The sequence below is a fragment of the Ovis aries genome, chromosome 24 (genome assembly GCF_016772045.2).
Source record: "Ovis aries strain OAR_USU_Benz2616 breed Rambouillet chromosome 24, ARS-UI_Ramb_v3.0, whole genome shotgun sequence".
Classification (NCBI taxonomy): Eukaryota; Metazoa; Chordata; class Mammalia; order Artiodactyla; family Bovidae; genus Ovis; species Ovis aries.
The window spans coordinates 2,746,576-2,882,839 of NC_056077.1; the positions used below are offsets into that span (position 1 = coordinate 2,746,576).

At 52.9% G+C, this 136,264-nt stretch overlaps 9 protein-coding genes and 1 long non-coding RNA gene across 34 annotated transcripts in view; 7 read left to right on the plus strand and 3 right to left on the minus strand.

The window, feature by feature from the left end:
- Nucleotides 1-532: 532 nt before the first annotated feature.
- On the minus strand, nucleotides 533-13,342 carry PRSS21 (serine protease 21). The gene is made up of 7 exons (XM_060406321.1): nucleotides 13,208-13,342; nucleotides 5,450-5,554; nucleotides 5,193-5,298; nucleotides 4,562-5,084; nucleotides 3,605-3,909; nucleotides 1,172-1,326; nucleotides 533-870 (listed from the first exon to the last, which is right to left on the minus strand). The coding sequence occupies exons 1-7, from the start codon at nucleotides 13,340-13,342 to the stop codon at nucleotides 631-633; spliced, it is 1,569 nt and encodes a 522-aa protein (XP_060262304.1). The 3' UTR covers nucleotides 533-630.
- On the plus strand, nucleotides 12,858-19,670 carry LOC121817912 (testisin-like). 5 transcript variants are annotated; one of them, XM_060405896.1, is made up of 5 exons: nucleotides 12,858-13,133; nucleotides 13,516-13,545; nucleotides 13,632-13,658; nucleotides 13,873-14,038; nucleotides 14,679-19,670. In XM_060405896.1, exons 3-5 carry the CDS (start codon nucleotides 13,649-13,651, stop codon nucleotides 15,307-15,309), a joined length of 807 nt encoding a protein of 268 aa, XP_060261879.1. In that variant the 5' UTR covers nucleotides 12,858-13,133; nucleotides 13,516-13,545; nucleotides 13,632-13,648; the 3' UTR covers nucleotides 15,310-19,670. The 5 variants fall into 5 exon arrangements, with proteins under 5 accessions (XP_060261879.1, XP_060261877.1, XP_042096596.1 ...); XM_042240662.2 differs by lacking the exon at nucleotides 12,858-13,133 and adding an exon at nucleotides 13,315-13,407; XM_060405894.1 differs by having other exon boundaries at nucleotides 13,516-13,658.
- A 4,845-nt stretch (nucleotides 19,671-24,515) lies between these two features.
- On the plus strand, nucleotides 24,516-34,547 carry PRSS33 (serine protease 33). Its single transcript, XM_042240663.2, has 8 exons — nucleotides 24,516-24,560; nucleotides 24,841-24,990; nucleotides 31,070-31,175; nucleotides 31,970-31,996; nucleotides 32,138-32,348; nucleotides 32,669-32,940; nucleotides 33,352-33,521; nucleotides 33,719-34,547. The coding sequence occupies exons 1-8, from the start codon at nucleotides 24,516-24,518 to the stop codon at nucleotides 33,875-33,877; spliced, it is 1,140 nt and encodes a 379-aa protein (XP_042096597.2). The 3' UTR covers nucleotides 33,878-34,547.
- A 5,783-nt stretch (nucleotides 34,548-40,330) lies between these two features.
- ELOB (elongin B) lies at nucleotides 40,331-44,638 on the plus strand. The gene is made up of 4 exons (XM_027961144.3): nucleotides 40,331-40,369; nucleotides 40,485-40,619; nucleotides 41,835-41,940; nucleotides 44,251-44,638. Exons 1-4 carry the CDS (start codon nucleotides 40,367-40,369, stop codon nucleotides 44,361-44,363), a joined length of 357 nt encoding a protein of 118 aa, XP_027816945.1. The 5' UTR covers nucleotides 40,331-40,366; the 3' UTR covers nucleotides 44,364-44,638.
- Nucleotides 44,639-62,740, minus strand: SRRM2 (serine/arginine repetitive matrix 2). 18 transcript variants are annotated; one of them, XM_027961139.2, is made up of 15 exons: nucleotides 62,534-62,740; nucleotides 59,164-59,435; nucleotides 58,141-58,248; nucleotides 57,786-57,950; nucleotides 57,544-57,621; nucleotides 57,069-57,131; nucleotides 56,941-56,973; nucleotides 56,672-56,722; nucleotides 56,433-56,525; nucleotides 55,590-55,779; nucleotides 47,744-54,420; nucleotides 46,705-46,989; nucleotides 45,524-45,637; nucleotides 45,281-45,388; nucleotides 44,639-45,203 (listed from the first exon to the last, which is right to left on the minus strand). In XM_027961139.2, the coding sequence occupies exons 2-15, from the start codon at nucleotides 59,403-59,405 to the stop codon at nucleotides 45,194-45,196; spliced, it is 8,217 nt and encodes a 2,738-aa protein (XP_027816940.1). In that variant the 5' UTR covers nucleotides 59,406-59,435; nucleotides 62,534-62,740; the 3' UTR covers nucleotides 44,639-45,193. The 18 variants fall into 18 exon arrangements, with proteins under 18 accessions (XP_027816940.1, XP_027816939.1, XP_060262112.1 ...); XM_027961138.2 differs by having other exon boundaries at nucleotides 45,281-45,391; XM_060406129.1 differs by lacking the exon at nucleotides 59,164-59,435 and having other exon boundaries at nucleotides 45,281-45,391.
- Nucleotides 62,741-71,173: 8,433 nt separating this feature from the next.
- Nucleotides 71,174-88,815, plus strand: FLYWCH2 (FLYWCH family member 2). 3 transcript variants are annotated; one of them, XM_060406133.1, is made up of 6 exons: nucleotides 71,174-71,221; nucleotides 71,578-71,759; nucleotides 72,314-72,450; nucleotides 72,641-82,567; nucleotides 86,890-87,318; nucleotides 88,496-88,815. In XM_060406133.1, the coding sequence occupies exons 5-6, from the start codon at nucleotides 86,988-86,990 to the stop codon at nucleotides 88,597-88,599; spliced, it is 435 nt and encodes a 144-aa protein (XP_060262116.1). In that variant the 5' UTR covers nucleotides 71,174-71,221; nucleotides 71,578-71,759; nucleotides 72,314-72,450; nucleotides 72,641-82,567; nucleotides 86,890-86,987; the 3' UTR covers nucleotides 88,600-88,815. The 3 variants fall into 3 exon arrangements, with proteins under 3 accessions (XP_060262116.1, XP_060262115.1, XP_060262114.1); XM_060406132.1 differs by having other exon boundaries at nucleotides 71,578-71,720; XM_060406131.1 differs by having other exon boundaries at nucleotides 71,578-71,638.
- Nucleotides 88,816-91,900: 3,085 nt separating this feature from the next.
- Nucleotides 91,901-93,365, minus strand: LOC105604618 (uncharacterized). Its single transcript, XR_003586869.3, has 2 exons — nucleotides 93,237-93,365; nucleotides 91,901-92,486 (listed from the first exon to the last, which is right to left on the minus strand). It is a non-coding gene; the product is annotated as an uncharacterized LOC105604618 (long non-coding RNA).
- A 3,637-nt stretch (nucleotides 93,366-97,002) lies between these two features.
- On the plus strand, nucleotides 97,003-123,426 carry FLYWCH1 (FLYWCH-type zinc finger 1). Its single transcript, XM_060406322.1, has 11 exons — nucleotides 97,003-97,273; nucleotides 100,086-100,198; nucleotides 112,019-112,450; nucleotides 112,702-113,160; nucleotides 114,051-114,494; nucleotides 114,653-114,916; nucleotides 115,601-115,669; nucleotides 116,402-116,539; nucleotides 117,318-117,590; nucleotides 119,260-119,332; nucleotides 122,314-123,426. The coding sequence occupies exons 3-11, from the start codon at nucleotides 112,117-112,119 to the stop codon at nucleotides 122,351-122,353; spliced, it is 2,094 nt and encodes a 697-aa protein (XP_060262305.1). The 5' UTR covers nucleotides 97,003-97,273; nucleotides 100,086-100,198; nucleotides 112,019-112,116; the 3' UTR covers nucleotides 122,354-123,426.
- Nucleotides 123,427-129,791: 6,365 nt separating this feature from the next.
- KREMEN2 (kringle containing transmembrane protein 2) lies at nucleotides 129,792-134,096 on the plus strand. The gene is made up of 9 exons (XM_027961650.3): nucleotides 129,792-129,996; nucleotides 130,178-130,352; nucleotides 131,298-131,389; nucleotides 131,480-131,604; nucleotides 131,808-131,961; nucleotides 132,564-132,896; nucleotides 132,965-133,090; nucleotides 133,176-133,254; nucleotides 133,509-134,096. The coding sequence occupies exons 1-9, from the start codon at nucleotides 129,903-129,905 to the stop codon at nucleotides 133,717-133,719; spliced, it is 1,389 nt and encodes a 462-aa protein (XP_027817451.1). The 5' UTR covers nucleotides 129,792-129,902; the 3' UTR covers nucleotides 133,720-134,096.
- Nucleotides 134,097-135,326: 1,230 nt separating this feature from the next.
- The window catches only part of PAQR4 (progestin and adipoQ receptor family member 4), a 3,383-nt gene continuing 2,445 nt past the window's right edge, over nucleotides 135,327-136,264 (plus strand). For both annotated transcript variants that reach the window (XM_027961287.2, XM_027961288.2), the window contains exon 1: nucleotides 135,327-135,752. In XM_027961287.2, the coding sequence (XP_027817088.1) occupies nucleotides 135,587-135,752 (166 nt within the window). In that variant the 5' untranslated portion in view covers nucleotides 135,327-135,586. The remainder of the gene's footprint in view (nucleotides 135,753-136,264) is intronic.

Below are 136,264 nucleotides of genomic sequence, written 5' to 3' on the forward strand. Positions count from 1 at the left end.
GCCCGTATGGGTCCCTAGAAGGGATCAGTGAGGGACACTGTGTCTCAAGGGCCAGGCCTGGGCAAACAGGGCTGGCAACATATCTGGGCCCTACTGCCCGCCTCCCAGGACCTTCCTCCTCCGTCCTGCCCTCTGCACCATCAGGGGACTAACTCTGGCCCCAGAGGGAGCTCCCTGGTCTTGTCTTCCCAGGACAACACTGGGTCTGACATGAGCCTCATCAGCCAAACCTATGGTTTTTCCAGTAGTCATGTATGGATGTGAGAGCTGGACCGTAAAGAAGGCTGAGCACCAAAGAATTGATGCTTTCAAATTGTGGTGCTAGAGGAGACTCTTGAGAGTCCTTTCATAAATGATCTTTCTGATCGAACTAACCTTGAAAGGGTTTTGTTGTTTGCAACCAAAACCCACATAGCACAGATGGGTGGACGATGATTTAGGAGTTAAGGAGTGGTCTTGGAGTGGATGGGACGCAAGTGTCCGTGAGGGTGTCCAGGAAGCCACCCGGGGCCACCGAAAGTGCAGCAAGGTGTCAACTTGAACATATACACTTTTATTAGTAAAGAGGACAGAAGGGGACTGGGCCTGACTCAGCAGATGGCCCCAACTCTCGGGGGCCATCGGCTGGGCTCAGGCCAGCTGTAGGAATGGCAGAGCCCAGAGCAGAGGAAGGAGCAGCAGCATCGGGCAGGGGTCCAGCCTGCAAGTGTCGTTTTGGGCCAGAACCTCTCGGATCCACATGTAGTGCGCACTGACATTGGTGTAGACACCCGGCCGGTTGGGCCTACCGCAGCCCACTCCCCAGCTCACGACTCCAACTTGATACCACAGCCCTTTCTTTTCACAGACCAAGGGCCCACCTGAGTCACCCTGGGGACCAGCATGGGTGAGTCCAGCCTGGGGCGGCACGGGAGGGGTGAGCAGAGAGGCCAGGAGAGCAGGAGGGGCTGTGGAGCCAGGCAGAGGGGGTGCAAATCCCACCCCTCCCCTCCACCGAAGTGAGCAAGCCTCAGTTTCTGCATCTGCAAAGTGGAATAGTCGTCCCTCCCCCCGCCCCCCAGGGTGGACACGAGGCCTGAATGGAGGGCAGGGACACAGGGTGCTTTCTGGCCGGGGCAGGGAGGTGGGCGACTGGGGTGATATGTGAGCTGGGGACGGGAGGGACACTCACAAAGCAGGAATCCTTGCCGCCTTGAGGGTCGCCAGCGCAAATCATGTCTCCCCAGATGTCAATGCGGAAATCGGGCATTGAGAACAGGTGATTACACATGGTGGTGTTTATGATCCCGACCTGCACTTCCTGGAGGGTGTAGGGATATGGCAGACCTTCCACGGAGTTGAGGGAACAGAGAAAGATGGCATCCTGAGCCTCTCCTCTGCCATCAGAATGGCACAGGCTATGAAGGTACGCGGTGGGGGGACCCTGGGGCACCCACAGTACCTGGGACATTGCCCTTGACTCCTCTGCTATAGCCCAGCACCCAGCAAGTGGTGGGTGATGAACACACCACAGAAGGGCCTAGAGACGGGACAGGCTGTTACAGCTTCCCTCTCTGCAGCCTGCAGACAACAGGCCCTGCTCCAGCCCCTGGGGAGAGACCTTAGCACTCCGGGGTGGGGCTGGTGCAGCTGGGACGGTTTAGGATCTGCACAGTCCAGCGCCCAGTGCCTGCAGGCGTGGGGCAGCCTGGCGCGCTCTCTCTCCCCCTGCAACGCGCCTGCCCAGCCCAAGCCCAGAGCTCTACCAGGCGCTCCTGCAGCACCCCTAGGATGCAGTGCAATCAGCCTCCATCTCGGGTAAGAAAAGATTCGGGAGGAAGGTCACCCTCCCTCAACCCCGGCAAAGCACCAGGAGCCGCCAGAGCCTAATATGAACCCATGCATGCTAAGTTATTTCAACCGTGTCCAATTCTTTGCAACCCCACGGACCATGACCCACCAGGCTCCACTGTCCATGGGATTCTCTAGGCAAGAGTAGTGGAGTGGGTTGCCATGACCTCCTCCAGGGGGTCTTCCCGACCCAGGGATCGAACCCAGGTCTCTTATGTCTCCTGCGTGGGTCAGCGGATCCTTTACCACTAGCACCCCCTGGGAAGCCCTGATATGAGCCCAGGCCTGTCCAAAGTCTAGACCTGAATCACCTCCTTGTCCTGCAGAGGATGGTGACCCCATTAACACTGGAAGCTGGTGAGGCAATCGTTTCTCGGCTGCCAGGCGCTCTGCTAAGCCCTCATGTAGGAATGCTTTTAAGGCTCGGAACTACCCTCTCTGGTAGGAATTATTATTACCTCACTTTACAGATGAGTAAGGTGAGGCAGAGTGAGATGAAGTGCTTTGCCCAAGGTTTCCCCACTAGTACAGAGTATATCAGCTCTGGGGATGGGGTCAAGAAGTCACCTTCTACCTGTCGGACTGAGGGTTCAGCTGGCGCTGGGTGTAATTGCCTGTCAGCTGGGGGAGGGGCAGTGTCAGCCTGGCTGGGCCCCTCAGCTCAAGGCCATCCAGCCCTTTGGGCCCAAGAAGTCTACACTGAGGCACTTTCTCCAACCCCCTGGGGTGCAAGGAAAGGACAGGGCAGGTCTCCAGTCGACTCCCCTCTCCTTGCTGGCAATGCCAGGTGTGTGGCTGGCTATCCTCTCTGGGCCAAGGAGCCCTGGCTTCTCCATGGATCCCCAGGGCCTGGGAAACGCCCCATGCCTCTCTGGGCTTCCTCATCTGTAAAGCAGGCATAAAGATGCTCCCAGCCTCTTTGGCAGCTAGACTTCAGAAAGAAGAGAGTCCTTGGAGCCCAGAACCGTGCTGGGACACACCGTACACCAGGGGAGCTTGGTCTGTCACAGCTGCTGTGGTTGAGGGCGAGGCAGGGCCACGCTAGGCCCGGGAGCAGCGAGACTGGCGGTCTAATCTGTGAGCCCCTCTGGGGGGCCTGGGCCCAGTGGATTCAAGGGACTCGTGGTAAGAGAGAAATGGGTGGCAGCTAATGGCACCCCACTCCAGTGCTCTTGCCTGGAAAACTCCATTGGCGGAGGAGCCTGGTGGGCTGCAGTCCATGGGGTCGCTAGGAGTCGGACACAACTGAGTGACTTCACTTTCACGTTTCACTAATGCCAGCACATGCAGCCCCGCACAGACTGGATGGGAGCAAGGCTGGAGCAAGGCTCGAAGTTTCAAGGAGAGAGAATGAATGAGCTGGCACTCCAGGATGGGAGGGCTCCCCCCTCCCACCGCCCCTGTCGGTGCAGAAGGGGTGGGGGAGCTGGAGTGGGAGGCTGGATGGAGGGGGTGGGGGGAGCACCCTGCTGGGGTAGAAAGAAGGGTTTCCTGAAACACACACACACCCTCCCCCCACAGCACCCAACAGACACCCAGCAGGCTGGGGGTGCTAGCCTGGGCCTTCCTCTCTGGTTTCTGGCTCACAATCTCCGGAAGAGAAGGGGAGCTTAGGGTACAGAAAGCCCTGCCCTACGGGCCAGGGGCAAGAGTGGAGAGCCAGCGTGGGGAGAACACTGAGCAGGCTGCCCGTGGGAGGCTGGCGCAGCTGGAACCAGCAGGCGATGACACTGCCACCCTCGCCTGGCCCAGACCCATCTGTCCCCACACTCACTCAGCTCTTCTTCGACGTCTCCCCAGCCGGTCACCCAACAGTCACTGCTGTTCTCAAACTCGGAGATGGAGGCCATGACACAGATGGGCTGGATGTACTTAGTGTAGGTGACTGAGGAGGACAGCTTCACCAGGGCGATGTCATACACCGGAGCGCCCAGATAGAAGGGGCTCAGGAAAATCTGGTCCACATAGTACCGGTTGTAGTAGGCTTGCAAGTTCCAAATGGATGGTGCGGCTGACAGCTCCCCAAACTGGACTGACCAGTAAAAGGGATTTCGGTTGCTATCAAGGGAGGAGAGAGCCCTCAGGGGTCTTCAAAGGGAGGGTGGGCCACCCCAGCACGCCTGGGGCCGCTCCCTGAGATCGCCGGGCCACTGCCCGACTCATCCCGGACACAGGTCCTCCTTCCACAAAGAGGCCAGGGTAGAAATGGGGAGAGCCCCGAGCCCCAGCCAAAGTCCCACATCTGGGGACTTGGGGCAGGAGGGTGCCTCCCCTGCCAGCTCACCTGGCCAGTCACTCAACCACCTGTCGCCTCCAGGGCCCTCCTCTTAAGGGGACCAGCAGGTTCACGGGGGTCACACAGGCTGGGCTCCACACAGCTTCCGGGACCACTGACCCCACCAGCCGGGCTCGTGTCCAGCACTTACCTCAGCTCATTCCTCCCCCAGGGGGCACACCTCCTCTGGGAGGTGAGGTGAGAAAGGTGGAGGCTGGAGGTGCCATTTGGGGACAAACGAAGCAAGAAAGAGAACAAGACACACAAATGTTCCGGAAGAAACCGCATAGGGTTTCCTCCAGGAGCGCCCTGGGGGCCTCTCTCCGGTGTGGAACAGGCTGCAGCCCAACCTGGGGCTCAGGAGCACTCGAGGGCCGCGCCCACGTGGGACATGGGCGCGCTTCCTGGCACAGACCCGGGACGCAGGGTAAGCGGGCCCCCTTCCCCCAGACTCACTTTTCAAAGCAGTGCGCAGCCGAGAGCGCCCAGCGGCGGTTGAGCAAGCTCGCTCCGCAGAAGTGGGAGCCCCACAGACGCAGGCTGCCCTGCCACGGCCACTGCCCAATCTCTGCATCCTTTCCACCCACTATGCGTGTCGGCATGACCCGTTGGCCACAAGGCCCTGGGATGGACAGACGGACACCAGGCTGAGCTGCGGGAGCCAGGCTCATCCTGTCCACCCTCACCCACTGGGAAGGGAAGGGGCTCCCCGGGGAACCGCGCGTCCTGGGGTCCTGCCACCCAGGAAGCGTCGAACGCTGGGGACCCGCCCCACGTGGCCCGAGGCCGCCCGCCCCGTCCTGCCCGTCCCCGGCCCCCCGGGGCCCATCAGTTACATGCGAGCATCGACGAGTTCTGAAAACCTGGAGCGGGGAGAGGGAAAGCTGAGGCGCCCTTCGCGCTCGGGCCCACGAGCCCTCCGCGGGGAAGCGCCTCCTGCACGCCTTACCTGGAAGCAGCAGGTCCTTGTCCCGAAAGGCTGGGGGCAGGAGACGAGGTGAGCTCGCCCCTGCCTCCTCGCGCCCCAGCCGCCCCCTCACCCCGGCTCGCGCCCGCAGCCCTCGCCGCAGCCCTCGCCCGAGCTCACCCTGCTCGGCGATTTCGATCCGCGCCAGCAGCTGCGCCAGCAGCAGCGCCGCCCCGTGCGGGCGCATGGCCTCGCCCTCTCCGCTCCCGCCCGCTCCAGGGCCCCGCTGAGCGCCCCCTGGGGGAGAGGCAGCCGCGGGAACCCTGGCCGCCCTCGCCAGCCCGACGACCTCGCTGGTCCAAGGTTTGTTTGGGTACCTGGGACGTCACAGTGCCCGGCTTTGAGCTTGTTACTGGGACTGGTCCTCAACGACGTACCTTGCTATGGCCCGGGAACCGGTGCGAGCAGCCGACCCCTCTCTGGTTCGCCACGCTGGGGGCCTGGCCGCCCGCTGCTGCCCTCTGTACTGGCCGCTCCTTCCTCTAGGAAGGACCGAGGACCTGGCCCACCGTCAGGACTCTCATGAAAGCGCAGTCCCAAGTCCTCACTGAGTGCTGATTGGGGCCAGGCACTATATTATCTGCTGTTAAAAGTGATGACCTTCACTGGACCCACAGAATAAACGCTGGCCTGATTTGACCATCTAGGGGGCTCTTAACCTCCCTATCTGCTTGTTGCTGGGCAAGGAGCTTCACCTATCTCTACAGAGCCTACAGGTTGCTTCCCCTCCTTGTGGACAGTGTTGCAGGCACCAAAGTCACTTTGTGGGTGCAAAGTCAATAATTTTTTAGGAGGATTCACAGAACTCAGAAAAGCTGTTCCTCTCCTGATTGTGGTACCTTACAGTGAATGGATACAGATAACATCAGCACATGCCAAAGGTGCAGAGGAGAGTCTGGGAGAGACCGGGTACAGGCTTTCAGCTGTCTTCTTCCAGAGGACAGAGGTCGGGTGGGCACCGCTTAATTTTCCCACTCATGAAGTGCTTTCAACCAGGGACACTCACCTAAGCTTTGGTGTCTGGAGTTTCTATTGGGATTTCATCGCAAAGGTATGGGGTGCCCACGTGGCTGACCTTAGTTCTGACTGCAGCCCCTTCAAAGGTCCAGCTGATCCAGTCTGACCCAAGGCCCCACCATAAATTACATCATTAGCAACTATCTGGAGAGGCCCCAGGACCCCAGATCTACAGACAGTCTTTTCAGGCAGGACTCTCCAAGGGGTGGATGTTATTTCCTAAGAGCTGTTAAAAGGCCAGCCATTTCTTTGGGCTATGCAGGGTTTAACCATCCTAGACCTGTTCAGTTAACCTTTTACTTGCACAGCAACCAAGAATGAAGAAATGTTCACAGAAAATTTGTACATGCAGTGGAAGGATCTATTCAAATAAACTGAACTGACTCCAGAGGAAACTGAGATATTACCCGGAACAGCAGACAGCTTGAAAAATTCTAACTGGTTTCCTCAGAAAGCCTGAAGAGGTGTTTATCAGCATTAAATAAGAATTATACTACAGAAAACCAAGCAATCAGACAACAAGAAAGAGTGTCTGGAAATTTAAAATATTTCTGCAGTAAAGCAGTTTAGCCAAACACCTGAATAAGAAAATGCTGCTAATTCACTTCAGTCGTGTCCGACTCTGTGCGACCCATAGACGGCAGCCCACCAGGCTCTCCCATCCCTGGGATTCTCCAGGCAAGAACACTGGAGTGGGTTGCCATTTCCTTCTCCAATGCATGAAAGTGAAAAGTGAAAGTGAAGTCGCTCAGTCGTGTCTGACTCCTAGCGACCCCATGGACTGCAGCCTACCAGGCTCCTCAGCCCATGGGATTCTCCAGGCAAGAACACTGGAGTGGGCTGCCATAAAAAAATGGACATAGCTAAAAAATGAATTGGCAGACTTGAAGACAGAGTAGTGAAACATGGAGAACTCAGAGCCAAAGTTTAAAGGGGGCAAATTACATGGGAGATAAATGTAGAGGTGTGGAATGACGGTCAAGAATGGTTCTTGTTGGGACTTCCCAGTCGTTAAGAATCTGCACTGCAATGCAGGGGATGAGGGTTTGATCCCTGGTTGGAGAACTAAGATCCCACATGTCACCACAACTACTGAAGTCTGAGAGCTCTGACGCTCACTCTGGAGTCTGAGAGACACAACTAGAGAGTCCGTGCACAGCAAAGGAAGATGCCCCGTGTGACACGACTAACACCCGCCCCAGCCAAATAAATAATAATAAAGAGTGGTTCTTGTCTATCCGTTTCTCCACAATAAACAGCACTTTAAGTGAAATAAAATAGGGGGTTGAGAAAAGGTGAAGATCAGGCCTGCCTCTAGAATCCTCATTAGCAAACCATTAGAAAGGCAGATTGGGGGCTTCCCTGGTGGTCCAGTGAGTAAAAATCCTCCTGCCAATGCAAGTGACAGGAGTTCAATTCCTGATCCAGGAAGATCCCATATGCTGCAGGGCAACTAAGACCGTGTACCTCAACTACTGAGGCCTGTGCGCCTGGAGCCCATGCTCTTCAACAAGAGGAGTCACTGCAAGAAGTCCGTGCAACTCAACAAAGAGTAGCCTCCACTGGCTGCAACTAGAGAAAGCCCACCAGGAGCAAGGAGGAGTACCGCAGCCAAAGGGAGAAAAGAAAGCAGGTCTGTACATGGTACTGGTCCCATATCTATTTTTACCTCCTCAATATCATTCTGAATAGGTGACTAGACACTTGTGAACACAAAAAGAGTAATTGAGAGCTTCCCTGGTGGCTCAGGGGTGACGAATCCGCATGCCAGTGCAGGAGACATAGCTTCGATCCCTGATCTGGGAGGATCCCACATGCTGCAGAGCAGCTAAGCCTGTGCACCACAACTGCTGAGCCTGTGCTTCAGAACCCGGGAGCCACAACTACTGGAGTCTGAGGACCCTAAAGCCCCTGATCCGCAACAAGAGAAGCCACTGCAAAGAGAAGCCCAAGCACCACACCTGGAGAGTAGGCCCTGCTCGGCACAACTAGAGAAAAACCCACACAGCAAGGAAGACCCAGCGCAACCGAAAATAAATACACAAAAATAGCAACAGCAACAAAGCAACAAAAGACTCGTTGAATGGCTGTGAGTTCTAAGGGACGTTTGATGATCAGGAGTGTCAGGATGTCTTCATTCTTATTTTTTATTAAAGTTTTTTCAATTGAAATACAGTTGATTTACAATGTTGTATTAGTTTCAGGCGTGCGGCCAAAGTGACTCAGTTTTTTGTTTGCTCTTTCAGCCGAGCCGTGTGGCATGTGGGATCTTAGTTCCCTGACCGGGGATCCAACCTGTACCTCCTGGCAGTGGAAGCTCAGAGTCTTCATCACTGGACCACCAGGAAAGTCCCAGTTTTATACACATGCACACACACACACACATTCTTTTTCAGATTTGCCTCCATTATAGGCTATTACAAGATATTAAGTATAGTTCCCTGTGCTATACAGTAGGTCTTTGTTGGTTGTCTATTTTATATATATAGCAATATGTATATTTTAATCCCAAACTCCAAGTTTATCCCTCCTCCCTTTTGTAACCATAAATTTATTTTCTATGTCTGTGAGCCTATTTCTGTTTCATAAATAAGTTCATTTGTATCATTCTCTTTTTAGATTCCACATATAAGTGATATCATGTGATGTTTGTCTTTCTTTGACTTACTTCACTTAGTATGATAATGTCTGGGTCCATCCATGTTGCTACAAATGATATTATCTCATTCTTTTTTTCTTTTCTTTAACAAAACTTTTTATTTTGTACTGGGGTATAGCTGATTACAAGGATGTCTTTACATCAGATTTACTGTTAAATGCACTGGCTCTTACATAATTCTGATAATCTAGACATTCTCAAAATAATTTCTGGGACCAAAGAAACAAAAAATCACAAACAGGCAGGATGTGTCTTTCTTTATCCCCATAAGGTGTCAGTAAATCATGAAACTTCTGTTTGTTTGTTTTTTTCCAATAACAAAAATCTGTTAATACTGTTAGTGGAGGTACTTTACTATTTTACAAGGATTCCAGCAAGTCTACTCCAATAAGGGCCAAGCATAAGTAGGCTGGGCTTTCCAGGTGGCACACGTGGTGAAGAACCTGCCTGCCAACGCAGGAGACATAGGAGACTCGGGAAGATTCCCTGGAGAAGGGCATGGCAGCCCACAGCAGTATTTGGCTGGCAAACCTCATGGACAGAGGAGCCTGGTGGGCTACACGCCAAAGGGTCAAAAAGAGTCAGACACGGCATGCACACATAAGTAGGTTAAGAAATTTAACTTCTTGTAATTTCTTTCTAGGACTTCCCTGGTGGTTCAGATGGTAAAGCATCTGCCTACAATGCAGGAGACCCGGATTTGATCCCTGGGTTGGGAAGATCCCCTGGAAAAAGAAATGGCAACCCACTCCAGTATTCTTGCCTGGAAAATCCCATGGATGGAGGAACCTGGTAGGCTACAGTCCATGGCATCGCAAAGAGTTAGACATGACTGAACGACTTCACTTTCACTTTCTTTCTTTCACTTTCTTTCTAAACATCTTCTTTTTATTTTGTTTTGACTAAGGATATATACTGGGGGGAAAGTCACAAGCAAGATAAAAGTGGCTGTGGATGATCACACACCAGATACTTGCAGATAAAATAGAACCCAAGGCTCAAAGTCTTGAGAATGAGCTATGAGCCACAGGGGTATTTTACGTTGGTAAGAGTTACAAGCGCCTGAAAAGATATAAGAGGCATGAGCTTTTATACCCCAATAACAATTTTTATTTTGAAATAATAAAAATAAAACAAAAGATGTTATACATAAAAATAAGACAAAAATGTTCTAAATATTCAAGGAACTAATAAATCCACATTTTTTTTCCTCTCAGAAATCAAGAGATCAGGTAAATGAAAAAGCAATAATGCAGTACTGAGCATGATTTTGGCCTAAATCAAGCATTTGGGTGGAGAATGAAATGGTAACCCACTCTAGTATTCTTGCCTGGAGAATCCCACAGACGGAGGGGCCTGGTGGGGCACAGTCCATGGAGTCACAGAGTCAGACATGACTGAGAATGAGCACACACGCAAGCATCTGGGGCTTCTCAGAGACCCAAGGAGCCCCTTGGAGGGGGAGCTGCCTGCAGGCTAGGCCGATGTGAGGGGCAGTCCAAGATAGGTACTTTTTTGTTGTTTGTTTTTAATCTTTTGGCGGCACTGCACAGTATCTTAGTTCCCTGATCAGGGAACCAGGGTTCCTGCATTGGAAGGTGGATTCTTAACCACTGGACCCACAGGGTATCCCCTGGGCTTGCTCCATATCTCTTTTCCTCTTTCTCCAGCCCCTATCTTTCCAGGGAAGCCTGAGAACTGGCTGGAGAAATGTAAGCCAGCCACTGGCGTAGGGAGTACAGGGCAGGACCTCAGGCAGGGGCAGGGGGCTGGCACTGTGCAGGGAGAGGAGGCAGGAGTGGGCGTCCTTTGGGACCTCCATCAGTCTTTCAATTTCTTGAACGTTCACCGGCTGTGTCACATGAAGTCCCTAGAGGCAGTTGACAGCTACACATGCAAATGACAGAACAAGATCATTTTGGATATCGCTAAGTTCTAGGAAGGAAATGGACTTCCCTGATGGCTCAGATTATAAAGCCTCTGCCTGCAATGCAGGAGACCCAGGTTCGATCCCTGGGTCTGGAAGATCCCCTGGAGAAGGAAATGGCAACCCACTCCAGTACTCTTGCCTGCATAATCCCATGGATAGAGGAGCCTGGTAGGCTATAGTCTATGGGATCACAAAGAGTCAGACACGACTGAGCAACTTCACTTTTTCCGGAGTCCAGCTCCAGCAGCCAGGGAATCAACCTGAAGGGATGGGTGGTGTCGGCAAGTAACGATGCAGCCTCTCAGTTTTCTTGGACTGCATATTTATTTCAAACTTAAGATTCTCTTTTATACTTTTACAAAAGCATTAGGTCAGAGATTTGACATTTTCAGTTCCCCCGACCCAGATTTGTTGTCTCCATAAATCATTGTTGCCCCTCAAAAGGAGTTCCTGCCTCAGCGATTCTCTTATCTACTTCGTCTCATGTGTCCTTGTGAATGCACAGTAACTCATGCTAATGTCTGGGCTGCATACCACATTCCTCAGTTTATTTCTTATCTTTCTAAATCCTGTTTGCCCCTAGTATCCTGAGCTCACTTTCTCTAAAAAGGTTTCTAACCACTAATATCTCCCAAATTCCTAATCTCTGTAAGCTATAGTAAAATATGCTAACATTACAGCATTCCTTAAATCTTTAGCTTCTAACTATTTTAATTATTCCTAAGCCCTAAATTCAGCAAACTCCTTTGCCATAAACATTTTCCTCACAAATAGGTTTCAGATGGCAATCCCTCCCATGGCCTCAAGCTGTGGCCTACGTGCTCATCCTGGAACACTCCTCTGTAAAGGTCCTTGAATGAATGTCAGTGATTCACTTTATGAATTATTCTCTGAGCACAGCTGCAGAAGGCTTTGTGCCTTCTCATGCTCCTCTCAAGAACAATAAGCACCTTAATATTCTTTTCAGTCAACTCAGCCAAGGAGAGGAAAAAACAAGTCAGAATCACAAAGCCTGACTCCTTTATCCCGGGTCTGTGCCTGCGGGACAAGGAGAGGGAGTTGGGGCCATGCCTCCGTTTTGTCAGTAATGCCTAACGCGGCTCCCGACACACTTTCACTTTCAGGAAGGAAATACAACAGGTCAGTGAGAAGGACAGTCGTTGGGGGGCATATGGGCTTGACTTGAAGGCTCAGAAGAAGCTTGCCCTGTGACCATCTGGGAGAGAAGTCCACAGAGAGAAGCCGGCCCAAGGCTGGAGCAAGCTTGGTGTTCACCAGGAAAGGACAGCTGGGGCAGGGGACAGGCAGATAGGTGGTCAGGAGGAGGAGAGAGCTCTGGGACCATTGTCAAGGACCAGGGCAGGACCTGTGTAAGCGATCCCTTGGGTGTGGGGGAGGCAGGTGCTGGCACTGTGCCTCATCTCTTGCAAGGGGCTGCACTCAGCCTTGACCCGGGAAGCTCATGGGTCACAAGCGCTGGGTAACAAAGACCACAGAGGGGACCTTCTTTGGGGAAACCTTACCCCTTTTTGCACACAGTGTGCCCCTGAGCCCACCAGCCAGAGCCCACGCCCGCTGCCCCTTCTGCAGTGTGTGAAGTCCAGGAGGGGTGCTGCCAGCCCAGCTTCAACCTCTGGAGAAGCTTCCACGCTCCCCAAGCACCAGGCACGTCCCCCATGTCTCCCCAATGTGCCCTGAGGTCAAGAACACCCTGCTCTGCCTGCTCTGGCCCGCAGCGGCTGCTTCCCTTAGAGTCACCATCTGGGCCCTGCTGAGGGTACCAGGGCCCAGTATCCCCGAAGGTGCCCACCTGCTTGGGATATTCCTGCAAGTCCAGACTCCAGACTGCCTCTCCTGCCTGGAGGGACCCCTGCCCAAAAGCCAATGCCAATGGGGACTCATCACTTGGTGCACACGGAGCGGCACCAAGTAGGCAGAGGTTCCTCCCAGGTTCCTGTCTGTAGTGTCACAGGGACACAGGAATAAATAACCAGAGATGTTTCCCTCTTCCTTTTTTTTTTTTTTTTTTTTTGGCCATTTCCTTCCCCGTAGGACCCAGGTAAGAACGTTTGTAAAAGGCGATTTCAACTTGAAAATCACCCAGAGGGTGACCAAAAGGGCTGGAACCTGCCACTAGGGGGCAGCTTGGGCCACACGCGGGGACCAGCCTGAGGCCCGCAGAGAGTGGGACGAGACCCAAGACCACCAGTCTCCCAGGAGAGGCTTGTGAGGGTTCTTCTCCTCCCGGCTCAGCCCAACACTGCCCGGCCCCAATTGGTACTCAGTGAGGACTTGGGACTCTGCTTTCACGAGAGTCCTGACGGTGGGCCAGGTCCTCGGTCCTTTCTAGAGGAAGGAGCGGCCAGTACAGAGGGCAGCAGCGGGCGGCCAGGCCCCCAGCGTGGCGAACCAGAGAGGGGTCGGCTGCTCGCACCGGTTCCCGGGCCATAGCAAGGTACGTCGTTGGGGCCCAGTCCCAGTAACAAGCTCAAAGCCGGGCACTGTGACGTCCCAGGTACCCAAACAAACCTTGGACCAGCGAGGTCGTCGGGCTGGCGAGGGCGGCCAGGGTTCCCGCGGCTGCCTCTCCCCCAGGGGGCGCTCAGCGGGGCCCTGGAGCGGGCGGGAGCGGAGAGGGCGCCGGGCGGCCGGGGGCGAGGCCATGCGCCCGCACGGGGCGGCGCTGCTGCTGGCGCAGCTGCTGGCGCGGATCGAAATCGCCGAGCAGGGTGAGCTCGGGCGAGGGCTGCGGCGAGGGCTGCGGGCGCGAGCCGGGGTGAGGGGGCGGCTGGGGCGCGAGGAGGCAGGGGCGAGCTCACCTCGTCTCCTGCCCCCAGCCTTTCGGGACAAGGACCTGCTGCTTCCAGGTAAGGCGTGCAGGAGGCGCTTCCCCGCGGAGGGCTCGTGGGCCCGAGCGCGAAGGGCGCCTCAGCTTTCCCTCTCCCCGCTCCAGGTTTTCAGAACTCGTCGATGCTCGCATGTAACTGATGGGCCCCGGGGGGCCGGGGACGGGCAGGACGGGGCGGGCGGCCTCGGGCCACGTGGGGCGGGTCCCCAGCGTTCGACGCTTCCTGGGTGGCAGGACCCCAGGACGCACGGTTCCCCGGGGAGCCCCTTCCCTTCCCAGTGGGTGAGGGTGGACAGGATGAGCCTGGCTCCCGCAGCTCAGCCTGGTGTCCGTCTGTCCATCCCAGGGCCTTGTGGCATCCAGGGCATCCATGTGCGCGTGGTGGGTGGAAATGAGGCCAAGCTTGGGCACTGGCCGTGGCAGGGCAGCCTGCGCTGGAATAAAGTCCACAGCTGCGGAGCGAGCCTGCTCAACAGCCGCTGGGCGCTCTCGGCTGCGCACTGCTTTGAAAAGTGAGTCTGGGGCAGGGGGCCCGGTAACCCCGCGTGCCGGGTCTGTGCCAGGACGCGCGCCCGTGTCCCACGTGGGATCGGCCCTCGTGTGCTCCTGAGACCCAGGCTGGGCGGCAGCCCGTTCCACACCGGTGAGAGGCCCCCAGGGCGCTCCCGGAGGAAATTTCTTCCGGAACATTTGTGTGTCTTGTTCTCTTTCTTGCTTCGTTTGTCCCCAAATGGCACCTCCAGCCTCCACCTTTCTCACCTCACCTCCCAGCGGAGGTGTGCCCCCCGGGGAGGAATGAGCTGAGGTAAGTGCTGGACATGAGCCCGGCTGGTGGGGTCAGTGGTCCCGGAAGCTGTGTGGAGCCCAGCCTGTGTGACCCCCGTGAACCTGCTGGTCCCCTTAAGAGGAGGGCCCTGGAGGCGACAGGTGGTTGAGTGACTGGCCAGGTGAGCTGGCAGGGGAGGCACCCTCCTGCCCCAAGTCCCCAGATGTGGGACTTTGGCTGGGGCTCATGGCTCTCCCCATTTCTACCCTGGCCTCTTTGTGGAAGGAGGACCTGTGTCCGGGATGAGCCGGGCAGCGGCCCCAGGCGTGCTGGGGTGGCCCACCCTCCCTCTGAAGACCCCTGAGGGCTCTCTCCTCCCTTGCCAGGAACAGTCAACCCTCCGAATGGTCAGTCCAGTTTGGGGAGCTGTCTGCCGCACCATCCGTTTGGAGCCTGCGGGCCTTCCTGCGTCGATATGGAGTCCAGGATATTATCACATTCCCCCACTTCGGGAAGAATTTTCAGCATGACATCGCCCTGGTCAAGCTCTCCTCCCCGGTTACCTTCAATAAGCACGTCCAGCCCGTCTGCGTCACCTCCTCCTCTTTGGAGTTCAAGAACCGGAATGACTGCTGGGTGACTGGCTGGGGGGACATCCGTGAGAGACAGAGTGAGGCTGGGGACAGATGGGCGGGGGAGGGCAGCGCTGTCCGCCAGGCCCTGTGCCGGCCCGCACAGCAGCTGCAGGGGCCCCGCCTTGGTCTGTGCCCACGCTGCCCTCGCTGTGTCCCCTCAGCAGTCGGCCCTCACCCCCTCCCCGCCCCCACCGCGGAACAGTGCCCTCTGCACCCACACTCAGCTCCCCCTCCCTTCCAGAGGCTTAGAGCCCGGAGCCAGGCACCGAGGCCCACCTGCCCAGACCTGCAGCCCCAGCCTGCAGGGGTGTGCGAGGTTTTGGGGTGCACTTATCAGAAAAGCACTGGGCTTTTTTTTGGAGATACAGTTCACAAAGCATAAAAAGCATCCTTTTAAAGTGTACAATTCAGGGACTTTCCTGGTGGTCCGGTGGTTAAGACTCTGCCCTTCCACTGCAGGGGGGCATGGGTTCAATCCCTGGCTGGGGAACTAAAATCCCACATACTATGTGGTATGACAAAAAAAAAGAATGTAAAATGCAGAGGGGTTTTGTTGTTGTTGTTGTTACTCAGAGTGGTGCAGGTATCACCACTATCTAATTATGGAACATTTTCATCATCTCAAAATGAAATCCCAGGCTTATTAGCCATTACTCCTTATTCCTCGTTGTCCTTGGCCATAGTCCCTGGCAACCGCTAATCTGCTTTCTGTCTCTATGGATTTACCTACTCTGGTCACTTCATATGAACACGATCTACAACATATGGTCTTTGGGGCCTAGCTTCTCTCACTCAGCATAACATTTTCAATGTTCATTTTTGTTTTGGCATGTCAGTACTTCATTCCTTCTTTTTGAGTTATTTCTCATATTAACCATTTTAAAATATATAATTTGAGACTTCCCTGGTGGTTCAGGGGTTAAGATTTCATCTCCCAATGCAGGGGGTGTGGGTTCCATCCCTGGTCAGGACTAACTTCTTACATGTTGTTGTTCAGTTCTTAAGTCGAGTCCAACTTTGTAACCCCCATGGACTGCAGCATACAGAATGCCACATGCCTCGAGGCCAAAAAAAAAAAAACAAAAACAAAACATAAAACAGAAGTGATGTTGTAACAAATTCAATAAAGAGTTTTTAAATGTCCACATCAAAAATAAATGCACTGGCATTTCAAACATGCACAGTACGTAACCATTGACTCTATCAAGTTCAAAAACATTTTCATCACGCCCAAAGGAAATCCCATAACCATTAAGCAATCACTCCCCGTTACAGCCCTCCGTCCAGCCCTTAGCAACCACTACCAGCCTTTTGTCTCTATGGATTTATGTGTTCTGGGTATTTCAAGTAAATAGAATCATCCACTACGTCACCTTTCATGTTTGGCTTCTTTCACTTGGTATAAAGTTTTCAAGATTCATCCATGTTATAGTATGTATCAAAACTTCATTCTTTTTTACAGCTGAATGATATTCCATTGTATGGATGCACCACAATTTGTTTATTCATTCATCCACTGATGACTATGTCGTTCAATCTTTTGGGTATTTGTGTCAATAGTGAAGTCGCTCAGTCTTGTCCGACTCTTAGCGACTCCATGGACTGCAGCCTACCAGACTCCTCCATCCATGGGATTTTCCAGGCAAGAGTACTGGAGTGGGTTGCCATTGCCTTCTCCATCAATATTGTGTCGATATTAGTATACAAATTTGTGCTTGAATACCTCTTTTTGGTTGTTTTGTGAATGCATTTAGCAGTGCAATCCTGGATCACATGATAATTCTATTTTAACTTCTTGAGGAGCTGACAGTGTTCCATAGCAGCTGCTCCATTTTATAGTCCCATCAACAAGGAGAGTTATAATTTCTCTCCATTCTCCTCCACACGTATTATTTTCCAGGTTGTTGCTGTCTGAGGGGAGGGTGTCCTAGTGAGTGTGAAGTGGTGTCTCACTGTGGTTTTTTAAAACTAACAGTATTTATTTTTGGCCATGCTGTGTCTTTGTTGGGGCGCAGGCTTTTTTCCTCCGCTTGTGGTGTGCAGACTTCTCATTGCAGTGGCTTCTTCAGTCACAGAGCTTGGGCTCTAGGGTGCAGGGGCATCAGTAGTTGGCGGCTCCTGGGCTCTAGAGCACAGGCTCAGTAGTTGTGGCCCACCAGCTTAGTTGCTCCACAGTATGTGGGATCTTCCCAGGCTAGGGATGAAACCTACATCTGCTTTGGCAGGAGGATTCACACCACAGAGCCACCAGGGAGGCCCCCTCTCACTGTGGTGTTGATTTGCATTTCTCTAATGACCAGTGATGTTGAGCATCTTTTCATGTGCTAGTTGGCCATTTGTATGTCTTCCTTGGAGTAATGCCTATTTACGTACCTTACCCTGGTGTGTTTTTGGCTTTTCTTTTGGCCACACTACATGACTTGTGGCATCTTAGGGATTCAGCCTGGATCTTCAACAATGAAAGCATGGAGTTGTAACCACTGGACCACCAGGGAATTCCCAACTCATTTTTCCAAAAATATTTATTTATTTATTTGGCTGATCCTGGTCTTAGTTACTGCACAAGGGATCGTCGATCTTCGTTGCAGCATGAGGGATTTTTTTTTTTTTTTTAGTTGCTGCATGTGGGAGCTAGTTCCCTGAGAAGGGATAGAACCTGGGCCTCCTGCATTGGAGCAGGGAGTCTTGGCCACTGGATCACCAGGGAAGACACCCAACCCATTTTTAAGTTGAGTTGCCTATGCAGTTGAGTTATAATAGTTCCTTATATATTCTGGATATTAGACTCTTTGTAGAGATGTGATCTGCAAATATTTGTTGCTATTTTGTGGGTTTCTTTTTTTTCTTTTTTCCCCTTTTTCTTTTTTTTTAAACTGGTTCCTGGGTCTCACTCCATAGATTTAATTGGTCTGGGATGCGGCATGGACTCTGGGGTATTTTAAAGCTTCCCAGGTGGTTGTAATATGTAGCTAGGGGTGAGACCAGCTGGTTTGTTGGGGTTTATGATGAGCAGAGGGCCAAGTGATGCCAGGAAGGAGGGTTATGATAATCTCCAGGAAACGGATAAAGAGCTAAAGATTTGAAAGTTGAAATGAAGACCTCGCCCAAGTTCTGTCGAACAGGTAGGCTTTAGTGTCTGAAAGCTGTGTTTTGAATCCTCTTACATAACTCTTCAAATTCCTCGAAATAGGGATCGTAACTTCCTTCCTCCCAGGTTGCTCCATGTTGTCAGTCCCTGGTGTTGATGCGGGAATAGCACTTCAGATGCAGGGCTGAGCCAAGACTCACGGACCACATCTCTTCACTTTCATGATAGTGTCAGTTGTTTAAAATATATTTAATTGTTTATCTTCGGCTGCACTGGGTCTTTGTTGCTGCTCATGGGCTTCCTCTCACTGCAGTGGCTTCTCTTACTGTGGAGCACGGGTTCCAGGGCAGGCAGCTTCAGTAGTTGCGGCCTGTGACCTCAGTAATTGCGGCTCACAGGCTCAGTAGTTGTAGCACGTGGGATCTTCGAGGACCAGGGATCGAACTTGTGTCCCCTGCATTGACAGGTGTATTCTTAACCACTGAATCACCAGGGAAATTCATGATAGTGTCTGCTGATGCACAACATTTTTAATTTTGACGAAGTTCTGGTTGCTTTTTTCTTTTGCTGCTTTAACTTTTGATGTCATGTCTAAGAAATCATTTTCAAGTTCAAGGTCATGAGAGTGTACTCTCATGTTTTCTTGAAGAGTTTTAAGTTTCATTATAGTTTTAGCTGTTATATTGATATGTATGTCTTTGATTCATTTTGAGCTGATCTTTGTTTATGGTGTGAGATAAGGGGTCTGGCTTCATTTTTTGCATTTGGATATCTAGTTGTCTCAGCACCATTTGGTGAAGAGACTATTCTCTACTCTACTGAAGTGTCTTGGCACCCTGGCCAAAAATCGGCTGGCCAAAGAAGAAAGGGTTTGGGTTTTTTTTTCTACACTCAAAATTTTATTCCACTGGTCTGTATTTCTTCTATCCATTTGCCAGGACCCCGTTGTCTGATGCATTCCAATTATGTTTTGAAATTGAGAAGTGTGTGTTCTCCAACTTTGTTCTACTTTTTAAAATATTGGTTTTGTTATTTGGAGGTCTCTTTATATTTTACATAAATTTTAGAATCAGCTTGTCAATTTCCACTCAAAAGACCTTTGAAATTTGGATAGAGGTTGCACTGAATCTGTAAATTGCTTTAGGAGAGTATTGTCATTGAAATAATATTAAGTCTCCAGTCCATTAACATGAGATACGTTTCCATTTATTTAGATCTTCTTGAAGGAAATGGCAACCCACTCCAGTATTCTTGCCTGGAGAATCCCATGGATGGAGGAGCCTGGTGGGCTACAGTCCATGGGGTCACAAAGAGTTGGACATGATTGAGTGACTTCACTTTCACTTAATATCTTTCAGCAATCTTGTGAGTGCCTCTTGTGTACGGATCTTTCATCTCCTCAATTAAATCTATTTCTAACTATCTTATTCTTATTGACGCTATTATATAAATGAATTTTCTTTTCTAATATTGTTTTGGAATTGTTCATTGGCAGTGTATAGAAATATAACTGATTTTTATGTCGATTTCATATCTGCAGATTTGCCAAGTTTATTAATTCTAGTCCTTTCTTGTGTATTCTTTATGATTTTCTGTATACAAGATCATGTCATCTGTGAATAAAGAGAGTTTCACTTCTTCCTTTCCAACTTGAATATGTTTTTATTTCTTTTTCTTACCTAATTTCTCTGACTAGAACTTCCAATAAAATGTTAAGTAGAAGTGGCAGAAAAAACTGGCATCTTTGTCTTAGGGGGAAAGCTTTCAGTCTTTCACAATTCTGTATGATATTAGCTGTGGATGCTTCACATATGATCATTCTCAGGTTAAGAAAGTTCTCTCTATGCTTAGTTTACTGATTGTCTTTATAATGAAAGTGTTGGATTTTCCTGCATCAATCGGGATAACCATGTCGATTTTTTCCTTTATTCTGTTACTATAGTATGCAGTATATTGATTGATTTTTTTAATACTGGACCTCCCCTTGCACTCTTCAGGTAAATCTCACTTGCTCATGGTGTTAGAATTCCTTTAATATGAAAGACAGGGAAGCCTGGCATGCTGTGGTCCAGGGGGCTGCAAAGAGTTGGACATAACTGAGCAACCAAACAACAATGCCACTGGACTCAGTTGGCTCGTATTTTGTTGAGGATTGTTGCATATATGTTGATCTGTAGTTTATTTTGTGAGATAGCTTATCTGGGCTCTGTTGTCACAGAATGAGTTAGGAAGTGTTCTTCAAAAAGGTCTGATGTTAATTTCTCTCTGTATTTAAAAATAATATATTTACTTGCTTGGCTCTGTGCAGTCTTAGTTGCAGCATGTGGGATCTTAGTTCGAACCCTCATCCTTTGCATTACAAGGCAGATTCTTAACCACTGGACCACCTGGGAAAACCCTCTTCCTGTGTTTGACAGGTGTCACCTTTTTAAGTTATCTGGCCCAGGACTTTTCCTCACTGGGAGATTTCTGACTACCGACTAAATCTCTTTACCTAGATTTTCTATTTCTTCTTGAATTTGTTTGGGTATTTTGTGTGTTTCTAGAAATTTGCTCACTTCTTCGAGGTTATCTAATTTGTTGGCATACAATTGTTCATAGTACTCACAGTCCTTAAATTTTCTTTAAGGTCAGTGATAGTGTCCCCAATTTCATTGTCAGATTTGTTGATCTTTCAAAGAACCAGTGCTGCACTCAATATGTCAGCAAATTTGGAAAACCCAGCAGTGGCCACAGGACTGGAAAAGGTCCGTTTTCATTCCAATCCCAAAGAAAGGTAATGCCAAAGAATGCTCAAACTACCACACAATTGCACTCATCTCACACGCTAGTAAAGTTTGGATCATGGAAAAAAGCAAGAGAGTTCCAGAAAAACATCTATTTCTGCTTTATTGACTATGCCAAAGCCTTTGACTGTGTGGATCACAATAAACTGTGGAAAATTCTGAGAGAGATGGGAATACCAGACCACCTGATCTGCCTCTTGAGAAATCTGTATGCAGGTCAGGAAGCAACAGTTAGAACTGGACATGGAACAACAGACTGGTTCCAAACAGGAAAAGGAGTGCGTCAAGGTTGTATATTGTCACCCTGCTTATTTGACTTATATGCAGAGTACATCAGGAGAAATGCTGGGCTGGAGGAAGCACAAGCTGGAATCAAGATTGCTGGGAGAAATATCAATAATCTCAGATATGCAGATGACACCACCCTTATGGCAGAAGGTGAAGAAGAACTAAAGAGCCTCTTGATAAAAGTGAAAGAGGAGAGTAAAAAAGTTGGCTTAAAGCTCAACATTCAGAAAATGAAGATCATGGCATCTGGTCCCATCACTTCATGGCAAATAGATGGGGAAACAGTGGAAACAGTGGCTGACTTTATTTTGGGGGGGCTCCAAAATCACTGCAGATGGTAATTGCAGCCATGAAATTAAAAGATGCTTGCTCCTTAGAAGGAAAGTTATGACCAACCTAGACAGCATATTAAAAAGCAGAGACATTAGTCTGTCAACAAAGGTCCGTCTAGTCAAGGCTATGGTTTTCCCAGTGGTCATGTATGGATGTGAGAGTTGGACTATAAAGAAAGCTGAGTGCAGAAGAATTGATGCTTTTGAACTGTGGTGTTGGAGAAGACTCTTGAGACTCCCATGGACTGCAAGGAGATCCAGCCAGTCCATCCTAAAGGAGATCAGTCCTGAGTGTTCATTGGAAGGACTGATGTTGAAGCTGAAACTCCAATACTTTAGCCACCTGATGCGGAGAGCTGACTCATTTGAAAAGACCCTGATGCTAGGAAAAATTGAGGGCAGGAGGAGACGGGGACAACAAAGGATGAGATGGTTGGATGGCATCACCTACACAATGGACATGGGTTTGGGTGGACTCCGGGAGTTGGTGATAGACAGGGAGGCCTGGTGTGCTGCGGTTCATGGGGTCGCAGAGTCAGACACGACTGAGCAACTGAACTGAACTGAATTACTTTTTGATGTGTTGTGTTCTTATTTCCATTCATTTCACAGTGCTTTCTAATTTTCCTCATGATTTCTTCTTTGGTTAGGAGTATGTTGTTGAATTTCAATATGGTGAATTTTTCAGTTTTCCTTCTGTTCCTCAAGGAACAGAATTCTAGCCTCAATCAGCTGTTTTCTATGTGGTCAGTCTTTTCTACTTTATTCTAACTCATTTTGTGGTCTGACATCTATCTTGGAGAATGTTTTGTATCCACTTAAAAAAAAAATGTGTTCTGCTCTTCTTTGAGGGGATTGTTCTGGTCTACTGACTATTCAAGACCTCTATTTTCTTAGTGGTCTTCTCTTTGATTGTTCTTTCCATTAATAAAAGTGGGACATTGAAGTCTCTGCTGTTATTCTAGAACTGTCTGTTCTCCCAGCAGTTACATCAATTTAGCGTCATGTAGTTTGGGGCTGTTATTAGATATGTAGATATTTATAGTTATTTTATCTTGAAGACTTGACACATTTATCAATATGTAATGTCCTTCTTTGACTCTTATGACATGTTTTGACTCAAAATCTATTTTGTCTAATATTAGTTCAGCAACCTCAGCTCTTTTTGGTTACTGTTTGCATGGAATCTCTTTTTCCAACCTTTCCCCTTCAACCTATATTTGCACTTGGATGTAAAATTATTGTCTCGTAGATGGGATATGGCATCCCAGTCCAGTATTCTTGCCTGGAAAATCCCATGGACAGAGAAGCACGGCAGCCTACAGTCCCGGGGTCACAAAGAGTCAGACACGACGGAATAACTTCTCACCTCAGAGACAGGATATAGTTGGATCCTTGTTTTTAATCCATTCTGCCAATCTCTGCCTTTTAATTGGTGTTTAATCCACTTACATTAAAATTAATTTGATAGGAAGAATTTACTGCTTTCTTGATTTTGTTGGTTTTCTATATTTTGTCAGATCTAGAAGATATAGATATTTTGTATCTATATCTTATATCTATCCCTATGCCTTATATCTTATTTCTTATTTCTTTTCTTGTTTAATTGATTTTTATTAGTATACTGTATTGATTTTCTTCTCATTTCCTGTTCTGTGTATTTTTTAGTTATTTTCTCAGCAGTTGCTCTGGAGATAAGTTAACAACTTAAACTTATAACAATCTATTTTGAATTAATACCAACTTAGGTTCAATAGCATACAAAAATTCTGTTCCTATACAACGCTATTCTTCTCCTTCAAGTTGTTATTGTCACAGTTTCCATCTTTATATATTGTGTAGTCATTAACAGAGGTTTATAATTATCCTTATGCATTTGTCTTTTAAATTGTATAGGGAAAAAAGTTATGAACCAAAATCATAATAATACTGGCTTTTCTATTCACCTGTGTAGTTACCTTCACCGTTGTTCTCTATTTCTTCCTATGGGGTTAAGTTTCTGTCTACTGTCCTTTCATTTCAGCCCGAAAGGGTCCCTTCTTGAAGGGCAGGCCTACTATAATGAACAGTATCAGCATTTGTGTGTCTGGGGTTGTCTTAATCTTGCCTGCATATCTTTGAAAGGTAGTTTTGCCTGGTGTTGAATGCTTGGTTGACTGTTTCCTTCTCTTAGCACTTTTCATATGTCATCTCACTGCCTCTTGGGCTCCAGGGTGTCTGGAAGGAATTTAGCTGTCAGTCTTGCCAAAGATCCCTTCTACTTGATGTGTGTCTTCTCTCTCCACGTTTTTTTAATAAGAGTCTCCCTTTGCCTTTTGATATTTTGATGAAGATGTATCTCTATGTGGATCTCCTTGTGTTTATCCTCCTTGGCGTTTGTCCATCTTCTTGAATGCGTAGACTCGCGTGCGTGCGTCCTCATTCCTGTCCTACTCTTTGTGATTCCGTGGACTGTAGCCCACCAGGCTCCTTTGTCCGTGGAATTTTCCAGGCAAGAGTACTGGAGTGGGTTGCCATTTTCTACTCCAAGGGATCTTCCCAGCCCAAGGATTGAACCCACATTCCCTGCACTGGCAGACAGATTCTTTATCACTGAGTCACATCTTTCATCAAATTTGGGAACTCTTCAGCCTGAATCATGCAGCTGTAGTATACTGATTACAAACAAACTCAGCAGCATCAGCCCCTCCCCACTGTGTAGCTTCAGCCAAGATCTCTCCCCACTGGTCCAGGCAGGGCCTGCCATCTGCATGCCACGAAGAGGGACACTAAATCTGGGGGAGGAGCTGTAACAGCCTCCCCATCCACTGGGTCCTTCTGTGGCCCACCGTGTGCTGGGTGCTGGGCTGGAGCAGAGGAGCCATGTCCTGGGGACTGTGGGTGTCCCAGGAAGTCCACTGCCCCACTTCTTACCCCGTTTCCCCAGACGGCAGAGGAGAGGCTAAGGTTGTTTCTTTCTCTCTCCCACCCTCAACCCCTGGCAGAGCTGCCGCCTCCCTATAATCTCCAGGAAGTGCAGGTCTCCATCATAAACAAATCCAGGTGTACCTACCTGTTCCAGCAGCCTTATTACCGCAGAAATGTCAGTCATGACATGATTTGTGCTGGCTCTGAGGATGGCGACGCCGACAGCTGCAAAGTGAGTGAGTAGGCCTGCCCCAGTGAGGGCCGCACCGCTCCTCCAAGTCTTGGTTCTGAGGGCAGCCCTCTCGACTCCCTGCCAGTCCATCCTCAGAGTGTATTCATGAGATCACTGTAGACCTCACCTACCCAGCCTGTAAAACAGGCTTCCCGCTTCACATTCACTGTACCTTCTTGGATCCTTATGTGAAATCCAGAGGACAGACTCTGCGCTCCCAGTCTCTCCTTGGGCCCCTCCTGCGCCGCCCCCGGCCTTGCTCACCCACACTGCTTTCCAGGGTGACTCAGGCGGACCCTTGGTCTGCGAAAAGAATGGGCGGTGGATTCAGATTGGAATCGTGAGCTGGGGAGTGGGCTGTGGTAGGCGCAACCGGCCTGGCATCTACACCAATGTCAGTCATTACTTCGGCTGGATCCAGTTGCTGACGGCCCGCAGCACACCCAGGCCAGACCCCTCTCGGTTGCTGCTCCCCCTCGCTCTGCTCTGGACTCTCTTACTCCTGCAGATGGCCTGGGCACGCTTGAGCCCATGAGGATGCTGTGGTTACTGCAGCTCTGGGCACATTCACCAAGGGCTGGGGGCACCCTGGTGGCAGGACGGCCTGCTGGATCAGGCCTCGTCCCCTTCCGCCCCCTTTGCTAATAAAGTGTGTATATTCGAGTTGACACCCGGCAGCACATTCTGTGGCTCCGGGTGGCTTCCTGGACACCCTCATGGTCACCAGCGTCCTGTCCACCCCAAGACCACTGCTTAACTCCTTAATCATCATCCGCCCAGTCTGGATTGCAAACAACAGAACCCTCTCAGGTAGCTTAGTCTGAGAGGATGTTAGGAGCAGCAGGGTGGCTGGGGGCTTGGAAGGCTGGAGTGGGGGTGCTGTGGCAGAAATGCCCTCAGACTCCCCAGTGCTCATACTGCGTCCCCCACCACACAGATGCAGACACTCTGGTCTTACCACGGTCCCTAAAGGCTGACCTGGGACCAGGACAAGGGTGTGGATAGTTCATCTGGGAGGCAATGCCAAGAAGCCCCAGTGAAGGGCAGAGAAACTGAGGCGGAAGGGGCAAGAGCCAATGACATTTGACCCTTGGGGCAGCTGAGGCAGAGTCTGGCTGGGGCCTCCCCCGAGAGTTCACAGAGACACACCTCAGCATCGCCTGGGGGACAAAGACCCAGTGTGGCCACTTTTCTCCCGATTCCCTGTGGTTGAGGGTTGTCCTGGGGGCATGGAGGCTCCAAGCTCCATCACCTGGCCTGGGTGGAGGGGGCAGCATCAAGCATGTCTGCCCCACCCCCACTAGGCTCCCAGAACGCAGCCTCATTGTGGCCAATGGACAGGTCAGCAGGGTTGTCTGGGGCCCCTGGGAACTGCTCGGGCAGATGTGCGTTTTCATGGGACCCACAGGTGCTGTGAGCACAGAAGGTGCTAGAAGCTCTGGTCCAGCTAGGGCTGGTCACTGTGGAGAGGCAGGCGGAGGAGTCCGGGAGGGGTGTCCTCGTCACCCCTGCCTGCCCAAAAGCCACACTGGCTGTGACACCACTTTCATGCCCCTGAGCAGCCCCCAGAGCTGGAGCTTCCCCTTCCCCAACTACTGAGCCCACAGGCTGCAGTGAAGACCTGACTCAGCCAAATAAATAAATGTTTTTAATAAAATAAATAATTTTTAAAAATGATGAGGGGCTTCCTTGGTGGCCTGATGGAACGGAACTCGGCTGTCAATGCAGCAGACGGGGGTACGATCCCTGTCCTGGAAAGATCCCACCTGCTGCAGAGCCACTAGGCCCATGCACCGCGACCACTGAGCCCGTGCTCCGTGACGAGAGAAGGCCAAGCAGCACGGCCAGAGAGCAGCCAGCCCCCGCTCACCACGGCTAGGGAAAGCCCACGCAGCAGCAAAGACCCGGCACAGTCAAAAATAAATACATTTTTTAAAAAATGATGAAACTGAGACCCAGAGAGGTGACAGAATCCTTCAAGTCACCTAGCTCACAATGGCCCTTGTCGACCTCAGGCTGTGTGGTGTGCGTGACTCAGAGGGGCCAGCAGGTGCCTGGTGCCTGGTGTCTTCCACGTCTCCTAGGTGGGACTCACCTGCTTTGAGATTTCCACCCTCCGCCATCTGCCCTTCGGAGCAGTCAAAACCTGAGGGCATCCTTGCTCATCTCCCCCAAAGGCCCTCCGGGCTGACCCCACACAGAACGCTCACTGCCTGGTGTCCCGTGTGTTACTGGAGGACCGCACGATTCAATGCCTGCGAAGTGCTTGGCCCCAGACCAGCCGCCCTGCGACACTGCCCCGCAGGCCTGCCTGGCGGGGTGTTACGGCCGCTCCTCCAGCAGTAGGCCGAGTAACCTCTGGTGACCTCTGGTGGCCTGCGTGACAGTCTTGTCCACAGAAATACCGTCAAGCCCGGCCAGGCGCACGTCCCCCAGCCCAGCCTGGTGCCACAGCGCACCCCTCCCTGTGGCCCGGCTTGCCCCACACCATTGTTCCTCCTTGCATGACTCTGGCTGTTGGGGTTGGCATCAGGTGGGCTCAGGCTGCAGCCCTCCCAGAGGGCCCGGGTTGTGCTGGGACATCAGTGGGAAGACACCTGGGTCCCAGGAAGGCCACCGCCCACCACCTCATTTGCTGCCAGGTCTGCAGGGTGCCTGGGGGTCTGGCCAAGAGCAGGGTTGGGCACTCATCAGAGACGAGTCCTGTGCTGCAGGCGGCAGGCTGGGTGCCACCATCCTGAAACACACTGGCAGGGCAGCCGGCTCGGGGGCACCTCCCCTCCACCTTTGTTGAATGTAATTTTGTTTTCATCTTTGGCACTTAAAGACTTTGGTGGTAAGCAGCAGGATCCCTTAGAACCAGCACGAGTGAAGGAGAGTTGGTTTAGAAGGATACAGGGCAGCCCTCCAAGCACAAGGATGGCTGGAATGAGGAGCTCCAACTCTACAGGGCACTCTTCCTCAGTCCAGAAGATTCCAGGCTCTCAGGCCGGCGGAGAGTCCTTGCCTGTGGCCGCAGTCGTGGCGTCCCCTGCCCGGGTCCCAGTGGTCATCCTGCAGGGTGAAAATCTCAGGGAAGGATTCTGATTGGCTGGTCTGGGGTCACATGTCGCCTCTTGACCCATCACTGTTACCTGGGGGCCATGGTGGGATGCTGGCCCCGTCTGGGTCATTTGCCCACACCTGAGAGTTGGGGCAGGTCCAGCAGCAGAGAAAGCTGGGGCTGACTCAGCTGTGGCCCCAGGAGGGTGGTGAGACGGGCAAGTAGATGACACTTGTCTGGGGGCCGTTTGTGCAGGGTGACTCCTGGGTGGGCCTGAGGGCATGTGGGCCAGCAGGGGCCTGTGCCTCAGTTTCTCAATCTGAGACAGGGGGCTGGGTTGGGGTGAACCCCTGGGAAGGGGTTCCCTTCCTACTCCCCTCAGGTTTGATCGCCCGTTAGTCAACCAGTTCCAGATCCTCCCACCATAAGCCAGTTCCTCGGTGGGAATTTGTTTCAAGGTCCTTGCCCTCAAGTGTCCTCCAGGCCTCCAAATTGCAACAGGTAGAGGCCCCCGCAGCTCCCTCACTGGACTGGGCATTCAGCCTTCCAGTGAACCCCCTCTCAAGGTATGGCCCAAGTCCCTGGAGACAGCTGTGTGTCCCCAGGGTCCTGGGTCACCCTCCGTCCCACCAGCCTCTCCAGCTACCCCAGCTCTGCCCAGTTGGCTCCACTGCAGCCAAGGCCTCCAGTGGCGGCTGGATCCAGAGCAACCAAGGTCAGCACCTCAGGGAGGGCGCTGCTTTTATTCTCCTGGCCCTTCTAGAGCGTTTCCATCAGCCGGGCATGGTTCCAGGCTCTGCGAGGGCTAACATGGTTAATTGTTGCAACCACCCGGGGGGTGGGTTTTACAGAAGAGGAAACTCTCCCAAGGTTTCGAGGGTGGGAGGGATGATGTTCCACCAGGCTCCTCTGTCCATGGGATTTTCCAGGCAAGAGTACTGGAGTGGGGTGCCATTGCCTTCTCCGTATCTCTTTCTATAAGGACACTAATAAGTCCAGCCTATGACTTCATTTAATTACTTCTGGAGTCATTGGGGTTAAAGATTCAAAGTATAAATTTTGGAAAGTTCACAGATGTTCTTCCTAGGTGGCTCAGTGGTAAAGAACCCACCTGTCATGAAGCTCTGGAGGCTGGAGCGTGGGCTTGAGCCTGGTCCCGGAACGTGGACAGTGGAAGTCAGGCCCGAGGCCACCCTCCCTCGCTTTGTGTGGAAGGGCTGGGGCTGGTTCACCCCTAGGTCCTCTCATTCGTCCCCTTCACCCTCGCCACCCCCTACACCTACTGGCCCCTTCCACTTACTCCCAAGCACTCAGTGCCCACTCTGTGCTGGCACCGCTCTTGCCAGTGGGGACTGGATATTTGGGCATGTGCTCAGCCTCTCAGTCGTGTCCGACTCTTCGAGATCCCGTGGACTGTAACCCACCAGGCTCCTCTGTCCCTGGGATTCTCCAGGCAAAAATACTGGAGTGGGTTACCATTTCCTCCATCAGGGGATCTTCCTGACCCAGGGATGGAACCTGTGTCTCCTGCGTCTCCTTCATGACAGGTGGGTTCTTTACCACTGAGCCACCTAGGAAGAACATCTGTGAACTTTCCAAAATTTATACTTTGAATCTTTAACCCCAATGACTCCAGAAGTAATTAAATGAAGTCATAGGCTGGACTTATTAGTGTCCTTATAGAAAGAGATACGGAGAAGGCAATGGCACCCCACTCCAGTACTCTTGCCTGGAAAATTCCATGGACGGAGGAGCCTGGTGGGCTGCCGTCCATGGGAGTTGCTAAGAGTCGGACACAACTGAGCGACTTCACTTTCACTTTTCACTTCCATGCATTGGAGAAGGAAATGGCAACCGACTCCAGTGTTCTTGCCTAGAGAATCCCAGGGACGGGGGAGCCTGGTGGGCTGCCGTCTATGGGGTCACACAGAGTTGGACACGACTGAAGCGACTTAGCAGCAGCAGCAGCAGCAGCAGAAATGGTCCAGTGGCTAGGACTCTGAGCTCCCAATGCAGGGGGCCCAGGTTCGACCCCTGGTCAGGGAAAAGGTTCGACCCCTGGTCAGGGAAATAGATCCCACATGCCACAACTAAGACCTGGTACAGCCAATAAATAAATAAATAATTTTTTTAAAAAAGAGAGAGAGAGAGAGACACCAGGGGACTTCCCTGGCAGTACAGTGGTTAGGACTCCATGCTTCCACTGCTGGGGGCCTGGGTTCAATCCTTGGTCAGGGGACTAAGATCCTGCACGCCACACAGCACAACCAGAAAAGAAAAAAAGACAGCAGCACCTTCCCCCACTACCCCTCATGCCCAGCAGACACAAAGAGAAGGCTATGTGATCATTCAGTGAGATGGCAGGGCAGCCCACTACAAGCCAAGAGAAGAGGCTCCCATCTGGCCAGTTCCTTGTTCTTGGACGTCCAGCCTCCAGAATGGAACTTAAGCCCCTAGTCTGTGGGCTCAGACGGTAAAGAATCTACCTGCCATGCAGGAGACCCGGGTTCAACCCCTGGATTGGGAAGATCCCCTGGAGAAGGCAGTGGCAAACCACTCCAGTATTCTTGCCTGGAGCATTCCGTGGACAGACCATGGGGTCGCAAAGAGTTGGACACGAATGAGCGACCGACACTGTGGTGTTCGGCCCTGGCAGCCTGAGCTAAGACAGGGACAAAGACCCAGACCCTGCCTCACGGAGGGGAGACAAACAGGTACGAATCAGATCTCCCCTGTCACATCACCTCCTTCTGGGACACGGACAAGGAGGGGGTGTGCTGGACAGGAAGGCCCCCAGGAGGGGGAACCAAGTGGATGGCAGCTGGAGGGGGTCACTGACTTGGTAAAAGGAGGTTCTGGAGCCTTTCCGGGAGGTGGGAGCAGTCCAGGCCCCCACCCCACCCCATCCCGTGTACCCCACCGCCGCACTCCACCCTTGCCTGGCTGGACTCAGGCTCCCAGCCCCAGTTCCGTGCACCCTGGCCCAAGCCAGGCTTCCTTCGAGAAACTCCAGTGTCCCTTTCCTGCCGCAGCAAAAGCACTGCTCAAAGCATCTTTGTTCAAGGCTGGACTGAAGAAGCCGCAACCCCGCCCTGACCTCCTTAATTACCTCCTGCCCCCCACCCCTCTCCTGGCTCTTTAAGCCCCCAGATCCTCCCCCAGCCCAGTTAGCAGGGAGGACACCAGCTGCAAGGGTGAGAAAAGAATGCAGGGTCTGCGGAGAACAGGGTTGGGGGGCACCTATCAGGGAAATACAAGGTGGGGGAGGGGCTGGGCTCCAGGGCTTGCATGGAGACCTAAGGTGCCCAAATCATGCAGCACTTGAGGGGGCAGGGGTGGTCCCTGGGGCCTGGGCATAGGGCATAGAGCCTGGGCCACAGGGCTAGGTCTGGGACCAACCAGGGTCTGAAGGAAGACAAAAGGAGCTCAGGGTGGGTGGGGGGGCTAGATCCTCTTCTCTCGGCAGGCTCCAGCCGGGCTAGTCCTGGGCAGCACCATCCTTACCAGGCCCAGCCCTGAAGACAGAATGAAGTGGGCTTCCTCCCTCCAGGTCCTGCTCCTACTGCTGCTGGGTGAGTGGGGGCGGGGCTGGGGGTGCTGACCACAGGAGCTTGGCTTCCATCTGCCCAGCCTTCCTGCTTCCTCTAGAGCACTCTAAGGCATCCTACTCTTTTTCCTATTTTTGGCTGCACTGGGTCTTCCTTGCTCCTTCCAGGCTTTCTCTAGCTGCCACAAGTGGGCTTTTCACTGCTGCGTCTTCTCTCGTTGCATGTAGGATCTTCTCCAACCAGGGATTGAACCTGTCTCCCAGTCCACACTGGGAGGCGGATTCTTAACCACTGGACCACCAGGGAAGTTCAGGCATCCTATTCTTGGCTCCAGAGCTTCCCCAGTGACTCAGCGGTAGAGTCTGCCTCAATGCAGGAGCCACAGGAGACGCAGGTTCGGTCCCTGGGTGAGGAAGATCCCCTGGAGAAGGAAATGGCAACCCACTCCAGCATTCTTACCTGGAGAATCCCATGGACAGAGACTAGCGGGCTACAGTCCCTGGGGTTGAATAGAGTCAGACACGACTGAAGTGACCTAGCACACCTGCACTACTGGCTCCAAGAGTTCCAGTTCTCTCTGTCACTGACCTTGGGCTCTCCAAATCTGGTTGTGCTCATCTGTGTAATCGGTGTAAGTCCCCACCTCACAGGGCTCTGGGGAGGGTTTAATCCTGGTAGCCGATTGCACAAAAATCTGGCATCAAGTCAGTGCGACATATTCATTCTACCCTCCTTCCTAATCTGTGACCGCCCTCCCCGTCACCCCGTTACCTGACACCAGACCCGTAATCCAGTCCCTTCCCTGCTTCCACCTCCAGGAGCAGCCGGGACCCTGGCCACTGAAGGTAAGAAAGCCGCGGAAACCCCCTGTGCCTGCCTCTCCCTAACCCCGCCCCCACCCGCCTCCCCGGCCCCACCCCTCCCTAACCCCGCCCCCACCCGCCTCCCCGGCCCCACCCCTCCCTAACCCCGCCCCCACCCGCCTCCCCGGCCCCTACTGCTCTGCCCACCCCGTAGTCCCCTTGTCCTCCCAGCGTGTGGGCAGCCTCGGGTGTCCAGTCGTATCGTGGGCGGCCGGGACGCCAGGGCCGGAGAGTGGCCGTGGCAGGCGAGCATCCAGCACCGCGGGGCGCACGTGTGCGGGGGCTCGCTCATCGCCCCGCAGTGGGTGCTGACGGCGGCACACTGCTTTCCCAGGTCAGCAGGCAGCCGGGCCCCGCCAAGGGACGGTCCCCTCCCCCTAGGGCTCCGCGTCGAGATTTGCCAGGCCGGGGCGGGTGGAGCAAGACCCAGGGAAGGTCTTGGATTCGGGGGCTGTAAGTGGCCACGTTGGTACAGACCCCCGGGCGGTTGGGCAGGGCACAGCCCTTGCTCCAGCGTCCCACACCCACCGGGACCCCGCGCCCAGACTTCGCACAGGTCTCACCCCGGGCTCTGAGAGAGAGGGCGACGGGGACGAGCGCTCCAGGGCTGGAGGGGAAGCTGCCTTAATTAGACCTAGCGCCCCCGTCACGCAGGAAGGCTGTGCCCGCTGAGTACCGCGTGCGCCTCGGGGCGCTGCACCTGCGTCCCAGCTCGCCCCCTGCTCTCCTGGCGCCCGTGCGGAGGGTGCTACTGCCCCCGGACTACTCGGAGGACGGGGCCCACGGGGACCTGGCGCTGCTGCTGCTGCGCCGCCCAACACCCCTGAGCACCCGCGTCCAGCCCGTCTGCCTGCCGGAGCCTGGGGCCCCCCCGCCGCCTGGCACACCCTGCTGGGTCACTGGCTGGGGCAGCCTCCGCCCAGGAGGTGAGGCAGAGGGCAGGGCAAGGGGGCACTGGGGGCGGGCCAGAGGCTCTCTCCCCAGCTCACTCTGACCTCCAGGGACCCAGACATCCTCTCTGTACTGCCAGGGAGCTCTGGGCTGGCAGGTGAGGATTTTCCCACCAATACCTGCTTTCCACCTCATCGTCTGCGGGCTCTTCCTGGGTGTCTGACTCTTGCAACCCCATAGACTGTAGCCCACCAGACTCCTCGGTCCATGGGATACTCCAAGCGAAAATACTGAAATGGGTTGCCATGCCCTCCTCCAGAAGATCTTCCCAACCCGGGGATCAAACTCACATCTCTTAAGTCTCCTACATTGGCAGGCGGGTCCTTTACCACTAGTGCCACCTGAGAAGTCTCTGCCGCCTCTTAGACCTCCCCCTTCTCCTCCAGTGCCACTCCCGAAGTGGCGACCCTTGCAGGGAGTGAGAGTGCCACTGCTGGACGCTCGCACCTGTGACCACCTCTACCACCTGGGCACCAATGTGCCCCAGGTCGAACACATAGTGCTGCCGGGGAGCCTGTGCGCCGGCTACGTCGGGGGCCAGAAGGATGCCTGCCAGGTTCGAGAAGCTGCCTGGAACGTCTGGAGCCCACGCCCCTGTGGCCAGCACCCCACCTCCTTAGAACCTGGGACCCAGGATGTACCACCTCCAGGCTCAGTGTGCTGAACCCCGACCCAGAGGCACCACTGAGGGATGGCAGCCTGGGACCCAGAGTCCCTGGGGGGCTGGGACCTAAGCTCTCCTTTCTCCTGCAGGGTGACTCTGGAGGACCCCTGGTCTGCATGAAGTCTGGGCGCTGGGTCCTGGTGGGTGTGGTGAGCTGGGGCAAGGGCTGTGCCTTGCCCAACCGTCCAGGGGTCTATACCAATGTGGCCACTTACAGCCCCTGGATTCAGGCTCACCTCAACATCTGATGCAGTGACTGACCCGAAGCCAGACTCTGGGGCCCCTTGGCTGCCCGGTCTGTCTGGGGACTGACACATCCCTCACCCTTCTGACTGAAGGCTCAGAGGCCTGATAAAGCCAAGGAGCCACCCATCCATCCATTCGTCTGTCTGTCCCCGGCGTCCTCCGTGGAGCTCACCAAATGCGAGTTGCCAACCCTCCTCCAGGAGCCTCCCGTGTGTCTATGGGTCTCACATTCCCTCTGTTCCCTTCCTGCTCATATTTACCCTCCTGAACTCCAGCCAGGGCACCCAAAGACAAGCAAGTGCTGAGTCTGGTCTGCATGCTCCTCTTTTCCGGAAGGAGTCAGAGAGATAAAAATGGGACCAGTACCCAACCCCAAGGAGGTGATTGTCCATTGCTAGCTTTGAAGATGGAGGGGCCTCATGGTGAGGAGCTGAGGGCGGCCCCTGGCCAACAGCCAGTTGGAAAAGGAGCACCTCGGCGCGACGACAGCTGCAAGGGACCAAATCTGGCCAATAACCTGAACAGGCTTGGAAGCCAACAACTCCTCCCCCAGCCTGCAGACCAGAGCCCTGAAAGTCTATGCCCTTGGTTTCAGCCTGGTGAGACCCTGAACAGGAACCCCGCTGAGCCCACCCACAGAGTTGTGATTTAATAAATTAGTGTTTAAGCTGCTGTGTCTGTAGTCATCTGCTGTAGCGGTAGAAAACTCATATTTTGCCCCACTGTAGTGAAGGTGCCCCAGGAGGCAGGTGGCGGCCACCAGACCTGGCCTTCCCATACATTCAGGAGTCTGGGGCACTTGGCATCATGCCCTCTCCCAAGAGGGGCCCTTCTGCTGTCCTTAGCTTTTTCTGCCACTCCTCCATTCCGTGCCCTGGCTGGGTCTGGGGCTTCCCGGCCCAGGACCTCCCTTCCCGGCCTGCACCTGGAGACCGGCCTAGGCCCTTTCAGCTCCCTGACCACGCTCATGTGCTGACACCTGGCGTCCTTGCCCCTCTCTGCCATCTCACCCCCAGGCCAAGGGTCATCAGAGCTCAGTTTCTAGAGCACCAGAAAGAACAAGAACCTGAACAAAACCTAGAAACGCCAGCCTTCGGAACTGACAGGGGCAAGGGGGGCAGGGGGGCAAGGAAGGCTATCCCTGAAGGGGCAGCCTGCCTGGATGAGGCCAAGTGCGGCTGCCCCCACGCAGGCCTGAGCCATGGCTCCCTCCCTTTTCTTTCTTTTCTTTTTCTGCCACTCCGTGTGTCTTATGGGATCTTAGTTCCCCAACCAGGGATTGAACCCATGCCCTCTGTGGTGAAAGTACTGAGTCCCCACCACTGGACCGCCAGGGAACTCCCCCTTCCTTTTTTTTCATCTTCTCCCAGGGGAAAAAGTGACTGCGGCAGGTGGGTCACTGCTGGGCCAGACCTGACTGGGAGAGAGGGTGGGTCTGTAAACAACGAGGGACCTCCAGGCTGCCGCCTCCCCGCTAGGCTGAGCACCATCCATCGGGGGCAGAGGTTGGCTGTAGCGGGCCAGGTGAAAGGCTGTGAGCACATCGCAGCGGGGCCCTAGTAGCCCCGGCTGGGCAATGCTGGCTGTCCTCCCATCCCGCCCTCAGCCTGGGGCCCGCCAAGAGAACATCCTCAAGACGCCTCCCAAGGCATTGAGACCAGAACAAGCCAGGGACTGAGAGCCAGGGTACCTCAGTCTTGGGCCTGCCATGATCAAAGTAATGGGTCCCCATTCAGAGCTCAGTGTTTCTTTTATATATATATAAAATTTATTACTATATAACTTATTACTATATAATTTATATTTTTTATTGATTTATTTAAATTGTGGCTGTGGTGGGCGTTCATTGCTGTAGTCTTTCCCTGGTTGCGGTACTTGAGCTTCCCCTTGTGGTGGCTTCTCTTGTTGCAGAGCAAGGGCTCTAGGGCACAGCTGCGGCTCTCGCGATCTAGAGCACAAGGGCTCAGGAGTCGCATTGCACGTTACACTGCTCCTCTGTGCCCCGCAGGGTCAGTGGCGCAGCACCCTGCGTCACTGCATCCCGCCTATCAGCAAGGTCAGTGAGGCCAGAGGGGGTGTGTGACAGGTGGACCGGGCCCAGCATCAGTCTCACGCTGCATCCCGTCCCCGAAGGCCTCAGAAAGCCAGCCTGACCTGCCAGGAGGGGCTTTCAGAGTAGTCCTGAGAACCACTCTTGCTGAGGACAGGACACTGGGCTCCTGTCCATGCAAGTATTTTTTAGCCGTTCACCTGCTCCAGTTGGTAGCGCTGCAGCCAGATGGCCCAGCCTCTCCCAGAAGTACTGATGCACCTGTTTCCCCATCTGTGATCTGACCTGGTAACATCTGCCCCATTATGGCTGTTGGGAGAGTCAAAATGACTCAGTTCTGCCCAGCGAGCATGCGGGTTGTGCCAGGCATCAGTGGGCTCTCAACTGATCTCTGAATACTCGGGAGGTGTTCCCGTTTCATGAATGGGGAAACAGGCCCCGAGAGGCTAGGTTATGTGCCCCACGACCTACAGCAGGCAAGAGGTGAAGCCGGATTTGAATCTGGGCCGTCAACTCAAATTCCACAGTGAGTTGTGTCACTTCCCTTATAGAAAATAGTTGTAAAATGCTGCAAATGAAAGACACACTAGTAACTAGCAGTGATTGACAATTACTATTTATTTTTAATATGTGTTTTGTTTATTTCACTGTGCTGGGTCTTAGTTGCGGCATGTGGGATCTAGTTCCCTAACCAGGGAGTCAAACCCAGTGCGTGCATGCTGAGTCACTTCAGTCATGTCCAACTCTTTGTGAACCCATGGACTGTAGTCCGCCAGGCTCCTCTGTCCTTGGGATTCTCCAGGCAAGAATACTGAAGTGGGTTGCCATGCCCTCCTCCAGGGCATCTTCCTGACCCAGGGATCAATCTCTTATATCCCCTGCATTGGCAGGTGGTTCTTTACCACTGAGCCACCTGGGAAGCCCCCAGCTCCCTGCATTGGGAGCACACAATCTTAGGCACTGGACCACCAGGGAAGTCCCTGACAATTGCTATTTACTAATAACATTTTAAGAAATGTAAATAGAGCAAAGGAGAAGGTCCACCAGCCGAGACCCTACACACTTAGTTTAGAAGCCAGGGAGTGTCTCCATGGTGAGCTTTGAGTGGCTGAAGCAACAGGGCAGAAAGGACCCGGGAGGACTTCCTGTGCAGGGAAGCAAGAGCAGCTGGCCAGCTGCCTCACCTGCCATCTGGAGGAGGGCCTGCACCCAGCTACAGAGCTAGGGGCTGGGGGCTGAGCCGCTACACCTCCCTCAAGCCTCTCCTGACCCCATTCTCCCTGCAGGAGGTGTCATTGTACTCATTGACCCGAGGATGGAAGTTACCTCCTGCAACTCACCACCCACCACAGCACCGTAGGCTGCACAGAGATCCCAGGCGAGGGGAAGGGCTGCCTTGAGGCCTAGAGAGGGAGGAGACCCAGGAAGGAAAGGGGCTTCAGAGGACTCCTGAGGAGCCAGAGGTCAGAAGTCAAAAATTATAACTATGGCTATAGCTTAGGAAACATCTATATTTATTGAGTGCTAACTCTTGGTGATATTACCCAAAAGCTGGGTTTGCTTCTTGGTGGGTATTGAGCAAAAAGATACAACCAAGAAGTGAGGATTTATATTATTTGCGGCAAGTGAGGCAAGCACTTTGGGTATCTCTTCCAAAGCAGTGTCTGCCTGGACAGCAGCATTGGGGGGATTTTAAGCTAAGGGTATGTGCACATTCAGGAAGGGGGTTGCATTGAGGCCAGGCACAGATCACAAAATGGCCCAGGCCAGAAATGGCTTCTCTTCTGCCGATAAAACCACACCAGGTTCTCTTTCTTCCGATAAAACCACACCAGGTTCTCTTTCTTCAGGGACAACCCGCCCCCCATCTGCTTACAGTAAGGCTCCACAAACTTTACAAACAGCTATTCTGCCGCTTCAGAGAGGTGGACACTGGGCTTTGGTGAGGTTAACTGCCCAAGGCTGCACACTCAGTGCCAGAGCAAGGATTTGAATTTCAGCGGGTCTGAGCCCAGAGCCTGCATGACTAGCCACCAACCTGATTCAGGGCCAAAGCAGCATCATCTTCAGATTCCACCCACTCTAAAGAATTATCCATTTGTGGCCTCAATAACTGCTGAGCTGTTCAGCATCCAGGATCATCACTGGCTCATTTCTCACTGGGTGCCACAGCATGCCTCTCTGGCACACGCCAGCAATGACCCAGATGAGATTCTCCTTCTCCCTGAGAGAAGTTGTGAGAAAAGCCTCCTTTGGGTGCGACACAGGAGAGTGTCCAAGGAGGAAGCCCTAGGCTGTTAGTAGGGATGAGGGGTGGCCAGACAGGGAAACCAAGTCCACATGCCCTTCCGGAGCCAGAGTGGACCTGGGCAGAAGAGTATGTAGGTGCCCAGGGCACCTTCTGCCTGGGAAGACTGAACACCAACTTTGGCCATGCATGGTGCTTCTAACAAGTTAGGCTGTTCAATGGCCTAGTTAGTTATCGAATGGAAGTCCTACTGCTTGCCACTCACAAAATCAATTACATACTCACAAATGTTGGTGGCAAAAGAAAAGTACTTTTAATCAGAATGCTGGCAATCTGGGGAGATGGTGGACTCAACCTCCCCAAAAAACTTTTAAAGGGAAGAAATCTCAGTTAGTCCTGAGATCAGGTGTCAGAATTGTCACGAAACTGTTTACCTCGGATTGGAACTTGAACCCATGTGCTGGGGTTCCAACTCAGCCAAAACGTTGCTTGGGACTTGAACTGACAAGATCGGGACTTGAACCCAGCCAAAACCAATAGTCTTCCAACTGAGATCACAGACCTGGTTTCAGGACCTAACAAACCTCATATCAGAAAGACTTCAGTGAGACACAAAGTGATAGCTAAGAAATGTATTTATTCAGAAAGAAACAACACTCCATAGCGAGCAGGCCATCACAGAGGGTGAGTGTTGTGGTCTTGAAACACGGGTGTAGTTACCTTTTATGGGCTGGGTAATTTCATGTGCTAATGTGTTAGTCGTGTCTCTTTGCGACTCCCTGGACTGTAGCCTGCCAGGCTAGTCTGTCCATGGGATTCTCCAGCAAGAATACTGGAGTGGGTTGCCATTTCCTACTCCAGGGACAGGCTAATGAGTGGGAGGATTATTCCAACTATTTGGTGGGGAGGGGGTGGAGATTTCCAGGGGTTGAGCCACTGCCCACTTTTTGGGCTTTGAGGGTCAAGCTGTCATGGTGGCTCACATTAGCTTGCTGCTGTGTTACAATTAGTTTATACTGAGAAGCAAGGTCTAGGCAACTTGACTTGTCTGCCATCTTGGACCCATTTGATTCTAATCAATTTATGTTATGCCCCCTGGTTATATCATTCTTTCAAAGGTTGTGCCCTGCCTGCTTGCCTCCTGTTTCACCCATGCAGTTAACTTCTTGGGCTCTTCCTCTAGAGGCTATCTTGTTCATAGTTTGTTCAGATTACTGAATTAGAGGCTAGGGAAGCAATCCAGTCATCTGCTGAATTCTTCATTTCTCCTTTCTTGATCTGCAGAAAGAACTAATATGGCAAGATATTGTGCGATTAAAAATTTGAAAGGTGTGCTTAGCCCAGAGACGGGTAAAGTATGGTTTCAAGGAGGGGATGTGTGTGCTGGTTCAAAACTTGTTTACAATTTAGCTTTGCTAAGAGACAAGAAAAGGAGCTTCCTGCTGAGGGCAGTTTCCTGCAAAGAGCTGCTTTCACACTGCCTCATACCAACAACAGCTTCCAAGGGTCCTTATTGTACCCGCTAAACTGGTTTAAATAATCCTAAAGCCCCGCAAAACTGGTTTAAATAATCCTCACAACCTAGGCTAGGGCGGGGAAACAGTACAGTTTTCTGATACGGTGGCCGAAAGATCCAGAATTTAACACCTCCTCAAAATGGCCACCAGGGAGTCCCATAATCATGAGTCAGACTACCAGGTCTGACTGTGATGAATACAGGTCTATGGCAGCCCAGGTCTCTCTGTGATGCGATTGTCTTGACGCCGCGATGACCAAGACATATCATTCATACATTCTCCTTGGGGCGTGAGGCACCCTACACTTGCGAACTTCAGCCCCGTATTCCCTGCAAGAAGGATAGACCTGCGCCCAGGCCTCCGCGTGACTGCATCAACACGGGGACCTCGCCTTTGCCACAACCAAGATGGCTCCACCGCCCACAGTCCCTCCCGCGCTCGCTCCCCGCCCGACTCCCACCGCCTCCATCACTCCGCCAACCGGCCCCGCCCGCACCACGGCGCCAAGATGGCGGCCAGCCGCTCAGTCGGAGCGCCCCCTTGGCGAATTACTTAAAATGGCGGCACGGGGCGGGGCCGTCGGGCGCGGGGCACGCTGGGGCCGGCGCGCGGGCTGCCGGGAACGGGGCGGAGCGCGGCCGCGCCGGCGCGTCGAGGGGGAGAGGCAGCCGCCGCGATGGTGAGCGGGTGCGGGGGGAGGGGCGCCGGGCCGGGGCCGGGGCCGGGGGCGGCGGGGGTGCGGGGCCGCGCGGGGGGGCCCCGGCTCCGCGCTCACGCTGGCCCGCCGCCCCCAGGACGTGTTCCTCATGATCCGGCGCCACAAGACCACCATCTTCACGGACGCCAAGGAGTCGAGCACCGTGTTCGAGCTGAAGCGCATCGTCGAGGGTATCCTCAAGCGGCCGCCGGATGAGCAGCGGCTGTACAAGGTGCGGTCCCGTAGGTTCCAGGCGCTCGGGGGCTGCAGGCGCCGGTGGGCGCACGGCGGCAGCGTCGTTGATGTAAACATCGGCGACCAGCCGCCGCGGGCCGGAACTCCCCCGCGTAGGGCCGTTGCTCGAACTCGGGGAGGTGAAGCCCCGATAGCGCTCGCTGCACCGGGGTTCTCCATCAGGAGGGCGTGAGCGGCTCGCGCCAGACCCTATGCTGAGCGCCGAGGGCCGGCGTCTCATCTCATTCCTACAGCGGTCCCCCTGCGCCGTTCCGGCTCTTGACTTCCTAGCTCGGCCATGGAGAAAACTGAGGCTCGGAGGTGGCCACTTGACCAACCCAAGGTCGTTGGCAGAGTTAGGATTCCAGCCGTGATGCTCTTAATCCTCTGAAAGCCTATCACTCGCCCCTCGGCCCAGACACTCCTTAATGTAAAGAAACGGAGGGTTTTGAGATGAGTCAGGTCCCACCACTTCTTCCCTCAACAACTGTTTATTACTCCCCAGCTTAATGGTGATGTTCTAAAAGCCCCGCGCCCTACCCCCTTTCCCCTTACAAACCAATCGCAGTTATTCAGCCAGGATCGCTCGGGGTTTGGCGTTTTGGGGCAATCCAGTGTCGTCCCCTCTTTGAAGTCTGGCAGCAAGAGGTCGCTCACCTAAGTGCATTGATCTGCTTCTGCCTGGAAACTGATCTTTTGCTCCACTCCCTCTGTCTATAAAGGCTTTTTTTCCCTTATCTACTGGATTTCTGTGATAAGGACCCTTCCTGCTGCCTGAGTTCCTTCCACTGTGTAGCCTTTGCTCATTGAAGCCTCTTGGCTGCCCTATGAGTTAGGAATTCCAATAACTTCTATTTTACAGATAAGAAAACTTCACATCAAAAAGAAGAAACTGTTTGTCCAAGGTGGTAGAGCTGGGGTGCAACCAGAGCTACCTGTGGCCAGATTGGTTAACTGGCACTTGGAATCGCATTCACCTAGAGTTAATGGGTGGGGTGGGGAGCAGGGGAGATTCCAGAGCCCTATCCTGGAAGATTCTGATATGGAAAGTCTTGGCTGTAGCCCTGGAAACTTACTCTGGGGTGGTTCTGGGCCCTACTGGGGCTGTGTCTCTTCCCTCTTCTGACTTTCAATGTAGGTCTTGACCAGAGAAGTCTTTGTGACTTGCCTCTCCTGGGGCCTCTCCTGAGACCCTGCCATCCTCTATCCTCAGGACGACCAGCTTCTGGACGACGGCAAGACATTGGGCGAGTGTGGCTTCACCAGCCAGACAGCACGGCCTCAGGCCCCCGCCACTGTGGGGCTAGCCTTCAGGGCAGGTGAGAGGGGCAGTGACAGGGTGGAAATGGCCAGTGAAAGGGGTGTTCAGGGAGCCTGCAGTTGTTCCTCCAAGCCTCTTAAACCCTGTCTCCCCGTCCGTACACCATCCAAGCAGGCAATGGATAGTGTGAAGCAATGTGAAGGATGTAAGATGCTTGTGGAAACTGAAGCCCATTTCTTGGAAGATTCAAAGATCCTTAGTCACAGTACTGGCTTACATTTAGAGGACTAAGGGCCTGGCCCTGCAGTCTGCATCTTATTTCCATTGTCCAGTCCAGTCCTCTGGCTAGCCCTGAGGGGCAAGCACTGCCATTCCCGTTTGTGAGCTTTGGATGTCCAGTCTTGCTGGCAGTCACGTGGGGACCCCCCAGTCCAGATGCAGGCTGCCGGGACCTTGTTTGAGCTGGGTGCCATGCCGCCTGCTGTCTCCATGGTGCATTTCTGTACTGGGCAGACTTTTATTAGGATCATTTTAAGGATGAGTGAGCTGAGCCTGCAGAGGTTAGAATGGATTCTGCCCTTTCTTGCCCTCAGAGCCGGTACTCTCCTCAACCACGTGCCACCCTGACCAAGGCTTAGATACCTGAATGGTGGGGGTGGTTTGTGTTGCTCCAGTGTCTCTCTTTTTCTCAAGAAAAAGATTTAAATTTTATCCTTTGTCTCTCTGAAAATTTGAACAGAGGTTATAGGGTCTTTTCACATCTGTAGACTCGGGGGCTGGTGAATTTGGATGAAGTTACAAGTTCATTTTTGTAGCTTGTAAGAAATCTTAGCTAGGGCTCAGGAGGGAGCATATGGCCTCAGTTAACTTTAGCCTCACAAATATCCTGTTCTGAGGACAAAGCAAGTGAAGAAGCCTCAGCAGCTATGTCCTTGGACAGCTACATCATGCCCCGTGCCTCCCAGACTGGTGTGGTCTCCAAAAAGGAGTATGATGCCAGGACCAGCCTCACAGTGAGGGGGTGAGCCCTCGTGCACCCAGGCCCCACGAGTGCTCAGGAAAAGGCAGTTCTAGGGGCCTTTATGTGGGTTCCCTTGAGTCTCAGTGATGGGCAGGCAGGTGCGGTGCTCTCTAAAGGTGTTCTCTGAGGCAGGTAGGGGAGGGCTGAAAGTACATATATTCTTCCTAAGCTAGGCCAGGCTGCAAGTATCTGCATGTATCCAAGAGAAAGTATCTGTTCCTCTGATTTGAACAAAGGCACTCTACGGACTGGCAGCACCTCAGCCATCTTGCAGGTGAACACTGTCACAGAGCAGTGAGGTGATTGGTTTTCCCCATGACCCCCAGTTGTGACATACGTTGTGGTGACTGCACCTTGGGTGGCAGCACCTCAGGTATGGAACAGCCATTTTGATGAGGGCTGTGCTGTGGACTGAAGACAGGCTGCTTCTACTCACAAAAGTGCACTTCTGGGCTGGCGGGGGGCAGTGTTGTTTCCTTGTGTAGAGAGTGGTCTCCCCACCCCACCAAAGTGGCTGCTTAGGTAGGGAGGTGTGGTAAGTGTCCGATGTTAAATGGCACCTTTCAGACCATTTCCAAAGAATGGGGAGAGGTGGTAAGAGACTCAGATTGTGTCTTGGAAGATGAATTGGTTATTAGGCTGGGGGTTATTAGGCTGGGCCGGGTGTCTTTAGCACTGCTGACGTTGGGGCTGGATGATTCTGGGGGAGGTTGTCTTCTGCACCGCAGCCATGTTTAGCATCGCCAGCTCCTGGTAGGTTGTCTCTCCACTAGAGGCCAGTTTCAGCTGAGTAGGGAGCCTAATTGGTTGAGATCCTGAGCCAGGTGGAGAGGTTTTTCATGCAGAAGAAAAAGTGCGGTTCATTTTGCTGTGCTGAGGTCACAGCAAGAACAAGACAGGGAAAGCTTCCTGGGACCCGCTGTTCCTAGTAGAGCAGTGGCCATGAGAAACAGAGCATTCCCAATTGGTGGTTGTGTGTCCTGGGCGCTGGGAACATTGAAGGACTGTATAGGGTGCCTGGGGAAGGTTTCTCTGAAGAGGGAAGAGGTGGTATCTGAATGCCCTTGGGTGCCTGGAGGCAGCAGCCATTCTAAGTGGCAGAGGGCAAGGCAAGAAAAAGTTTGATGTGGGAACATGGGGAGCATAGGAAACATGAGGAGCAATATGTCTTGATGCGAAGCAGGGAGAAGTGTGAAGGGAATGGAGGAGATTGTAGGTGGATGCAGATAAACCCGGAGGCTCATTCAGGGAGACAGAGTAAGGATGAGGGCCCCCCGCATGGCCAGGCTGGGGGAGGGCAGCGGAGGCCACCCCAACTCCAGCGAGGCCCCCTTTCCTCTCCCCTAGATGAGGCATTCGAGGCCCTGCGCATCGAGCCCTTCTCCAGCCCACCTGAGCTGCCGGACGTGATGAAGCCACAGGACTCAGGAAGCAGCGCCAACGAACAGGCTGTGCAGTGAGAGGCCTCCCCAAACTGTCCCCCCTTAATAAAAGATTTGGGCGTCCATCTGGTTGCTGCCTCTTTCTGCACCCTCTCCTGTGTCAGGCGTGCCCCTTCCTGGTGTGTGGCCCACCCTCAGCCTCTTCCAGCCCAGCCTTCTCAGCCTGGGGACAGAAAGGTCTTCCGCTTTGTTTCTTCAGGGCAGCACCCCCCTTGGGGGCAGGGGACACAGCCAGAAAGCAAAGGCAGCTCCTCTCCTAGCCCTCCCACCCCCAATAAAGTTTGTAGACCCAATTCCTGCATTTCTCATTTTTATTTGACAGAAAAAGTTGCTCTTGCTGTACAGATTTTAAAAAACCAAAATGCCTTTAAGAAACGTGAAGAAAAGTTGGGGGGAGGGGCCACAACCTCACTGGGAGGCCAAGAGGAGCCAACTGATTTCAACTCCCCTTCCTTCTGGGTGTAACTCACACAGGTCTGCTAGTTCCAAACCATCATCCCCCCCAGGAACTCGGGGTTCAAGGGGGGCAGTGCCTCCGAAGTCCTTTCTGAGTCAAAACCTGGGAGTCCCAAACCGTATCCTCCCCTCCCACAAATCCCATTCTCATTCCCAACCCACCCCAAACCCCCCAAAACATGTGAACCAGGAAAAACTCACAGAGATTAACATTTCACAGAACAAAGAAAAAAAGGAGGGAGGGAAATAAGGGAGCCCTCCCCAACGGGATGCTGCCAGGGTTGGGGGGGAGGGCAGACAAGGACCCCTTTCCCCCAGCTCTGTTGGGAAAAAAGGAGGGCACGCCCCGCAGCTCCAGAACTTGGGGCAGGATGGAATTCCCCTGAAAGGATTCACGGAGACCTGAAACAGAGGAGAGTCATCAACGCAGAGGCCCAGGCAGCCCCACGGCCCAGCCCCAGAGTGTGACAAGGACTCACCTTGAGGAGCGGTGCCGCACGGGGCGGGGGCTGGGCGTCTCCTTCCTGCGCTTGTGACCCGGGGAGCGGCTGTCCCCACGCTGGCTTCTCCGGGAACCCCGCTCGCTGCTGCTGCAATGGAGAACCGTCATGAGACCACACACAGCACACCACCAACACCTGGTACCCTGGAACCTGAAAACTTCATTCTGCAGGAATCAGCTGCTAGAGCGGGCTATCGCAGGAGAGCAGTGGCAACTGTACCTCTGCTGGTCCCGCGGCGAGGGCTGGGGTGAGGGGCGGCGGCGCTCAGCAGGCGAGTAGCTGAGGGACCGGGAATCCCGGAGGGAGTCTATTGGCTTCCGGGGGCTGCGGGACCTGGGGATCAGAGCAGGTCGCCATAGTGCCTCACTCTTCCAAACTCAGCAGCCAACACTCAGGACCACCTCCACCCCACCCCAGGTCCTGACCGCCAAACCTCATACCACACAGGGCCAACCTCAGACCCACCTTCATCTGCTCACTCACCCATCCGCCCGCACACCATCCACCGAGTCCCCCAACAGGCGGGGCACGGGGTGCAGCGGGGGACGCAAAGATAAAGACAGTCCCTGCCCTTGGAGGGACTCAGTCTGATGGTGAAGGGAGGCCAAGGGAGGCTCGCTGTGCCCCATGTGTGGGAAGCAGCCCCACAGTTGTACACAGGATGTACACGGGGTCTGGGGACCCAGGGGAGGGAAGACAAGGGCAGGGCAGGGAAGGGGCAGGGCAGTCTTCTCGAAGGTGCTGTTTGAGCGGAGTCTTGCAGAACGAGGAGTTCACCAGGCGGACAAGGGAATTCCAGGCAGGAGGAACAGCATGTCCAAAGGCATGGGGTTCTCCTTAGACTGCAAGGCGCTGTTGAGTGTGGCTGGAGCACAGGGCATGTGTGGGGGCGGGCAGGAGAGGAGAACACAGGGCAGGCAAGGCCAGTTGGTGAAGAGCCTCACACGCCATTCCCGCAGAGGTGGGGCTTTTTCCTGCAGGCCACAGGGCGTCCCGGAAGGATTTGTGGAGTGAAGGGAGTAACCAGATGTGCGGTTTTAGAAAGATCCCTCTGGCTACGTGTGGAAGAGAATGGCGTGGAGGCAGGGAGACAGGGAAGAGGCTGTGGACAGAGTCGGGAGAAGATGACGGTGGCCAGACCAGAGCCCTGGTAACAGTAACAGGCTGACTTAAAAACTAGAATCCCTCAGACCTGGGACCAGGTTGTATGTCACGGGCAGGGAGAGGAAGGAACCTAGGACTCCCCAGTTCTGGCTCACGCACCCGCTTGGATGGCGCAGCCCTCCGCCAGCACAGGGCACAAGAGGAGCAGGCAGGGAGAGGAGAGCCCAACTCCTCCTGTACGAGCAGACACACCCAGGGTCACACCCCACCCTTGTGTCCAGCAAGGCAGCACTCACCTCCGCTCACCAGGGGGTGGCTTCTTGGGGCTTGCAGGTTTGGGCAAGGCCTGAGGGCCAGGCTTAGCAGGGGAGGGGGAGGAAGAAGTAGAGGAGGAGGAGGAGGAGGAGGATGAGGAGGAGGAAGAGGAGGAGGAGGAAGAGGAGGAGGAGGAGGAGGAGGAAGAGGAGGAGGAGGAGCTGGAACTGGAGCTGCTAGAACGCCTCTTCCGCTTGGCTGGGGCTGGCTCCTGAGGACGGCCCTCTCGAACAGCCTCCTTGGGGGCTGGGGCAGGGCTGGGGACCCTGTGGGAGAATAAAGTGTCACGTGGAGACGAGCTGCCCCAGCCCCAACCCTACCTTCCTTGGCCTGGAGGAACGGCAGTGGGGGAGGGGTGCTGAGGAAGGCCCTGGGAGCTCTCCGAGCCGAGAGCTGAGCCTGAGCTGGGAGCCTGTGAGCGCATTCTCTGGAGAGCGTGGCCCCAGCCGACCCAACCTCTGCTAACACAAGCAACAGGCTGGGGCCCGCAGCAAAAGGGATCAAGGTTAAACCTCAAGAATGTCCCTGAAGGAGGAATAAGGCCCCTGGGCTCAGGTGTGGAAGCCGAGCTGGGTGGTCTCCGTCCACGGAGAGGAGAGCCGCAGCTTGGGGAGGCCACCGTGTGTGCGGGTTGGCTGGGGGAGGGGCCGTCCTGCCTGGAGGCAGGGAGAGGGATAGGATGACCTCTGAAGATCCTTCCAGCCCAGGGAGTTCCTCTTGAGGTCTAACTGCCATCCCTCCTGCTGTAAAATTAAGTCCATTTCCTCTAGTTCTGTCCTCTGTAGAGACGGAAAACTTATCATTATCCTCTAGAGAATTAACCTTCGGAGACTTTTACCTGTCCCATCCCTCCCCCCGTTAACCCCCACCCCAGCATTCTCTTCTACCCCCAACTTAAGGGTCAGGGTCCCATACCTCCTCTCAAAGAGCAAAGAACCTCTGGACAGGGATTCTCCCTCCCCACTCCCACCAACCATCCCTGAAGCCTTCCCCGTACAAGACTTCTACGAGTCCCCTCACCTCTTCAGTGCTACCTCAGGTTGCGCAGGAAGGCTAGAGCCCTCCGAGTCACTAGAGCTGGAGCCAGAGGAGGAGGAGGAGGAGGACGAGGACGACGACGAGGACGACGAGGAGCTGGAGGACGAGGAGGACGAGGAACTCCGCCGCTCCTTGGCTGGCTGCAGGGCAGCCAGTGTGGAAGGCTGCTGGGCCCCCGCACAGGCGGGTGGTTCCCCGCCCTCTGAGTGGGACACCTCGGGGACAGGGCCAGAGAGCATGCCATTGTGGTCACCAGCAGAGGACGTGGTCTTTGCCACCGTCCCGGAGGAAAGGGACTGAGACCCCGCTACAGGGGTGGTCTGGGCAAGCAAAGATCGAGATTGGTCAGAAAAAGCAGATGGCACAGGGGACCTAGGCCGATCCTGAGCTGGAGGAAGAGCAGACTGTGAGGGAGCCTGGACCATTCTAGAAGCAGGAGAGGGAGCCCGCTCAGAGGTCACTCTAGACTGGCTTGGGGCAGATGGCGGGGTTCTGGAGCCTGGGCCCCCTGGTGGGGTTCTGGACCTGGCTCGGTCAAGGAGTGGTGGTGAGGTTCTCCCACTAACACGCTCATAAGCAGAGAGGGGCACCCTGGGGCTGGTGAGGTTTGCACCAGACAAGGCTGGAGCCATTCTAGCACTAGTGAGGTTTGCAGGGGCCAAGGCTGGAGGGGTTCTTGAGCTGGCGATATTCACAGGTGCTGTGGCATGTGCAGACCTAGGACCCACCAGGTTTGCAGGGGCTGGAGCCTGGGGTGCTCTGGAGCTGGACGGATAGTTTGCAGCAGTTGGAGCTGTGCCAGAACCCGTGAGACTCAGAGCTGCCAAAGCAGCGGGGGTTCTGGCTCCTGCTAGGTTCACAGCTGGGGCTGTGGGAGTACGAGGGTCAGCGAGGTTCACAGCCGAAGGTGCCACCGCTGTTCTGGGGCTGGCCAAGTTCATGGCTGCTGCTGCAGCTGGTGTTCTGGAGTCAGCCAGGTTGACTGCTGAGGGGAGGGCAGGTGTCCTGGCACTGGCCAGGTTCATGGCTGCTGCAGAGGCTGCAGGGATCCTGCTGGCAAGACTGGCCGCAGGGGCCGTTCGGAGACTCATGAGAGGCACTGGAGCTGGAACCTGGGACATTCTCGCAGCAAGGCCAGCTGCAGACATGGACGGAGGAGGCCGAGCGGTGCCAAGGCTGATGGCCGTCAGAGCAAGTGCAATTCTTGACTGAGCATGGTTTTCAGGTACAGATGCTCTTGGGTGATCAGGAATTCGGGGACCTGGACCATCCATCATGGAACCGCCAGCTTGCTGCAGGACAGACATGGGTGTTCTGGAGCTGCCGAGGGGCTCAAGTACTCCAGGTGACCTACAGCGGTCAAGAGGAGTTGGTGACATGCTAGGACGGCTGAAGCAGCCCATTCTGGAGCTATTGAGAGCTACAGGAGGTGTCCGAGAACCAGAATGGTTTCTTGTTGCTGGAGGAGTAGCAGAACGTGATCGATCGGAACTGCTTCCAGAGGCAGAACGTCTGCGGATGGCCGGAGGAGATCTTGTTAAGGACCGTTTGCCCCGAGTTGTTCGTGGAGTACGGGATCGGGAACGGCGGCGAATAGCAAGTGGCGAGCGACTTCGAGAGCGCTTGCGTGGCAGCAATGGGGTTCGAGACCTGGAGCGGCGCCGAATAGCTGGAGGAGTTCGGGACCTAGATCGGCGGCGTGTCACTGGAGAGGTTCGAGAGCGAGACCTCCTTCGAGTTACTGGAGAAGTGCGAGATCGTGATCTCCTTCGGGTGACTGGGGATGTTCTGGATCTCGATCTCCTGCGAGTGATAGGGGAGGTTCGGCTTCGAGATCGCCTTCTGGTTACTGGTGGAGTCCTAGATCTGGACCTTCTTCGAGTCACTGGTGGCGTTCTAGAACGAGAGCGCCGGCGGGTCGGTGTCCTGGACCTTGAACGTCGGCGGGTTACTGGTGGTGTTCTGGACCTAGATCGCCTTCGACTCACAGGCGAAGCTCTTGATCGGGATCTTCGTCTAGTCACTGATGTCCGAGACCTGGATCGTCTCCGACTGACTGGTGAGGTCCGAGACCTGGACCTCCGTCGGCTAACCAGGGGTGTTCTGGACCTGGATCGCCGGTGGGTAGCTGGAGAAGCCCGAGACCTGGAGCGTTTCCACGGTGCTGGTGATGTGCGTGAGCGGGAACGCTTCCGACTGGTTGGGGGCGTCCGAGAGCGACCTCTGCGACGTCGAGAGGAGGTTCTGGAACTCTCCTGCCGAGCAGGAGATCTTGAATGGTAACCAGAGCCTCCCCTCCGACGGCGAGTAACCCGAGACCTCGACCGGCTCCGCTGTCTTCTCCGAGAGGTTGACTGAGATGATCCAGACCTATCCCGACGTCGGGTGGCCCTGGTTTTCTCCCTCCTCGAGCGGGAACGGGACCTCTGGAGCCCACGAGGCTTTGGTGAAGGAGAACGGCCTCTCCTTGAAGCTGTCTTAGTGCGTGGAGAGGATGCTGAACGCCGCCGGCGTGAGGATCTCGACTTTTCAGCTGGCTCTGGGGAAGATACTGAGGGACTTCTTCGGCGTCTTGGGGGCGTTCTAGAGCGGGTCTCTGGTGAAGATGACGCAGAACGGCTCCTACGGGAGAGCCGGGCCTTCCTAGTCACCTCAGGAGATGACCGGGAGCTGCGACGGCGCGGCGGAGTACGAGACTTAGTCTTGGGCTCTGGTGATGACCGAGAGCTTCTTCTAGCAGTTCTGGATTTGGGAGGATGTTCTGGAGAGGACTCAGAACTGCTGCTTCCTTCAGGAGAAGGCCCTCTGCCTTTGCTTGATGAACCTGATCTGCTTCGTCTTGGAAGGACTCGAGGGGCAGGAGCCTTGGGTTCAGGAGAGGAATCAGAACCACTCTGTGCCCTGGGTGCTGCTCTTGGCTTCTCTTTAACCTCAGGGGATGAGCCAGACCTACTACGCCGAGGAGAAGGCCGGGATTTGCTGTCCACCTCCGGAGAAGATCCAGAGTGACTCCTCTGCCTGAGTGGCATTCGTGTATTAGCTTTAGAATCTGGAGAAGAGTCTGACTCACTTCTCTCCTGAGGGGATGCACTGGGTTTCCCATCGAGTTCCTGAGAAGATCCAGACCGACGTCTCTGCCCAAGAGGTGTCCTAGCCACAGTCTTCTGTTCAACTGATGACTCTGACCCACTTCTCTCTCTCTGGGGGGTAAGACACTTATTGTTGAGCTCCGGGGAAGATGGAGAACGACTCCTTGGCCTAGGGGTCTGAGGCAAAGCTTTTGGTTCTGGAGAGGAATCACATTCACTTCTCCCCCTGGATGGTGTTCTAGGTATATCTTTCATTCCGGGAGATGACCCAGATAGGCTGTGCCTGGAGGGAGTCCCAGATCCATCTCTAAGTCCTGGGGAAGACCCAGACCTGCTTCTCCTTGAGGGAGTTCTGGGTAAGCCATCTTTCAGTTCAGGAGAAGACGCAGAACTACTTCTTTCCCTTGAAGGGGTTCTGGGTATAGCTTCAAGCACTGGTGAAGACACACTCTGGTTTGAAGACATTCCTGCTTTTTCCACCACATCTGGGGATAACTCAGAGCTGCTGTGTCTGGAGGACCTTGTTGATTGTTCTTTCACATCTAGAGATGGATCTGTCTCTAGCTGATTAGGAAAAGGTCCATTCAAATCTTTACCCTCAGGAGAAAATCCAGTATTCATTTCTGCAACAGGGCCTCCTGAGTTTCTAAATTCTAAAGGTGATCCAAAGCTATTCTCCCTGGGGGGAGAGTTTGACAGTTCTTTATGTTCTGGAGAAAAGTGTGGCCCGCTCCAAGCTGGGGCCATTGCAGGGACTTCTTCCGAAGAAGCCTGCAACTGGCTTTGGTCAAGAGTCAAAGGTACAGCAGGCATTTCTATTTCTGGAGATGATTCAACATTACTTCCAGCAATCTCTTTAAGTTCTGGAGACAAATGCGGCAGGACTTGGTTTGATGATTCTTCAGATTTCTCTACTACCTCCATTAATTCTTCATCTTGGCTTGGCTTAACTAATGTAGAACTTTGGTCTTTTGTATCTGGAGATGACCTAACACCACCTTTTTCCCTTGATGGAGTTCTAGGGGTATCTCTGAGTACTGGTGAGGACTCAGGCCTATTCTGCACTGGAGGAGGACTCAATTTGTCTCTTGGTCTTGGAGGTGATGCACTAACATCCTCTTGCAGGAATAAGCCAGTTTTTTCTTTTGATTCGGAAGGCTCTAATCTGCTCTGTCCCAGAAGAGATTTAGAGTCTATGGCAGGATATGAGAAAGAGTCGGACTGGGACCTGCTCTGTTCTGGAGATATTTCAGACTTCAGCCTAGGACTTGCTGACAATTCACCTCTTGTTGGAGATCTGGGTGCCAGCTCAGCGACTGGAGATGAGGGCCTAGAGCAGCTGCCCTTAGGAGGTGTTTGAGATTTGCTCTGCAGATATGGAGATTCAGAATGACTTGGTCTCATTTCTGGGCTTGAAGTACCAGATCTGGAGTCTGGTGAAGTTGGAGATTGTCCTTTCTGTTGCAGAAATGAGGGTGGCGTGCTAGACTTGCCTCCTGGACAGAGGGAGAAGGATTCAGAGCAACTTTGTGCTAGTGAATCTTTAGACTTCTCTTGGGAACATGGGGACTTTGATCCAAGATTATGCCCTGGTGGAGTCTGGGGCTTTGCTTTGGGGCACGGCGAAGTAGACCCTGAGTGACTCTGTCTTGGTGGTGTCCCAGGTTTCACTTTGGTATCTGGAGAGGAAGATCTAGAATGACTGTGTCTTTGCAACAATCTAGATTCTGTCTTAGAGCATGGAGACACTGATCTGCTTTGCCTTGGAGGTGTTTTAGATGTCATCCTACTAGGACTTGGAGAAGAGAAGCCAGAATGGCTTTGGACTGGTGATGTTATTGCCTTCACTTTGGGTTGTGGAGATGACGACCCAGATCGGCTCCGTCTTGGAGGTGTGCCAGATTTCACCCTAGAAGGAGAAGACCCAGAGCAACTGTGTCTTGAAGGGGTCCTAGACTTCACCTCAGGGTCAGGTGATGATTCAGAACGGCTCCGTCTCTGTGGCGTTGCAGACTCTTCATTTACCTGGGGACTTGTTACGGACCCTTGCCTTGGTGGTGTTCCAGACTTTGCTTTAGGTTGAGGAGATGAACTGGAATGACTTTGCCTTGATGGTGTTTTAGATTTCTGATTACCAGGCGGAGAAGAACCAGAGCGACTTCGTCTCAGTGGCGTTCTAGATTTAGCTTTGCGTTGGGATGATCCAGAACGACTGCGCCTTGGTGGTGTCTGAGACTTTTGTTTTGGGCATGGAGAGGACTCTGAAAGGCTTCGCCTCACAGACAAACGGGATTTTGCTTTGGACCTTGGTGAAGAGAGAGACCTGCTCCGCCTAGAAGAAAGCCGCGATTTCTTCATTTCTGGACTTGAGTTGGACCTGCTCCTTCTCTGGGATGTGCGGGATTTGTTCTTCCGCTCTGATGATGAGCCAGACCTGCCCCTTCTTTGTGGTGTTCTAGAGTGAGATCTTCCCCGTCTAACTAGGCTTCTACTACGGGATCTTCCCCGTCTTGCTGGTGTCCTAGACTGAGATCTCCCTCTCCTGTTTGGGGTTCTAGAGCGTGACCGGCCACTTCGTCTAGTTGGTGTTCTAGAGCGTGACCGCCCACTTCGTCTTGCTGGTGTTCTAGAGCGTGAGCGCCCACGCCTGGCTGGGGTTCTGGAACGTGACCTGCCACTTCTCCTGGCTGGTGATCTACTACGAGACCTCCGTCGTACAGGTGATCGGGTCCTAGATCTGCGCCTTGCAGGTGTTCTAGACCGAGACCTGCCTCTCCGGGCAGGTGTTCTAGATCGTGACCTCCGCCTGGCAGGTGTTCTAGATCGTGACCTCCGCCTCGCGGGTGTTCTAGACCGAGACCTGCCTCTCCGGGCAGGTGTTCTAGAACGAGATCTACCCCTAGTTGCAGGGGATCTAGAGTGTGACCTGCCTCGTCTTGCTGATCTAGACCTGCCTCTTCTCTGTGTATTTCTGCTCCTGGACCAGCCTGGTCGCTGAGGAGACCTAGAGCGGCCACGTCGCTGGGGGCTTCTAGATCGTCCCCACCTCTGTGCAGAACGTGACCTACGCCACTGAGGTGACCGGGACCGAGAATGACCTCTCTTGGTAGGGGTTCGAGACCGAGACCGCCCCCTCTTATTGGTGGTAGGACTACGGGACCTCCCCACCCTACGGGAAGGAGTATGAGAATGTGACTTAGCCCGTTTTGCTCGGCCATGAGAGCGACTCTTGGATGCAGGAGAGGAACTCTCTCGGCGGGACCCAGGAGCTGGTGCCGGTTTAGGGCTTTCAGGGGAAGAGCTGGCATGCCGAGAAACTTTGGTAGGTTGAGGGGATGGTGGGCAGCTCTCTGAAGAAGATTGGGGAGGTTTCTCAGGAGACTTAGGTGGTGAATGACCCTGGGCTGGAGAAGCCTCAGAAGGGGGGTTCACTGGCTCCTGACTTAAGGGGGTTGTTGCAAGGGGTTGTGGGGAGCCGCCATGTTGCTCAGCAAGGAGCAGAGTGGGAGCCGGTGGTTCTGGCCCTGTGTTGCTCCTTTCCGGAGAGGGACTAGGTCGAACTGCAGATTTCTAAGAGTGGAAAAGAGGGTAGGGGTAGGGATAATGTAAGCACCAAAACTTCCTATCATCTGTAAGGTCTCAACACCCCTTCCAATGAAATACCTTTTCCTCACCACAGGCAGTCACGTTCATTCAATAATCACACAGTACAAAATACAGTTAAAAACATATGAAAATAGAGTCTATAATAATCTCAAATCTTCTAATCTAGAAAAAACAATGCAATCTAATGTACTATTAGTTCACAACAACCACTGTAACATGCTGAATGCAGAAGAGTATTTTTAAATGTAAAGATAAAGCAGTTTCCCAAAGTGACTGACTTCACCCTTAAAAAATAACCACATTAAAAGGAAAAAAAACTGAAAACATGGCATGTGAACAACAAAAACTAGGATAAAGTATAGGAAAACACAGAAAAAGAGACCAAGTTATAAAAACCTTAAAACATAAGCCAAGAGAAATAGGAAGTAAATTATGTTTCTGAGGTGATCGAACTTGCAGTTTGGAAAATCAACTCTGGAGAACATGAAAAATAACAGGAGAGCTACAACTTTATCAAAGAGCAATTAAAAATATATTGTGATGATAGAAATAAGAAAACATGATTAGGGTCTGAATTAGAATAGCAAGTATAAACAGAGAAGGAAATGGCAACCCACTCCAGTGTTCGTGCCTGGAGAATCCCAGGGACGGCGGAGCCTGGTGGGCTGCTGCCTATGGGGTTGCACAGAGTCGAGAGTCAGACACAACTGAAGCGACTCAGCAGCAGCAAGTATAAAAGAAAAGGTATGGAAAAGATTTCCGAAAGTAGTTTTCAGACTGCAAGCAGCAACTCAGCAGACTGAGAAGTTTTAGTAAGCCACAACCAGCATTTAATGAAATAAATACTAGATACACAGAATAGTAAATGGCTAGTAAGTGTAAAGAAAATTTTTTGTTCCAAGTTTTATCTTACATTTACAAACAGAACAGTAAGGTAAAACCTATTTATTATTATCTAGTGAAGTTTGAAAATCACAATTCTAAATGATTTGCAGATGCAAAAAAGAACTTTATGAATACCAAGAGACAAATCAGAAACCAAAACTTGATCTTACTTTTTCCTTAACTTTGAACAGCTATCCTGAATCCACAGCCTTGCAACCCCAAGAACATCCATTAATTCAGGAACATACCTCCTTCTTGTCTTTGTCTTCACTGGGACTGCTAGGCTGCTTTGTAGAAGGCTCCGGACTAGGCTGCCCTATGCTGGTAGTACCTGGTTCCCTGGGAGGTACATCTCCCTCCCCTCGATGCCCCAAAGCAGGTGAAGGACTTTGTCCAGCCAAGGCAGTTGTATGGGTTTTAGCTGCAGCACTTCGAGACCTGAGAGAGGTAATTAAGGACGGGAAGAGAGAAAGAAAATCAGTTCAGGAGAGAACAGAAAACCCCCTCCCCAGCTCCCATCTACCTTTCCTGACTATAACCCTCCTCCAAAAAACCTTCTCTCACTCACAAGATTCAAATTACTCATACTGAAATTCAGGTCCAGTTCATTTTGCTCCTTCTCTTCTCAACATCAATCCCCCAAAAATATTCTCCCTCTACCCCTTCATATTTACCTCCCCCAAACCTCCCAGAACCCTCCACCCAGTCCATTCCCTACCCGCTTCATTCACAACTCACCTCTGAGCCCACCTCCTTCAGGAAGCCTTCCCCGATTAAGGAAGCCAGGGTAAGGATTCCTTCCTCCCCCAGACACCACGAACAACCACCACCCCCCCTATTCTGGCAGTCCATATATATCAGAACAAAACAAAAAACAAAATAAATAAAATAAACAAAAACAAAAAAAAAAGAGAAGGGGAAATGTATATGTCTGTCCATCCTGTTGCTTTAGCCTGTCAGCTCCTAGAGGGCAGGGACCGTGTCTTCCGAATGGTCTGTGCAGCGCCTAGCACACCGTGGGCGCTCAATAAATATTAAATTGATTAACCCACAAGTCCCTCTCCCTCCCTTCCTCCTGGACCACCCCTTACCGACTGCGGGAAGTATCTGAAGAAGAAGCAGAATCAGCAGAAGTTGAACGGTGGGCCCGTCGGCTCTTGGGGGCTGGAGTTGTACTTCGAGATCTGAAGAAAGACCAAGATCACAGCTCAGGGCACTGTCACAGGTCTACAAGGTTCCCCTTATCCATCCCTCAACCTTCTACTGGACTGCCCTATTCCCAAGTGGCACTCATCTACTCATTAAGCAAATTTCCCTCTAATTTACTCACCGCTTCCGCTTCTTGTCCTTAGATTTACGTTTGCTCTTCGGAGTAGGAGACCTGGGAAATAAGGCAAGATTATTTAAAATAAAAATCATTTTTAAAGAAAAAGACCGCCAAAAGTAGAAAGGGAAGAATTGTTATTCAGGAGAATCAACAGCAAGAAATCAAGGAACTGAGCTTTAAGGAGAAAAAAAAAAGGCAAACAAAGCCATCAGGTAGCAATGGCTCATCACTCCATGTGCCACTGTCCTCCCTCTGCCACAAAGAGCGCTTACCTATGCTTCCTTTTCTTGGATTCAGATTCTGACCTATGGATAAAAGATAAATAAATAAAACATAAACCATTATCTATGCCTGAACTCACTAAGCTTCTCCCATCACTCCATGTACTCCCACCTCATACCTGTGCTTCTTCTTCTTAGAACTCTTCTTCCTCTCTCGTCGAGGAGAGCTGCTCTCTGACCTGCTAAACATGGGTTCAGAAACAGGGTCATTCAGCTTGCCTCCTTCCCTGGCCCACCCTACATACGATCCATCCTCAGAAGGCTGCACAGAACAACTCCAACAGCACCTATGTGCCAGATCTACACCCAGAACTTTACTCTCTAAGCAGCATAAGTACCTATAACAACAAACCTCAAAAGAGAGTACAGTACCAAAATTCTCATCAGTCCTGCAGAGCTACATAATCAACCCTTCCCACTGAAGCAGCAAACATATTTTTTCTCTCAGCTGAGACCTGAATGGTAACTCCTCTTCCCTGACTTTCCTGACAACTCCCTCCTGCTTCCTAGAAATAGAAATTTTCTATTTCCAAGGAGAAAAAGCCTGACAGGTGCGGTCCTCTGGCTACTAAAATAACTTTCCAACTAACTTACCGTCCTCTATCTTTCTTCTTTTTCTTCTTCTTTTGCTTTGGTGTTGGTGAACGAGAACTGCTAGACTCCCGGACAAGGCTGAGTGAAAATGAAAAGAAGCAAAGATGGGTGCTAAGATGGATTTTCTGAGACATTTCAACTTCAGAACAAAATCTGAAGAATATGAAAGAAATAATCCACACACAAAAAATGGAGCAAAGCACTTAGAATTAGGAAGAGAAACTGACACTAATCTCATGTACCTGTAAGGTTTGGGAGGCTCAGGAGCTGGTTGTTTAGCTTCCCGAGCACGACGCTGGGGATCAAAAGAGCTGCCATCCACATAGGAATCACTGATGCCAAAGGCAGCTCGGAGTCGCTCATTCTTCTTCTCATTCAATTCTGCCAACTGGTGAGTCTCAGTTACCCTAGAGGAGAAAAAGTCAAAGGTCTAAAGGAGATAGACAACAAAACGCAGAGCCATATTCACACAATTGCAGGCATGGACCAAACAGCCATGAGAAAAGGCAGACAAGAGCAGGGAGAATGTCCACAGTAAGGAGAGAAAACAGCAAAAGCAGAAGAGAGTCCAGAGAAAATGGAGAGGGAAACACTCACGCTGGCCTCTGCCCTGGGTTCTCCTCCTTCCCCCCAGGGTTCACATCCTTCTCCAGCAACATGAGTCGAAAGGTCGCCACTTTTTCCTGAATTTGCTGTTCCTCGTACCTGAAGAACAAAAGCCTTCAGGGTTAGAGCCTGACCAGACACTCTCCCCAGACCTGGGTTTACAATTCCCTCGTTCCCAGCAGGACCCCTTCCCTTTCCATGCACACATTAAATGTTTCACTCACTGTCACCCAAAGGGCCCTCCTATCAAATTCTGCTCTTTTCCTGTAATCTTTCTTCCCTCCACTGACTACACCCTCTAGAACAGTGGATTTTAAACATGCTACACTCCAGGGCCAAAAGAGGAAAGTTAAGCAGGCAGAGTTCCAAGTGTTCCTCCCCAACTTCAATCAACATGAACAGGTCTTTCATTTCATGGGATTCTGAAGTAACGTGCATTGTTAAAAAAACAAAACAAAAAAACAAAAACAAAAACAGGGGGGACGCCACTGCTGAAGTTTGAAAACCACTGCTCTAAAAGGTTTTCTGCCTGAACATGCTCGTTTTCCACAAATTTCACTTCCCTACCCAACTCATGATCCCCTTTATCCAGGTGTTATTCCAATTTCCTGTCTTCCTTTGCTACTCTCCAAGGCCTCGACCCTCACATCCATTCACCTTCCTTTTCTCTACCAATGACGACAACATATCAGCTTACCAAGCTCTTGTGTCTTGCCTAGTCTGCTTCCCCACCTCTCCCTTAAAGCATGTTTTTCTCAATGGCCCCTCTCTTTCCCCCTGTGCCTTCATCTAAATAATTCAGACTCCCTCAGGCTCCCTTTTATGTTCCAGACACAGGTTCCACTTTGAACTGCCCCTCAACTCCTTTCAATTTGCTAGCTTCTTTACCACCTCCCCTCCTACAACTCACTCCTCTCCAGGCCTCTTTCAACTTGCCCAACACTCCCTACAGCCCACCTAACTCCCCAGCTCTGCACTCGCTGGGTATGTGGCTCTCCCCCAGACCTCCCTCACCCCTGCTCCTCCATCATCTCCTCCAGCTCGAGGCATCGCAGCTCCACGCGCCGCTTGCGCTCGTGGTCCAGGATGTCAGGATTAGGCCGCTTCACCAGGGCAGCCTCCAGGCGCCGCAGTTCCTCCTCTCCCTTGTAGTCAGGCCGCTCACCCCGGCGGCCCCGCACCAGGGACAGGTTGCGCTGGACGTAGCCGTTGGTGCCGCTGCCCCGGGGCGTCGGCAGCCCGATCCCGTTGTACATGGCCCCGTGCCCGGGGGGGCACCACCGCTCCTGAGGGGGAGCGGGGAGACACGGGTCAGGCCCCTGGCCCCAAACTAGCCACTCACCACCACCCAAATCCCTGCTCTTCTTCAACCCTACTTCAACAGGTCTCTCCACACTAAACCTCCTTTGGCTGCATAATCCTCCTGGTCTCCTAAACAAACCCTTCCTTCATCCTTCCCTCACTTTCTACCAAATCAAGACCAGCTCTTACAGTCTTTACCCTCAGTGTGCAAGAGCCACTTCTGTTTGTACCTAGCTTTTCCTTACCCACCCCCAAAGATCCCATTTCTCCCAAATTTCTCCACACTATCCCTTTATTCTACTTTGAACCCAATATGCACAAGTGATATCTTTACCAACTACTCTGATTCCTTGGCAACTGACTGAGGCCTCCAAACAGGGCACAACAAACACCAACAAAAAATAAAAACAGAGAGAGAGAGAGAGAGATCTGTGGCACACAAGGGCCTGCAGTCAAGTCTAGAGTCTTCCAAGAACTGACCTAGGCATTTCAGGCTAGCTACCCTGAACGTAGCCAGAAATTATGACTACAAATTGACTCGAGAACCCCTTGATATCCAAAAGGAGGCCTAACCTAAAAGGCCAGCACGCACTACAGAAACACATGAAGCCTGGATACATAATCCTCATATACATCATCTCTCAGGTAAGAGGCATATCAACTATCCTGACTGATATGTTATTTCTTCAATTTCCTTCCCAATAGGATTTCTCACATGGTTTGTGGCTCACCCAAGTCTCCCTAGCTCCTACGAAAAGATTGCGTTTCCAACTCAAACTCTCTATGTATCAAAGCAGTCTCCTCTAGTCCAACTGTTCCCCATACCTTCTCTACATCCTTTCCCTACACTTAGTCACAAAAACCCCACTCTTTCTCCCTCACCTTCATTAAAGTCAAACTGCTGACTTTAACAGTCCCTTCATTACCTTACTGCCTAGTTTTTCTCATCCAGCCCCACATGACTCTGAAGAAACCCTCAAATGCTAGTTTTTTTCTGATTAGGTTTCTTGACTACACAGACTATTCCTTTCTCCTGCTCTATGTACTTTTTTTTTCCTCCAACTCCTCCTGTCCAAGATAGTTTCACAAAGGAAATGTGTGAGTGAAAAGGACCCCAGGAAAAGAACCCAAGGAACAAAGTTGAGATATTAGTGAAGGCAGAAGAAAAAAAACACAGAACTGGATAAAAAGAAAAGTTCCATTTAAAATACTCTGGAAGAAACATAAACACCTGGGAAAATGTACCAACCTCCCCCTTTACAGGTAGATGTTGAATGAAAAGAAGACAGCTCAACTCTAGAACAGTTTGGTACCCCTTCCCCCCCAACTCTAAGGCTGGGTCCCTACCCAATCCCAGTTGCAGACTCTAGAGATCTGAAAACAAAACAAAAAAATAACCATATTGGGGTAAAGGATGATGCTAAATCTAGGAAAGGCAAGTGGAACTGTGTGAAACGAAAAATTTCTTTATAGTACAAGAAATCTTCCAACCTTCACGTTTACTTTCTCAAAATTTCTCCTTGCTCTTAAGCTAGATTTTCTCTGGCTCTCTATACCCTACCTAGTTTCTGCTTCCCTAGCAGAAAGCTTCTGACCTGCAATTAATTTTTCAGTTTAACCATTCACCCACACTTCCATACCACCTCACACAATAATCCTCCCACTCCCTGGAAAAGGATAACCAGCAGCTGCTAAGCAAAGGGTATTCAATCACAACAAACTACTTTTAGAAAATGACCCAGCAAAGAAAACAAACAAAAAACAGAAATACCATGGCATCCAAGACAATGCTCACAAAGGACAGATAGACAGGAGGAGTGTATCGATAATACATATACACAAATCACCAAAACCCAAATGGAGACACTTAAACTAGGATCCACGGACTACGGGCATGCAAAAGTCACCAAAGCTAAAGGCAGATGAAAAGCAAGCTGCAAAAGAAGATAAAAAGCATTTTTCTGTTGGAGAATTATCACATGTTAAACAAGACAAAAGGAGTCTTAAAATTCAGTATTACGACAGTCAAGGAAAGAAACGCAGGAAAAAGGGAGCGGAGAGTGCAGGAAAATGAAACTAATACGTAAGCACATCAAGTTCAGCACTGGGGCACCACAGTAGCTGACGAGGGACTATGGAACCCAGAAAGCTGAAGTACTAGCTCAGTAAGAGAGTGCCTAGATTCAACACACTCAAAAGGAAACACAACACAACTTTAAAAATTTTTGACCCAAAAGATATCTTACATAAGCGTTTGCGTGAAAACCGAGGTCTGGAAGAGTTTTGAGTCAAATTATAATAAAACCCTGCGCTTTCTCCTCAAGAAAGGGCTGGCAGCCGCCTTCCCAGCTTCAACACAACTTTGGAGACCATGAAAAGGTGCAAGAAAAGAAAAGAGCACGTGGTCTGCCTTAACATACCTAGACTGAGTACTTAATTAAAAACAAAAAAAACGTTTTGAATGCTTCGCTTAATACTTCATGGCAGACAGTAACGAATCCAAACTGCCTAAATCGAGGAGATATCTAGTTCAAGACCTTTTTTGCACAGGCTGAGCCGCCAAGACCTATTTTCGGCCTTGAGGGATGGGGGAGGGGGCTGCGCGGCGCCCGGTAGTCTGGGAGGCTCAGGACCAGACCCCAAGCCCCGGGGAGGGACGGACAGGCCGGACGCCGGCGAGGCGCGGGGCAAAGGAGCCGACAGCCGGCCCCCGCCGCCGCAGCCCCCTCCCCGCAAACAAGATGTCGGCAAGGACAGCTGCAACAGGGCCTCGTCGCCGCACGCGTCTGGGAGACGAGAAGCCCGAGTCGCGCGCTACCCACTCCTCGCCGAGAACGCGCGCGAGCCCAAGTGCACTCGGCGGCGCGCGTCGTTGCCATGGGGGAGGGGGAATAAAAGCCCGCGCGCGACAGGAACCGCGGGAGAGGGGGAGGGGAGGCAGGCGAGCGGGGACGTCCGCGCGAGCTAGGGGCGGCGAGCGCGCGTGCGCGCGGCGGCCTGGGCCGTTCTCCGCGCGCTTTGGCCTGGCGCCGGGGCCGCCGCCCCTCCCCCACCCGGCTCGCTCGCTCCCTCACCCTCTCACCCGCCGCCGCCTCCACCCGCCGCCTCCGAGGGGGAGAGGTGCTGCCGCAGATCGAGCTCCTGAGTCCTTCGGGGCCTGGAGCAGCGGCCCTGCCTCGCCGGTCCGCCCGACTCAGCCGACACCGCCGCCTCCTCGCTTCCTCAGGGGCCGCAGCGGGCTCCGACTGCGCCACTCGCACCCCGCCTGGGCCGCGTTGCACGTCAGCACGACCAACTAAACGCGTCAGCACGCAACCGCGCGCGTCGCAAGGCCCGCCGGGAACCGTAGTACGCTCCGCGGCCTTGTGCGCAGGCGCCGAATCAGCACGGGATGTGTAGTTTCTTGAGTCCCGAAGGAGAGTCAACTCTGTTGTCGATGAACTACGATTCCCGTCAGGCAGTTGCGAGGAGGGTCTCGGGAGCGGCCCGGAGGAAGCAACGCATTCCAGGGGGTTTCCGACGGGGAGCAGGAGGACACAGGGCCTAGCGTCGCTAGCCCTCGATCGCTCCCGCCTTCGGCCCAGAGCATGCTGGGAGTTGTAGTTCTAGTGTGGCGTGGAACCCGGAGGTAGCTTCGCTCTCCCCCGCCCCCACGAGGCCGCCATTTTGTCTCCTCATGTTAGGAGGCAATGGGCCCGAGGCCAATAATACCGCTTCCTCCAAGTGACCGCACGCCTCCCGGGGTGAGCCCGGGGGCTGTGCTGCACCTATCATTCCGGACCCAGGAGTACCCGCCCCCCGGACCCTGGGCGGCGGACACCCGGGTTATCCCAGAGCCCAGCTACAGGCCCAGGGCCTGAGCCAAGAGCTGAGCCAGCAGACCGTGGTGTTCGCAGCTTCCATCCGCTGAACCGGGCTGGCTGCCCCTGAGGAATGATTTTTTTTTTTTTTTATGACTGCGAGTAAGGGGCCAGACAGAGGTGCAGTTTTCTCCTGCAGAACATGAAGCGTGTTACATACGTGGCAGGGTAAAAACATTACAACCCCCACCCCCACCCCGCCCCAAGCTTGTCAGCCCTGTGCAGAATGTCTTAAGTTAATGTTTTTAAGTCCGTTTTGCTTCAGCCTGAGGACCAGCTAGTCTCCCTCGGAGCAGAGTTGGGAGAAGCTGAGTTTTTGAGGCAGGCCAGTCGTCTGGGTTATCTCTGTTTGGGGTGGGGGTGGGGGCAGCTTATACCAGCAGCCACTTAATGAACTGTGGCCCCTTTGACTTTGTATCTGATGTTACTAGGTTTTCTTTGTAATCGTGGAAAGATAACTCACCTCATATGCTGGAGCGGGGCAACCTACTGCTTGGTGTAGGAGCTGTAGCTTTGGCTTAAAGGTGCCAGGGCTGATGTAATCTTACCTTCTTGAACTCCTGGCAAGTGCTTCCTGGAGTTGGATGCACCTTTGGAGTGATTTATGGCAAAGTGGAAAAGCCTGTCCTTTCTGGGCTTAAGCTGATATTTCTCAGGTGAGGGTGAAGGGTGATAGTTTCTTAAAACCCATTACCTTCAGTAAGACCCTTTCCTGTAACCAAATTCTCGATGATATTCTTCCCAAGAGATAGGAGGGTAGGAGGTGGGACACAATCAAAAAATGATATAATATCCTGAGGACCCAAGATAAACACTGATTAGAATTAAATGGGTTCAAGATGCAGACAAGTCAAATTTGACTAGAATTGTCCTCAGTATACACTCATTTTAACATATCAGTGAGCTAGATGACCCATGGAGAGGCCCCATGACAGTTCAAGGCCAACCATCAAAGACCAAAAACTGTGCAGTGGTCCAATTCCTGGAAATCTCTGCCCCTTGCCCAAATTAGTTGGAAGAATCCTCCCACTCATTAGCCTGTGAAATTACCCAGTCCATAAAAGCTAACTACACCACCTTGTGAGGCTGCACTCACCCTCTGAGATGGCCCACACTCTGTGGATTGAGTTTCTCTCTAAATAAATTAACTTTTACATATCACTATCTCTCGCTGAGATTTTTTTTTTTTTTAGTTTATTGATTTAATTGGAGGACAATCACTTCACAACAATGTGGTAGCCCCTGCCACACGACAGGGATCAGCCACAGGTGCACGTTTGCACCCCCGCCCCGCCATCCTGATCTACTGAGTTCTTTTTGCCATGAGACACCAAGAACCTGAGCTTCATTAGGTCCTGAAACCAGGTGTGTAATCTCAGTTGGAAAGCTGTGGGTTAGAGTCCCAAGCAGGGTTTTGGCTGGGTTCAAATCCCAGCACATGGATTCAAGTCCCAATCTGAGGTAAATAGTTTCACCTGTATTTACTGAATATTTTGTGCTAAGTTCTGATTGTGAATCACTGCATTTAATGCTTGTGAGAACATCCTATTCCTATGAGAAAGGGATGAATTATGAGAACTACAAGTTCATTTACATATCCACAGTCTTTGTGCTCTGTTGTTCAGTTGTGTCCAACTCTGCAACCCCATGGACCATAGTCCACCAGGCTCCTCTGTCCATGGAATTTCCCAGGCAAGAATACTGGAGCAGACTGCCATTTCCTACTCCAGGGGGATCTCCCCAAACCAGGGATCAAACCCGCACCTCCTGCATTAGCAGGTGGATTCTTTACCACTGTGCAACCTGGGAAACCTACATATCCACAGTACAGTTTTCAAAATAAAGTAACATTGAAATAATCCACAAACTTTATATAGAGGTGTTATCCATTGTTCTGATAATATCCTGAATAGCAAAAGAAAATTCAAAATCATAAATGTTGTGTTCTTAGACATCTTAATCCAGAAGGGTTGCAGATTCTTTGTAATTCGTGGCATTACCATCTTTGAAGAGTACAAGCCATTTATTTTGTAGAAGGTCCCTCAATGTGGGTATGTCTGATGTTTCATCATAGTTTTAAAATGCAGGTTACACATTTTTGGCAGGAAGACCAGGGAAGTGATACATGTTCTCAGTGTACAGTAGGAAGAGACACGTTCTGCCCAGTAGCTGCATTACTGCCAACACTGACTTTGATCTGATTCAGGTCATTTAGTGAAGAAGGAGTGAACCAATTTTCTCATGAAATTTCTAGTTTGTGAAAGTGAAAAGGTGTAAAAGTGTTTGTTGTTCAGTGATGTCCAACTCTTTTCAACCCTGTGGACTATAGCCCACCGTGCTCCTCTGTCCATGAAATTCTCTAGGCAAGAAAACTGAAATAGATAGCCATTCCCTTCTCCAGGGGATCTTCCCAACCCAGGGGTCAAACCCAGGTCTGCATCGCAGGCGGATTCTTTACTATCTGAGCCACCACGGAAGCCCCACTCTTTTATATCTGAGCACCTAAATTGTTTCCAGTGTTTTGTGATCACAAACCATGCTGCAGTGAGTAACCAGGTGCATACATATTTTCATATTTGTCGGGGTGTATATCTTCAAGGTAGGCTTCCCAGGTGGGTCAGTGGTAAAGAATCTGCCTGTAATGCAGGAGACCGGGGTTCGATTCCGATCTGGAAGATCCCCTGGAGGAGGAAATGGCGATCCCTTCAGTGTTCTTTTTTTTTTTTTTTTTACCCTCCAGTATTCTTGCCTGGAAAATCCGATGGACAGAGGAGCCTATTAGGCTACAAGGCTATAGCGTTGCAACAGTATCTTCAAGGGAAATTCCTAGAAGTTGGATTGCTAGGGCAAAAGGTAAAGACAAATGTAGTTTTGTTAGTAAGGACTGATCCCTCTCCGTAAGGGTTGTACCAGTTTGCATTCCCACTGGCAGAATATGAGAGGGCCTGTTCCCCACTGCTTCACCAACGGACTGCCTCGCAGTGCGTTTCCGTTTTGGCTAACCTCATAGGTCAGGAGTGTCACTACAGTGTAGCTGTTTTGTGTGTGGTAAAGTGCACATGAATATAAATTTTACCATTTAAACTAATTTCTGAATGTACAATTCTGTGGCATTAAATACATTCATGGTGTTGTGCGACCATCACCACTATCCATTTCCAGAACTTTTTCATCCCCCAACTCTGTACTTGTTAAACAATAACTACTTCCTACCCTCTCAGTTCAGTTCAGTCGCTCAGTCGTGTCCGACTCTTTGCGACCCCATGAATCCCAGCACGCCAGGCCTCCCTGTCCATCACCAACTCCCAGAATCCACCCAAACTCATGTCCATCGAGTCGGTGATGCCACCCAGCCATCTCATCCTCTGTCGTCCCCTTCTCCTCCTGCCCCCAATCCCTCCCAGCATCAGGGTCTTTTCCAATGAGTCAACTCTTCGCATGAGGTGGCCAAAGTACTGGAGTTTCAGCTTCAGCATCAGTCCTTCCAGCGAACACCCAGGACTAATCTTTAAGATGGATTGGTTGGATCTCCTTGCAGTCCAAGGGACTCTTAAGAGACTTCTCCAACACCACAGTTCAAAAGCATCAATTCTTCGGCGCTCAGCTTTCTTCACAGTCCAACTCTCACATCCACACATGACCATGGAAAAACCATAGCCTTGACTAGATGGACCTTTGTTGGCAAAGTATTATCTCTGCTTTTCAATATACTATCTAGGTTGGTCATAACTTTTCTTCTAAGGAGTAAGCGTCTTTTAATTTTATGGCTGCAATCACCATCTGCAGTGATTTTGGAGCCCCCCAAAAAATAAAGTCTGATACTGTTTCCACTGTTTCCCCATGTATTTCCCATGAAGTGATGGGACCGGCTGCCATGATCTTCATTTTCTGAATGTTGAGCTTTAAGCCAACTTTTTTACTCTCCTCTTTCACTTTCCTACCCCCTAGCCCTTGGTAAACTCTATTCTGTTTTCTCTCTGTGAATTTGCCTATTTTGACTGAAACTGTCCATCCTGGCCAGGCACCACAGTTACCATTGGCATGAGTTATTCTACAACAGGAGAGCCTAATAAGGAACATGAAACTAACAAGCCACCGCCAAACAAAAGAACTAACGAAAAGTCAAAAGGAGACACCAGTCCATGTGTCCCCCAGAATCCTTCTTCCTGGAATCCACCTTGGCTGAGCACCGCGCTGGCCACCAAGAAGCACCCTGAGTCAGAAGGACTGGCCAGAAACTAACCCCATCACCATAAACCCCGAGACTGCTGACCTTGAGACCCCTGAGTTCTCTTACCCTGCGGCTCTCTGCCCAGGCACCCCTCCTCAGTAAAGTCTCTTGCTTTGTCAGCATGTGTGCCTCCTCAGACAATTCATTTCTGAGTGTTAGACAACAGCCCACTGTCGGGCCCTAGAAGGGGACCCTTTCCTGCATCAGCTCTAGGTTCCTCATTGCTCAGTCGGGCCCCTCAAGAGGGCTGTTCTGTTGCTCCCTGTGCATGCCCTGTGCATGCCCTGTGCACGGCCTGCTCCCTGTGCAGGCCAGCGCCTGCTTCACTTGCATCTTAAGCACAAGACTGACCTTCTTACGTACTTGCCCCCAGGACCCAGCTAGTGATTGTTCTTATTAAAGGGGCACTAAGAAGTGTGCCAGGGAGCCAAGGCTGCCACTTTATCCTGCTCACTGTCAACCCCACATGGTGAGGTGGTTGCCCCAGGACCTTGCTCAGACATGTAAGTGAAAGATGCTCACTTGTGTCCAATTCTTAGCAACCCCATGGACTGTATAGCCTGCCAGGCTCCTCATCCATGGACTTTTCCAGGAAAGTATACTGAAGTGGGTAGCCATTTCCTTCTCAAGGGGAAGGAAATTTTCCTTCCTGACCCAAGGATCAAACCCAGGTCTCCTGCATTAAGATTCTTTACTGTCTGAGCCACCAGGAAAGGCTCAGATGTGTCAAGATCCCCCCGTTCATTAAACCACTGACGTCTCTGTTGCCGATGCAGGCTGTTTCTGCACTCTTAAAGCTGGGAAAGTATATGAGGCCTGCTGTGTGCACCCCAGCACTCACAGGGTGGAGTCTATCTGTCCTTTAGCACCCATCTTGTTGTACTTAGCATAATGTTTCTAAGGTTTATGTTGTAGCACGTGTCAGCATTTTTTATGACAATAATGCCCCGTTGAATGTATATATATCCCATTTTGTTTACCCATGCATTCACTGACGGACTTTTGAGTTGTTTCTACCTTGTGGCTATTGTGAATAGTGCTGCTGTCAACATTAGTATGCAGGTTACCGTGGGGACAAGTGTTTTCATTTCTGGACTCTACAGACAGTCTCCTCTCCAGGCTCCCAGCCTCTGGGCTTCCCCTTCAATCTTCATGAAACCTCGTAAAAGATTGTTTTTTTTTTTTTAATTTAAAAATTGTATTTATTTATTTATTTTGGGCCATGCTAGGTCTTCGTTGCTGCTCAGGTTTTTTCCTGGCTGCAGTGAGTGGGGGCTACTCACTAGTTGCAGTGCCCTGGCTTCTCATTGCAGTGGCTTCTCTTGTTGCCGCTCCTGGGCTCTAGAGCACAGGCTCAGCAGTTTTGCCACTTGGGCTCAGTTGCTCCACCGCGTGTGGGATCTTCCCGGATCAGGGATCAAACCCGCGTCTCAAGCAATGGTAGGCAGATTCTTTACCCCTGAGCCACCAGGGAAGTCCCCAGAAAGATTTCTTAATTTTTCCTTGAAATGTAATTTGTATCCTACAGTGTAATGTGTTGACTAATGGCCCCTCCAAACTTCGTGTTCATCTGGAACCTCAGAATGTGATTTTGTTTAGAGCCAGGGGCTTGGCAGAGGTAACTAGTGAAGGATCTCCAGACAAAATCACCATGAGTTGAGAGAGGAGACGGATGCACAGGAGAGAAGGCTGTAGGAAGATGGAGGCAGAGATAAGAGGGATGCAAACACAAACCAAGGGATGCCAGCAGCCACCAGGTGCTGGGAGGCCTGGGAGACTCCTCCCCCAGAGCCTCTGGAAGGGTGGGAGACTGCAATGCCTCGAGTTAGGACTTCTGGCCTCCAGACTGCGGGAGACAAATTCCTGTTGTTTGAGCCACGTTGTGGCAATTTGTTACAGCAACCCTGGGAAGCTCACACATACAGGTAAGCCCCAGACCAGGATGCACTGTGCTCCCCACCCCTTTCTTCTCTGGGTGGATGTTCTCTGCAACTTGCGGGTTTCTAGAGCTTTTTTAGAGCACTACCTTTATTTCTTAGCAGTTGAGGCTTCATGAAAATTCAAATGAAGTATGACACTTTTTTAATCTTAAAAAAAAAAACTGAGGGGAAAAAAACCCCTAAACACTGAAAATAAAAGACCAACCAATCAAAGTCCCATCACTTAAAAATTACAAATGTATTTCATAAAATATAAACATAATTTCATTAAAATACAAACATATTTTATATAAATATTTTATATTTTATAAAAGACCAACCAATCAAAATCCTATCACTTAAAATTATAAGCGTATTTCATGAAAATGTAAACATTTTATAAAATAAGCATGTTATAAAATATAAATGTATTTTATTAAAATATAAATATTTTCTAAAAATGCAAACGTTCTTTATAAAAATGTAAACGTATTTTACAAAAATATAAAGTGGCACTCCCTCAGCTGGTACCCCACACCACAGAGCCCTCGGAACATTGGTGGGAGCCGCTCCCTGGAGAGGCCACAGAGCATGATGCCAGCTGAAGGTCAGAAGGAGACATCCATGCATGCATAGTATTGGCACAAATTCATAATATGAAAAAAATGGGATAAACCTAAATGTCCATCTATAGGATATTACTTAAAGTAACAGTGAAAAAACCTTGCATTAAAAGAGCAACTCTGTTCTCCCGGTTGTCAAGGCACATGCATCAGGCAGTCGGTATTCTCTGCCAACATAGGCAAGTAGATGATACATGGGTGGTGGGTGGTGGATGGTAAGATGAGGGGTGTTTTGTATGTATCAGAGACTCCGGGCTTTGCCCTGCAGGACCTGTCCCCAGAAAGCCTCAGGCTTCCTCCTGCTAGCTAGCCCTCCCCAGGACACAGCCCTCCTCAAGTCACTGCCCTCCCAAGACCAATTGTCACCTCCTCCAGGAAGTCTCCCAGGACTGAAGGCTCCTGGCTGGGACCTCCCAGAGTAAATGTCTGCTGCCAAACCTATTGGCTACAGGGATTCTGATCAGTAGGAGCTGGAGGCTACTGAGTGGGGAGGGACTGGACTCAGCGGCTGGACTTGCAGCTGTGTTTACGCACGAGCTCAGCCTCCTCTCCAAACAGCTCCAAGTTATGGGGCCTTTGGCTCCATTTTCTGCAGTCTGTGGCCTACAGCCTCTCCATGCCTCCTTTACCAGCTACTTGGGAAGCCCGCCCAAGTGCTGGGCACTCCCTCTCCCCCTCATCTGCACCCATGGAGCCCTGAGTTGTCTCACAGCTGGTACCTTTAAAAGCTTTTGTTGCAGAGCAGACGAAAGAGAACAAACCATTGCTTCCCAGTGGCGGTAGTGGTAAAGAACCCGCCTGCCAATACAGGAGATGTGAGAGACGCAGGTTTGATCTCTGGGTTGAGAAAAGCCTCTGGAGCGGGGCGCGGCAATCCACTCCGGTATTCTTGCCTGTAGAATCCCATGGACAGAGGAGCCTGGCAGGCTACCGCCCATAGGGGTCACAACTGAGCAACTACGCCTGCATGATCTCTGAACCGTACTTTCCGGGAAGCTACTGCTTTTCTGAGAAGCTGTGGTGGTGCGGGGCGGGGCGTGGGAGGGAGGAGAAAGGAAATAGTACCAAGTCCATTTGCTGATCTGGCCTAGTTAGAGCTGAGAGTCGGAGAGGAGAGAGCTCGGCTTCCTTCGAAAGGTGAGGGGGTGCCAGACTGGGGACCCGAGTGGGATTGCTGATCCACCAACACGTGGGGGTACCTGCCAGGCTCAGGGTGGGGGCAGTTGGGCAGGAAGTGGGGGGGGGGAGGGGACCTAGATTCTCCTTTCTCCAGACCCAGCAATCCCTGGGGTGGCCCAGCCTACACCCCACTGTCACCTTCCAGAGGACCCCCATCCCCCCAAGGTCAGCTCCAGGCAAGTGGCACTTGTCTCTTGTCTGGGCGACCCCTCCAGAAGGGTTTGGGGAGGGGCCTCAGTCTCTGCGGGAGGAGCCGGGGGACCTTGGGGGAGTCAGAGTGTGTGGGAAGGAAGATGACAGGTGTCCCCCTACAGGGGTGAACTCTGATACCTTGAGAAGATGACAGACGTGAAAAACGGGATAATCTTCTTCATGGTGAGAGACAAGTCCACCGCTCAAAACCAGCCGGACCTGACCAGGCCCAGCCAACAGCTACCGGCACAAGAGCAAGACCCTGGTTGTTTCCAGAACAGATAAAGTCTCCAGGGACCTGGGGGTGAGGGTGGAGCGACTGCTTCCCTTGGACTGAGACCCCAGCACATCCCCAGCGACAGACCAGGAGGTTCAGGGAACCTGAGGGACCCCTCGGCCCTCACCCCCTGCTGGGAGCCCGGGTCTGGCTTGAGGAGCGAGAGTGCCCCCCTCGCCCCAGACCCTAGAGCCCATGCCTGGCTCACCCAGAAGGGCTCCCCCCAGGCAGTCCTGTCCCAGGTGCCCCCCACCCTCTGGGCAGTTGTTTCCTCCCACCAGTCCAGGAGGCAGAGGGTGCCGTCTCCATGAGGGCCAAGTCGCTGCCCTGAAATTACCGGATTGTTACTGCAGAGGGAGGGGCAAGGCCGGCATCTGCCTTAGAGCTTATTCTTTCTGCTCAGCTGGGGGTGGGGGGGGCAGGGATGGGGCCATCTCGTTGAGCGGCCCTGTCTTTTCTCTGGTTCCTGCACCTTCTCCCGTCAGTCTGGGACCCCGAGCCCCACAATCCCCTCACTGTCTCCATCCTGTGGGGTCACCCTGGTGTCACTCAGGTCACCTGACCTCATTCCCCCCTTATAGGCAAAAGGGTCTATGTCTGTGGGTTTGATGGCCATAGGGCCTGCGGCGTGTGCTGCGCTAGTAGTGCTCGCTGGGATAGCCGTTTACGCCTGGAAGAGGAACACTGAAAGACCTCAGAAGTCCTAGGTTGACCGCAGGTAGGGATGGGGAGTGTGTGAGTAAGAGGGAGGTCTGAGTGTGGTTTGGGGGAGGCACAGGTGCGGCGGGGAGAAGGTGGTGGGACTCCCTCCATTGGCCTGTAGCCCTAGTGGCCCCACCCAACTGGCCACCTTTGTCCTCCTGTGGTCAGTTCTGGGCCCTGCCTGACCCCACCTGCTTCTCTTGCAGGTAAAAATGAACAAGAACCCTAAAATGTATTGAAAGGAATTCTCTCCCAGCTCCCTGCAGACTGGAGAGTCCACCTTCCTGGGGTCAGGAATTCTTTGAAGCAACATTTTATCTTTGGGGTTTGAGCAAAATCAACTTGTGGGTAAAAAAATAAATTCATCGAATGTGCCTGACTCTGTTACAGAACTGGTCTCTGAATCCCAGGATTCAGGGTCCTTGGATGCCCAGCTCTAACCTGAGCAGCCCTGAACCATCCCCACCCCAACCAGGCTCCTGGCCCTTCTCCAGGGCTGCCTGGCCCGGGCCACCTCTCAGCCCATGGGGAGCCCTTTGGGGCCTCTGTGCTCTGAAGCCCTGACAAGGAAAAAGCACCCTGCTTTTCCTCTCCTGCGCTCACAGTCACACACCAACAATTCTCACACCAGATATGTGGGATTTATCACACCTGCCCGTTTTCCGATTTACTGTGGACAACAGCTGATATTTTTATGACACCTATGCTTTGATTTATTTTACTGACATAGAGTTGATTTGCAATGCTGTGTTAATTCCTGCTGTTGCACAGCAAAGTCATTCACTTATACACATATATATATACTCTTTTTCATATTCTTTCCTGTTATGATTTATTACAGGATATTGAATATAGTTGCCTGTGCTATACAGCAGGACCTTGTTGTTTATCCAACTTACATATAATAATTTGCATCTGCTAATCCAAAACTCCCACATTTATTATTTTTTCTTTTCTTTTTCTTTTTATCTGCTGTTCCATGTGGCAGCGAGCAGGATCCTAGTTCCCCGAACAGAGATCAATCAAACCTGTGCCCCCTGCAATGGAATCATGGACTCCTAAACACCACAGGGAATTCTCTGGGTTTTTTTTTCTTTCTTTTCTTTTTTGACTGAGATTTAATTCACATGCCATAATATTCACCATTTTTTATTTAAACAAAAAATTTTTGGCCACACAGCTTGCAGGATTTCAGTTCCCCCACCAGGGGTGGAATTCCCCTCCCGCCACCACACCCCTGCAGGGCTGTGAAAGCCCTGAATCCTAACCACTAGCTGCTGCTGCGGCTAAGTCGCTTCACTTGTGTCCGACTCTGTGCGACCCCATAGACGGAAGCCCACCAGGCTCCCTCGTCCCCAGGATTCTCTGGGCAAGAACACTGGAGTGGGTTGCCATTTCCTTCTCCAATGCATGAAAGTGAAAAGTGAAAGGGAAGTCGCTCAGTCGTGTCCGATTCTCAGCGACCCCATGGACTGCAGCCTACCAGGCTCTTCCATCCACGGGATTTTCCAGGCAAGAGTACTGGAGTGGGGGTGCCATTGCCTTCTCCGCCTAACCACTAGACCAACAGGGAATTCCCAGTATTCACCATTTTAGAGTATACAGCTTTGTGGCTTTTATTAATAGTATATTTACAACCGTCACCATTATCCAATTACAGAATGCCGTCATAACCCCCAAAGAAACCCAGTCCCCTTTCAGCGGTCACTCCTCGTTTTCCCCCCAGATCTCTCAGCCCCCGCCGCTACTAGTCTACTTTCTGTGTCTATGGATTTGCCTTTTCTCTGCGTTTCACATAAATGGAACATGCTGTATTTGTCATTTACTGTCTGGCTTCTCTCACCCAGCGGTGAGGTCTCCCAGGTTCGTCCACGGTGTACAGCTATCTGTATTTGGTCCCTTATTATGGTGGCTCAGACAGTAAAGAATCTGCACGAAATGCGGGAGACCTGGGTTCCATCCCTGGGTTGGGAAGATCCCCTGGAGAGGGAAATGGCAACCCACTCTAGTATTGTTGCCTGGAGAATTCCACAGACAGAGGAGCCCGGCAGACTACAAGTCCATAGGGTCACAAAGAGTCGGACACCCTGAAGCGACTTAGCACAGACACAGCACATGGCTGAGTAATGCTGCTTTGAGGGATAGCCAGCATTTATTTATCCACATATCAGTGGATGGACATCTGAGTCACGTCATATTTGTTTCACTCTCATAAATACGTCAAAAAGCCTGAGGCTAAATCCGGGTCACCTCGGTAGGCCAAAGAGTGAAACTGGCCCTGGAACAGCTATGTCAGAGGATAAACAGGAGGTCTAGTTATTCAGTAATGGGGTGGGGGGAACGGGAGACCAGAGAAACCAAACAGCCCTTCTGTGTACGCAACCGCTGTGCTTGTCCCAGGGGAGGTCCCATGGGGGTCCCATGCGGGTCCCATGCTGTCCCATGGAGAGCAGACCCACGTTTCCCACCCGTGGACACTCTGCAGCTAATGCTCCTGGTGGCAAGGAAGGGGCGCCTGGGGGTGCCATCTGAGCCCACCCGGGTCCTTTGAGGCCTGGGCACCGGCTCTAACTTGTCTTCTGCAGGGGTTGGGGGAGGGTGGTGATCCATCCAGGAAGGATCTCTGACCCAGCAGATGGCTGGCTATCTGAAGAACATAGGTGATATCCTTCACTCCAGAGTCCTCCCACATCAAGCTCAATGCCAACTGCAGGCCCCTCTTCCGTCTCCTTCCTCTTTCTTTCCTCCCTCCCTTCTTTCTTCCTTTCACAACACTTACTTTTTACAAAAGCAATGTCCTTGAAGTACAGTTGACACAGAATAAAATTTTCCCTTTGGAAATACACATTAGTCACTATTAGACATGTATTTGTTGAATACATAAATCCCAGGGGATTTCCCTGGTGGTCCAGTGCTTAAGATTCCCAGCTTCTACTGCAGGGAACATGGACTTGATCTGTGGTCAGGGAATTAAGATCCCGCAAGCCGAAAAAACCTATTTATTAGGGGTAATGAGAAATTCAATTTTCAATCAATTAAAATTATAGACAGGTCCCTAAGCATTATCAGGGTTTTGAAACAATTTGGCAATATATTTTAAAAATAAATAAATTGCAAAACATGAGAGAATCGTGCGGAAAGGGAGAAATTATCAAACCATTAGAAACAAGTCAAAGCAAATGCTGTGAATTGAATTGTGTCCCCACTCCCCACACGAAGAAGTTCAAGTCCTAATCCCCAGTGCTTCTGAATGTGACCTCGTTTAGAAATAAGAACTTTGCCATTAAGTCCTTAAGATGATCGTGTTAAGATGAAGTTGCTGGTTCAGTTCAGTTCAGTCGCTCAGTCGTGTCCAACTCTTTGCGACCCCATGAATTGCAGCACACCAGGCCTCCCTGTTCATCACCATCTCCTGGAGTTCACTCAGGCTCACGTCCATCGAGTCCGTGATGCCATCCAGCCATCTCATCCTTGATCGTCCCCTTCTCCTCCTGCCCCCAATCCCTCCCAGCATCAGAGTCTTTTCCAATGAGTCAACTCTTCGCATGAGGTGGCCAAAGTACTGCAGTTTCAGCTTTAGCATCATTCCTTCCAAAGAAATCCCAGGGCTGATCTCCTTCAGAATGGACTGGTTGGATCTCCTTGCAGTCCAAGGGACTCTCAAGAGACTTCTCCAACACCACAGTTCAAAAGCATCAATTCTTCAGCGCTCAGCCTTCTTCACAGTCCAACTCTCACATCCATACATGACCACAGGAAAAAACCATAGCCTTGACTAGACGGGCCTTAGTTGGCAAAGTAATGTCTCTGCTTTTGAATATGCTATCTAGGTTGGTCATAACTTTTCTTCCAAGGAGTAAGCGTCTTTTAATTTCATGGCTGCAATCACCATCTGCAGTGATTTTGGAGCCCCCAAAAATAAAGTCTGACATTGTTTCCACTGTTTCCCCATCTATTTTCCATGAAGTGATGGGACCAGATGCCATGATCTTAGTTTTCTGAATGTTGAGCTTTAAGCCAACTTTTTCACTCTTCTCTTTCACTTTCATCAAGAGGCTTTTTAGCTCCTCTTCACTTTCTGCCATAAGGGTGGTGTCATCTGCATATCTGAGGTTATTGAGATTTCTCCCGGCAGTCTTGATTCCAGCTTGTGTTTCTTCCAGCCCAGCGTTTCTCATGATGTACTCTGCATATATAAGTTAAATAAGCAGGGTGACAATATACAGCCTTGACGCACTCCTTTTCCTGTTTGGAACCAGTCTGTTGTTCCATGTCCAGTTCTAACTGTTGCTTCCTGACCTGCATACAGATTTCTCAAGAGACAGGTTAGATGGTCTGGTATTCCCATCTCTTTCAGAATTTTCCACAGTTTATTGTGATCCACACAGTCAAAGGCTTTGGCATAGTCAATAAAGTAGAAATAGATGTTTTTCTGGAACTCTCTTGCTTTTTCCATGATCCAGCGGATGTTGGCAATTTGATCTCTGGTTCCTCTGCCTTTTCTAAAACCAGCTTGAACATCAGGGAGTTCATAGTTCACGTATTGCTGAAGCCTGGCTTGGAGAATTTTGAGCATTCTTTACTAGCTTGTGAGATGAGTGCAATTGTGCGGTAGTTTGAGCATTCTTTTGCATTTCCTTTCTTTGGAATTGGAATGAAAACGGACCTTTTCCAGTCCTGTGGCCACTGCTGGGTTTTCCAAATTTGCTGGCATATTGAGTGCAGCACTTTCACAGCATCATCTTTCAGGATTTGAAAGAACTCAACTGGAATTCCATCACCTCCACTAGCTTTGTTCATAGTGATGCTTTCTAAGGCCCACTTGACTTCACTTTCCAAGATGTCTGGCTCTAGATTAGTGATCACATCATCATGATTATCCGGGTTGTGAAGATCTTTTTTGTACAGTTCTTCTGTGTATTCTTGCCACCTCTTCTTAATATCTTCTGCTTCTGTTAGGTCCAGACCATTTCTGTCCTTTATCGAGCCCATCTTTGCATGAAATATTCCCTTGGTATCTCTAATTTTCTTGAAGACATCTCTAGTCTTTCCGATTGTTGTTTTCCTCTATTTCTTTGCATTGATCGCTGAAGCAGGCTTTCTTATCTCTTCTTGCTATTGTTTGGAATTCTGCATTCAGATGCTTATATCTTTCCTTTTCTCCTTTGCTTTTCACCTCCCTTCTTTTCACAGCTATTTGTAAGGCCTCCCCAGACAGCCATTTTGCTAGGGTGGACCTAATTCAAACACAGGTGTCCTTATGAAGAGGGGAGATACAGACACAGAAATGCACACGGGAGGACGCTCTGTGACGGTGACAGCAGAGATTGGGGTGACGTGTCTAGAAGCCAAGGAGGGAGGCCTGGAACAGACTCTCTCCCAGCCCTGAGATGGTCGATGGCACCACCTACTCCAAGGACTCGAGTTTGAGCATACTTAGGGAGACAGTGAAGGACGGGGAGCCTGGCGTGCTGCAGTCCATGGGGTTGCAAAGAGTCGGACATGACTGAGCAACTGAACAACAACTCAGCCTTCAGAAGGAACCCACCTGTCCACACCTTGATCTCAAATTTCTGGCTTCCAGAACTGTCAGATGAGAAGTTTCTGTTGTTTCAGCCACTCCATTTGTGATACTTTGCTCAGTACCACTGACACACTAATACTAATATGGGAAGAACTTACTTAGGATTATTTTATTTATTTTAAGAAACTTCACTGATTGATCTATTTTTGGTTGTGCTGGGTCTTTGTTGTTGCATCCAGGCTTTCTCTAGTTGGGATGAGAGGGGTCCACTTTTCATTGCGGTGCGAGGGCTTCTCATTGTGGTAGCTTCTCTTGTTGTGGAGCACAGGTTCCAGGCACGTGGGCTTCAGTAGTTGCAGCATGTAGGTCCTAGGGTGCTCGGGCTTCAGTAATCGTGGCACACTGGCTTTAGTTGCACAGGGCATGTGAAATCTTCCTGGACCAGGGGTCAAACCCATGTCCCTTGCATTGGCAGGCGGTTCTTAGCCACTATACCCCCAGGGAAGGCCAGGAAGATTTTTTTTAAAACAAGAAACTCAAACTGAAAAAGACCATTAGATTTAGCTGCATATGGAATTCCCTGGTGGTGTAGTAGTTGCACCGCTTGCACTGTCAAGGGCCCTGGTTTGATTCCTGGTTGGGGACCAAGATCTCACAAGTGGGTAGGCGTGGCCAATAAATAAATAAATATTCAGATGTGTGGATGCATACACCAATTTTCCCAACCACCTCCCCGACCAGATGCAAATGATAATGTTTCTGTCAAACGTGGAATGCTAGGGTTGACTGAATTCAGTAAGGTTTCTTAAATCAGTAAGGAAAAGATGAACAAGTTCATGGAAAAATGAATAGTGTAGCAGGTCTCAAAGTGGTGGCCTCTAGGGGTTCCCAAAGCCCTTGCAGGAGGCCCATGAATATTTCATAGTATTAATAATACTGAGGCAATTGTGGCCTTTTTCACTGTAATGAGCTTGCACCAATGATGCGAAAGCAATGATGGTTCTTAGTGTGAATCAAGGCAGTGACACCAAACTGACAGAATTTGTTGCCACTAATAAAATTCTAAGGCTTTTAGCAAAAAGTACAATTTTAGAGATTGTATCTGCCACCTTTAGTTTCACAACTTCCCAATATTGCCAGAGAGTTGCAATATTCATGAATGTTATACATTTTTTTTTTCATATTGTATAATAAGATGTGTCAACGGCCACAAGATCTAGTCAGTGAACAAATATGTTTGGAAAGACCAACACATGATTTACAAAATCACATGTGAATAAAAGATCCTTTCAAAGTGCAAGATAGATCCGTGGGTTCTCATGTAATAGAACACAAAAAACACGCTGACATCATCTGAGATTCCATGTTGCAGCTAACCGTCAAAAAACCACCACATTCTGAGTGTCGGTGTAGTATCAAAGAAGAATAGCCACAATTATCTGAAAAGGCTCTAAAAAGACTACTTTCTTTTCCAATTTTTTTTAAATCTGAGGCTGAATTTTCTTCATGCACTTCAGTCAAATCAATGTATTCTTATAGAGTGAAGGCAGACACAGATATGAGAAGCCAGCAGTCTTTTCTCAAATGTGATATTAAACAGACTGTTTTTTGGACCATGCCACAAATCATGTGGGGTCTTACTTCCCCAACCAAGGGTAGAACCGATGCCCCCCACAGTGGGAGTCCTGAGTCTTAACCACTTGACTGCCAAGGAAGTCCCCAAATAGATTTTTTTTAAATGTAGCACACTGCCATTCTTCTCACTCATTTTTGGTTTGAAAAAAATAGTCAGTGAATTTATCATTGCTATTTTATATTTTCAGATTAACTTTGATATTGGAAATATTGCTAGATGAAACCTATAAAAACAAAAGCTCTTTGAGCTGCTCAATAATTTAAAGAGTATAACCACTCTTTAAAAGGATTCTGAGACCAAAATTTCTGAGAACCAGAGGACTAAGAAATATAAACGTTGGAACCCATGGCCCACAAAATGCTATTCTGTGAATTCTCACAATATCTCCCTGAGGTGGGTGATATTATGATACCCATTTACTAGATGAGAAAACTGAGACACAGAAAGGAGCAATTGCTTGTCACACAGCTAGCTACCGCCAGAGCTGGGATTTGAATCCAGGCATCTGACTCCAAGCTCGTGCATTTCCTTAGGGACAATCTGGCAATAAGTTCTAAAAGCCCTTAAAGATATTTGCCTTCTTTAACTATTTCATTTTGAAATTTTATGAAAGGGGATAATTGGAGATAATCAAATTTGTATACAAAGATATTTATAACATAATAAATTAGAAACAACCAGTAGTCAGTGGATTCAGTTCAGTTCAGTCCAGTTCAATTCAGTCGCTCAATCATGTCCAACTCCTTGCGACCCCATGAACCGCAGCACACCAGGCCTCCCTGTCCATCACCAGCTCCCAGAGTCCACCCAAACTCATGTCCATCGAGCCGATGATGCCATCCAACCATCTCATCCTCTGTCGTCCCCTTCTCCTCCTGCCCCCAATCCCTCCCAGCATCAGGGTCTTTTCCAGTGAGTCAGCTCTTTGCATCAGGTGGCCAAAGTATTGGAGTTTCGGCCTCAACATCGGTCTTTCCAATGAATACCCAGAACTGATCTCCTTTAGGATGGGCTGGTTGGTTTTCATTGCAGTCCAAGGGACTCTCAAGAGTCTTCTCCAACACCACAGTTCAAAAGCATCAATTCTTCGGCGCTCAGCTTTCTTCACAGTCCAACTCTCACATCCTTACATGACCACTGGAAAACCGTAGCCTTGACTAGATGGACCTTTGTTGGCAAAGTAATGTTTCTGCTTTTTAATGTGCTATCTAGGTTGGTCATAACTTTCCTTCCAAGGAGTAAGCGTCTTTTAATTTCATGGCTGCAATCACCATCTGCAGTGATTTTGGAGCCCAGAAAAATAAAGTCAGCCACTATTTCCACTGTTTCCCCATCTATTTCCCATGAAGTGATGGGACCAGATGCCATGATCTTCGTTTTCTGAATGTTGAGCTTTAAGCCAACTTTTTCACTCTCCTCTTTCACTTTCAAGAGGCTCTTTAGTTCCTCTTCACTTTCTGCCATAAGGGTGGTGTCATCTGCATATCTGAGGTTATTGAGATTTCTCCCGGCAATCTTGATTCCAGCTTGTGTTTCTTCCAGCCCAGCATTTCTCATGATGTACTCTGCATATAAGTTAAATAAGTCAGTGGACTACTAATAGATAATGGAAAATAAACTTACTAAGGCTTTTGAATGAACCTAGAAAATACCCAGAAAATGACGTGACCCCTGGAGAAAGGATTGGAGGGTGTTGGAAGTCTGGCTGCTGAACCTGAACCAAGGGTGGGGATAGGAATCTGCAGATGGGGAGGCAGGGGCGAGGAGGAAGCTGGGAGTCGTTGGGAGGCAGACACAGGTTCTGCTGATGTTTGGACTTGAGGAGGATACAGGAGAATGTGTGTGAGCTGAAGGACACAGGATGGAGAAGTTGCAGAGGACTTAGGAAATGCCTGACATCCCGGGCGGGCAGGCCCCTAAGGGACCTGGACCTGCCCTGCCCAGGGAGCCCAGGAGCAGCCTTAGAGGAAGAGGAGGGAGGCGGAGGGGAAGGGTGTCAGGGAAGTGGCATTTTCTAGAGGAACAGTGTCTTCATTCTGTCCACATGAGGACACGCAGCCAGAAGACTGGGGACTCCAGCCGGGCGAAGGGCCGGGGTGGGGGCCGCGAGTGGAGGACTGGAAAGGGTTGAGGAGAACAGAGGGCGCAGGCGCGGTGCGGGAGGGGAGCAGGGGCGTCGCTGCACCTAGGGCGGGTGAGAGGCAGGGCCGGCCTCAGCTCGGAGGATGCTGGACCACTCGGATCGCCACCCGCCAAGAGTCCAGGAGAGCACTCCCAGGCCTCGCAGCTCCCCGCACCAGAGCAATCCCGGTCCCCACCACACAGGGTGGTCAGAGAATGAGTGGGCAGTGACTGTGCGCTGTGAGTGGGGGCTGGACCTATGGGCGATAGACGGACTGAAAGATAAGTACTGAACCTGTGGGAGTTTGGGGGTACCAGTAGCGAGGAAGAGACCAATGGAGAGTGTTGGACCGAGAATCCAATCAATGCCAAAGATGCTGTGCCCTCAGGGATGCTGGGGGCAGAGAGGAATCAGTGGCTTTGATAAACATAAAGGAAGTTCTTTCTGTTCGCTCAGAAAAACGAAGAGGACGACCGAGGCCCTTAAACAAATGCTCAGGCTTCCTCCGCGTCGGGCCGATGTCAAACACTGGGGGAGGTCGCATGGTCTCAGTTAAACCCACCCTCCAGCCCTGGGAGAGCCCCGCCCAGTACCCGCATGGTCCCGCCCCCGCGCGCCGATTGGTCAGACCGCCAGCTCCGCCCCGCGCGGGGAAGACCCGGAGAAACCACTCTGGCCCAAGGAACTGGCACCTCACAAACCCTACTGCGCATGTTCGTTCCTTGACCCCAGCCTGAGGTGACTGCCCAAACCTAGGCGGGGGCCCCCAGACACCGAGGCCGAGGGACCCGCCGCTGCTCGGCCTCCGGAGAGAGAGGGCCCCTCTGCCGTCGCCGCCCGGCCGGTGCCCGGTGAGGACGGGCCCCAGCGGATCGGGGAGGGTCTCAGGTCCCTGCCGGGCTCTCCTCGGGGTCCCCAAGGGCTACTGATGCTGGGGTGGGCGGGGTGCTCCCCACCTCTGCCTCCCGGCACTCAGGCTACCTCCTTGTCCTTCATCCGCGATTCAAGCTCCTTTCTCCTCGTTCCGCCTTGCCCCCAACCATCCCGACCCCAGGACTGAGCCCTCACACCCCAAATCAGGGAACCCCACTCTGGGTTGTCTATCCCTGACCGCGTCCCCCCCACCCAGTACCGCCCCCGCCCTGCACCCAGCCCCTGTCCCGTCCCATCCTTGTGGCTCTAGCGATGCTCACAGGGCTGGCGGTTGGTGGTCTGAGATGTTGGGACAGGGGAGGCACTCAGGGGGCTTGGGCAGGAGGGGCGATCATGACACGAGAGGAGAGAGCTGGGGAGCGGGGGCCATTTGGGCTTAGCATAGACAGGTCTAGGGGCAGAATACAGCGGGTAAGAAGGAGTAAAGCTAACTCTAAGACTACCTTTGGTGATTCTAAGCCATGGTGATTAGGGGAAAGGAGACGTCATTACATGAAATCCCCACTTTGGGGAAACCGTTCCCTGTACACTATCAAGTAGCAATTCTTGACCCTTTTTGGATCTAACTGCTGCTTTGAAAATCTCCCTGTGAGGATTGTACCTGATGCCTAAGTGAACCCATCACCTCATCAGCAGCCCCATCACAGCCCTCCAAGAAGCACATGGGACAATGATTATGGAGTGGCCGAAGAACAGTTCAACTATGAATGAGAGATTAGAAACTTCCTAAGCTGAGGACCCATGACATCAGCCATGTTTCACAAAGTATCAGAATCAAATAGAGTACTGGTTTAAAAAAAAAGGTAGATCCTCAGGGCCCTCTCCAGACGCACTGAGAAAGAAGTCTGGGGTTGGAGGAGTCCAGGATTGGGCATTTTAAACAAGAATTCTGGAAGATTCTTAGGTATTGTGAAGTTGGAAAACCACTGGTCATAGACTTAATTTCCCTTTTCTTAATACATGCGTTTTATTGAGATAGTTTACATACTGTGAGTTCACTCACAATGTACAATTCAGTGGCTTCTAGTAAATTCACCAAGTTCTACAGCCTTCACCACCATCAGTTTTGGAAATTTTTCATCATCCCAGAAACCCCCATGCTAGTATTAACTCTTCTGGCCCCCATCCCTCCCACCCCTAACCCTAGAAAAGCACAAATTTACCTTCTGTCCTTATGGATTTTTCTACTGTATCAATTTTCTAGAGACTTCAGATCATTTTATAGAAATGGAATGTATAATTTACGATCTTTGATGACAGGCCTTTTTTTCACTCAGCTAATGTTTCCAAGGCTTATTCATGTGTGGCATTAATTTGTCAAATTATCAAATAATATTCCATTGTGTGGACACATCACATTGTGTTTATTCATTTAGCTGTCGATGGATATTTGGGCTGTTTCACTTTTTGGTGTCTATGAATAAGGCTGCTGCACGCATTCTATGTACAAGTTTTTATGTGGACATGAGTTTCCATTTCTCTTGGAGAAACAACTAGGAGTAGAATTGCTGGGTTGTATGGTCATTTTATGTTTAACCTTTTGAGAAATTGCCAGATTGTTTTCCAAACTGGCTGCGCCTATATACAGCTCCACCAGCAGTGTATCAAGGCTCTATTTTCTTCTCAACCTCACTATCACTTGTTATTGTCTGTTTTTTGCTTTGTTTTATTAGATCCATCCTAATAGTGTGAAATAGTATCTCATGATCCACGTTTCCCTCACGACTAATGATGTTGAACATCTCATGTGCTTACTGGCCACTTGTATATTTTCTTTGGAGAAAGGCCTTTTCAGATTCTTTGCCCATTTTAAAATTGAGTTATTTGTCTTTTCATTACTGAGTTGTAAGTGTTCTTTATAAATTCCAGATGCAGGTCGTTTATCAGATATGTTGTTGTTTTAGTCACTAAGTGGTGTCCGACTCTTTTGCGGCCCCATGGACTATATGCCAGACTCCTCTGTCTACGGGAAATCCTAGGCAACAGTACTGGAGTGGGTTGCTGTTCCCTTCTCCAGGGGATCTTCCCGACCCAGGGATCAAACCCAGGTCTCCTGCATTGGCAGGTGTGTTCCTCACCACTGAACCACCAGGAAAACCCTTTATCAGATACATGATCTGCAAAAATGTTCCCCTACCCTATGGATTGCCTTTTAACTCTCTTGATTGTGAGTCTCTTTGACTCACAAAAGTTTTAAATCTTGATGATGTCCAATTTACATATTTCTTCTTTGGTTGTCTGTACTTTTAGTTCTTTGCCTAATCCAACTCTTTTTTTTAAGAGTTTTATCACTAGCTCTCATGTTTAAGCCTGTGGTCATTTAGAGTTAATTTTTTGGATATGGTATGAGGAAGGGGTGCAACCACCTGTAGTTTCATCCCTGGACCACAAAGGTTTGGGCTAGGCCAGGTATGTGCCCCAGGGCCAATCAGGGGCCTGGGGGCGGGGCTTCCCACCATAACCCTTTCCTGCCCAGAGTGGCTCTGCTAGGGGAGGCACTGGCAGCATCTTTTCTGTTGGACCCTGTGTTCCCCCAGGCCCCCGATACCACCATGTTGCCCACCCTGTGGGGTAGGGTGGGCAAAGCCGGGAAGGACCACATGGGAGGAGCAGGGGTTGGCTCATCCAGAAGCTGGACCAGGGACAGGAGAGATAATAAGACATCAATCCTAGGGGTGCCAGTCGTCAGGGGACTTGCTACCAGGCAGCATAGACCTGAGGACACCCCCCCCCGGAGTCCTCCCTGTCACAGTGGGAGGTCTCTGCTCTCATGTCTAATTGTCAGGGGAACTTGTGGGGGGCAAGACACCCCAACCACACATTGATCTTGCACTTCAGGCTCCTGTCATGGGTGATGGGGTCTTGGAAGACTATGAAGTGAGGGGCATGGACCCTTCAAGCCATATGAGTTTGTTGTTCAGTTGCTCAGTCGTGTCCGACTCTTTGCAACCCTATGGACTGCAAACTCAAAGAAACAGTTCAAAGCCAGGTTGGAAAAGCAGGTCCAGGGGGGCAGGTAAGAGTATGGGCTTCACTGCCCCCTGGGTTCCAGACAGGGTACATGAGACGTCTGCCAAGGTGACAGTCTTGTTTCTGGGCGAAACTGAGAAAGACCCTCACCATCTGCCCACTACCCAGTCACCCCCAACAGACACCCCCACACTGATGCCCCAGCGCCCGGGTCTCCAGGCCAACCCTGCCCCTGTCAGCCTTCTTTTCTGCTTCTCCAGACCAGCAGCCAGGGAACCCTCAGTGACCACGGCTCCTCTGGACACCTCCACAGCCTTGTCCCCACTCAGCTGGGGCAGCACCAGCACCAGCTCAGACAGAAGTCGCTGCCCTCGTGGGGCCCTGGCATCCCCTAGCCCTGGGCGGCCTGGGCCTCTGGCCTGGGATGGGGACTGGATCTATTTGTGAATCCAGAGGCCAGCCTCCCAGGGCCAGGCTCCCCTCTGGGGCCTGCAGAGTGCCCTGGGGGCCCAGCCCCCGCTCCTGGTGACACAGACAGTGTCGGGGTGAAGGGCAGCGGGCCTTCTGGGAGGGTCGGTGACCTGAGCTCACATCCCCCAAGTGCTTTTCCCCGACGCCCGTTGCTCAGGGAGACCGGCTCCCGTCATCCTGGACCAGGTAGCCCAGGCGCAGTGCGGGGCGGGCCCTGGGCCAGCTCGACCGGACCCGCAGCTATGCTCCATGGCCGTGTGCCTCCGTGGTCTCATCTGTAACCTGGGGCGATGAGAACAACTTCCATAACATGGAGTGAAGGTTAAATGGGACAAACCCGTGGAAGCACTCGACCCCGAGCTCAGCACCTGTGGGCCTGGATTCCTAGTAACTCACAGCTGTCAGTACCTTGGTCACCCCAGAAGCCCCTGGAGAGCCCTGTTTCTGGCACATTTTACAGTTGGGGAGTGAGGTTTGGCTGGGGGAGGTGATGGTCCCAAGGCTGCCAAGACAGCAGACATGCCGGCCCAGGTTTTCCAGCTCCATTCAGGTCCTTCCCCAAGGTGGGAACGGGCGTCGGGGGCACAGGGCAGCCCCATCTGCCCTGACCTCCAGCCCAGATCCCTTCTGAAGCCTGGCCCAAGGGCCCCTCCACTGATGGGATTTTTTTTTTTCCCATGTGAGATCTTAGTTCCCCAATCAGGGATTGAACCTATGTCTCCTGCATTAGAAGCCCAGAGTCTTATCCACTAGACTGCCAGGGATGTCCCCGCTGATGGGATTTTGTCTCCTCCCTTAGGACAGAGCCCGTGGACTGCCAGGTTCCTTGCAGCGAGGTGGAAGACAAATCCTACTGAGACCTGAACGTGGCCTGGGGGCCCAGCCGCCCATCCCAAAATGCCCCTGCCCGAGCCCAGCGAGCAGGAGGGTGAGAGTGTGAAGGCCGGCCAGGAGCCCACCCCTGAACCCCCTGAGCCGGGCACAGATGTTGTCCCCGCAGCCCCCAAGAAACCCAGGAAGTTCTCCAAACTGGTCCTGCTGACGGCCTCCAAGGACAGTGCCAAAGTGGAAGGGGCCAAGCGCAAAGGTGTGCACTGCATCATGTCCCTGGGGGTGCCTGGCCCTGCCACCCTCGCCAAAGCCCTCCTGAAGATCCATCCTGAGGCTCAGCGGGCCATCGAGGCCGCCCCCCAGGAGCCTGAACAGAAACGCAGCAAGCTGGACACAGGTGAGGCCTGGGCCCAGCACGCAGGACAGGAGCAGGGCCTTCTGAGGGCCGAAGTCAGGGGGACCGCCAGGTTTGGCTGGCCTGGGGAGGGTGCATGTGCCGTGGACATTGTGTGTCTGTCTAAACACATCTCAGTGTGAATCTCTGCGTGTCTGTAGGCCTCCATGCACACGTGCATGTATGTGTGTGTGTGTCTAAGGTTCTGTCTGTTTACATGTATATTTGTCTAGAAGGGTAACTTTGTGTGGGTCCTTGTGAGTCTGTGTTCCTGGGCCTATTTCTCTCCTATTTCTGCATTTACATATTCATGTGTCTTTTTCATGAGATGGGGGCATCCTCAGCCACCAGCCTAGAGTTCTCAGGGAACCTAAGGGACCCCTCAGGCTCCATCACCTGCTAGACAGGGCCATCCTCAGGGAGTCAGGGAACCCGGAGCCGGAGGCCCCTCTGCAGGGGGCCCGGCTCACCTTGAGCCCTTCCGCTGGCCTGTTCCATGTCCACCTGCCTCTGTGGGGGGAGAGGGTCCTTCCTGGTGACCTGTGGGGAGGCAGGGCTCAGAGAAGCAAAGTCACTGCCCTGAGGTCATCAGTCGGTCGCTGCAAAGGATGGGGGTGGGGAGCATCTGGCTCAGAGCCCGTTTCTCCAGCTGGGCTGGGTGGGACAGGCCATCCCCAGGGCTCCCTCCACACCAGCTGAGACCTCTGCTCACTTCTCAGATCAGCCTGGGCTCTCGAGCCAAGTAGGCCTCAACCCATAGGGCGCCTTTGTGAGAATTAGGACAAATCGACCTTCCTCGGACGCAGAGATGGGGCGTGGAACAGGGGCTACACGCAGGCCCCCCAGGCGCCCCTGGGCAGGCGCTCATGGGCACCCTCGGCCTGCCCCTCCACCTTTACCTCCAGACCTGTCCACAACGCTTCCCGCCCCTGGCCAGGCAGCAGGGGTAGCAGCTGCTTCCTGGTGCTCAGCCCAGAATTGGCCTGAAGTCTTCTGGAAACAACCTCTGTGTCCCCTGGCCAGTGGCCTTTGCGAGCATGTCTGGAGTCAGCAGTTACTTCTCTAAGTCAGCCAACAGCTCCGCACCCCTCCCCTGGCAGCCGGGACCCCCAGGTTTGCCCCCCACCCCTCCACCCCCTGTTCCTTTGACAACAGCCTGACCCATCCCCTTCTCTTCCAGATGAAAAAGAAGACGGAAGCTTAGCAGGCCCTTCTGCCTCCAGCCCCTCGGTGGACGGGGAGGAGTCCACCTCGGCCCCCGTCGAGCCCAGGGCGGCCCCGTAGCCCTGACAACCGAGGGTGCGTCCTGCCCGGGTCAGTGATCTTGGCTGCGCCTTCTACACGTTCCACTGGGCTTCTCCCGGGGCCCAGCCCCTGACTGGTTTTCACTTTCAGCACTGTAATTTTTTCCCCCCTGATCAAGCATAATTTACTTTTGTAGCAAAAAAAAAAAAATTTTTTTAAGAGAATAAAAGATGCTGTACACTAGGTCCCATCATAGATAGGCTTTTACAATTCCATGATTCTGGATCCTTTGAGACCCCAGCTCCAACCACCACCGCCCCCCGTCCCCCTCCCCCCTCACCGTCCCCCTCCCCCCACGCCCCACCCCAGGGCCTCCCTTCTAGCACTTACCTCGCCCTTCCTGGCCTGGACCATCTCAGACCCCGGAGGGCTATGCAAGGGCCTCCATGCCCCAGGGCCTCACACCCCTGGGCCTCTTCAGCGTGGACATCCAGCCTCTGATCCAGAGATGAGGTGGAGACTCAGAGGCCTCCTCTTTCTGCCGCCTTTGGTCTCCAGCCCAGAACCCCTGGGAAGTGGATCCTGCCTGTCCCTGGCTCTCCCTCCAGAGCCAGTCCACAGGAGGCCTCAGCCCGCTCCTTTCTCCTGGACCCTCAGAAAGGCTGCCTCCTCCAGGGAGCCGCACAGGACTGACAGCCCCCCTGCACAGGGGCCCTAATGTTCATGGCAGCCCCAGGCTCTGCTGAGGAGGAGGTGGGCCTGCAGTCTGAGGGGGCACCCCAACAGCAGTGTATGGTGCCCCATTGTGTTTCCTCTGGGTGGTGTGGGGGCCGAGGTAGACTCTTGGGAGCCTGAGCACCCGCCTCCAGGTCTCTGTAGTGCTGGCCTGCTGTTGCCCTCCTTCAACCAGAAGTCGGGGTTCCCCGAGAAAAGGTGTCAGCCTGGAGAAAGAAATGGCAACCCACTCCAGTGTTCTTGCCTGGAGAAATCCATGGACAGAGGAGCCTGGCGGGCGACAGTCCATGGGGTCATGACTGAGCGACTGACACCTTCAAGACGCTTCAGCCCACGTGCTCCTCATCATTTGGAAACTGCCTTTGAGCAAAGCGAAATGGATTTTTTTTTTTAAGGCAGAGTTTAGAGGACTTCTGTTTTCAAGCAACATTTTCCAAATTTAATCTGTTATCTGTTGACTCCCTCTTGGGAAAAGTGAGTTACGTGGCATCTTCCTTGCCCAGCTCTCCATTCTGCTGTTATTTTTACAGCGAGGTTGTCTGTAACATTTACGTTCTGTACCCATAACTTGGAAAGTTCTTTTGTCTGGATTCTATATTTAAATAGATTCCCATCCCCCACCCTGGTTCTCCTTTCCTGAGGTCTGAGTCATCCCCATGGTGGGCTGGTTCTGAGGGTGCTGGGGGGCTGCGGGAGACCGTTCGATGGTGGAGCAGGCCTGGAGAAGAGGTGGTGGGGAGAGGAGCTGACCCCTGCCCCTCAGCCTGGTCTCCAGGCAGTCCTGGCCTGGACAGGGTCCCAGCGGGCATCCACTCCCTTGAACTGTGCTGTGGCACAATTGACCCCTTCTGCAACTGCCAGGCAAGGCTGGGAGTGGCACTCAGGGCCCCAGTGAAGGGGCCTGGTTGACTCACTGGTCTCTGGAGGCTGCGTGGGGGAGCAGCAAGGGGGTACCTCCCTCCGGGGGCCCAAGTCGCCCTGCCTGGAAGGTGGTCAGGACTGCGGGGCAGGAAGCCATTGCCGAGCCAGGATGGGAACCCACACGCTGGATGTGGAGGTTTTCTTATTTTTTAAATTTTGAAACATTTGGAAACTCCCATAGAAGTTGTACAAGCATGCAGGAAGCACCACCTAGATTCACCTGCCCTCTCCCTCCTGCTGCTTTCTTCCCCCTTGACTTCTTTCTTTAACACACCCAGACCAACATTGTATATTTTACTCTGTCTTACATTCATTTTAATTCATATTTATTTGGCTGCAGCAGGTCTTGGTTGGGGCACACGGGATCTTCTGTGCCCCATGTAGGATCATTAGCTGTGGCACATGGGATCTAGTTCCCTGACCAAGGATCGAACCCAGGCCGGCTGCATTGGATGTGCAGAGTCTTAACTGCTGGACCACCAGGAAGTCCCACCTTTGGAGAACCTTAATGTCTTCCCAGAGCAGGATACACAGGACCCAGTGGTCAACAGATCACAGCCCAGGCTCCCAGAGCTAGACAGGAAGCACGGAACTTCCTGCGACAAGTCCATGAAAACTGGGGCTAAGGGCTGCCAGAGAAAAGGCCAACAGCTCCTCAGCGTATGACAGGGCCCTGGGGAAGCCCCGTGAAGGGAGCTGAAGGGTAAGGACGGCATGCTTCGGAGAGGCGAGACTTGGAGCCAGAGAGAAAAGGACAGGAGGGCCATGGGACAGGCAGGATGGACGGAGGCTAGTGGCCCAGAGCCCAGGGGCCTAGAGGCTACAGGTAAGTCCAGGTTCATGGAAGGTAGAGGGAGGTGGGGAAGGATTCTCCCAGAGGGGGAACCTAGTCAGTGTGGTTTTACAAAACTCACTGAACACCCAGGAGGAGAACGGATTCGAGGTGCGGTGGGGGCATCCAAAGTGGGAGCTGAGAGAACAGTCAGGAAGCCACCCCACAGACAACTCCCTACCCCCTACCCCAGGGTAGAGGAAAGGGAGGGAGAGGGGAGATGCTGGAAGGGGGCTGAAAAGGGCTCAGCGATGGCGGTCTCTTTCAGGGAACTGGGTTTGAGGGAGAGAGGACTGGCCTGCCCAGCCGGTAGCTCAGTGGTAAAGAATCTGCCTGCTAATGCAGGAGACACGGGTTTGAGCCCTGATCCAGGAAGATCCCACATGCCTCAGAGCAACTAAGCCCGTGGGGCACAACTACTGAGCCTGTGCTCTAGAGCTCGGGAGCCACAACTGTTGCCCCCATGATTTGCTATTACTGAAGGCGGAGGGCCCTAGAGCCGGTGCTCTGGAGCAAGTGAGTGAAGTGAATTCGCTCAGTCGTGTCCAATTCTTTGCCATTCCATGGACTGTAGTAGCCTACCAGGGTCCTCCATCCATGGGATTTTCCAGGCAAGAATACTGGAGTGGGTTGCCATTTCCTTCTCCATAAGATCTTCCCGACCCAGGGATTGAACCCAGGTCTCCCGCATTGTAGGCAGACGCTTTACTATCTGAGCCACCAGGGAAGTCCTGTCTGGAGCAAGAGAGGCCACCAAAAGTAGAGGCCCCAGGAAAGCAATGAAAAGTAGCCCCTGCCGGCTGCAACTAGAGAAAACCGCTCGCAGTCACAAAGACCCAGCACAGCCATAAATAAATAAACAACAAAATTTTTAAAAATACATAGGATGACAGTACACTTTCTTTTTAAAAATAACTTGCATTGGTCTTTCTTTCAAGCTAAAAACAATGTCATTCATGGTCATGAAATAAATAAGAAAATATTGATTAAGAAGAAATATTACAAATATCTCCAATAATTCCATCACCTAGAGATAGGTTTGTAATAAATATTTTTATATTCAGAAAATTGCGGTCATTCAGTTCTTTTTTTTCTTGCACGTTCCCTCTGACTTCCGGGATCTTAATTCCCTCCGGAGAGTCAAACCTGGGCAGCGGCAGTGACACACCGAGTCCTAACAACTGGACAGCCAGGGAATTCCCTATTTTTTCTTAATATATTATAAAGGTCTTTCCAGCATCCATTTTACAGCGTACCACAACGTCCTGCCACAGGTGATCATTCATCCAGCCAGTCCCGCTGGACGTATCCCGGTCGTGTCCAGGTCGGTAACGATCCTCTCAAAAGCCTTGGGTGAGATAGCGGCTCCGCGGGAGGTCACCGCTCCCAACATTTCCCCCCGGCGCTCAGGCATCCTCATCGACACCAGGCAACGCCACTGAAAAGAAAATATTGACAACGTCCCCACCACCACCACGCTTCATCCGCCGGCACACCCTCCGCGTGTTTTCTCCTGGGGGCTGCCACCGCTAGCCTGGAGGACCGGTCCAGAGATGCCCCCTCCCCCGCCCCGCGTGGCTGATGCTCCGGACGGACCAGAGGCGGCGCGCCCGGAAGCTGTCCGGCCCAACGGACCCAGGACGCCCACCCAGGCCCTTTGCAGCCGGGGCACCGGCTCCAAAGTGACTTCTGCTGGGGGCAGGGAGGATCCCTCAGTGGCGATCCGGCAGATCGCTGGCTATCCGAGATCCGTGCTCCCAGTCCTTCTCCGACAGACCTTCCGACCCAAGTCGCAGACCTTCCTCCTCGGTGTCTGATTTCCCCCAGCAGGTACCGCTTCCAAGACACCACGTGACCCACTGTTTATTAAGATCTATGGCTTCTCCCCCTACCCTCCTGCTCCGTAACTTAGGCTCAAGTAGGCGGGGGCAGCGGTTTTTTGTCTGTTTCCGCAGGGGAGGCGCTCCGGGCGGACAGCAAGGGGTGCGGGACGCGAAGCCCCGGCAAGGGGCGGAGATGAGGGGACCCCGAGCGCCGAGCCGGAGGTCCGGCGGAGCTTAGGCCCGAGAAGGAGGCGCAGGACAGAGAACACGGATGGGAAAGGGACAAGAGAAAGCGGGAAGGAGGGAATTCGACCGAGGGTGCGGAGAATGTGGGCAGGCTGGCCCCGCGCGACCTGGCCCCGCACCTGCCAGGAGCGCAGGGACACGGCGAGGCGCGGAGGAGCGAGGCGGAGGGAGGGGCGTCAGGCGACCGGCATTTTCTGGAGGAGCAGTGCCTTCTTTCTGTCCACGTGAGGACGCGCGGCCAGAAGTCTGGGGGCTCCGGCCGGACGAAGGCGGAGCCGGGTGGGGCGGAGGGAGGGCTGGAAGTGTCGCGGCGAGCAGAGGGCGCAGGCGCGGTGCGGGGGGGGGGGGGGGGGGGGGCAGCGGGGGCGTCGTTGCACCTGGGGCGGGTGAGAGGTAGGGCCGGCTTCAGCTCGGTGGATGCTGGACCACTCGGATCGCCACCGCCAAGTGTCCAGGAGAGCACTCCCAGGCTCCGCAGCTCCCCGCACCGGAGCAACCCCGGTCCCCACGGCACAGAGTGGTCAGAGAATAAGTGGGCAGTGACTGTGAGCTGTGAGTGGGGGCTGGACCGATGGACGATGGCCAGACTCATGGACGAGCATCGGATAGCTGGGCAGGGGCTGGAGCAGTTCGGAAAAAGATGCTTTCCCCTCACTAAATGCCAAAGGGATAGTTTTTCTCTGACGTTTTATTTGGACATTATTTCATGCAGAAAAATTGCAAGAAGTGTACAAAGAGTTCTCATATACTTTCACCCAGGTACTCCGAAACAGGAATGAAGCAGTCACAGCAGCAATAGTAAAATTTAGAAATGAGTGTCTAATAGGAAAATAACTAAATTAGGTAGCCAATCGTATGTAAATAGGCTTATAATATTGGGGAGCGTTATAATATACAGGTAGGTGGAAAAAGCAAGAATACTTGAAAATAATTGCCATGGAGTGTGTTTGCAATGATGTAAAGTTTAAAATAAAGATCTGTTTTCAAAAAGACTGACAAGAAAGATGACAACTGTAAACTTAAGGGGTCTAAAGCCATCCTGAGAAAGAATGAAGTTGGAGAATTCACTCTCTGATTTCAAAACTTACCACAAAGCAACAGTAATTGTGTCAGGGTGGTGCTGGCACAAGATAGACACAGATCATGAATAGAATTGAGAGTCCAGAAATAAATCCTCATATTTGCAGTTAATTGTTTTTCAACAGCAAAGCCAAAAGAATTACAAGGAGAAAAGAACAGTCTTTTCAACAAATGGTACAACTAGGATGTTCATACGAAAAAAAAAAAAAAAAAAATGAAATCACAGCCCTACTTTGCCTGTGCATACTTAGTCATTAAGTCATGTGCAACTCCTTGCAGTCCCATTGACTGTAGTCTGCCAGGCTCCTCTGTCCATGGGATTTTCCAGGCAAGAATACTGGAGTGGGTTGCCATTTCCTTCTCCAGGGAATCTTCCTGATCCCAGGATCGAACCTGAGTCTCCTGCATTGGCAGCCGGATTCTTCACCACTGAGCCACCTGGGAAGCCCTGTACTTTGCCCATACACAAAAGATAATTCAAATTGGGTTTAAGTCTCAAATGTAACAAGTAAACTACCAAACTTTTTAGAATACGTGGGAGTAAATCTTTGTGAACTTGGACTAGGCAATGATTTCTTAGATGTGCCATCAAAAGCACAAGCAAAAAAAAAAAAAGATAAACTGGACATCATCAAAATTAAGAACTTCTGTGCTTCAGAGGACCCTGTCTTAACTGGGGGCAATAAAATGAAAAGACAATCCACAGAATGGGGGAAACTTTTGCAAATCATATATCTGACAATGGACGTATATCTAGGATATATAAAGAATTTTTAGGCTTAATAATAAAATGACAACTCAACTTTGAAATGGGTAAAGGCTCTAAATAGACATTTCTCCAAAGAAAGTATGCAAATCGCAAATAAGTACCTGAGAAGGGGATCAACATCATCAGCCATCAGGGAAATGCAAACCAAACCACAATGAAGTGCCAGTTCACTTCACAATGAAATGCCATGCTAATCAGAAAGACAGATAATAACAAGTGTTGACCAGGATGTGCAGAAATTGGAATCCTCATACATTGCTGGTAGGAATGTAAAGTGGAGTAGACCCTGTGGAAAACAATTTAGCAGTTCCTCAAATGGTTAAACGTTGACACAGCAAGTCTACTCCTAGGTGGGAAAATAATTGAAAAATCTGTCTACACAAATTTGCACATGTATGTTCATAGCAGCACTATTCATAGTAGCCCCAAAGTGGAAACAACCCGGTGTTTTTCAACAGATGAATGGGTAAACAAATTGGGGTATATCTATACAGTGCAATATTATTTGATGATAAAAAGAATGAAGTATTGCTGGCATGCTACAACATGGATGGACTTTGAAAGCACTATGCTAAGTGAAAGAAGCTAGACACTAAAGACCAAAGGTTGTATGATTCCATTTAAGTGAAATGTCCAGAATATGCTTATCTATAGAGACAGAAATTAGATTAATAGTTGCTTAGGGTGGGAGGATGGGGGACTGAAGTGTGTTTCTTTTGGAGTGATGAAATTGTTCTAAAACTGATTGTGGTGACATCTGCATCTCTGTGAATATACTAAAACCCATTCAATTGTACGTTTTAATTGGGTGAATTGTATGGTATGTGAATTATATCCAATAAATCTGTTACCAAAAAAGATACAATAAAACGTTTATGTGTTAGCATAACATTTTAATGAAAATCATTGTATTTTCCAAAACAAATTTTATAAGAATGGTGTTTTACTTTTTTTCGGGAGGCATAAATCTCTTTAATGTAGGTAAATGGAGCACTACACGATCTCATATGTGCTTCAGCATTCAACCTGTTACACGTCATGTAACCTTTGGAATGTCCCATGAGGACTTCCAGAAACCCCAGAGACTTTGAGGACGGTTTCTCTACTGTAAAATTCATATTTCCCCTCTTGCAATTAATATCTTGTGGAGAAATATGTAATTTGGGAATACGCAAATACCAGTTCCTTGTTAAACTTTCACCCTCCGGTCTTAGAGTCCATTTATTTTTGTCCAAATCAGTTATTACTTAATGTCGTCGTCGTGAAGTTTCTCAGTCGTGTCCGACTCTTTGCGACCCCATGGACTGTAGCCTATCAGGCTCCTCCGTCCATGGGATACTCCAGGCCAGAATACTGGAGTGGGTTGCCATTTCCTTATCCAGATCTTCCCGACCCAGTGATCGAACCCGGGTTTCCCGCATTGTAGGCAGACGCTTTATCGTCTGAGCCATCAGGGAAGTCCATCCTAATACTTAATGATGGTCGCCAAATGGTGATTTTCTGTTTCATTCCTTCTTCATTTATTAGTCGGCATCCTACTGTAAGAGATTTCTCATCTCTCCATTTAATTATTTACATCACTATCGATCGTGGATTCTTGTTTTACTCAGTTTTAATCTGTTATTATCATTATTTAGCTTGAATCAAATTGGCCCAACTTAGGTTAGTCATTTTAACCTGTCAGTGAAGTGCAGAAGAAATCTCCTTCCGCAGCCTAAGGAAAGTGACGGGCCTAAGGATGCACTTCAATGATCGCTTCCGCTCAATTAGCGCAGAATCAAATCCTTGAAGTCTCAAGGCCCCCCAGCTCTCTCCGAGCGTCACCCCACAGACCTCCAGTCCAAGTCTCCGGTCTGAGCGACTCTCGGTCCGCGGGCGCCGCTGCCCAATCCTGGGCTTGCCCCGCCTCATTCGCGAACCCTGGCCCCGCCTCCCCGCGCCGATTGGCCAGGCCGCCAGCCGCCGCGCACTGAAGACCCGGAGAAGCGGAGTTTGTCCGAAGAATGGAGCCCCGCGGTCCTGCTGCGCATGCTCGCGAGATACCCGCGAGTGCGCTCCTAGAGGCTGGCTCTCGGCGGGGCGGCTCGCGCTCCCTACGGCCAGCGGGGCGGAGCGCGCGACACGGGGCTCGTTCCCGAGAGGGCAGGTGGGGGCGGGGGGTGGACACCCGGGTTGCAGTGGCCGGAGGGGCCTGGGCCGCGAGGTCGACGCCGGTGGCTGCAGCGGCCCGAGGCCAGAGGACCCGCCGCGCGGCTCGGTCTCCGGAGAGGGAGGGCCCCGCTGTTGTCGCCGCCCGGCCGGTGCCCGGTGAGGACGGGCCCCAGCGGATCGGGGAGGGTCTCGGGTCCCTCGGCGTGGTTGCGCCCCCAGCCGGGCTCTCCCGGGGGTCCCCAGGGCTGCTGATGCTGGGGAATGGGGTGTCCTTGGACTCTACGTCCCTCCATCAGGCCGCCTCCTTGTCCTTCACCTGCGATTCGCAGCCTCCTTTCTCCTCCTCCCCTGCAACCCACCAGACCCCCCGGGACTGAGCCCCGACACCCCAAGTCAGGGAGCCCCACATGGGCTTGCCTTTCCTTGATCGTGTCCGCCCCACCCAGTACTGCCCCCGCCCTGGCATCCACCCGAGCCCCATCCTGACTTTGCAGCTCCGGAGGTCCAGTGACCTTGCACTTTTTGCTGCTGTTAACAACTGCTTCTACTACTGAATATATAGATTGCCTGTTGGTGCTTTCAAACTTTTTAGACTCAACCTATAGTGAAAAATATTATCTGACATGCCTGTAAATGCCTATTACTGAGAGAGAAGTTTAAAGGGAGATTCTTACCCCAACCTCACATGACGCAGCCAGATCTACTCTACGTGCGTTCTAATTCTATCCTATCTTGTTCTAGTCTATTCTCTTCTTTCCATTTTTTTAAAAAAGACTATTGCTAACCCATTAAACTGATTTCAGGACCTAATGAGTCTGACCAGTTTGAAGCCCTTGCTTTAACCACCACAGGGGTCCAAAAGAACCTGACACGACTGAACACACACACACACACACACACACACACACACTTTCGCTTCCATTACCCCTTGCGTTTGGAGCATGCTGAACTCCAGTAACAGATAATCAATCACGTGTAAACTTCAGTTCCAAAGAAAGGGTATATTTTTTATCATTCTGACTTTAATGCTTTTCCAGGCCAAAATCATTTCTAGGACTTAGTTCAGTTCAGGCAGTTTTACCTTGTTCCTCTCCCAAAAGCTCCTAGATGGACTTGGGGAAGCTGGAGGCTAGATTGTGGACAGTTTATAATGGAGATGGACACCACTGTCATTGGAGAAGGAAATGATTCGAACTGAGCTTTAGGAAGTCAATACTTCGTAGGGAGAATCTGGATGCTGGGCAGAAAGGCAGTTGAGATGGTGGGGGCACTTCCCTGGTGGCTGAATGGCTAAGACGACGCTGCTCCCAGTTCAGGGGGCCTGGGTTCCATCTCTCATTAGGGAACTAGATCCTGCATGCCACAACTGAGTTTCCAGACCCAGAACCTCGGGTCCTTGCAGCCAAATTAAAAAAAAAAAAAAAAAAGGCAGAATGTCCCTGGTAATCCAGAGGCTAAGACTGTGCTTCCAATGCAGGAGGCCAAGGTTTGATCCCTGGTCAGGCAACTAGGTGGTGAAAGAGTCTGCTTGCCGATGCAGGAGTCTCAGGCTCCATCCCTGGGTCAGGATGATCCCCTGCAGAAGGAAATGGCAGTATTCTTGCCTGGGAAATCCCTTGGACAGAGGAGCATGGCGGGCTACAGTCCGTGGGGTCACAAAAGAGTTGGGCACGACTGAGCACGCACCCCAGGGAACTAGACCCCCCACTCTCAACTAAGAGTCCACACACCGCAAGGAGAAGATCATCAGTGCTGGGATGACGACCAGAGAGCCCACGAACTGCAACCAAGACCTGGCCCCTCCAGACGCATGCAGAAATAGTGTTTTAAAAAGGGAGGTGGTGGGAGAGGAAGCCCCAAGGTGATGTGGGGTGGGAGGGCGTGGAAGATGGTGTGACCCAGTGTCCTGGGACGTGAGGACAAGTCAGGCCTGATACGGGAAGCGTGGAAACCGCCACGGTTGTGATCTACAGGGGTTAGGAGATTTGGGGCCAGGAGTCCGATTAGCTGAAATCTCCCTTTCTGTGCCCTCTGCCTCTAAACTGCTTTGGAGCAGTGGTCCTCCGGGGACATTCAGCAAACCTGGGTTATCAGGATTTGAGGGATGCAACTGGCATCTCCCAGGTGGTGGTGGTAAAGAACCACTGCCTGCCAATGCAGGAGACTCAAGAGATTCAGATTCGATCCCCGGGTTGGGAAGATCCCCTGGAGGAGGAAATGGCAAACCACCCCAGTATTCTCGCTTGCAAATTCCATGGACAGAGGAGCCTGGTGGGCTACAGTCCATGGGGTCACAAAGAGTTGGGCATGACTGAGCACATGGTGGCATCTCACAGGCAGAGGCCAGCGATGCTGCTGAACATCCTTCATTCCACAGGATAGGCCCATGACAAAGAATTATCTGGTGCCAAAGGCCAGCCATCCTGAGGTTGAGGAGCCCTGCTTTGGAACAGAATCCTTAATCTTGGGGGGGATCACTGCTACCTTCCTCTCTCCCAGCATTAATGCCCGTGTGCACACTTGGAGACCACATACAGATCATGTGATCTGTATCACAGGATCTGTATCACAGGAGGGCCCGTGAGCCAATCAGTGTGCACGTCCTAGTGGGGCGCGGGCAGCTTTTAGAATCATCCAGGACATTTTTCAAATGTCAGGACCTCTGCACCTCCCCTTTCTATCATTCGGATCCCCTCCGGGGCCTGGACAGTGTTCTCCCTGTTCTTATGTGATATTTGTTGTTCAGTCATTCAGTCATGTCCGACTCTTTGTGACCCCCAAAGAGTGCAGCATGCCAGGCTTCCTGTCCTTCACCATCTCCTTGAGTTTGCTCAGACTCATGTCCATTGAGTCAGTGGTGCCATCCAACTGTCTCATCCTCTGTCACCCCCTTCTTTTATGTGATGACTCAGAGTTTATGGAAGAATTTCACGTACAGTATCTCATTCACCACTTTTCCTGTTTCCAGGTGAAATTAGTCCAGAGAAGTGATGGGATTTGCCCCTGGTCTCCCACCCAGCAAGCCAGCGCTGACGATGGGTGTTGGCGGACCGTGAAGGTGGTTCTTACTTGTCTATGAAGGTAATTCTCTTGCTCCTCCATCAGCAGCTGAGTGGGGATCTTAGGGCTTGGACCCACTGGTATTTGAAAACAGTTTGCATGTAATATTATGTGTCTCTTGGGTGTTGGGTTTACCAGAGCAGGCAAGCTGAGTATTGCACTCAAATTTGCTCTGTACTTGATGTGGGAGGGGAGGAAAAGAGCATCAGAGAGCGATTAACCGTAGACTGTGAGGTTCTTGCACTTTCCATTCATATCTGCCTGACTTAAAAATACTCCAGTCACTCTTTACTGAGTGAAAATAAAATATTATAAAACAAACACATTAGGGCCCAAGTATTTACCTCCAAACAGTGATCATCCAAAAAAAAGAAAGCAATTTAAATCCACTTAGAACAAATATACAAATGTAATGCAAATAGAAGTTTCATAAAATAATGCTTACTTTTATTACATGCAATGCAGGTTAGTTATTTCCTATGCGATTTTTTAAAGTGCTGACTGGGGACTTGTCTGGTGGTCCAGTGGCTAAGGTCAGGGGGCCCAGGTTCGATCTCTGGTCAGGGAACTAGGCCCCACGTGCTGCAGCTAAAGATCTCGCATGCCGCGGTGAAGACTAAAGATCCCAAGTGCCACAACTAAAACCTGGCACAGCCAAACAAAATAGTAACATAAATTTAAAAAACCAAATAAATAAAATTGCAGACTGGAGCCCACAGATTATAATACCAATGACCAGGGAGATTTGAAAAGCAGAGGCTTAAGACCAAAACAGAGGAAATAAAACTCTTTGATGTAGATATAAAATGAACGCGTATTCAAGCTTTTGCTTAACCCATTAATCCAGGAACCAGTAAGATCTTATAACCAGTTTGCAAGGGAATCCAAAGAAGATTCTAGAAGACTATAGGTCAGGAGTATTGACATGAACGCGTACATGGAGGAAAACCTGGAGAAATTGCTTACTTATCTGTAACGTACATGGTGAGAAAGCAAGAATGGGTCTACAGGCGAGAACTATTTCGCCTTGTTCTGTTGCCTGTGCAGAGTTATAAAAGCAGCTCAGAGACAACAAGAGGCTAGAATGGTGTAACCTGAAAGGCTGTGCTCCAGACAAGGCCCAGTTTTCCACTGATGCACAAATTTCCGCTACAGCCTCATAATTTCAACGAAAGGTCGTTTTTGCATGAAATGGAGGGGGTCCTGTCACACGGGGTGGGAGGGCTGATCATTTACACAGGTGTGGCACATTTGCTAATTCACCTTGTAGGCCTTCTTGAGTTTGCTTTGCTGAAAGTCTCTGTAAGGAACCTCAGTTTGGACTTTTAAAAGTCTGGTATATGTTATCCCAAGGTACTGAAGCCATGCCCAACAAGCTTTCTCCCCCAGATTTCATCTGTACTACTTAAAAATTTGGGCATATTCCACTCGAGGTCCCCAAAATACTTTAAGGTGTCTGAGACCTGTTAGATTGTTATTAAAGGATCATTTTAACAAGAAGGAATCATGAGCCTCCCATTGATGTGAAAATAAACAAACATTAACGATTCTGTTTAACACACTAATGAAAGAACCTGTACGTTGTGACAGATGAAATAACGTGATGTCCTGCACAAAGGAAACGTCAGATCCTTCTCAGGGTGGCCACGGATCTTCCGGCCACCGAACCTTAAGGGCATCTACTCCAGTTCAGTTCAGTTCAGTCGCTCAGTCGTGTCCGACTCTTTGCGACCCCGTGAATCGCAGCACGCCAGGCCTCTCTGTCCATCACCAACTCCCAGAGTTAACTCAGACTCACGTCCATCGAGTCCGTGATGCCATCCAGCCATCTCATCCTCGGTCGTCCCCTTCTCCTCCTGCCCCCAATCCCTCCTAGCATCAGAGTCTTTTCCAATGAGTCAGCTCTTTGCATGAGGTGGCCAAAGTACTGGAGTTTCAGCTTTAGCATCATTCCTTCCAAAGAAATCCCAGGGCTGATCTCCTTCAGAATGGACTGGTTGGATCTCCTTGCAGTCCAAGGGACTCTCAATAGTCTTCTCCAACACCACAGTTCAAAAGCATCAATTCTTTGGCGCTCAGCCTTCTTCACAGTCCAACTCTCACATCCATACATGACCACAGGAAAAACCATAGCCTTGACTAAACGGACCTTAGTTGGCAAAGTAATGTCTCTGCTTTTGAATATGCTATCTAGGTTGGTCATAACTTTTCTTCCAAGGAGTAAGCATCTTTTAATTTCATGGCTGCAGTCACCATCTGCAGTGATTTTGGAGCCCAGAAAAATAAAGTCTGACACTGTTTCCACTGTTTCTCCATCTATTTCCCATAAAGTGATGGGACCGGATGCCATGATCTTAGTTTTCTGAATGTTGAGCTTTAAGCCAACTTTTTCACTCTCCTCTTTCACTTTCATCAAGAGGCTTTTTAGCTCCTCTTCACTTTCTGCCATAAGGGTGGTGTCATCTGCATATCTGAGGTTATTGATATTTCTCCCGGCAATCTTGATTCCAGCTTGTGTTTCTTCCAGCCCAGCGTTTCTCATGATGTACTCTGCATATTTAAGTTAAATAAGCAGGATGACAATATACAGCCTTGATGTACTCCTTTTCCTGTTTGGAACCAGTCTGTTGTTCCATGTCCAGTTCTAACTGTTGCTTCCTGACCTGCATACAGATTTCTCAAGAGGCAGGTTAGGTGGTCTGGTATTCCCATCTCTTTCAGAATTTTCCACAGTTTATTGTGATCCACACAGTCAAAGGCTTTGGCATAGTCAATAAAGCAGAAATAGATGTTTTTCTGAAACTCTCTTGGTTTTTCGATGATCCAGCGGATGTTGGCAATTTGATCTCTGGTTCCTCTGCCTTTTCTAAAACCAGCTTGAACATTAGGAAGTTCACAGTTCACGTATTGCTGAAGCCTGGCTTGGAGAATTTTGAGTATGTAAAATTTTGAATGTCTAGTCCAGTGTTTCACAAAGCTGAGTCCGTGATCCACCAGGACCAGAGCCTCAAGGGGTACTTGTTAAAACTCCAGATTCTTGAATTTGATTCTAGATTCACTCTCACATATTGGATGGGAAATCTAGGCATCTGAATTTTTTTTTTTAAAGCAGTGAAAGGTTTATTGCAGGGCCAAGCAAGGAGAAGGAAATGGCCACCCACTCCACTATTCTTGCTTGGAGAATTCCATGGACAGAGGAGCCTAGCGGGCTACAGTCCATGGGGTCACAAAGAGTCAGACATGACTGAGCGACTAACATTACATAAACAAGGAGAATGGATGGCTCATGGTCAGAAACCGCCCCCAACCTCTTGATGACTTTCAGGGGAAGTCTCTATAGGCAAAATTTGGGGTGGAGGCTGCAGGGTGCGTGACTTTCTTCTAATTGGCTGGTGGAGAGGTAACCAGGCAGAACTCCAGGAATCTCCACCCCCAAGCATCTGCATTTTTATCAAGTGCTCCAATAAAAAGTAAATTTAAAGTATCAAACACCCCAAGTGTTACATACACAAATAATTGACATACAAGCTTTGTGAAAACTGAACGTAACGTCACTATATGGGTGCACCCTTTCTGCGCTGTTTTTTAAACCCGGCTCTTCGGCAGGGTTTCTCAGCCTCAACCTTGCTGCTGTTTTAGGCCAGATCCTTCCTCCTGGGGGTGGTGGGGGCTTCCCGAGATCTGAGCTGCATCCTCAGCCCCCACCCACGGAGGCCAGGAGCCTGTCCTGCACCCTACTTGTGACAGCTAGAAATGTCTCCTGACCTTGCCACGTGTTACCTGGAGGGCAGAGCACCCTGACTGAGGACCACCGGCCTTAACCCTACTCCGTCGTCGATACCTGTCAATACCTATGGGTCAGAATCCTCAACTTAAAAAGAACTGTTTTTAACTTATTTTAGGAGTATAAGCCCAGAAAACAGACACAGGAGGTTCGCACGCTGGCTGTGCTTTAGCAGCTCAGCTTCCCTGATCACAGAAACCTAAAAGTGAGCCTCAGTTTCCTCCTCTGTGAGTGAAAGAAAGTGAAAGTCACTCAGTCATGTCTGACTCTGTGACCCCCATGGACTGTAGCCCACCAGGCTCCTCTGTCCATGGGATTCTCCAGGCGAGAATCCTGGAGTGAGTAGCCGTTCCCTTCTCCAGGGGATCACTCCCAGCCCAAGTCTACCACATTGCAGGCAGATTCTTTCCTGCCTGAGCCACCAGTGAATGAAAGAACAGCAGGCCTAATGGAGGCAGGTATTTGGGAGATAAAATGAAATAACCTATGCAGAGCCCTCGCCTAGCCCCAGGCACCTCAATGGCATTTGGCGACTATGAGGCATGTAACCACAGTCTGTCGGAATCCTGAAGCACGTGTGGTCGGAACCCACCTGGGAAAACAGAAAGCACTGTAAGGTTTCACTGGGAGTTGCGTCGCTCTCCCTGCTGGTGAAAGCTGAGAAGCTAAACCGGAAATGGCTTAGCAGCAGTGCAGCAGCTGGGGGTGGGGGCACTGAGCAGACAGCGCTGGGGCAGCCAGGCCAGGCAGGTCACTTCTCCCTGAAGCTCCTTGCTCCCCGCCCCGCCCTCCAGACCCCCACGGTGGCTCCTGGTGGCCAGATCAGCTGGAAGCCACAGTGTGTTAGATGCTCAGTCTCAGTCGTGTCTGACTCTCTCTGACCCCATGGACTGTAGCCAGGCAGAAATATTGGAGTGGGTTGCCATTCCCTTCTCCAAGCCACAGTACTAAACCATAAAATAGATGGTATGTAGGGCCAATCAGTACAGCTCTGAAGACGTGGCTGTCACTACCCAGGTGGTCCTGGGCCACTCGCTTCAGGCCCGAGCCTGTTTCCCCAGAAGCAGAGGGGGCAATGGTGCAGAGAGACCCGTGATGTCATAGGGTGTTTGTTCTTGGCTCAGGTCCCAGCTCGAGGACCAGCCTTGTGGCTCTGGGTTGGAGTGGCCCCTTGGTAACCCCTCCTCTCCTCCACCCTACTCCCTTCTCTCTTCTTGTTCCACCCAGAAGGCCTGTGGCTCACTTATTTTCTCTGTCAACTTCCACTGTGTCTATAGGTTTGAAACTTAGGTTTTCAAAATCCTTTTATTTTGAGTTAATATTAGACTCTTTAAAAAAAATGCGAAAAAAAAAATAAATAAAGAATTCCCCTGTGCTCATCACCCAGTCTCCCTGAATATCAGTGTCTTACCAAACATGCGGTGATCGAGTCCGGGAAATCCACACTGGTCCCATACCATTCACCTGAACTCTCGACCTTATGCTCATTTCACCAGCTTGGCCCCTAACATCCTTTGTTCTCAAATCCCGTTTTGCATCTCGTTCTTGTGTCTCCTCCAGTGACAGGTCCTCAGTCTTTCTTTCTCCGTGATAACCTTGACCCTGTGACACGTCCTGGTCAGTCGTTTAGAATGTCCCTCCAAGTGACTTGTCTGGGGACGCTCATTCGGGGCAGGAACATCGCCAGAGATGACGCTGTGTGACTCGTCAAGGAGGTCATGGTGCTGGTGTGTCTTATTACCAATGAAGCTGGCCTTGAGCACTTAAAGGCTGTGTCTGCGCGATTTCTCCACTGTCAAGTCATTATCTCTCCCTTTGTGCTTAATACATGTCTTGGGGGAAGTCTTTGAGGCTCTGCAAAGGCCCACAGCGGAGACCACAGGATTCTTGATTTTCACTTGTTTCTCTGCCCCATGATCTCTATTCCTCTTTATCTTCTTTTATGACCCATCTTACAGAGGAATGGAATCCCTGCTTTTCCTGAGAGATATGGAGTTAAAGAAAACAATTACCAAGCAAGGAGGTGCAGCTTATCTTTAAAGTGTGTGATATTTCCCCACTGTAAAGAGCTCACGCACATTGTAAACAAAGTTGAGAAAACAGAAGAAATTTAATGGAAAAAAATTAATCGCTTTTCTTACTAGTTTTAACGTTGTGAGGTATTTCCTCCCAGTGATAGTTTTTTTTTTTAAGTCACAGATACATAAATTAGTCAATAAATAACAAATGTGACCAGACTTGAGATGAGCCAGAAGAAATGAAGTGTACTGAGGTCTAGAGGCAGTGTCACCATCCAAGGAGTATTTTGGTCTTTTTTTAAAACAACAACAACAGCTTAGAAATTGTAATCTTTGCTGAATTTGTTCACTGGATTTCGCTTTCTACCTAATATATTTTGTAAATACAAACTTTTTTGGGGAAGTCTTCCCGAATTATTTGTCCAACGTGGAAAAACTCCCAAATTCTAGTTCTATAACACTGTGTGCATGCTAAGTCCCTTCAGTTGCGTCTGACCCTTTTCGACGCCATGGACCGTAGCCTGCCAGGCTCCTCTGTCCTTGGGATTCTCTAGGCAAGAATACTGGAGTGGGTTGCCATGCCCTTCTCCAGGGGGTCTTCCCCACCCAGGAATTTAACCGGTATCTCTTCATGTCTGTCTCCTGCATATTGGCAGGTGGGTTCTTTATCACTGGCGCCCCCTGTGGTACATCTAATTCTACCAAGGATGCTGTACTTTCAAGGAGCAACATCACCCTCTTGTGGCTCTATTTTGGTATTGCGCTGAGGACTTGGATTTGTGTTCATGTTCGGGGCCTGGTTATACAACATAATACTTTGGTCCTTTAGGAGAGATCCATCTGGTCTGCAGGTGGGGGCCTCCCACTCTATAAAGAGGAAGAAAACAAACATGTTGAACACATGTATATGCAACAGAAAGTTAAACGTATATTAAAGACACTAATACAAGAATAGAAACAAGTGCATTTGAGTGGCAGAATTGAGGATAATTTATCAGTGTCACATTCTCAACATTTAAAAGTGTTTTCAATAAAGTTTTTACAATATGATATTAACAACTTACAAAATATCTTAATATATAGTCCATGCCCACTTTTGTGAAGAAATCAAGCCCAAGAGTGAGAAGCCTGTTTATGGTGAAGACTGTTTTTTATCCAAGTGACCCTGGGGACTCGAGTCATACCTATAATGATTTGTTTTTTGGCCGCACTGCTTGGCTTTCAGGCTCTTAGTTCCAAGACCAGGGACTGAACCTGAATCCATGACCGTGAAAGCACTGAGTCCTGGTCGAGGGAATTCTCTATAACGATTTTTTTTAAACAGCTTTATTGAGATATGGTTTGCATAGCACACAGTTTCCCCATCTAAAGTGTAGAATTCAGTGTTTTTAGTGTATTCACAGTCAACCTTATAACATTTTCATTCCCCCAAGAAGAAACCCTTAGCATCACTCCTGAATCTCCCCCTCCTTCCTGTCCGACCCCCATCAACCACAAATCTAATTTCCGTCCCTAGTAGACATCTCATGCAAATGGGTTCATACCACATGCTAACTTTAGTGTCTGGGATCCTTCGCGGAGCATACTGTCTTCAAGGCTCACACACATGGTAACATGTATCAGAACCTCATTCCTTTTGTTCTGTTGTCTAGTTGCTCAGTCGTGTCTGACTCTTCTGCGACCCCAGGGACTCTAGCCCATGAGGCTTCTCTGTCCATGGGGTTTTCCAGGCAAGGTGGGTTGCCATTTCCTTCTCCAGGGGATCTTCCCAACCCAGGGATTGAACCTGTGTCTTCTGCTTGGCAAGTGGATTTTTTTTTTTTTTTTTTTTTTTTTACCACTGAGCCACAGGCAAGCCCTCATTCATTTTTAAGGCTGAATAAATTCCATTGCATGGATAGACCACATACAGGCCAGACCAGGTGTTTGGGAGAGAAGCATGGATTTTGGATTAACCCAGCAGGTGCCGATCCTGCACTCAGGCCAAAGAGGAAGATGGTGGTCTGAAGAGTCAGGGGGCAGGTGCTAGATGGCCTGGCAGAGGAGGAAGGGGTGTGAACTGTTCCAAAAAGTCTAACTGTTGAGGGAAGGAGGGGTTTTGTGAGCTTCTGTTTTAGGATTTAGGAGACATGAGAAGCTTAGGCATCTTTGATTCAAAGGACATGAGTTTGAGCAAAATCTAGAAGATGATGAAGGATAGAGAAGCCTGGCGTGCTGCAGTCCACGGGGTCACAAAGAGTCGGACACGACTGAACAACAACAAGAAGCTTAGGCCTGAGAACTCTAAATGCAGAGACCCAGAGGAGGCAGAGAGGCTTGGGGACCAGGGAAAGCAGATCATTCAGATGGAGAAAGGGCCCTGGTGTGGGGGTACCAAGGGAACTGGACTGGACACTTCGTCCTCCAAATCAGGATAAAATTTGTATGCTCTCTTTATCCAGACAGTGATGAGTCATTAGAGCTTAAGAAGCATTCCTCCTCAATGGATGAACTGTGAAAGAGAAATTGTAGAATTCAGAATCACGGAGGAATAACTTTCATCAGAAATGTGCATTGTGTGGAGAACCTCATTCATCAGTATGAGAGATGGAGCGTTACTATGTATAGTTTGCCATAGTTGTGGGGTTTTTAAAATAATCTTATTTGCATGTGTGGTAAAATAAACATAACAAAAACTTACTACTTTGGCCACTTTTAAGTGACAGTGCGGTGTCACTTAGCTGTTCGGTCACATAGTTGTTCAGTCATCACCACCGCCCATCTCCAGAAATTTTTCATCTTCCCAAACTGAAACAGTCCCCATGAGTGCATGCGCAGTCGTGTCCGACTATGACATAGCCCACCAGGCTCCTCTGTCCATGGGATTCTCTGGGCAAGGACGCTGGAGTGGGTTGTTGAACCCATATCTCCTCTCCCGTGTCTCCTGCACTGCAGGCGGGTTCTTTACCAGGGATGCCCAAAATGGTCCCCATTAAACACCAAGTCCCCAGTCCTCCTCCCCACCAGCCCCTGTCAACTACTGTTGGACTTTCTGTCTCTATGAATTTGACTACCTACATCATGTAAGTGGAATCATAGAGCATTTGTCCTTTTGTGTTTGGTTTATTTCATATTACAGATGCTTAGAATGCACAATTCTCATTTGATATCCTTTATACTTAATATTTTGTTCCTCTCACTGAGTTACCAGTCTTTCAAATGTGAGCATCTGAGGGATTTAAAATTTGTGTTGGATGACACTTAGAGTTCAAGAGTTCAAAAGCACTTTGATATTGGATATTCCATATCCATTAGTATTATTCCATCTATCAAAAAGTCAAAACTGACTATGTTCAGTTGCTTGCCAAGAGTATCAGTTACTACTGCATAACAAATGAGCCCTGATCTTACTGGCTTAAACTAACTGTAGTCTATTATTGATCAGGGTTCCATGGGGTGCCTGGGCCACTTTTCCCTGGCTCTTTCTTGTGGTTACACACAACTGAAGGGTCACTGAACTTGACAGTGGAAATGGTCTCCCTCCAGACCTGGCAGTGCCTCCATCCCCTGTGTGTAGCCCCTCATATAGCTTCCTTCCCTGGCAGTCTCAGGGCCCCTGTCTCAGAGGGTGACCCCCCACAGCAAGCTCCTGCCATGCTCTATTGGCTACAGCAAGTGACCAGTCCAGGCTGGAGACCAGTTCAGGTTCAAGACCACATTGCAGAGGGGCCTGCATACTTTATGGGAGGATTTGTGGTCATTAAACAGTCTACACTTTAAGGCCCTTTAGTGGCTGAGAATGGGAACCCTCAATCAAATCTAAATTGCAGCCTGTTGCAAGGACCCAAGCCTTTCCACAGCCTGTGGTCAGTCACAGTTGGAGGTCTTTTGTTGCACTGGAATTTGTTCCATATCCTTCGAGGTACATGCACAGGGCTTAGTCGCTCAGTCATGTACCATTCTTTGCAACCCCAAGGCCTGCAGCCTGCCAGGCTCCTTTTGTCCATGGGGATTCTCCAGGCAAGAACACTGGAGTGGGTATATTTTAAGCTTTGTAAACAAAAGCTTCAGTTGAGAGAATTACACTGCCTCGGGGTGCCCATGACTGTGGGTGAAGTTCCACCGGAATGTGGGGGTTCTGTGTCGGAAGGCTTTGGCCTCTGATCGCATGAGACTGAGGTCAGGGTCCTTGCTGCCTCCACTGCGGACCGAGCGCAGGGTCCCATAGGAATGTGCGTGCTGGGTGGGCAATGACCGCAACATTTTGGCGGCCTGAGCTGTCTGAACGGCCTGTGGAAGGGAGGGCTGGCTCCCTGCGGCCTTTCGCCCTGTCGTGGGAAGGACGCGGGGTAGATACCGCGTTCCTCAGCCCCTCAACCCCCGGCGCTCAAGCCGCGGAGGCGGGCTCCCGGCGGACGGACGTGCGCCGGGGCCAATCAGCGCGCGGGGACGGGGCGGTAAAGGGGGCGGGGCTGCTCTCGGAAGCCTTTCCCTCCAGAGCGGCCGCGCGCGCGGAGGCGCCGCCGCTGCCCCGCCTCGGCCATCACACGTGCCCCCGGGTCCCCAGGGCCGCCGCGCCCGCCTGAGGGGCGGGGTGGGCCGCACAGGGGCCGCGGGGGTTGGAGGATGACACTAGACGAAGGATCTGGCCGGGGAATCCGTCAGGCGTCCCCTTACCAGTTTCCTAGGTTCCTTGAGTCCCCGCCCGTCAGGACGGGCCTTTGCTCCTGCCCTCGATGGCCTTGGCTCTGCCTCCTCGGGGACTCAGGAGCGCCGCGCGTGGTCTGATAGACCTTGGGGAGCTGCATGTGGGCCCCAGACCAGGAAACGCCACGCGGCAGGAATGGGGGACCCGGGGTGCCAGCTCACAGATGGGGAAGCCGAAAGGTTGAGGTCCGATTCTGGGCTGTTACTGAGAGGTGGGAAAGGGCCTGACATACATCCCACCCAATCCTCCAAGAAGATAAAGCAGTCACTAACGCCCCCATACCGATGCCCCAGGGACCAGGTCTCCAGGCCAGCCCTGCCAGCCATCCTTTCTGCTTCTCCAGACCAGCAGCCAGGGAACCCTCAGTGACCACGGCTCCTCTGGACACCTCCACAGCCTTGTCCCCACTCAGCTGGGGCAGCACCAGCACCAGCTCAGACAGAAGTCGCTGCCCTCATGGGGCCCTGGCATCCCCTAGCCCTGGGGGCCCCGGGCCTCTGGCCTGGGATGGGGACTGGATCTATTTGTGAATCCAGAGGCCAGCCTCCCAGGGCCAGGCTCCCCTCTGGGGCCTGCAGAGTGCCCTGGGGGCCCAGCCCCCGCTCCTGGTGACACAGACAGAGCGTCGGGGTGAAGGGCAGCGGGCCTTCTGGGAGGGTCGGTGACCTGAGCTCACATCCCCCAAGTGCTTTTCCCCGACGCCCGTTGCTCAGGGAGACCGGCTCCCGTCATCCTGGACCAGGTAGCCCAGGCGCAGTGCGGGGCGGGCCCTGGGCCAGCTCGACCGGACCCGCAGCTATGCTCCATGGCCGTGTGCCTCCGTGGTCTCATCTGTAACCTGGGGCGATGAGAACAACTTCCATAACATGGAGTGAAGGTTAAATGGGACAAACCCGTGGCAGCACTCGACCCCGAGCTCAGCACCTGTGGGCCTGGATTCCTAGTAACTCACAGCTGTCAGTACCTTGGTCACCCCAGCAGCCCCTGGAGAGCCCTGTTTCTGGCACATTTTACAGTTGGGGAGTGAGGTTTGGCTGGGGGAGGTGATGGTCCCAAGGCTGCCAAGACAGCAGACATGCCGGCCCAGGTTTTCCAGCTCCATTCAGGTCCTTCCCCAAGGTGGGAGTGGGCGTGGGGGACACAGGGCAGCCCCATCTGCCCTGACCTCCAGCCCAGATTCCTCTTGAACCCTGGCCCAAGGGCCCCTCCACTGATGGGATTTTTTTTCCCATGTGAGATCTTAGTTGCCCAACCAGGGATTGAACCTATGTCTCCTGCATTAGAAGCCCAGAGTCTTATCCACTGGACTGCCAGGGATGTCCCCGCTGATGGGATTTTGTCTCCTCCCTTAGGACAGAGCCCCTGGACTGCCAGGTTCCTTGCAGGGAGGTGGAGGACAAATCCTACTAAGACCTGAGCGTGGCCTGGCGGCCCAGCCGCCTATCCCAAAATGCCCCTGCCCGAGCCCAGCGAGCAGGAGGGCGAGAGCGTGAAGGCAGGCCAGGAGCCCTCCCCTGAGCCCCCTGAGCCAGGCACAGATGTCGTCCTCGAAGCCCCCGTGAAGCCCATGGAGTTCTCTGAACTGGTCCTCCTGGCGGCCTCCACTGAGAGCAGCGATGGAGTGGACACCCAGCCTGAAGAAGTGCACTGCGTCCTCACCCTGGAGATGGCTGACCCCGATACCCTGGCCGGCACTCCCCAGATCCTGCCAGTAGAGGAACAGTGTGCGGTGGTCCAGCCAAGGCCCCAGACCCAGGCGCTGAAACCCAGCAAGCCAAACATCGGTGAGTTCCAAGCCAGCTGCCCTCGACCAGCCACTTTGTGGCCCTGTGTGCTCAGACTTGGGCTTTTCCGGCAGGGTGACCTTGGCCATCCCTTCCCTGCTCTGAGCAGGGCCTCCCTGACCCTGTCGCAGGCTGGTGCGGCGAGGGCAGGAAAGTGTCCCTGGGCGCCCCAGCCTGTGTTCCCGTCCATACCCCTGGCCGCAAGCCTTGCTCCAGGTCAGCTGACCTGCCCCCCGCCTTGTCTTCTGCAGTCACCCAGCCCCTGGAGTTCCTGAGGACCCCGTTTGGGGGCCGCCTGCTGGTGCTGGAGTCCTTCCTGTACAAGCAGGAGAAGGCCGTGGGGGACAAGGTGTACTGGAAGTGCCGCGAGCACACTGAGCTGGGCTGTCGGGGCCGGGCCATCACCCGCGGCCCGCGGGCCACGATCATGCGGGGACACTGCCACCCGCCCGACGAGGAGGGCCTGGAGGCCCGGCGCCAGAGACAGAAGCGGCCTGGCCCGGCCCTGCCCGAGGGCTTGGCGGGTTCCCAGGGCCCCGGCAGCGGGGTGGAGGAGCCCCTGGAGGGGGCGGGCCCGTGGCTGTGCCCTGTGGAGCCAGAGCCGACCCCAGGCCCGCTGCTGAGCTACCTGGCCCCCGAGGAGGACGAGGGGCTCCGAGCCCTGGCGCTACTGAGATTGCCCCCGAAGAAACGCTCGACGCTGGGGAGCAGTAAGTGCCCCCCACCCTGGCCTTACCCTTGAGCAGGCGGGAACCATGCCCCTCTCCTCTGCCCAAAGACACACCCAGGTCCTTTGTGGCTTCTTAACACACTCAAAGTCAAAAAACGATTTTAAAAATATAAAGGTGTCCCAATAATCATTAAGCCCTTTGGGGGTAGAAGCAGTGCTCATGGACTGGGCGGCCCAGGTCCTCCTGGAGCTTCCTGAGGCACAAACCGGAGGTTTGTGGGCCCCACAGAGTGCTGGCAACCTTTGAAGTTTGGGGAGGTGGGCCTAGTGGGAGACGTGAGCTTCGTGGCCCGGGTTCAAGGTCCGGCCCCACCTCACGCGCCTGGGCAGCCTTAGTGAAGTTCTTCAGGTTCACAAGATGGGCTGTGGCTTCTCCGTGAGGGGCCTGGGCACTGATGGGTGGGAAATGCCAGCCCTAGTCTAGCGTGTGCTGTCGCTGAGTCACTGCTAGATGGAGTCTTTGCAGAGGTTTTCATTCTTCATCTGTTTGTTGGCTTTCGTTTTGTTTTTGCAGAGGTTTTATTAGCAGTCACTGGGAGGTGGGCTTGGTCCCTGAGGCCGTGGGCCTCCTAACCTGCAAAGCATTGAAGAGTTCAGGGATTTAAGGGGCTGGGCGCAGGGTGTGTGCCTCTCATGTGTGTCTTCTGGTCCCATTTTATTTTATGGAGTGTGCCTGTGTTGCTCAAAAACTAGATCCAATTTTCAAACAAACCCTAAGCAGACGTATGGCATGTCAGAGCTGGCTCGGCCCTCCCCACCAGCCCCGCCCCGAGACCACCCCCACTGGCCACCAGTTGAGGTCCATGGGGGCACACCTGGAGCCCCCGCGGCCGGTGCCCACCCAGCCCCCCACCCCGCTTCCTCCCCCAGGAGGGCCCCCGCCCCTGGAGTTCCTGCGGACCTGCTATGGGGGCAGCTTCCTGGTGCACCAGTCCTTCCTGTACAAGCGGGAGAAGGCCGTGGGGGACAAGGTGTACTGGACGTGCCGCGACCACACGCAGCACGGCTGCCGCAGCCGCGCCATCACCCAGGGCCGGCGGGTGACGGTGATGCGGGGCCACTGCCACGCGCCCGACCTGGAAGGCCTGAAGGCCCGGCGGCAGCAGGAGCGGGCCATGGCGGCGCTGCGGGCCCAGCCGGGCGGCCCCGGGGGCCCAGAGGACAAGCCGCTCCAAGGTGTGGATAGCCTGCTCTACCGCAGAGGGCCCGGGCCCCTAACTCTCACCAGGCCCCGGCCCAGGAAGCGCCCGATGGCCAACGACGAGGACCTCCCGGCTGAGCCCCAGGGCGAGGAGGACAAGGACGAGGACCCGGGTGAGTCCACACCTGCTGGACCGGACCTCCCTCCAGTCTTGCTCCCCAAGGTCCCAGGAGGCGTGGGGCAGGGCAACACCAGGCCCAACCTGGCCCCCAGCCCCCCCAGCTCCTGTCCCAGGTTCCCCCCACCCACCCATGCTCCCATCTCTCCTCAGGAGGCCCCGAGTTCCTGAGGACCCCTCTGGGGGGCAGCTTCCTGGTGTACGAGTCCTTCCTCTACCGGCGGGAGAAGGCGGCTGGGGAGAAGGTGTACTGGACGTGCCGGGACCAGGCCCGCATGGGCTGCCGCAGCCGTGCCATCACCCAGGGCCGGCGGGTGACGGTGATGCGAGGGCACTGCCACCCGCCCGACCTGGGGGGCCTGGAGGCGCTGCGGCAGCGGGAGAAACGCCCGGGCACAGCCCAGCAAGGAAGCCCAGGTTGGTTAGACAGATGGGGTGGGGGGTGGGGGCAGCCTCAGTGGACAGGCAGGAGACCCAGACTGCCCACTGTGCCCTCTTGACCTCCAGCAAGCATCTTCCCGTCCTTACTGGAGACTTCTGGAAGGTTGCAGCTCCCTCCTGGCTCCTCCCCTCCCTGTCCTCCCCACGGCCGCCCCCCCCCCCCACCTCATCCCCTTCTTCTCCTTCCTGCCCAGACCAGCCCGGAACCTCTGCACACCAGATCAACCTGGGCTCCCTTTGCTCCTTCTCGTCTTTTCCTTTCTTGTCTCTCACGTATAGGATTTATGGGGGTGGTGGCGGTTTAGTCGCCAAGTCGTGTCTGACTCTTGCAACCCCATGGACTGTAGCCCGCCAGCCTCCTCTGTCCATGGGATTCTCCAGGCAAGGATACTGGAGTAGATTGCCATTTCCTTCTCCAGGGGATCTTTCCGATCTGGGACTCAAACCTGGGTCTTCTGCATTGTAGGCAGATTCTTTACCAGCTGAGCTACAAGGGAAAACTACAATAGGATTTATAGAGGAAGCTGATTACACAGGGCGGTTTGTCATTTTTCCAGGGGAGGTGGCTGACACTGCGAAAAGTAACAAGCATTGAGGGCTGAAGGTGACACAGTCCTGTGATTGCTTCGCTCTCCCCCAGAACCTGCCATTGTCCTTCAGGGCTGCTCAATGAGGGTCCTTGGCCCTCCTCCACCTTCGACGGCCCCACAGGGCCTGTGTCTGACCCTTGTGAGGCCGCAGTAACTCACATATTAACGTCTTGCCAAGAGCAGCCCTGGCCTGGCCCTCTGCTCGCTGGGGCTCTCTGCTCAGGTCCATCCATGACTCCACCTGCCTCTCCTCTGGGCTTCCCAATCCCAGACTTTTCTGAGTCGCCTTTAGAGCCTGGCTGGCACTAAAATTCTCTCAAACTCGAGACCTCTGATTCCTTCTTTTCAGCCCTTTGGCCTCCTTCCACCGTTTCAGCTGGTCTTTTATCCCCTCGTTGCCTGCTGACCTCCGACCAGCAGTTCCCCCCGCGCTGCCCCCTCCTCTCAACGTGTACTTTTGCCGCCATTTCAGGCCAGAAACTCGTGTCCTTCACTCATAGAAATTTCCTCATGTTCCATGACGTTTTGAGGACCCATCATCCCAGTGGCAGTTAGGGCAACAGGTGAAGTTTTCCAAGCAGGTATATGCCATTCACTTCCATTTTCTGTCGATCACACAGTTGTGAACTGAGCAGTTGAGGAGTCTACTGGACCTCCAGGGAATTCCTGGTAATGATTGTTGTATACACTTTAAATTGATTTACATGGTCTCATATGAGATACTTGAGATTAAGCATTGCTCTGACCAGGTGCCCTCTGTAACCTGTCATCTCCAGTTTTGTGATTGAAGCAGAAGCTCGAGTCAGAACCTCCTGGGTCCCCCTCTCAACACCTTGGAACAGCAGCCCACCCCTCTCCGGAGGCCCCTGAGTTCCTGAGGACCTCGCCATCACCCAGGGCCCGCGGGTCATGGTGATGCGCAGACACTGCCACCCGCCCGACTTGGGGGGCCTGGAGGCGCTGCGGCAACGGGACCAGCTCCCCACCCCGGCCCAGAGGGAAGGCTCAGGTGCTGGCGAGGGAGGCGGGCAGGGGCTGGGCCTGGTCTCCCTGGGGACAGCCCAGGGCGCGGACTGGAGGGAGCCTGGTGGGACAGTCCTCCTGTGGCCCAGGTGGGGTGGGTTTGTCCCCCTGGGTGGTGAGCTCCCGGGGGGAGAGGCCCCACACTCCCGCGCTGGTCCTGGTGGGGCTGGGGTCTCAGGGGAAGACCCCCTCGGACGGCTGGAGAAGGGCAGGAGTGATACCAGGAGCTGCGGGAAGTGCTCCCAGACCTGGGGGACCCTCTGTCTGCCCTCTCCCCAGCCCCGCCTTCCAGCCACCCCAACCCCAACATGTCATGAGCTTTCCGTTCAGAGTCTTAAAATGTCTCCTGAGGGAGAATTTGACTAGTCACCAGCTGGCCGAGGGGCGGGTGGCCCCAGAGCGGGGAGGCCCCTGGTGCACTGTCCAGACCAACCTCGGGCCTGCCAGAGTGTTCCAGTCCAGCCCCTGCCCTGGGGCGCCTGCCAGCCGGTGTGGAGGTCGAGCTGGGTCAGCAGGGGCCTGCGGGAAAACTCAGGGTTTGGGTGGCCGCAGGCCCAGCCTCCCCAGTAGCCCCAAGGGCCTCAGACAGGCAGACAGCCCGCACCCCGAGGTGACAGGGCCAAGGCGGCCTGAGCTTCAGTCCCTAGGCCCCTGTGGCGCAGGCTGGGGTCGGGGCAGGGGTCCCCACTCTTTTGGCTGGAGCTCTGCGCCCTGCTTCCGGGGCCCTGCCCAGGCGCCCCACTCACACGACATGTTCCTTCCAGAAGCCCCCCAGCCCCTGGAGTTCCTGAGGACTTCCCTCGGAGGCCGGTTCCTGGTGTACGAGTCCTTCCTCTACAGGAAGGAGAAGGCGGCCGGGGAGAAGGTGTACTGGATGTGCCGGGACCAGGCCCGAAAGGGCTGCCGCAGCCGCGCCATCACCCAGGGCCCGCGGGTGACGGTGATGCGAGGGCACTGCCACCCGCCCGACCTGGCGGGCCTGGAGGCGCTGCGGCGGCGGGAGCAGCTCCCCGGCCCGGCCCAGCAGGAGGACCCAGGTACAGACAGGGCCGGGGACAAGACGCTCTGCCAGGCTGAGGCTCAGACACCCCAGGGGGCCGACCCGGTCTGGAGAGCTTTGTTCCCTGGGCTTCCTGCCTTTTTAGAGTCTCCTACCCTACCTCCCACTGGCTCCTTCTCCTGGATCGAGAAACACACCGAAGTCTGTCCCATCCCTTTTTTTGGCAGGGTGGGGCTGTGGGGCCTGTGGGATCTTCATTCCCCCATCAGGGACCTGAACCCACGCCCCCTGCACTGGAAGCACAGTCTTAACCTCTGGACCACCAGTTGTTCAGTTGCTTAGTTGTGTCTGACTCTTTGCAACCCCATGGACTGCAGCACATCAGGCCTCCCTGTCCATCACCAACTCCCGGAGCTTACTCAAACTCATGTCCATTGAGTCGGTGATGCCATCCAACCATCTCATCTTCTGTCATCCCCTTCTCCTCCTGCCTTCAATCTTTCCCAGCATCAGGCTCTTTTCCAATGAGTCAGGTCTTTGCCTCAGGTGGCCAAAGTATTGGAGCTTCAGGTTCAGCATCAGTCCTTCCAATGAATATTCAGGGTTGGACCACCAGGAAAGTCCCTAAAACTGTCCCATTATTAAAAACAACTTCCCTGGGAATTCCCGGGCAGTCCAGTCATTAGGACTCCAGCTTCTCACTGCCTGGGTTCAATCCCTGGTTGGGAAGCTAAGATCCCTCAAGTCACACGGTGCAGCCAAACAAACAGGCAAACACTCCCATTCTAACTGCCAGTTTCTTTCCTCTCTTTTACGCTAAGAGGTCTTCATTTCTTACAGATGGTAGTATCTTTTGAAAGCCTGTTTAAAAAATACAGACTGCTCTAGAAGAATGTACTCACGAGTACACACACACAAGCATGAACACACGCACGCACACACATAGTTTTGCAAATAATTAACCATGTTGAGCTGAACTTGGTTTCTCTTCAAATAAACAGAATGTAAACCCAGTCTTTAGAAAGTGTCTCATACTAATTCATGGAAATAGGAAGGGCCACATCTTATACATGAATGAATCCAAGTTGTATAAAACGACCAAAGGAAACTTGATTTCTGCTTTAAAATTTTTCTTTTCCATGAGAAAGCCAGTTTGACTTAACCAAGGAAGCACTGTGACTCTCCTTTGGCAGGATGAAGGGTGTGGCCTCTTCGAGATCTAGTTGCCTTCTAGTCTTTTTGGTGACAGGGGGAAGCCTGGCTCACAATCTCCAATAGCTTATTTTACCTGGCATAGGTAGTTTGGGGCTTCTTTGGTGGCTCACCTGGCAAAGAACTGGCCTGCCAATGCAGGAGACGCAAGAGTTCAATCCCTGAGTCAGGAAAATGCCCTGGAGAAGAAAATGGCAACCCATTCCAGTTTTCTTGCCTGGAGAATTCCATAGACAGAGGAGCCTGGTGGGCTACAGTCCATGGGGTCAGGTCGCAAAGAGTTGGACACGACTGAAGCAACTTGGCACACATGCACTCAGTTTGGGGCATCAGAAAACCAGAATTCCCAATGACTTCCCCAGCCAGAGTCATTCTGCTTGGTTTTCTTCACCCTTAGGGCCTTGAGGTCATTGTTCCAAGGGGTGTGCCTTTGCCTCTGGCAACTTCAACAAGAGAAGAAGTGTTAATCCATGTTTTCAATGTTTTTCCCTCAGAAAAGGTAAAACTTCTGCCTGAAGTTCAACTGTGCTTCGAGAGTTGTGCTCCTGAATGCCAGCAGAGTTTTGGGTAACTATATTGATTACCTAATGCTGCATCACAAATTACCCCAAAGACTCAAGACTAAGAAGAGCAAATACTCACTGCCTTTCACAGCGTCCATGGGTTGAGGTTTCACGAGGGGCCAGTTGGGATAGTTCTGGCTCCAGGTCTCTGGTGAGATTGAAGGGAAGGTGTCCATGCGGGTCAAGCTTTCAGCCATCTGAAAGCTTGAGGAAGGGGGCTGGAGTAGATGTTTCCAAATGATCTGTTCGCTCACAGGGCTGTGGGCTGGAGGCCCACACCATGTAGACCTTTCCTTAGGGCTGCTCTAGTATCCTCAAACAGGACAGCTATTTTCCCCCAAAGTAAGTGATCCGAGGAAGGGAGTATATTATAAAGCAGAGATATCACTTTGCTGACAAAGGTCCATGTAGTCAGAGCTATGGTTTTTCTGGTAGTCATGTACGGATGTAAGAGCTGGACCATAAAGAAGGCTGAGTGCCAAAGAACTGATGCTATCGAACTGTGGTGCTGGAGAAGACTCTTGAGAATCCCTTGGACTGCAGGGAGATCAAACCAGTCAATCCTAAAGGAAATCAACCCTGAATACTCATTGGAGGGACTGATGCTGTAGCTGAAACTCCAGTACTTTGGCCGCCAATGCGAAGAGCTGACTTATTGGAAGAGATCCTGATGCTGGGAAAGATTGAAGGCAGGAAGGAGGAGAAGGGAGCGACAGAGGATGAGATGGTTGGATGACATCATTGACTCAATGGACTTGAGTTTGAGCAAGCTCCAGGAGTTGGTGATGGACAAGGAGGCCTGGCATGCTGCAGTCCATGAGGTTGAAAAGAGTCAGACACGACTGAGCAACTGAACAACAAGTGAGGGAGCAGAGCGATAAGGAGGCTGCCACCTACAGTAGAATTCACATTCTTCTCAATTCTCAAGCACACGTGGGACATTCCCCAGGATGGACCATTTGTAGGCCATCAGACAAGACCCTGCGAATGTAAAAGGACTGAAATCATAGAGTACGTTGTATGACCACAGTGGAGTGACATTAGAAGTCAATAACAAAAGTTTGGGAAACTCATAAATACATGAAAGTTAACGTATTTGTAAATATATCCAGTGATTCAAAGAAAATGACAAGGGAAATTAGAAAATACTTCGAGAGACTTCCCTGGTGGTCTTAGTGGTTAAGACTTCATGTTCCAGTGCAGGGGACCTGGTTTGATCCCTGGTCAGGGAACTAGATCCCAGTTCATCCTGTAAGGCTGGCAGTAGCCTGGCACCAAAACCAAGCAAAGACACACAAGAAAGAAGACTAGAGAACAATATCTCTTAGGAATACAGATACAAAAATTCTCAGCAAAATACCGCAAACTGAATCCAGCAATGTGAAAAGGATCCTACACCATGACCAAATGGGAATTATGCCAGGAATCTGAAATTGCTTCCCCGTCTGTAAGTCAATATCATACAAGCTTGTATACAGAAGAGACTTAACACAGGAGGCCGGCAACTCCTGTCCTTAGAACATCCTGTTTGTAAGGCTGACCCTGAGCTTCCAGGGTCCAGATCAGGATGCTTCCAGGGCTTGACTGATACTGTCCCTAAATGATGACAGTTGCTCACTCTTAACTGTTTGTACAAAGAATGTGATTTTTGCTGAACACTTGCTTTTCTTCATGGGCTTCCCTGGTGGCTCAGACAGTAAAGAATCCACCTGTAATGCAAGAGACCTGGGTTCAATCCCTGGGTTGGGAAGATCCCCTCGAAGAAGGCATGGCAACCCTCCAGTATTCTTGCCTGGAGTATCCCATAGACAGAGGAGCCTGGCGGGCTGTAGTTGTAGCCTACCAGGCTCCTCTGTCCATGGGGTTGCAAAGAATTGGACACGACTGAACGACTAAGCACTGCTTTTTTTCTGAGATTCTGGAATATCAGTGACTGTAGGTACCCTCTGCTTAAAACAAGATATAGTTTATTCATAAAATGAAATGTTGCTGCTGCTGCTGCCAAGTCACTTCAGTTGTGTCCGACTCTGTGCGACCCCATAGACAGCAGCCCACCAGGCTCCCCTGTCCCTGGGATTGTCCAGGCAAGAACAATGGAGTGGGTTGCCATTTCCTTCTCCAATGAAAGTGAAAAGTGAAAGTGGAGTCGCTCAGTCGTGTCTGACTCTGTGCGACCCCATAGATGGCAGCCCACCAGGCTCCCCGTCCCTGGGATTGTCCAGGCAAGAACAATGGAGTGGGTTGCCATTTCCTTCTCCAATGAAAGTGAAAAGTGAAAGGGAAGTTGCTCAGTCGTGTCTGACTCTTGGCCACCCCGTGGACTGCAGCCTTCCAGGCTCCTCCGTCCATGGGATTTCCCAGGCAAGAGTACTGGAGTGGGCTGCCACTGCCTCCTCCGACAATGGAAAGTTATTTGGCCATAAAAAGGCATGATGCTGACACACGCTACAACACGGATGGATTTCAGAAACATCATGAGAAGTGAAAGAGGCCAGACACACAAAAGACCACAACTTGTGTGATTCCATCTCTGTGAAATGTCCAGAATGGGCAAATCTATGGAGACAGAAAGTAGATTAAAGTTTGCCTAGGGTGAGGAACGTTGGGGGTGCAGTTAAAGGGCATGGGGTTTCTCTTTTGTTGTTGTTTTCTTGGCCATGCCTCTTGGCAGGCGATATCTTAGTTTCCCCCCAACCAGGGATTGAACCCCAGGCCATGGCAGGGGAAGCACCAAGTCTTACCCACTGGACTGCCAAGGAGTTCCCAATCCCATGTTTTCAAGGCACCAGTGTGATGTATGTGTATAAAAATGACCTGGTTGATGGTGATCTCTAGGGGGAAGGGAATATAGGAATCCTTAACTGTCCCTTTTTTTTTTGCATTTTATTTATGTTAGGTCATTTTTTATTTTCTTATCCTTAACTTTCTTCATTATCTCCTTCCGCTATGTTTGGATTTGCATGACGTGTGTTTCTGTGTCCTCAGGAAGGTGGAAAGTACACAGCTTGACAGTGAGTCCCAGTGAGGCCCGCCTCCAGCCTGACAGCAGAGGGACCAACCCAACCTAACGTGTCACCAGTGTCAAGGATGCTCCAGGTCCTCGCAGGACCCTGGCACTTCCCACCCAGTTAGATTTTGCTCGACAAAGCCTCTCTTTCATTCTCCAAAGCATCCACGGGCTTCACATTTCCTCCAGAGGCCTCCCAGGAAGAATGCTTGATGGTGTCTCCCTGCTGGCAGAGAAGAGCCCGGGAGCTGGTGGCCTGCAGCAGTGCGTGATGTGGGGTGATGTGGCGGGCAGGGGGACCCCTGTGGGGGCCTCGAAAAGCTCAGAGAAGGGAAGCATCATTCACAAAGACACCTCCCCCCGCCCCAGCCTGCCGAGCTGCAAACACCCAGCCATCCTGAGAGCCCGCTGCTTTGCCAAGGACTTTCCTGTCAGGTGTCCCACTTGAGCTCCATAAAGTGGAAAGTCGTCGTGGCAGCCACGCCAAGATGAAGACAGGCGAGTTTGGGGAAGCTCCTGCCTCTTTGGGCTGAGCTGCCCCACGTGGTATTTGCCGGGCAGGTGCCGGGCGGGCCTCCGCGCTCCTTGGGCACCTACTGCCATGGTGTGGCCATCCCGTAGCAGAGCAGGCAGAAACCAGGGGACTCTTACACCATCTGTCGGAGTTTCCTTTGCTTTTCTCCACCTTTAATCAAGCATGGTGTCGACGATGCCCAGGGCAGGCGATGTGGGCCCGTGGGAGCCCGCGCTGGGCAGACTGTCCTGGGTCGCCCAGGTTTGCTTGATGCCGGAGGAGAGGCAGACCCAGATGACGGGGGTGGGGGCATCCCCTTCTCCTGTCTTCTGGCACAGCCGGGAGCAACAGGCTGATGTCCCCCACCAACCCAAGGCTGCAGCTTGCTAAGGGAGCCGCGTCCCGCCAGTGGTTCCTTGCCCCCATCCTGTGATGGCCGGGGGCTCCCCCTCTCCTGCCTAGCTGGCCGTGCAGCCTGCTGTCTGGCTACAGGGCAGTGACAGCTCGGATGCTCCCCGCTGTCCCTCTGCCTCCACACTTCCCGCAATAAACCTGATTTTATACCTCGCCACGTAAAGCTGCTGTGTGTGTCCACATGCCCGCGGCAGCAGCAGATGGCCACCAGGAGGCCACACGCTCCACACGTCCCTGTGCCACCTGATTGGAAGTGATGGAGCTTGGTTGGGCAGAGGGAGGCCTCCACACCTGGGGCATAGTCTGCTCACCTGGCCCAAGTGTCAGCTGGACCGGGCGCGGGTGGGACTCCTCGGAAAGCTCACTGATGGGGTCTCCTGCTGGCTGTTCCCCCAGCCCTTGTGGAGCTGAAAGAAAGGCCTTGGACCTCTGCTGACTCATCCCGCGTCCTCCCTGACTCGTTTTCACGAGCCGGGCCACGCTGGAAGTGGAAGTGGCCCCCCAAACTAGGGCCACCTGGACACCCCCCCAGACCATGGCTACCTTCCCAGGCAGGTAACTGACCCATTCCTTGACTGGACTGCCAGTTCCAGACCCTCGCCCACCAGCCTGGCCAGCGGTCATGGAGATGGCCCAGCAACATGACCGGACACCCACCCCACCTCCCAGGTAGGAGGCCCGTCGTGCTGCTGGCCCCATGTGGGGCTACGTTTCGGACAGTGCTCTTGCCCCAGGACAGCGAACTGCTCTCAGCCAAGGCCAAGGCCGAAGACACAGCCCTGGGGGGAGCAGATACACCCCAATCCAGACCCACAGACGAGCACGCCCATGGCAGGCAGCCGCACCTGAACTCCAGTGGACAGGCACGTCTGTGCCACCACCAGCTGGCTCTCTGCTCAGTCTCTCACGAAGGGGAGCCTCACAGAGCCCCGAGGTGCCAGGCCAGAAGCACTGAGTCCTAGCAGCTAGCATCACCCCCGGCCCCACAGGGTCACCGGTCCCCCTGCCTCTGCAGCATGTCTGCCCAGCCCTCTGAAGGGGCCCATCCATGAGGCCCCCTCACTGCACCTGCTCTGACCTCAGAGGGCAGGTGGCTGGTCCGTGTTGCTCAGACTGAGGACTCCCCAGTGGACGTGAATCTGGACGCCGAGGCCGCCTGGGGTGGCCCCATAGCCACCCACGCCCGAGCCCCCGTCAAGTGGCCACTTCCGCCCCGGTTCTAGAGCCAGAGAGACGCCCCCGGCCTGGTGCCGTCTCAGAGGAAAGTGCGCAGGAAGCTGGCCCCTGGCAGGCAGCACCAGCGGGAAGCAGCCCTGCCCTCCTCCTGCCCTGTCTCCGCCTGGCTGCTCCTTCCTGCAATAAACCTCGCTTCAGTATGTCTTCACCACGTGGAGCTGGTAGAGTATTACTGTGTTCCTTTGGGCGACAGCACAACAACCTCTCAATTATGAAATTTTAAGTAAAAGTTCATAAGGAGAAGGGAAACTACCGACACGGAACCCAAATTTTAAAGATGAGGCAGGGTCGGGCTCTAGGGACTCCCGCCCGGAGTCCTGCCCCCAGGGGTGTGAGGCAAGCATTGCTGAAACGCTTCTCCCAGCCCAGTCCCCCAACCAGCCCAGCCCAGCCCCCACCCCCCCACCAGCCCAGCCCAGCCTCCTGCTCCCACGTCCTGCATCGAGATGGCTCCGGCACCATGAGTCACTAAATTCAGTGGGTGCATCTCAGAGCTGGCTCTCCTGCACTGACTGCCCCTCCTTGATCCTGGCAGACCTAAAAGGGACCCCCGGGTTCTCCGCACCCACCCCCAACCTCCTTCAAGGGCCCCTCAGCCCTGGTCCAACCCGTCCGCAAGGGGGTTGGCTCTGGGGACTGGACCTCAGCCCTCTCTGCCCAGCCACTTTCAGGGTTCGCGATTTGTCACCGTGCAGCTCCAACCCCCGCCCCCGGCCTTCTGCAACCAAGCCTGTGTGTCCTGCTGCCTCCAGGACCTTGGCCCCGGGTCTCCCATGGCCACCAGCCGAGCAGGGAGCAAAGGGGACTGTCCTCCGCTCCTCTGATGGCTCCACCACAGTAGAAACCCAGGGCCATCCTTGACACCATCCCTCTTGTCCCCATGTTCCGTCAGTGGTCAGGCTCTTTTCAGTAACAGCCTTATTGAGATACAATCCATGTAGCATCCAGCTCACTCACTCAAGTGTGTGGTCCAGTGGCTGTTAGTATATTCACAGGGTAGGGTCTCCATCCCCTCTAACTCCAGAACATTTCATCATCCTGAAAAGAAACCCTAGATCTATCAGTCGACACTGTCTCTGCCAGTTTCCCTGTGTCTTCAGGTTGATGGGGTTCCTTCCTCCGGTGCTGAGAGAATTTGGGGAATCCAAGTGTCTTAGTCTGCTCAAGCTGCCGTGATTATGCCATAGACTGGACTGGGAGGGGAGGATCTTAAACACCAGACATTAATTTCTCACAGTGCTGGAGGCTGAAAGTATGAGATCAGGGAGGGGACAAGTGGACTCAAACTCATGTCCATTGAGTCAGCGATGCCATCCAACCATCCCATCCTCTGCCGCCCCCTTCTCTTGCCCTCAATCTTTCCCAGCATCAGGGTCTTTTCTAACAAGTCGGCTATTCACATTAAGGTGGCCAAAGTATTGGAGCTTCAGCATCAGTCCTTCCAGGGAATATGCAGGTTTGATTTGCAATCCCGTCACACAACATCTGTTCCAGGTGTTCTCTCCTGGGTGCCCATATCAAGTATGACTACCTGGTTCAAGGACCAGAAGCGAGAGGTACCCAAGGAAGTCTCTGAAGGCCAGGACAGCTGCCAGCCTCAGGCCTCAGCCGCACCACAGCTCTGCAGAGTGCAGTCTTTCATGACTGCCCTGCCACCTCAGGGCTCTGGAGGCCCTAGAATGACTCCTCAGCCGCTTCCATCAAAAAAAGACTCCGGCTGCTGGAGAGGCTGCTCCTGGAAACTGTGGGACACTGGGCCTCAACTGAGAGAGTGATTAGTCCAAGTAGGAGATGGTGGGGGCCCAGATGAGGGTGGTGGCAGCAAGGATAAAAAGGGACAGGAAGTAGATGAGAAGTTAGGAGCTGAAGTGTGTCCCCCAAAATTCACATGTAGAAACCCTAAGCCCTCGAACCTCCACAAGTGAAAGTGTTAGTCACACAGTCATGTCCAACTCTTTGCGACCCCATGGACTGTAGCCCGCCAGGCCCCTCTGTCCATGGAACTCTCCAGGCAAGAATGCTGGAGTGGGTAGCCATTCTCTTCTCCAGGGGATCTTCCCAACCCAGGGATCAAACCTGGGTTTCCTGCATTGCATGTAGATTCTTTACCATCTGAGCCACTAGGGAAGCCCTGGAACCTTAGAATGGGACTTTATTTGAAATAGATCACTCCAGATGTGATTAGTCTAGACAGGGTCAAACTAGGGTGGCCCCTAGTCCAGTATGGCTGCAGTCCTCATTAAAAGGGGAAATTTGGACACAGGTGCTCACACAGAGAGACGCATGTGAAGATGAAGGCAGAGATCGGGGTGATGGGTGGCTTCTACAAGCCAAGGAATGCCAAGACAGTTGACAAGGCACCAGAAGCTCAACGGGAAGCACAGAACATTCTCCCCCGCCAGCTCTCAGTAGGAAGCAGCCCTGGAGACAAGAACTGGATGAGGGTGAGAGGATGTATTAGTTAAGTTGCGCCAGCTGCTATAGCAAGCAAGGCCAGGATCTCAGTGGCTGAACACATAGATGTTTATGTCTCCACTCACGCAGAGCCCCATGCTGATACTTCTGGTTGGCAGACTCCTTGTATAAGGTCACTTGGAAACCCAGCTCCATCCCCCCTGCCCTGGGCCCGTCTACATCCGTGCAGCCCAAACTTTAAGATCCGGGGAGCTTGTTGATGCAGATTCTGATGAAGGAGTTTAGGGGTGGAGCCTGAGAATCTGCATTTCTGAATTCTGCATTTCTCCCCAGGGATGACAATGCTATTGATCCTGGCTACTACTTTGAGTATTGAGAGTAAGAGGCATCAATTCCCCCCCTCACCCCCCCCCCCCATGCCTCATGGCCAGAACTCCTCTCTGTGGCCACACCAAATGCAAGGGAGGCACAGAAGTGAAGTTCAGCCGTCAGTGCAGGAGCTGGAGGAGGCAGGGTCGGTTGACGGCAGGGGGCAGGCCAGGCAGCAGGGACCCAGCTCTCCTGAGACAGCGTTGCTGCAGCAAGACCAGGGAGAAGGACTGACTGGAACCAGGGACCCTTGGCCAGCAGCCTTTCTGAACTCCCCAGAAGGGGGTGGGGGGCGAGGACCCAGGAATTCCAAGTTCAAGGTTCTGTGAGCCAACTGGGGCTGGAGCTGGCAGTGGGGGTTCTGCCCCTTGTCTTGGTGCCCGAGTTCTGGAACTCAGCACCCCCTTCCTCTCATCCCACACCCCTTTTGCAGATCAGCCTGGCCTGGTCCCCGCTCCTGTCAGGGAAGGGCTCAGTTCTTTCTCCAGGTCCCCGCTGACCCTCTTTCTGCATGCAGAGTCCCGGTGGTCTTTGTCCTCCACCTCGCCCTTCTCTCATGTGACCGATCCCTGAGAGTGAGGCTCTCCCTGCAACCCTGTCGCCCCTGCCATGGCCCAGGCCAGAGCCTAGGACGACACCATGGAGCCACGGCGGCCCCCAAGCTCACAAGCGAAAGAGAGAAGGGGGCCCTGGTCGATGGGTGTTACTGCTCCCTTAGCTGGGTTCACCTGTGCAGAGACCCCCGTCCAGTGCTCAGCAGGGCCAAGAAACTGGGAGGCGAGAGGGCTCCCCCAGGAGGCAACCAGGGCGCTAGCCTCGTCAGCCAGCCAGCTTCTTAGAATGCTCGCTGCCCCAGCGTGACGCATGCACTCCCCCACCAGCACATGTGCGAAGTGCCTGCTAAGTCACTTCAGTCATGACTCCGACCCCATGAGCTGTAGCCTCCAGGCTCCTCTGTCCATGGGATTCTCCAGGCAAGAATACTGGAGTGGGTTGCCCTGCCCTCCTCCAGGGGATCTTCCCGACGCAGGGATCAGACCCAGCGATCAGACCCTCCTCTCTTCTGTCCCCCGCCTTGGCGGGCGGGTTCTTTACCATTAGCACCACCTGGGAAGCCCCCTAGCCTGAGGCACTGACCTCCAATCAGAGGTCTTCAGGGGTCCCACCACCACCACCAGCACTCTGGGTTTCCTAGAATCTTCTCTGCTGACCCCAATCTTCCAGGAGAGACAGGGGGAGTGTGGATACTGACAGGGTGGAGATAGGTCCTTCCAAGCTGGGCAGCGAGGTGGGGGTCTGGTGAGGGGTGGGGAGGCTGCACTGAGGGGCAAGACATCTGAGCGACTGGGGCTCTGGGCCCCCCCATCTCCTTCCCCTCCCCTCCCCCTTATTCCCTCCCCCACTCCCCGACCGCCGCTCTCTCCCACGCACCTGCGCTGGCCTCCCCCCAAGCCCTGGGGGCAGCCGGCGGGCGCTGCTGGGAGATCAGAGGACTCGGAGGAGTTGGGCCCAGGGGGAGGGGGCGGGGAATTTCCCCCCACGCCTGCCTGGGCCTGCTCCCCTCCCCCCTCCCCCTCCAGGTTGGGGGGGGCGCACCGCTGGGGGAATTCCATCTCGCTGCGAGCCCGGGCCGGGGGTCCTGGGGAGAGGAGGAGGAGGCGAGGAGGGGACAGGCTGGGACCAGGGGCGCAGCTGCCTTCCTCCCCAGACACCAGCTGCCCCTGCCTGTCCCGGGCTGAGCGTTCACCCTTCCAGCTTGTCGGGCGGGTGAGGGGGCCGGGAGTGACGCTTCCCCAGGCCCGTCGGGAAGGGAGAGAGAGGCGTGAAGATCCAAAGACGGTGTGCGTGTGAGCGTCTCACCATGAACGGTGACTGAGTGGGAGAGCGCGCGCACTTCATTCAAGGCTGGCTGTGAGCAGGGGACGCTGGCGAGTCCCGGGACATGTGGGCCCGGGAGACGGTCCTGTATTTCCCCCTTTAGGGTCCTTCTGTCCACCAGCCCGGCCGGTCCTCCTGCACACGCTCCCACCCGAACCTTCACCGATCCGGGGAGGGGGAAGAGCGTGGGCGCGCCAGGCCACGGAGGGTCCCGGAGATGGGGGGCGAGCGTGGGAGGCGTCTGGACCTGCTGCCTCGGCTCCAGTCTCGGGCGGGGCTTCCCGGCTTCAGGGGGTGGGGTGCGGAGGGAGGGACCCAGGGGGGAGGAACGCGCGGAGGGACGCGAGGGGGGCAGGAGCCGGCGCGCTAGAGACCTGGGCGAGGGAGACTTAGAGAGCGAGGCGCAGCGGGAGGGGGCGGGTGTGGAAGCCGAGGCAGGACCCCGAACCCCGAGAGGCAGAGACCGGAAACGTCCCTGACCTGAGATCGCCCCCCCCCGGGGTAAATTCCCTGTTGGGTCGGGGCAGAGAAGACTTCAAGGCCAGAAACCTCAGGAAGCAGATACCCCTGGGCGATACGCCCCCGCCCCTCCATCCTCTCGCCTCGGACCCAGAGCGGGCCCCAGAGAGGGACGAGGACCCGCTGTCAGAGGACAACGCCCCTCTCCTCAGACGCCTGGGAGACCCTGGGGGCGCCGAGGGCCTCGCGCGGGCCAGGGCGACTTCTCTTCGGTTGGGGGCGATGGGGACACGGGCCCCCAAGGCCCTGCTCCTCCTCCTCTTGCTCCGGCTGTTGCCGCCACGCGGAGCCTCGGCGGGGAGCCTGCAGAGCCCAGGTGAGTCCCGGCGCGGAGAGTGGACCGAGGGCCGCACTCCCAACTCGGCCTGCGCGCCTAGAACCCGACTGCCCAGCTCGCGAGGGGCCAGAGCAGGTGGAGGCGGCAGTCGAACAGCCTTCGGAGGGTGGGGAGAAGGTCCGGGCGAGGGTCAGCTTCAGGGCCCCCCGTCCGCGTGCAGGCCTGTCCGAGTGCTTCCAGGTGAACGGCGCCGACTACCGCGGCCACCAGAACCGCACAGGCCCCCGCGGGGCCGGCCGCCCGTGCCTCTACTGGGACCAGACGCAGCAGCACAGTTACAGCAGCGCCAGCGACCCCCAGGGCCGCTGGGGGCTGGGCGCGCACAACTTCTGCCGGTGAGGGGCGGGGCCTGCGCGGGGCGGGGCTGGTGCAGGGTGGAGGGCGTTGTCCTGGGGCCCGGCCGCGGCGTGGGCGGAGCGGAGGTCTCCGCTGGGCGGGCCCAGAAGCCACCCGGAGGGCCTGCTTGTTCATTCGTTGTCCTGTCCGACTCTGCGACCCTGTGGGCTGCAGCACACCAAGTTTCCCTGTCCTTCACTGTCTCCCGGAATTTGCTCAAACTCATGTCCACTGAGTCGATGATGCCATCCAACCATGTCATCTTCTGTCTCCCCCTTCTCCTGCTCTCAATCTTTCCCAGCATTAGGATCTTTCCCAATGAATCGGCTTAAGGACCTAAGGGCGGGGCCTGAGTGATGAGTGGAAACCTTTTCTGACGTGGGTCAGGCCTTAGGAGTCCAACTTTTTGCAGAGCCTCAGATCAGACCTGGGCACCAAGGAGCCCATGAAGATGGGGCCTAGTCAGAGGGCAAGCTCTAGAGTGAGCGCCGAGCTCTTAGCGTTCAGCTCCTTTGAGTGACTGAGGGATTGGGGGTTCAGAGCCATAGCTGTGGTCTGAAGCGGCAGGGACCGAGTTAAGTGGGAGGGCACTTCCCTGCTGAACCGCAAAGCTTAGGGCTCATCACGTCTGCTTTAAAGCAGGGTTCCAAGACAAGGGACAGTGGCTGAGGCCCAGGGCTGAGTGGGGGGTGAACACAAATGGCCTGGAAGTCCTCATACATGAAGTCATGTCTGAGCAACAGCTGAAGACCTAAAATCAGCCCCCCAGGGCCCCTTTAACGACTTCCCACCATGCACTGGAAAGTTGACATCCATTCTGGTGGGCAAACCAGGATTTGCTCTAACACACACAGAGGCCATTCTGCAAATAAGCTGTGGGTCAGGGCCTGGAATTCATGGTTCTTGGGACAACAGTATCCCAACGATTTCTCCCGGGCCTGCAGTAACCCAGACGGTGACGTGCAACCATGGTGCTACGTGGCCGAGACGGAGGAGGGCATTTACTGGCGCTACTGCGATATCCCCACGTGTCACAGTGAGCTGGCTGGGCTTGACAACGGGGGCGGCCGGGATGGAGTTCACTTTTGCAGGCTCCACACTGAGCCTGACCCTGCTACCCCCTCAGTGCCTGGGTACCTGGGCTGCTTTGTGGACTCTGGGGCACCTCCAGCCCTCAGCGGCCCCAGTGGCACCTCGACAAAGCTCACCGTCCAGGTGTGCCTTCGCTTCTGCCGCATGAAGGGCTACCAGGTACTGCCCACCTGCCCAGACTAGTGACCCCTGACCTTGACCTCAGCACTCAAATCAACATCGGACTCTGAGGCCAAACCTTGATGCATGCTGATTTCTGAACCTTCAGCCCTGATTCCCACTTCCGACCCCTATCCCTGGCTCCCACCACCCCACCCCCTCCCCCAGCCCGTCTGGGGGAGTCACCCAGTCTGTGCTCCCAGTTGGCAGGTGTGGAGGCCGGCTACGCCTGTTTCTGTGGCTCTGAAAGCGACCTGGCCCGAGGACGCCCGGCTCCGGCCACTGACTGTGACCAGATCTGCTTCGGCCACCCGGGCCAGCTGTGTGGTGGCGATGGGCGCCTGGGTATCTATGAAGGTGAGGAGTGGGCAGGGATGAGGGGCCTGGGTCAGGGGAAGAGTGACAGGGGGTTATGTGGGAAGGGAAGGCATGAGTTGAGGGCAGGGCCTGGTTAAGAGATTAGGTTGAAGACTGGACCAAAGAAGGGACTGGGCTGAATCTGGGGGTCAGGGATCTGGGGCTCTAGAGGAAGGAACTGTTTGAGGACAAGACTAGTTGTTAGTCACTCAGTCGTGTCCGACTCTTTGTGATCCCATGGACTGTACCCTGCCAGGTTCCTCTGTCCATGGGATTCTCCAGGTAAGAATACTGGAGTGGGTTGCCATTTCCTTCTTCAGGAGACCTTCCCGAACTAGGGATCGAACCCTGGTCTCCTGCATTGTAGGCAGATTCTTTACCATCTGGGCCACCAGGGAAGACTAGCGGAGGGGACTAATGGTTTGATTAGAACGGGTTGGACGGGGCCGGAGGAGGGAACTAACTTGGCTGGACTTGGGATGGAAGAGGGTACTGAGGTCCGGGCCCAGCGGGGGAAGGGGCGGGGATCTATGTAGAAGCCCCGCCCCTATTAAGGAGAAACCCGCGGGCCTCCGGGTTCTGACCGCCGGCCCCGCCCACAGTGTCCGTGGGCTCCTGCCAGGGGAACTGGACCGCACCCCAGGGTGTCATCTACTCCCCGGACTTCCCGGACGAGTACGGGCCGGATCGTAACTGTAGCTGGGTGCTGGCCCCTCCGGGCGCCGCGCTGGAGCTCGCCTTCCGCCTCTTCGAGCTGGCCGACCCGCGTGACCGGCTGGAGCTGCGCGACGCCACCTCGGGCAGCCTGCTCCGCGCCTTCGACGGCGCTCGGCCGCCGCCGCCGGGCCCGCTGCGCCTGCGCGCCGCCGCGCTGCGGCTCACTTTCCGCAGCGATGCGCGCGGCCACGCGCAGGGCTTCGCGCTCACCTTCCAGGGTGAGGCCCCTCCCCACCCCGCCTCGGGCCTTCCGCTCCGCCGGCCGGTCTCACACCCCTCTCCGCAGGGCTGCAGGACGCCGACGCCGACCCGGCGCCCCTCGAGGGCTCGACTCAGACCCCAGCAGCGCCCCTCGACGGGGCCAACGTGAGCTGCAGCCCCGGGCCTGGCGCTCCAGAGGCCTCGATGGGGGGTGAGACGGGCGTGGGAGGCGGGAGTGAGTTTGGGGGCGTCAGGCCCTTCCAAGCCCCGTGCTCACCGCCCTCGTGTGCCCGCAGCCCAGGTCTTCTCGACGGTGACGGCCGTCTCGGTGCTGCTACTGCTGGTGCTGTCGCTGCTGCGCCTGCTGCGCGGACGGTGCGCGCTCTGGGGCGGGGCCTGAGGGCGGAGCCGGCGGGGAGCCTGTCACCCCGCCCCTGTGCCCCCGGGGCGTGGAGGGCCCTCTGGGACGCTAGGGTACACGATGGGAAAGGGGCTGGATGGAACTCCTGGGTTCTTGAGGGACGAGGCCTTGGGTCCACAGAGGGAGTCGCGCGTGGGATCACAGGCGAAGCGAGGTGCTGAAGATGAGGTTGATTGGAGGGTTCGGCTGACGTCTGCTCCCTCTCTAGGGGCTGCCTGCTGGCTCCGGGTAAAGGGTCCCCAACGTTGGGGCCTTCCCGGGACCCCACAAGAAGCTGGGCCGTTTGGTACCGCCGGCCTCGAGGGGTGGCCCTGCCCTGTCCTCCCGGGGACCCCCAGGTTGAGGGTTTAACCGCGAGTTACCGGCCCTTGAGCGCCTCCAGCCAGAGTTCCCTGCGTTCACTCATCTCTGCTCTCTGACTCGGGGACCCCCAGGGTCCACTGGATCTTCCTGCGGCTGGATGGACTCCGCAGACCCTATGCCACCCTCTGTGTGCCTTGGCCTTCTACCCCTTTGACGGCAGCTCTAGTCATCTCGAGGAGGCCAGACGTTGGACAGGAAGCATCTGGTACTATTGAGAACTTGACCTGACCCTCGGGGTCCGGATGGTCAAGGCCAAAGGACGAGAGGAATCCTGCTTCCCTTTCTCTTAGACCTCGGTTGGTGGGTCTTTGAGCCCTGTTTGGGGTAGTTCTGGACGATGCCCAAAGTGAAATGTAAGAGGTCAACAAAAGTGGTCAAAAGACCAACCATAGACTTTGAATAAAGGACCTGTTTTGGTACAGGGCACCGGAAACTCTTCTGTGCGGGAGGAGCTATGTTAACGAGGTACTGTGCCTAGACTGGTTGTGGGCAAATTAAGGGCGTTCCACGGAAAGAGTTTCGTGTAACCGCCTAGAACGCAGAGATAGAGAAACCGAGGAGGTGGAAGGATGAATGGGCGGGATGCTGAAGAAGGGGAGGAGGTGGAGGCGGAAGAAGGGATACCTTCGTGGATTTGATTTAGAATGAACCCTGCGGGGCAAGGGAGGGGAAGGAAATGCTGAACTTTCTTATTTCCTGCTTTCTCTCCTTCACTGTTTCCTGCCGGTCCTAGGCGGGGCGCAATATGCTTCAACAGTGAGCGAGTATCGCCCACCCCTCATGGTTCAGCGAGGAAAGAACCCGCCTGCAATGCAGGAGCCGTCCATGCGGGTTTGATCCCTGGGTGGGGAAGAACCCCTAGAGGAGGAAGTGGTCACGTACTCCAGTGTTCTTGCCTGAAAAATTCCATGGACAGAGGAGCCTGGCGGGTTACAGTCCAAAGGGTCGCAAAGAGTCAAACACTACTGAGCGCGCCCGGGCGCGCATGCACACACAGACACAGACACAGACACACACACGCTCAGAGAATCCTGGCCCAAAGGCAGGTCCTCAATGGAGGGCACCGGGCAAGTCAGGCACACCCTTAGGGGCCCAGCCACCTTGGCACGCCTTGCTGCGTTCCGGGGAAGTCGTGCGAGTGGAGCGATCACCCGCGGAGTGGTGGCGCTCAGCCTCTAGACCTGACCCGTCCGAAAGTCCCGGGCCGGCAGCACCTTGGACAGAGCCCGGGCTGTGGGGACTGGGCAGGGTGGCCGGGCTGTATCCTAGAGGGTGAATGCCCAAGGGTGGGTCGACCCTGGGGCTCGCGCGGAAAGCCTGGGCGCGCACTGCAAGGGAACGCGAGGCTCCCGGGTCACTCTGACAGAGCCACCGGGACTCAGAACGTTGCGTCCCAATCCAACAGGCACCCCATGCAAGTGAGACTGGGACCTAAAAAAATTACGCTAAGAGGGTGAAGGCCTGAGCTGCCGCTGGAGGAACCTCCCCGCCAGCCGCGCCCATTGGCCCTCGCAGCTGCAACGTCAGGAGCCCGGAGCGCTAAACCCTGGGCGGGATGACGGGGGCGAGCAGCTGGGGCGGAGCCTGGCGTCCCCTCCCATGTCCGGCCGCGCCCGTCCTCCGGGCCGCCGAAAGAAAACTGCCGCCGCCACGAGCTGTCCCTGCAGAGCGCCTGCCCCAGCGGAGCGGGCCGCCCTGCGCTCCGGCGCCCTGCGCGTCCCCGGCCTCCGCCCCAGCGTGGGGTCGCCAGGCCCGCGCGTGCGCAGCGCGGGAGGGGCGCCCGCAGGGACCCCCGGGCCAGCGCGTGCGCGGACAGAGCCCTGAGAGGTGGGCGGGCGCCCGGACTAGGCTCCCGGTACGGCGGGCCCACTGAGGAGACCCGGGGGGCCAGAGGAGCGCGGACCGACCTCGCTGGACCGGGCCATGGCGTTCCTGGCCGGGCCTCGCCTGCTTGACTGGGCCAGCTCGCCGCCTCACCTGCAGTTTAACAAGTTCGTGCTCACTGGCTACCGGCCGGCCAGCAGCGGCTCGGGCTGCCTTCGTAGCCTCTTCTACATGCACAACGAGCTGGGCAACATCTACACGCACGGTGAGCCGCACCCCGCACCCCGCACCCGCAGCAGCCCTGTCCGCGCCGGGGCCGCGGCCCGAAGGCCGAGGAGAGCCCCAGCGCCCAGATCCTTGGCTGTCCCGGCCCTGACACGGCCAGGAGCCGCAGTGACAAAGCTGCCATTGTCCCGGACGTCGCTACCCGCTTCTGCAGCCCCGGGGGCAGGCGAGGGAAGCGGAGTGGGGGACCCAGTCCGCTTAATCCTTCTGAGCCCTGGGAAGACGGAGCTTGGTGTCCGGCCACTTAGTAATCCCTGCGCCCTGTCATCCTCTCCCGCCAGCACCCAATCTCGGAGATGGGTGTCGAAGAGGGGCCCAAGAGAGGAAGTCAGGCCGGGCGGCCCTGCCGCTCAGCCGCGGGGCTCCGCCTGGTGGCGGCTCCTTCCTCCCCCCGCAGGCGCCAGGCCCCTCCTCCGCTGCCCCGCCGAACCGTGCTGACACAGGCCTGCCCGCCCTTGGCCTGCCCCGGCAGACAGGTGGCAGAGAGGGGCG

Bases quoted from the DNA above. Each gene is read 5' to 3' on its own strand.
- LOC121817912 (XM_060405892.1), top strand. From the start codon at position 13,341: ATGCGCCCGCACGGGGCGGCGCTGCTGCTGGCGCAGCTGCTGGCGCGG. The intron at 13,408-13,515 runs GTGAGCTCGGGC...TCCTGCCCCCAG, and splicing joins GATCGAAATCGCCGAGCAGG to CCTTTCGGGACAAGGACCTG. The intron at 14,039-14,678 runs GTGAGTCTGGGG...CTCCCTTGCCAG, and splicing joins GCTGCGCACTGCTTTGAAAA to GAACAGTCAACCCTCCGAAT.
- PRSS21 (XM_060406321.1), bottom strand. From the start codon at position 13,342: ATGGCCTCGCCCCCGGCCGCCCGGCGCCCTCTCCGCTCCCGCCCGCTC. The intron at 5,085-5,192 runs GTGAGCTCGGGC...TCCTGCCCCCAG, and splicing joins GATCGAAATCGCCGAGCAGG to CCTTTCGGGACAAGGACCTG. The intron at 3,910-4,561 runs GTGAGTCTGGGG...AAGACCCCTGAG, and splicing joins GCTGCGCACTGCTTTGAAAA to GGCTCTCTCCTCCCTTGATA.
- PRSS33 (XM_042240663.2), top strand. From the start codon at position 24,516: ATGATTTGTGCTGGCTCTGAGGATGGCGACGCCGACAGCTGCAAA. The intron at 31,176-31,969 runs GTGAGTGGGGGC...TTCCACCTCCAG, and splicing joins CCTGCTCCTACTGCTGCTGG to GAGCAGCCGGGACCCTGGCC. The intron at 32,941-33,351 runs GTGAGGCAGAGG...CTTCTCCTCCAG, and splicing joins GGGCAGCCTCCGCCCAGGAG to TGCCACTCCCGAAGTGGCGA.
- ELOB (XM_027961144.3), top strand. The intron at 40,620-41,834 runs GTGCGGTCCCGT...CTCTATCCTCAG, and splicing joins ATGAGCAGCGGCTGTACAAG to GACGACCAGCTTCTGGACGA. The intron at 41,941-44,250 runs GTGAGAGGGGCA...CCTCTCCCCTAG, and splicing joins GGGGCTAGCCTTCAGGGCAG to ATGAGGCATTCGAGGCCCTG.
- SRRM2 (XM_042240590.1), bottom strand. From the start codon at position 59,405: ATGTACAACGGGATCGGGCTGCCGACGCCCCGGGGCAGCGGCACCAAC. The intron at 57,622-57,785 runs GTACATGAGATT...ATTTTCACTCAG, and splicing joins GAGCCTCCCAAACCTTACAG to CCTTGTCCGGGAGTCTAGCA. The intron at 55,780-56,432 runs GTAAGGGGTGGT...TACCTCTCTCAG, and splicing joins TCAGATACTTCCCGCAGTCG to GTCTCGAAGTGCTGCAGCTA.
- FLYWCH2 (XM_060406133.1), top strand. From the start codon at position 86,988: ATGCCCCTGCCCGAGCCCAGCGAGCAGGAGGGTGAGAGTGTGAAGGCC. The intron at 87,319-88,495 runs GTGAGGCCTGGG...CTTCTCTTCCAG, and splicing joins ACGCAGCAAGCTGGACACAG to ATGAAAAAGAAGACGGAAGC.
- FLYWCH1 (XM_060406322.1), top strand. From the start codon at position 112,117: ATGCCCCTGCCCGAGCCCAGCGAGCAGGAGGGCGAGAGCGTGAAGGCA. The intron at 112,451-112,701 runs GTGAGTTCCAAG...TGTCTTCTGCAG, and splicing joins ACCCAGCAAGCCAAACATCG to TCACCCAGCCCCTGGAGTTC. The intron at 114,917-115,600 runs GTTGGTTAGACA...ATTGTCCTTCAG, and splicing joins AGCCCAGCAAGGAAGCCCAG to GGCTGCTCAATGAGGGTCCT.
- KREMEN2 (XM_027961650.3), top strand. From the start codon at position 129,903: ATGGGGACACGGGCCCCCAAGGCCCTGCTCCTCCTCCTCTTGCTCCGG. The intron at 131,962-132,563 runs GTGAGGAGTGGG...CCCCGCCCACAG, and splicing joins GCGCCTGGGTATCTATGAAG to TGTCCGTGGGCTCCTGCCAG. The intron at 133,255-133,508 runs GTGCGCGCTCTG...CTCCCTCTCTAG, and splicing joins CTGCGCCTGCTGCGCGGACG to GGGCTGCCTGCTGGCTCCGG.